At 46.1% G+C, this 144,179-nt stretch overlaps 4 protein-coding genes across 7 annotated transcripts; 2 read left to right on the forward strand and 2 right to left on the reverse strand.

Annotated features, from left to right (window-relative positions):
- Positions 1–22,096: 22,096 nt before the first annotated feature.
- On the reverse strand, positions 22,097–30,454 carry WDR45 (WD repeat domain 45). Its single transcript, XM_069748333.1, has 10 exons — positions 30,281–30,454; positions 26,597–26,671; positions 26,418–26,522; positions 26,249–26,345; positions 25,717–25,811; positions 25,039–25,118; positions 24,762–24,970; positions 24,476–24,577; positions 23,276–23,421; positions 22,097–23,204 (listed from the first exon to the last, which is right to left on the reverse strand). The coding sequence occupies exons 1-10, from the start codon at positions 30,327–30,329 to the stop codon at positions 23,095–23,097; spliced, it is 1,068 nt and encodes a 355-aa protein (XP_069604434.1). The 5' UTR covers positions 30,330–30,454; the 3' UTR covers positions 22,097–23,094.
- A 14,056-nt stretch (positions 30,455–44,510) lies between these two features.
- LOC138662553 (uncharacterized) lies at positions 44,511–50,708 on the forward strand. Of its 2 annotated transcripts, XM_069748332.1 has the most exons (3): positions 44,511–46,522; positions 48,173–48,339; positions 50,196–50,708. In XM_069748332.1, the coding sequence occupies exon 1, from the start codon at positions 44,860–44,862 to the stop codon at positions 46,315–46,317; it is 1,458 nt and encodes a 485-aa protein (XP_069604433.1). In that variant the 5' UTR covers positions 44,511–44,859; the 3' UTR covers positions 46,318–46,522; positions 48,173–48,339; positions 50,196–50,708. The 2 variants fall into 2 exon arrangements, with proteins under 2 accessions (XP_069604433.1, XP_069604432.1); XM_069748331.1 differs by having other exon boundaries at positions 44,511–48,339.
- Positions 50,709–58,968: 8,260 nt separating this feature from the next.
- GPKOW (G-patch domain and KOW motifs) lies at positions 58,969–89,745 on the reverse strand. 3 transcript variants are annotated; one of them, XM_069748337.1, is made up of 11 exons: positions 89,569–89,744; positions 86,249–86,400; positions 84,359–84,492; positions 68,177–68,283; positions 67,484–67,691; positions 67,269–67,401; positions 64,578–64,797; positions 63,222–63,294; positions 61,148–61,217; positions 60,979–61,064; positions 58,969–59,182 (listed from the first exon to the last, which is right to left on the reverse strand). In XM_069748337.1, exons 1-11 carry the CDS (start codon positions 89,718–89,720, stop codon positions 59,054–59,056), a joined length of 1,464 nt encoding a protein of 487 aa, XP_069604438.1. In that variant the 5' UTR covers positions 89,721–89,744; the 3' UTR covers positions 58,969–59,053. The 3 variants fall into 3 exon arrangements, with proteins under 3 accessions (XP_069604438.1, XP_069604437.1, XP_069604436.1); XM_069748336.1 differs by lacking the exon at positions 58,969–59,182 and having other exon boundaries at positions 60,642–61,064; positions 89,569–89,745; XM_069748335.1 differs by lacking the exons at positions 58,969–59,182; positions 60,979–61,064; positions 61,148–61,217; ... (3 more) ...; positions 67,484–67,691; positions 68,177–68,283 and adding an exon at positions 78,238–82,644 and having other exon boundaries at positions 89,569–89,743.
- Positions 89,746–118,957: 29,212 nt separating this feature from the next.
- On the forward strand, positions 118,958–138,397 carry PLP2 (proteolipid protein 2). The gene is made up of 5 exons (XM_069748338.1): positions 118,958–119,199; positions 130,161–130,316; positions 132,247–132,342; positions 132,966–133,056; positions 138,064–138,397. Exons 1-5 carry the CDS (start codon positions 119,104–119,106, stop codon positions 138,081–138,083), a joined length of 459 nt encoding a protein of 152 aa, XP_069604439.1. The 5' UTR covers positions 118,958–119,103; the 3' UTR covers positions 138,084–138,397.
- The last annotated feature ends 5,782 nt before the right edge of the window (positions 138,398–144,179 follow it).

Consider the following 144,179-nt stretch of genomic DNA (forward strand, 5'->3'; position numbering starts at 1 on the left):
AGATGGGGCAGGATGGATACGATGGAGACAGATGGGGCAGGATGGGGAGATCATATGGGGCAGAATGGATACTCATGAGGGCAGGATGGGAGAACATATGGCTGGAGCCTGGAATGAGACACACGGGGGCTAGGATGGCGAATATTACCATAGGGGCTAATTAAGGGATATTATTATTGCAGTGATGTATTTATTTTATTTTTTGAGTATACTATTTTAAATGGGGGGGGCGGTCCTGTTACTGTGTAGAGTGATACTATGTTGTCTTCTTCATGTGGTGTAATGTAGAAGTTGGGAAAATTAAGTAATGTGTTCTACAAGCGGAACTCGAGATAACTGTTTTATTTCCTGCAGAGACGAGTCCTGGCTGGATGAAGTGATGGCGGTCTGTGCTGGATGAAAGATGAAGGACTTCACCTAGAGACGTCACTGGTGAGTCAGTGTTACCTATACACTGACACTATACACTGTATACTATATACAGAGGTCCTGTGTACAATGTCACCAGTGATCACTGTATTACCTATACATTATATACAGAGCTCCTGTGTGTAATGTCACCGGTGATCACTGTATTACCTGTACACAGACACTGCTTACTAATTACAGATCTCCTGTGCATAATGGCACTGATGGTGATAGTATTGTGGGGTTTTTTTTTATTACTGATCAGTATTGTAGTATTCAGTCATTTGTGGTAATATGCGGTCTGGTCATGGTGTAGCGGTATTTGTTCCTTGTATTTTATATTATTCGATCACTGTGGTGGTAATATGTCATCTGGTCATAGTGCTGTGGTATTTGTTCCTTGTATGTGGTATTATAGGTCATTTTAAAAATTGAAAAATAAATTAAAATATGCCTAAATTGTATTGCATATTTTAACAAATATTTAATAGGTTACAGCAGAGTAGGGCCCGGCCAAAAGTGTCTACCGTGTTATGGTGGCGGCTTAAAAAATCTTTTGGCCAAAACAAAAGCTGCCGGCTATATGTGTGATCTGGTGATGGGAACTGTCAATGTGTGATAGGTGAGAAGTGGAGATTTTCCAAGAGAGAGCGGTGGGACTGTGGACAGTTTGTGGGGTGGAGCATGGAGGCGGGGCTGGGGTGGAGCCTGGGCGGAGTTTCAAGGGGGCCCCGAAAATTTTGCCAGTATGGGGCCCCAAAATTTCTAGTGGCAGCCCTGACTGACCCCGCTGCCTCCTCATCACTACCGAAGCTACCGCCTCACCAACACCGGAGCTCCTGCAACCCTCAACCTACTGTCTCCTTCCCCATAATCCTGTAGAATGTGAGACGGCAAGGGCAGGGTCCTCTCCCCTCTGTATCAGTCTGTAATTGTTAGTTTGTTTACTCTAAGTGATATCTGTAACTTGTATGTAACCCCTTCTCATGTACAGCACCATGGAATCAATGGTGCTATATAAATAATAATAATAATAAATGGACGTGGATTGGGGTGAGGCCAAAATTTGCAGCTTGCCGCATAATCTGTCCCTCTTTCCGTTCTTCAAAAGTTGGGCGGTATGCATACACACCTTTCCACAGGTAAGACTATAGGTCACCTGCCAGCCCACCTAGACTATTCGGGGCCCTCCACCAAGCAGATTCTAAAGGCCCCTTCACACTCAGCGATACCGACAACGATCCGGATCGCTGCAGCGTCGCTGTTTGGTCGCTGGAGAGCTGTCACACAGACCGCTCTCCAGCGACCAACGATGCCGGTAACCAGGGTAAACATCGGGTTACTAAGCGCAGGGCCGCGCTTAGTAACCCGATGTTTACCCTGGTTACCATCCTAAAAGTAAAAAAAACAAACGCTTCCCCGGCGCTGTGCTTCTCTGTACTGGCTGTGAGCACAGCGGCCGGAAAGCAGAGCGGTGACGTCACCGCTGTGCTTTCCGGCTGGCCGGCGCTCACAGTGAGTGCAGGAAAGCACAGCGCCGGGGACAGACAGCGGAAGGTAAGTATGAAGTGTTTGTTTTTTTTACTTTTAGGATGGTAACCAGGGTAAACATCGGGTTACTAAGCGCGGCCCTGCGCTTAGTAACCCGATGTTTACCCTGGTTACCAGCGAAGACATCGCTGAATCGGCGTCACACACGCCGATTCAGCGATGTCAGCGGGAGAGCCAGCGACCAAATAAAGTTCTGGCCTTCTAGCCCCGACCAACGACATCACAGCAGGATTCTGATCGCTGCTGCGTGTCACACTGAACGATATCGCTAGCCAGGACGCTGCAACGTCACGGATCGCTAGCGATATCGTTTAGTGTGAAGGTACCTTTAATCTATCCTATTTACTCTGTGAAGTCAGATGGACTCATTATTTATTATCACCTCCAAAATGAAGACAAAGCTCCTGAATTGGGCTTTTTTTCCTTTCCTCATTTTTATAACAGCCCTCTCTGACACAGGAGCCCTTCCATATTATCTTTTTAGATGCACTTTCATCAGCCACCAGCAGAGGGCAGCAGACTAATCCCTTGCAACATACCAGCGATAAGTCCTCCACGGACTGGACGGAGATGTCTCTCTATACTGATTGCTTCTTCTCTGTTGTACATCCTCTCGCCAGTACCTAAGATGGCGGCGGGCGTGCTGCAGTTGTATCCTTCTACATGGTGTAGAGATTGAGGGGTGATGTTACAGTGTTGGGGGCGCTGCTTGTGGGGTCTTACTTGCTGTAATAGACCCTTACATTGCAGAGTGAAGGGAGGGACATTGGTTTGGTTGCAAAAATGTATTAAAACGGGAGAATTTGAGTGGCTGTCTATCGCACCTATCAGGTGTCTGCTTTCATGTTCCTAATAATCCTTTAGAAATGAGGGAGTCTGGTTGCCATAGTAACTGCTAGTTTTTATAAATGCTCAGTTTTGGGGCAGTACATAGTGCAGCCCCCCCGCACAGACACATCCTGACACCGGACCCCGTGCCTTTTTGGGTTCGTACCACGGGGCTACACCTAGAGCCCCTGGGGTTCAGTGACCCTCATGCAGGATAATGTAAAGTGTGTCCTGGTCAGCCAGACCTGGGGGACAATGGCTTATAGGGCTACTCCCACTTGTTTGGATGCTTTGTGTGAACACTGTGTTCTCTCGGCTGTTTCGAGACTACGACTCCCAGCATGCAGGAGACTGCCAATGACTGGCTGGGCCTGCTGGGAGTTGTAGTTTAAGAACAGCTATAGAGCCTCAGGCTGAAGACCACTGTTCCCCCTAATCTGTAGATAATGGTAGTGAGGAGGGAAGTCGCCCTGGCTGACCGGTATGTCCGTAGCTGGGCTCGCTGACCTCGTTATTGGGCCACGGTCACACTATCAGTATTTGGTCAGTATTTTACCTCAGTATTTGTAGCCAAAACCAAGTGAGGAACAAATAGAGGAAAAGTATAATAGAAACATGTGCACCACTTCTGTATTTATCACCCACTCCTGGTTTTGGCTACAAATACTGATGTAAAATACTGACCAAATACTGATAGTGTGACGGCAGCCTTACAAATACTGATGTAAAATACTGACCGTGTTCCCAGCAATTAGTGGCCGCTGATTGGCTGCAGCCTTCACATTCTGTCCGAGCGGAAGATACCGGCTTCAGTGTGAAAACTTTAGCCGATCAGTGGCCACGAGACTGGCAGAGAGCCCCATGGCGAGTGCGGGGGGGGGGGCGCCAGTCCGGGAGGTGAGACCCAGTAATGAGTGTGAAGGACGAGCGCTGCTCCGGGAGATGAGAAGTAATGTGATTTTTTTGTTGTTGTTTTAAGTGGTTGTCTTACATTATGGGAATTTTTGGATGAGGGTGTTTTTCCCCAGGAGCAGGGCCTTTCTTATTCATAATGTGGCCTGGTTTAGGTCAGGGGCAGGGTCTCTTTTCCATAACCACAGTGCAGCCGGCTTCATGTGCCCTTCCCCTGCTCCAGAGAAGCCCAGATCGCCCACGACTCATTGAGCCCAGATGCAGAACCAAGAAAGGGAGGAGTGAGCAAGACCCTGAGCGTCGCAGACAACGTCCTCCACGTGTAAGTCGTAACCCGGACGTGGTCCTGCGGCCGTCAGCCGAGACTCCACACGTGTCACCATAACGCCATTCTTCCACCAGCTGCCAATTTTCATTATTCCATTTTTTTTTTCCTGTTCCTTTCAAAAGCTATAACTATTAGTGATGAGCGAGCGTGCTGGGATAAGGTGTTATCTGAGCATGCTCGGGTGCTAATCTAGCATTTTGGCGTGCTTGAAAAATATGGTCGAGTCCCTGCGGCTGCGTGTCTCGCAGCTGTTTGCCTTAACACATGCAGGGATTGCCTGTTTGTTAGGTATGTGTTGCAGCTATCAGCCGCGAATCATTCAGTTGCGGGGACTCGACCATATTATCCGAGCACGCCCGAGATATTCGGATAACACCAAAGCATGTTTGCTCATCACTATTTACTATTTCCATAGGTGACTCTTCCACGATACCATTACGTACTCATCAAATTGCTATATTCGTCTTCTTTTTCTTCTTCTAGTCTTTTTTCTTTTTTTTAAATCAGTGACTTTGGAAAAAAAATTGGTTTCTGTGGCCATTTTCCGAGACAATTGTATGAAGGCTTATTGTTTTTTTTAATTGGGCAGTGTGCCGATTTGGGTTCCTATTTATTGCCTGGCACATAGACTTCAATTTTTTTTTCACCATCCACTGTATGAGATAAATATTCTGATATTCCATTCATTTTTTTTTTAAATTATATTTAAATAATGGGCTAAATAATGTTATATGGCCATACAGTGGACTTTTACAGGGAGGGCAGTACTGAATATGCTTATTTCATTTTACTAATTTATTATTTAAAAATTTATTTTTTAACTGAAGAAAAGAGCAGTGTTTGAAATGTTTGATATTTGCCATTGATCCAACAATTGAGCTGCAGAACCAGATGCAGACACGCTGACATGGACAAATCTGTGTCTGGTGTTTATCACAACCACAAGTTAAGTGATCGCATCCAGCTATGGTTGGCACCAGAGGGGGCGCTGTGCTGCTTGTCATGTTCTGACTATATACACTGTTCAAAAGAATAAAGGGAACACTAAAATCCCACATCCTAGACATCACTGAATGAAATATTCCAGTTGTAAATCTTTATTCATTACATAGTGGAATGTGTTGAGAACAATGAAACATAAAAATGATCAATGTAAATCAGAACTACTATCCCATGAAGGTATAGATAAGTGGAAAATGAAGGTTCAGGCTGATCCAACTTCAGTGGAAATGCCTCAAGATAAGGAAATGATGCTCAGTAGTGTGTGTGGCCTCCACGTGCCTGTATGATCTCCCTACAACGCCTGGGCATGCTCCTGATGAGGCTTAAGATGGTCTCTTGAGGGATCTTCTCCCAGCCATGGACTAAAGCATCCGCCAACTCCTGGACAGTCTGTGGTGCAACGTGACGTTGGTGGATGGTGCGAGACATGATGTCCCAGATGTGCTCATTCAGATCTGGGGAACGGGTGGTCCAGTCAATAGCTTCAATGCCTTCATATTGCAGAAACTGCTGACACACTGCAGCCACATGAGGTCTGGCATTGTCCTGCATTAGGAGGAACCCAGGGCCAATCGCACCAGCATATGGTCTCATAAGGGGTCTGAGGATCTCATCTCGGTACCTAATGGCAGTCAGGCTACCTCTGGCGAGCACATGGAGGGCTAAGTGGCCCTCCAAAGAAATGCCACCCCACACCATTACTGACCCACTGCCAAACCGGTCATGCTGATGGATGTCGCAGGCAGCAGATCGCTCTCCATGGCGTCTCTAGACTGTCACGTGTGCTCAGTGTGAACCTGCTTTCATCTGTGAAGAGTACAGGGCGCCAGTGGCGAATTTGCCATTCCTGGTGTTCTGTGGCAAATGCCAAGCGTCCTGCACGGTGTTGGGCTGTGAGCACAACCCCCATCTGTGGACGTCGGGCACTCAGACCATCCTCATGGAATTTGTTTCTGACAGTTTCAGCAGATACATGGATGTTAGTGGCCTGCTGGAGGTCATTTTGCAGGGCTCTGGCAGTGCTCCCCTTGTTCTTCCTTGTATAAAGGAGGAGGTAGTGATCCTGCTGCTGGGTTGTTGCCCTCCTATTACCCCCTGCACATCTCCTGGTGTACTAGCCTGTCTCCTGGTGTCTGCTCCATGCTCTGGACATTGTGCTGACAGACACAGCTTGGTGTTGCTTTATAACTGGACAGGTTGATTTCACCTGAGATTGACTGGTGTTACATTGTGTTGTTTCGGTGTTCCCTTTATGTTTTTGAGCAGTGTATATACCCATTTGTCTATTACGGACTAACCACTCCTTTTTTATTCCTGCAGACATTGGACAGCAGATGAAGCCCGTATCCTCCGAGTGTCCGTCAGCTCTTTTCTGGAACATGTCTCCCTAGTGGTGCAGACAATGGACAGATTCGGACCTGCGCAGCCCGACTCCTAATCTGCTGCAGAGAAAAGATCGTACATTCTGCTGTTGGATAGGTAACCCCTGCAGACTGGACTGGGACCATGCATACTGCATTATATGTGTGAGCAATGATTTTATATGAAATAAAAGTCTTACAGACCCTAGCTAGGACCCGACATACTGAAATTAGACCTAGAAAGGGGCACTCTGGACAAAAGTGATGCACAGTACGAGGCAGGGCCTAAAGTAAGGGGCTGGAGCACGACACTGGGATTCAACAAGCGCTCCTTTGTCATGCTCCACCCTTTAGGACCTGCACTAGGTGATGCAAAAAAAAATTTTCTGTTTTTTTTTTTTTTTTTTTTCCTTTTCTAGTAGGTTTGCTCCACATATTAATGGAAAACCCTAAGGGCTCATGTCATGTCAAATCTCAAATCCGCAATGCACGGACTGTCTGCGGGTCTCCTGACTGCCGCATAGAAATACATGAAGCTGTCACTCTCCGGTCAGCAGACCCGCGGCCAGTCCCTGCATTAGCGATCTGTGCTATTGATTAATGTATACAAGTTTCCAGAGTTGCCAAAGAGTACCAACATGGCCGCTGGTCCTGGGTCTTATGAAGCCTTTTGCTCACTTTCTATAGTCCTGGGTTATCAGTGATAAAAGTTACAGGTACAAAACTTGCATCCTCATGACAATACTCTAGGATTTTAAGTCTGGTCATGAAATTGAATTAAAGGGGTTTTCTGGGCACAAAAAAAATGGCTGTCCTTGTAAACTCACAATGCCTTTATTTTCCTTTTAGCCCCCTGCAACTATCCTAATGGTTTATTGTTTACATCTTGAACTTCCTGCAAGCTCGCCGTCTGTGCCCCTACACCAGGGGTCTCAAACTCGGCTGGGTATATGGGCCGCACACGGAAAAACATTTATTTGCATGACAAAATGACATTTTTAGTGATACAATTTTTTCTTTATACAACTTTTGAACTGGTCCCTATCTTGTAGTAAAGGTACCTTCACACACAACGATTTCGTTAACGATATATTTGCTTTTTCTGACGTAGCAACGATATCGTTAACGAAATCGTTAAGCGTGACAGCGACCAACGATCAGGACCCTGCTGGGAGATCGTAGGTTGCTGGGTATGATCAGGACCTTTTTTTGGTCGCTGATCACCCGCTGTCATCGCTGAATCGGCGTGTGTGACGCCGATCCAGCGATGTGTTCACTGGTAACCAGGGTAAATATCGGGTTACTAAGCGCAGGGCCGCGCTTAGTAACCCGATATTTACCCTGGTTACCATTGTAAAAGTTAAAAAAAAACCACTACATACTCACATTCTGATGTCTGTCACGTCCCCTGGCGTCAGCTTCACGCACTGACTCTGTCAGCGCCGGCCGGTCGTAAAGCAGAGCACAGTGGTGTCGTCATGACACCAATACACTGCACTACAGAGCGGATGTCGGCGGCTCCTTGAGCGAGCGCGATCGTTACGGGACCTATCTGCCTGCCTATCGCAGCTGACATCCGGCACTATGTGCCAGGAGCGGTCACGGACCGCCCCCGGCACATTAACCCCCGGCACACCGCGATCAAACATGATCACGGTGTGTCGGGGGTATAGGGAAGCATCGCGCAGGGAGGGGGCTCCCTACGGGCTTCCCTGAGACCCCCGGAGCAACGCGATGTGATCGCGTTGCTGCGAGGGTCTCTTACTTCCTCCTCCCTGCAGCATTCAACTAAGCTTATAAAAGTGTAAACTCCTCCTGCACACAAATAAGTCTGTATCTGATCTTTTTAACCCCTTTCTGACATCGGACGTACTATCCCGTCCATGTGGGGTGGGCCCCTATGACCATGGACGGGATAGTACGTCCAGCGCGATCGGCGGCGCTCACGGGGGGAGCGCCGCCGTTCGCGGCCGGGTGTCAGCTGTTTATCGCAGCTGACATCCGGCACTATGTGCCAGGAGCGGTCACGGACCGCCCCCGACACATTAACCCCTGGCACACTGCGATCAAAGATGATCGCGATGTGCCGGCGGTACAGGGAAGCTTCCCGCAGGGAGGGGGGCTCCCTGCGGGCTTCCCTGAGCCCCCCGCAGCAACGCGATGTGATCGCGTTGCTGCGAGGGTCTCACCTCCCTCCCTGCTCCCTCCAGCCCCTGATCCAAGATGGCCGCGGATCCGGGTCCTGCAGGGAGGGAGGTGGCTTCACAGAGCCTGCTCAGAGCAGGCACTGTGAAGGCTGCAGCGCTGCATGTCAGATCAGTGATCTGACAGAGTCCTGTGCAAACTGTCAGATCACTGATCTGTGATGTCCCCCCCTGGGACAAAGTAAAAAAAAAAAATTTCAAATGTGTAAAAAAAAAATAAAAAAAATATTCCAAAATAATGAAAAAAAAAAAAAATATTATTCCCATAAATACATTTCTTTATCTAAATAAAAAAAAAAAAAAACAATAAAAGTACACATATTTAGTATCGCCGCGTCCGTAACGGCCCGACCTATAAAACTGGCCCACTAGTTAACCCCTTCAGTAAACACCGTAAGAAAAAAAAAAAAAAACGAGGCAAAAAACAACGCTTTATTATCATACCGCCGAACAAAAAGTGGAATAACACGCGATCAAAAAGACAGATATAAATAACCATGGTACCGCTGAAAACGTCATCTTGTCCCGCAAAAAACGAGCCGCCATACAGCATCATCAGCAAAAAAATAAAAAAGTTATAGTCCTGAGAATAAAGCGATGCCAAAATAATTATTTTTTCTATAAAATAGTTTTTATCGTATAAAAGCGCCAAACATAAAAAAATGATATAAATGAGGTGTCGCTGTAATCGTACTGACCCGAAGAATAAAACTGCATTATCAATTTTACCAAACGCGGAACGGTATAAACGCCTCCCCCAAAAGAAATTCATGAATAGCTGGTTTTTGGTCATTCTGCCTCACAAAAATCGGAATAAAAAGCGATCAAAAAATGTCACGTGCCCGAAAATGTTACCAATAAAAACGTCAACTCGTCCCGCAAAAAACAAGACCTCACATGACTCTGTGGACCAAAATATAGAAAAATTATAGCTCTCAAAATGTGGCAACGCAAAAAATATTTTTTGCGATAAAAAGCGTCTTTCAGTGTGTGACGGCTGCCAATCATAAAAATCCGCTAAAAAACCCGCTATAAAAGTAAATCAAACCCCCCTTCATCACCCCCTTAGTTAGGGAAAAATTAAAAAAATGTATTTAATTCCATTTTCCCATTAGGGCTAGGGTTAGGGCTAGGGTTAGGGCTAGGGTTAGGGCTAGGGTTAGGGTTAGGGCTAGGGTTAGGGCTAGGGTTAGGGCTAGGGTTAGGGCTAGGGTTAGGATTAGGGTTAGGGCTAGGGTTAGGGCTACAGTTTGGGTTGGGGCTAAAGTTACAGTTAGGGTTTAGATTACATTTACGGTTGGGAATAGGGTTGGGATTAGGGTTAGGGGTGTGTCAGGGTTAGAGGTGTGGTTAGGGTTACTGTTGGGATTAGGGTTAGAGGTGTGTTTAGGTTAGGGTTTCAGTTATAATTGGGGGGTTTCCACTGTTTAGGCACATCAGGGGCTCTCCAAACGCGACATGGCGTCCGATCTCAATTCCAGCCAATTCTGCGTTGAAAAAGTAAAACAGTGCTTCTTCCCTTCCGAGCTCTCCCGTGTGCCCAAACAGGGGTTTACCCCAACATATGGGGTATCAGCGTACTCAGGACAAATAGGACAACAACTTTTGGGGTCCAATTTCTCCTGTTACCCTTGGGAAAATACAAAACTCGGGGCTAAAACATATTTTTTGTGGGAAAAAAAAAGATTTTTTATTTTCACGGCTCTGCGTTATAAACTGTAGTGAAACACTTGGGGGTTCAAAGTTATCACAACACATCTAGATAAGTTCCATGGGGGTCTAGTTTCCAATATGGGGTCACTTGTGGGGGATTTCTACTGTTTAGGTACATTAGGGGTTCTGCAAACGCAATGTGACGTCTGCAGACCATTCCATCTAAGTCTGCATTCCAAATGGCGCTCCTTCCCTTCCGAGCTCTGACATGCGCTCAAACGGTGGTTTCCCCCAACATACTGGGTATCAGCGTACTCAGGACAAATTGGACAACAAATTGTGGGGTCGAATTTCTCCTCTTACCCTCGGGAAAATACAAAACTGGGGGCTAAAAAATAATTTTGGGGGGAAAGATTTTTTTTTTTAATTTTCACGGCTCTGCGTTACAAACTGTAGTGAAACACTTGGGGGTTCAAAGCTATCACAACACATCTAGATGAGTTCCTTAGGGGGTCTAGTTTCCAAAATGGTGTCATTTGTGGGAGGTTTCTACTGTTTAGGTACATTAGGGGCTCTGCAAATGCAATGTGACACCTGCAGACCATTCCATCAAAGTCTGCATTCAAATGGCACTCCTTCCCTTCCGAACCCTCCCATGCGCCCAAACAGTGGTTCCCCCCCACATATGGGGTATCAGCGCACTCAGGACAAATTGGACAACAAATTGTGGGGTCGAATTTCTCCTGTTACCCTCGGGAAAATACAAAACTGGGGGCTAAAAAATAATTTTTGTGGGAAAAAATTTTTGTTTTATTTTTACGGCTCTCCATTATAAACTTCTGTGAAGCCCTTGGTGGGTCAAAGCGCTCAGCACACATCTAGGTAAGTTCCTAAGGGGGTCTACTTTCCAAAATGGTGTCACTTGTGGGGGGTTTCTACTGTTTAGGTACATTAGGGGCTCTGCAAACGCAATGTGACACCTGCAGACCATTCCATCTAAGTCTGCATTCAAATGGCGCTCCTTCCCTTCTGAGCCCTCCCATGTGCCCAAACAGTGGTTCCCCCCACATATGGTGTATCATCGCACTCAGGACAAATTGGGCAACAAATTTTGGGGTCCAATTTCTCCTGTTACCCTCAGGAAAATACAAAACTGGGGGCTAAAAAAATAATTTTTGTGGGAAAAAAATTTTGTTTTATTTTTATGGCTCTGCATTATAAACTTCTGTGAAGCACTTGGTGGGTCAAAGTGCTCACCACACCTCTAGATAAGTTCCTTAGGGGGTCTACTTTCCAAAATGGTGTCATTTGTGGGGGGTTTCAATGTTTAGGCACATCAGTGGCTCTTCAAACGCAACATGGTATCCCATCTCAATTCCTGTCAATTTTGCTTTGAAAAGTCAAACGGCGCTGCTTCCCTTCCGAGCTCTCCCATCCGCCCAAACAGTGGTTTACCCCCACATATGGGGTATCAGCGTACTCAGGACAAATTGTACAACAACTTTTGGGGTCCAATTTCTTCTCTTACCCTTGGGAAAATAAAAAATTGGGGGCAAAAAGATAATTTTTGTGAAAAAATATGATTTTTTATTTTTACGGTTCTACATTATAAACTTCTGTGAAGCACTTGTTGGGTCAAAGTGCTCACCACACCTCTAGATAAGTTCCTTAGGGGGTCTACTTTCCAAAATGGTGTCACTTGTGGGGGGTTTCAATGTTTAGCCACATCAGGGGCTCTCCAAACGAAACATGGCGTCCCATCTCAATTCCAGTCAATTTTGCATTGAAAAGTCAAATGGCACTCCTTCGCTTCCGAGCTCTGCCATGCGCCCAAACAGTGGTTTACCCCCACATGTGGGGTATTTGCATACTCAGGACAAATTGTACAACAATGTTTGGGGTCCATTTTCTCCTGTTACCCTTGGTAAAATAAAACAAATTGGAGCTGAATTAAATTTTTTGTGAAAAAAAGTTAAATGTTCATTTTTATTTAAACATTCAAAAAATTCCTGTGAAGCACCAGAAGGGTTAATAAACTTCTTGAATATGGTTTTGAGCACCTTGAGGGGTGTAGTTTTTAGAATGGTGTCACACTTGGGTATTTTCTATCATATAGACCCCTCAAAATGACTTCAAATGAGATGTGGTCCCTAAAATAAAATGGTGTTGTAGAAATGAGAAATTGCTGGTCAACTTTTAACCCTTATAACTCCCTAACAAAAAAAATTTTGGTTCCAAAATTGTGCTGATGTAAAGTAGACATGTGGGAAATGTTACTTATTAAGTATTTTGTGTGACATATCTCTGTGATTTAATTGCATAAAAATTCAAAGTTGGAAAATTGCGAAATTTTCATAATTTTCGCCAAATTTCCGTTTTTTTCACAAATAAACGCAGGTACTATCAAAGAATTTTTACCATTGTCATGAAGTACAATATGTCACGAGAAAACAATGTCAGAATCACCAGGATCCATTGAAGCGTTCCAGAGTTATAACCTCATAAAGGGACAGTGGTCAGAATTGTAAAAATTGGCCCGGTCATTAACGTGCAAACCACCCTTGGGGGTAAAGGGGTTAATCATAGACCTGAAACAGGGACAAGGGGGCATCCTCTACGTTTGGAGGAAAAAAGGTTTAAGCAAGGGAGGGAGGTGGCTTACCAAGTGCCTGCTCAGAGCAGGCGCCGGAAAGCCAGGAGAAGTGCACGTCAGATCGCTGATCTGACACAGTGCACAGCAAAGTGTCAGATCAGCGATCTTACACTATAACATGATGCCTTCCCCTGGGGCAGTGTTATAGTGTTAAAAAAAATATTCACATGTGTAAAAAAAAATTAAAAAAATTCCCTACCCCTCCCCCCCCCCCAAAAAAAATACTCTTCCTATACATTTCTTTAAATAAAAAAACCAAAAACAATAAAAGTACACATATTTGGTATCGCCGCGTCCGTAACGACCCCACCTATAAAACTATATCACTAGTTATCGCCTTCAGTGAACACCGTAAAAAAAAAAAAGAAAAAGAGGCAAAAAAACGCTTTATTCTCATACCGCCAAACAAAAAGTGGAATAACACGCGATCAAAAAGACTGATATAAATAACCATGGTACCGCTGAAAACGTCATCTTGTCCCGCAAAAAATAAGCCGCCACACAGCATCATCAGCAAAAAAATAAAAAAGTTATAGTCCTCAGAATAAAGCGATGAAAAAATAATTATTTTTTCTATAAAAGTTTTTATCGTATAAAAGCACCAAAACATAAAAAAATGATATAAATGAGGTATCGCTGTAATCGTACTGACCCGAAGAATAAAACTGCTTTATCAATTTTACCAAACGCGGAACGGTATAAACGCCTCCCCCAAAAGAAATTCATGAATAGCTGGTTTTTGGTCATTCTGCCTCACAAAAATCGGAATAAAAAGCGATCAAAAAATGTCACGTGCCCGAAAATGTTATCAATAAAAACGTCAACTTGTCCCACAAAAAACAAGACCTCACATGACTCTGTGGACCCAAATATGGAAAAATTATAGCTCTCAAAATGTGGTAACGCAATTTTTTGCAATAAAAAGCGTCTTTCAGTGTGTGACGGCTGCCAATCATAAAAATCCGCTAAAAAAAACAAGTAAATCAAACCCCCCTTCATCACCCCCTTAGTTAGGAAAAAATTAAAAAAATTTATTTACCGTATTTCCATTTTCCCATTAGGGTTAGGGTTGGGGCTAAAGTTAGGGTTTGGATTACATTTACGGTTGGGAATAGGGTTGGGATTAGGGTTAAGGGTGTGTCAGGGTTAGGGGTGTGGTTAGGGTTACTGTTGGGATTAGGGTTAGGGGTGTGTTTGGATTAGGGTTTCAGTTATAATTGGGGGGTTTCCACTGTTTAGGCACATCAGGGGCTCTCCAAACGCAACATGGCGTCCCATCTCAATTCCAGTCAATTCTGCGTTGAAAAAGTAAAACAGTGCTCCTTCCCTTCCAAGTTCTCCAGTGTGCCCAAACGGGTTTACCCCAACATATGGGGTATCAGCGTACTCAGGACAAATTGGACAACAACTAAAAAATAATTTTTGTGGGAAATTTTTTTTTTATTTTCATGGCTCTGCATTATAAACTGTAGTGGAACACTTGGGGGTTCAAAGTTCTCACAACACATCTAGATATGTTCCTTGGGGGGTCTAGTTTCCAATATGGTGTCACTTGTGGGGGGTTTCTACTGTTTAGGTACATTAGGGGCTCTACATACGCAATGTGACGCCTGCAGACCAATCCATCTAAGTCTGCATTCCAAATGGCGCTCCTTCCCTTCCGAGCCCCTGTTACCCTCGGGAAAATACAAAACTGGGGGCTAAAAAATATTTATTTGTGGGAATTTTTTCTTTTTATACGGCTCTGCATTATAAACTTCTGTGAAACCCTAGGTGGGTCAAAGTGCTCACCACACATGTAGATAAGTTCCTTAGGGGGTCTACTTTCCAAAATGTTGTCACTTTGGGGGGTTTCTATGTTTAGGCACATTAGTGGCTCTCCAAACGCAACATGGCGTCCCATCTCAATTCCAGTCAATTTTGCATTGAAAAGTCAAATGGCGCTCCTTCACTTCCGAGTTCTCCCGTGCGCCCAAACAGTGGTTTACCCCCACATATGGGGTATCAGCGTACTCAGGACAAATTATACAACAACTTTTGGGGTCCAACTTCTTCTGTTACCCTTGGGAAAATAAAAAATTGGGGGCGAAAAGATCATTTTTGTGAAAAAATGATTTTTTATTTTTACGGCTCTGCATTATAAACTTCTGTGAAGCCCTAGGTGGGTTAAAGTGCGCATCTAGATAAGTTCCTTAGGAAGTGTACTTTCCAAAATGATGTCACTTGTGGGGGGTTTCAATGTTTAGGCACATCAGTGGCTCTCCAAATGGAACATGGCGTCCCATCTCATTTCCTGTCAAATTTGCATTGAAAAGTCAAATGGCGCTCCTTCGCTTCCGAGCTCTTCCATGCACCCAAACAGTGGTTTACCCCCACATATGGGGTATCTGCGTACTCAGGACAAATTGTACAACAACTTTTGGGGTCCATTTTCTCCTGTTATCCTTGGTAAAATAAAACAAATTGGAGCTGAAGTAAATTTTTTGTGAAAAAAGTTAAATGTTCATTTTTAGTTAAACATTCAAAAAATTCCTGTGAAACACCTGAAGGGTTAATAAACTTCTTGAATGTGGTTTTGAGCACCTTGAGGGGTGCAGTTTTTAGAATGGTGTCACACTTGGGTATTTTCTATCATATACAGGTCCTTCTCAAAAAATTAGCATATAGTGTTAAATTTCATTATTTACCATAATGTAATGATTACAATTAAACTTTCATATATTATAGATTCATTATCCACCAACTGAAATTTGTCAGGTCTTTTATAGTTTTAATACTGATGATTTTGGCATACAACTCCTGATAACCCAAAAAACCTGTCTCAATAAATTAGCATATCAAGAAAAGGTTCTCTAAACGACCTATTACCCTAATCTTCTGAATCAACTAATTAACTCTAAACACATGCAAAAGATACCTGAGGCTTTTATAAACTCCCTGCCTGGTTCATTACTCAAAACCCCCATCATGGGTAAGACTAGCGACCTGACAGATGTCAAGAAGGCCATCATTGACACCCTCAAGCAAGAGGGTAAGACCCAGAAAGAAATTTCTCAACAAATAGGCTGTTCCCAGAGTGCTGTATCAAGGCACCTCAATGGTAAGTCTGTTGGAAGGAAACAATGTGGCAGAAAACGCTGTACAACGAGAAGAGGAGACCGGACCCTGAGGAAGATTGTGGAGAAGGACCGATTCCAGACCTTGGGGAACCTGAGGAAGCAGTGGACTGAGTCTGGTGTGGAAACATCCAGAGCCACCGTGCACAGGCGTGTGCAGGAAATGGGCTACAGGTGCCGCATTCCCCAGGTAAAGCCACTTTTGAACCATAAACAGCGGCAGAGGCGCCTGACCTGGGCTACAGAGAAGCAGCACTGGACTGTTGCTAAGTGGTCCCAAGTACTTTTTTCTGATGAAAGCAAATTTTGCATGTCATTCGGAAATCAAGGTGCCAGAGTCTGGAGGAAGACTGGGGAGAAGGAAATGCCAAAATGCCTGAAGTCCAGTGTCAAGTACCCACAGTCAGTGATGGTGTGGGGTGCCATGTCAGCTGCTGGTGTTGGTCCACTGTGTTTCATCAAGGGCAGGGTCAATGCAGCTAGCTATCAGGAGATTTTGGAGCACTTCATGCTTCCATCGGCTGAAATGCTTTATGGAGATGAAGATTTCATTTTTCAGCACGACCTGGCACCTGCTCACAGTGCCAAAACCACTGGTAAATGGTTTACTGACCATGGTATTACTGTGCTCAATTGGCCTGCCAACTCTCCTGACCTGAACCCCATAGAGAATCTGTGGGATATTGTGAAGAGAAAGTTGAGACGCAAGACCCAACACTCTGGATGAGCTTAAGGCCGCTATTGAAGCATCCTGGGCCTCCATAACATCTCAGCAGTGTCACAGGCTGATTGCCTCCATGCCACGCCGCATTGAAGCAGTCATTTCTGCCAAAGGATTCCCGACCAAGTATTGAGTGCATAACTGAACATTATTATTTGATGGTTTTTTTGTTTGTTATTAAAAAACACTTTTATTTGATTGGATGGGTGAAATATGCTAATTTATTGAGACAGGTTTTTTGGGTTATCAGGAGTTGTATGCCAAAATCATCAGTATTAAAACAATAAAAGACCTGACAAATTTCAGTTGGTGGATAATGAATCTATAATATATGAAAGTTTAATTGTAATCATTACATTATGGTAAATAATGAAATTTAACACTATATGCTAATTTTTTGAGAAGGACCTGTAGACCCCTCAAAATGACTTCAAATGAGATGTGGTCCCTAAAAAAAAAAAAATGGTGGTGTAAAAATGAGAAATTGCTGGTCAACTTTTAACCCTTACAACTCCCTAACACAAAAAAATTTTGGTTCCAAAATTGTGCTGATGTAAAGTAGACATGTGGGAAATGTTACTTATTAAGTATTTTGTGTGACATATATCTGATTTAATTGCATAAAAATTCAAAGTTGGAAAATTGCGAAATTTTCAAAATTTTCGCCAAATTTCCATTTTTTTCACAAATATACGCAGGTAATAAATAAATTTTACCAATATCATGAAGTACAATATGTCACGAGAAAACAATGTCAGAATCACTGGGATCCGTTGAAGCGTTCCAGAGTTATAACCTCATAAAGGGACAGTGGTCAGAATTGTAAAAAATGGCCCGGTCATTAACGTGCAAACCACCCTTGAGGGTAAAGGGGTTAATACATAAATACACAAATAGTAAAAAAAACTGAGGCTGCTGAGCACACACACACAAACATAGGCATATGAAGGAGGTGAAAGGACATAAAAAATGTAGCATTGGTATAGTGTAGTCCCCAGAGTATACTGAAATTAGTTACAACTTTCCAAAACATATATGCAAGAGAAGGGGAGCTAGAGTAAAGACCTTTAGCATATGTCACTGTCACCAGCTGCCTGCAGCGTTCCCACTGCCCCAACGCACATTTTGTTAACTCTTATTCAGGAGGCCCCTCTTCTGTTGCTTATACACTTCTGTTCAAAATTTTGGGGTCACCCAGACAATTTTGTGTTTTCCATCAAATGAGTTGTCAGATGAATTGAAGATCTAGTTCAGACCTTGACAAGGTTCGAAAAATTTTTTTATTTGAAATAATTTTTGCTTTCGTCAAAGAATGCTCCCTTTGCAGCAGTTACAGCCTTGCAGACCTTTGGCATTCTAGCAGTTAATTTGCTGAGGTAATCAGGAGAAATTTCCCCCCATGCTTCCAGAAGCCCCTCCACAAGTTGGTTTGGCTTGATGAGCACTTCTTGCACCATACGGCCAAGCTGCTCCCACAACAGCTCAATGGCGTTGAGATCTGGTGACTGTGCTGGCCGCTCCATTACAGATAGAATACCAGCTGCCTGCTTCTTCCCTAAATAGTTCTTGCATAATTTGGAGGTGTGCTTTGGGCCATTGTCCTGTTGTAGGATGAAATTGGCTCCAATCAAGCGTTGTCCACAGGGCATGGCGCTGCAAAATGGAGTGATAGCCTTCCTTATTCAATATCCCTTTTACCTTGTGTAAATCTCCCACTTTACCAGCACCAAAGCAACTCCAGACCATCACATTACCTCCACCATGCTTGACAGATGGCGTCAGGCACTCTTCCAGCATCTATTCAGCTGTTCTGCGTCTCACAAATGTTCTTCTGTGTGATCCAAAGAGAATATACTATGGGGGCACCACTAAATATAAGACACTGGGATCCAACCCTGACCTTAGAATATACACATGTACAAAAAAAAGGGAGAAGCAGCAAAGGCCATAGAAAGGGGGATCACCAGGCAGCATGGATTTGTGCAAAAAACACAGCTTTTATTAAGGTGAAATACAGGACAAAACATTTAAAAACATCTAAAAACAGTTAATAACAATGCCTAAAATAAGGCAAGTGCCTGTATACAATACAAACAAGGGGAAAAAAATAGACATGCATACAAGTATATAACAGACTCCTATATGGACAGCATATGTAGAAGATACATCAATATGGTGGCAAAATTGGCCATATAATGAAACAATAAATGCCCTGGGAGTCACACAAGGTGAAATAGACGTGTTAAAGTACACAGAAATATAATGCATGTAATATGACAGTTCTAAGCAAACCAGAGCAACCTATGATTAAGCTAGCATAGCTGACAAAAAATGCTAATGGACCAATATCATAGATAGATCTATATAGAGCATGGGGCTACAGACCTAATAGCCCTAAAAGCCCAAATACCTAAGAGAGACCAAGTAGTGCATGAAACAATAATAATGCACTCTAAGTAAAACCGCTCCCTAAGTACAAGGCATGCTAGCTTGCCATTCCCCCACGAGCAGATTGGATATGATAAGCCAATCTAAATGAAAACAGGCACCAAAAGAAGCGTATACCCTACGCGTGTCGCCACAGCGGTGGCTTCATCAGGGGTCCTGATCCAATCTGCTTGTGGGGGAATGGCAAGCTAGCATGCCTTGTACTTAGGGAGCGGTTTTACTTAGAGTGCATTATTATTGTTTCATGCACTACTTGGTCTCTCTTAGGTATTTGGGCTTTTAGGGCTATTAGGTCTGTAGCCCCATGCTCTATATAGATCTATGATATTGGTCCATTAGCATTTTTTGTCAGCTATGCTAGCTTAATCATAGGTTGCTCTGGTTTGCTTAGAACTGTCATATTACATGCATTATATTTCTGTGTACTTTAACACGTCTATTTCACCTTGTGTGACTCCCAGGGCATTTATTGTTTCATTATATGGCCAATTTTGCCACCATATTGATGTATCTTCTACATATGCTGTCCATATAGGAGTCTGTTATATACTTGTATGCATCTTCTATTTTTTTCCCCTTGTTTGTATTGTATACAGGCACTTGCCTTATTTTAGGCATTGTTATTAACTGTTTTTAGATGTTTTTAAATGTTTTGTCCTGTATTTCACCTTAATAAAAGCTGTGTTTTTTGCACAAATCCATGCTGCCTGGTGATCCCCCTTTCTATGGCCTTTGCTGCTTCTCCCTTTTTTTTTTTGTACTTCTGTGTGATCCAAACACCTCAAACTTGGATTCTTCTGTCCATAACACTTTTCTTCCGCTCTTCCTCTGTCCAATGTCTGTGTTCTTTTGCCCATAGTAATCGTTTCCTTTTATTAGCCAGTCTCAGATATGGCTTTTTCTTTGCCACTCTGCCCTGAAGGCCAGCATCCCGGAGTCGCCTCTTCATTGTAGACGTTAACACTGGTGTTTTGCTTCCACTGAATGAAGCTGCCAGGTGAGGACCTGTAAGGCGTCGATTTCTCAAACTATGGACTCTAATGTACTAGTCTTGTTGCTCAGTTGTGCAGCTGGGCCTCCCACTTCTCTTTCTACTCTGGTTAGAGCCTGTTTGTGCTCTCCTCTGAAGGGAGTAGTACACACTGTTGTAGGAAATCTACAGTTTCTTGGCAATTCCTCGCATGGAATAGCCTTCATTTCTAAGAAGAACAAGAATAGACTGTCGAGTTTCACATGAAAGTTCTTTGTTTCTGGCCATTTTGAGAGTTTAATGGAACCAACAAATGTAATGCTCCAGATTCTCAACTAGCTCAAAGGAAGGTCAGGTTTATAGGTTCTCTAATCAGCCAAAATGTTTTCAGCTGTGCTGTGCTAACATACTTGCAGAAGGGTATTCTAACCATCCATTAGCCTTCTTACACAGTTAGGCCTCTTTCACACTTCCGTCTGCTGGCGGGCTCTCATTCTGTGGAACGACGTATGCCGCAGGAGGCGTTGGGGAACGTTTTTCCACTGCAGACAAAAAACGTTTCATGAAACGTTTTTTGGAAAAGACAGGCCGTCAAATTCCCCAGGATCCAGTGCACGACGGACGAAACGTGTGGCCATCCGTCGCTAATACAAGTCTATGAGAAAATGCAGGATCCTGTTTTCTCAAAAAATTACGTATCTCGACGGGACTACAAATACGGAAGTGTGAAAGAGGCCTTAGAAAACACAAAGTACCATAAGAACACTGGAGTGATGGTTGTTGGAAATGGGCCTCTATACACCTATGAAGATATTGCATTACAAACCAGACGTCTGCAGCTAAAATAGTCATTTACCACATTAACAATGTATAGTATATTACTGAATCATTTAATGTTAGCTTCATTGGAAGAAACTGTGCTTTTCTTTCAAAAATAAGGAAATTTCTAAGTGACCCTAAACTTTTACACGGTAGTATATGTGTTGGAAAGTTATAACCAATGAATTTCAGTATACCAGGGGACTACGCTATACCAATGCTACATTTTTTGTCGTTTCACCTCCTGCATATGTTTCATTGCATGTGTGCTCACGACCTCCGTTTTTCTACTATTTGTGTATTTATGTATTACTAGATGGTGGCCCGATTCTAACACATCGGGTATTCTAGAATATGTATGTAATTTATGAAGATTTTAGAATAATACATTGAAAACACAGGATTCGGCCGGCCACGACCAATTAGCGAAGCGTGGTTCAAATCCCGCGCCAATAGCAGCGTTAACGGAGTGCATAACACCGCGGCATAACGCGGTCCGTTAGCGCTGCCATTAACCCTGTGTGAGCGCTGACTGGAGGGGAGTATGGAGTGGGCACTGACTGCGGGGAGGAAGGAGCAGCCATGTTGCCGCCGGACTGTGCCAGTCGCTGATTGGTTGTGGCTGTTTTGCTGCGACCAATCAACGACTTGGATTTCCATGACAGACAGAGGCTGCGACCAATGAATATCCATGACAGACAGAAGGACAGAAAGACGGAAGTGACCCTTAGACAATTATATAGTAGAAGTATTTTTTATGGGTACATATACTCCGTAGGTCTTTTTCCTACTTCCTCTTGTGGTATTACATTACACAAGAGTCAGAGCTGTATCTGTCCCGACTGCTCACACACTCCCACCTTCCGTGTCCACCTACAAAGCGCCATCCTGAGACTCCTATATAAAGTCTCAAGGTGGACAATTCTCTGCTCACACTTTCTCTCATATGTGATGGCCTGAGTCTTTGGCAGTCAGTAACATTACAGGTGCTGAGACTACAGGGGAGCAATGAGCCCAAAACAAGATGGTGGCCTCCCTTCTGTCACTAGCCCTGCTGCGATTAGTGATAAGAACATGAACAATGGACGGATCAACAATGCAAAGAAGGAATCGCTATCCTGGTAAAAGGTAAAAGGGTAGATATTTATTTGAGGCAAACGTCAAACTGAACTAGGACCTTGACGTCCAACCTCTGACCATTGGTACTCAGGCTTCTAGTAGTAAAAGGTAATTATAGGTTCAGGTTGTGAAAAAAACAAGGAAATTAGCTATTGGCTGCAGCGGTCACGTGCGGTGTAGTGATGACATCAAAACAGACCAACAGCAGTGGAGGAGTACAGCTGTTATATTTACCCTCCCCTAGCAAGTCAAACTTAAAGGAATATCATATTGTTATACATATGTATTGAAAATACAAGCAATTATCAAATTTACCGCTTATTAAAATTTGCAGCTGTTTGATATACTAGCACTTTTCTTTGGTTTACCTTGGAGACCGACCACCGCTGCTGTCTAACTTGTAAGCACTGTCCTGTCCATGGCCTGGATTAGGAGGTAACAGCACGCTCTACTGCTCCTATTCAGCTTAAATAGCGCTTACAAGCTTTCTTTTTACCTATTGAGCTTGTAAGCGCTGTCCTGTCCATGGCCTGGATTAGGAAGTAACAGCACGCTCTAGTGCTCCTATTCAGCTTGAATAGCGCTTACAAGCTTTCTTTTTACCGATTAAGCTTGTAAGCGCTGCGTATGTTTTGGTTTCTAATAGCGGAGGTCGGTCTCCAAGGCACTGAACTGTATGAACATTTTAGTAAGCAGTAAATTGCTTGCATTTACAAGCACTGTCCAGTTATGAAGATGGGAATAACCCTTTAATAAATGAGTTGCGTTTCCTGGTGGTGATGTTAGAGGCAGATATTCCTTAGTGCCCCATACATTTATTACCATGGGCTTCTCTGTATCACTGGGGTTACATACAATAACTTACAACCTATGTACAATAATACTGCAGCATTCGCCTCTCGTAGCCCCTACACGCAGGGGCTGACCCCTCTGGGGATCTGGGCCGATCCTTCCGTGTGTCCAGGTGGAACCCTCCTTCTTCAGTTCGCTTCATGACCAGCTTAAAAAATATCATCATCGCAGATGTCCAAATAGACGTCGAAGGCCTCGCGGTTGCAGTTCCCTTCCGGAGTGAAGACGTATTTGTGAAACGTTCCATCCACACAGACGGCTGAGAGAGAAGAGGTCGGGTTAGCTGTCGGCTTACCAGGGCTGAGGCTGAGGTTGGCAGCACAGACTCACCTATCACAGAGTTCACATTCTTAGAAGTGTTCCTGCCGAAGGCACAGATGCAGGCGGACTCTGCGGGCACGGTGAAACTGGCCAGACTCCACTGGGAATCCACGTACTGACCGATCATGGGACCGACTTTACCAACTCGTGCCAACCTGAATCAGAAGGAGATTGCAACAATAAACAGTGTTTGTATTCAATGCAGAACTGCAACCTATACTGTAGAGAGGTACACCTGTCCCCAGAGGAGCAAAACGGTCTAGAAAACTAAAGGGACTCCTACAGCACTGAATGACTGCTCAAACCAAGCACAGGCGCTCAGTGCACCCTCCCATCTGCGTGTTTTCCCTTTATCTCCATCTTTGATTGACCGCTCCGGCTTCATAGGGTCAAAGAAGGGGGGAGATTGATGGAAACCAAGTAGGTGGGAAGGTGTATGTACACGTTGGTCCCACTGAGAAGCACTGAGCGCCTGTGCTTGGTTTGAGCAGTCATTGTGCTGTAAAATTCCCTTTAATTTTCATGCAATGCATGATGAATCCAAATCTGCATTGGCCCTCTTAACCCCTTAATGACCAGACCAATTTGTTTATTAATCTGACTCTGGAACGCTTCAACATATCCCGGTGATTTTTTTTTTTTTTTTTGTGACCCCCTTATATTTTATGATAATGGCAAATTTAGATCGATATTTTTATATTATTCTATATTATATTTTTAAGTTAACAAAACATATCAGAAATTTGACAAATCTAAAGATTAACAATAATCAAACATTCAATGATTGGATCTGGATTAAAGGGACAGACACACCATATAAAATAATTAATAAATAACATTTCCTTTCTGCCTTCGTGACATCAGCACCATCTGTACCAACTGCAGCGTACTGTGGATGCATATTATAGAAATGTGATGCCCCCTGCGCTGTTTTGTGTATTTTTCCTGCGGATTGTCTGAAATCTGCAATATGTCCATTTCCCTTGCGGTTTATTTGCCTATTTTTCCCCATAGGCTTAAAATAAGATGCTGGAAAACTCCCAGATAAATGCAGCACATGGGTATTTGTGTTTCTGCAGCGGAAAACCCATAAAAGCTGATGTAACCACACCGAACAGTAAAAAAAATCTGTAATGTCTAAAGATCCAACACTTCACTTGTCCCGAGGATTCCGGATTATTGGACTGCCAGTATAAGCCTGATACATACGCAGAACGACGGTTCAGCTTCGTGTCCTTCAGAGCAAAGATGTGCACCGTTCCTTTATCGCTGGAACTGCACAGAAAGGAGCTGTCGTGGCTGAAGTTAATACTGGAGATAAAGGAAAATCTGTGTTAATAGGACGACAATACGGGATTTCTATTGTGCGGCCCCCATACCCATCCCGTATAACAAGCATTGGATATTTTGCACCAACCAGGCCGAGTCTATGACCATCACAAGCGCACAGAATCGGGATATTTCTCACTGATCCGGCTTAGGACGGACCACGTACCAGTAGAGAGTGGCGGGGTCGGTACCACGCCGTAGTTCCACCAGTTGCTCCCTGGTCTGGGTGTCGAAGAGCCGTATTAAGGTGCCTTTCCGCGAGGCTGAAGCCACCAGCGTCCCCTGCTGGTTGACCGCTAGGCAGCCCAGTTCACTCTGGTGGGCGTTGATGGTGAACGGGGCGGACGAGCTGCTGGGTTTGGCGTTACACAGATCCTGAAAGCAGAGGAAGAGCATGGACACGGGACACCACGATACTGACAGATGCCCATACTCGGACTCACCACCAGCTGTAAGCTGCCACACTTGTGTCCTGGGAAGACTAACAACTGCTTCTCCATACTGGGGCAGAGGTCGCACAGGCCTGCAGGAGGAGAGACCACCTAATATTAATAGAAAGTCCCCGGAAAAGAGATTACAACACACAGGACAGAGGCGTGCAGTGTGCCGCCATATGGTGCTCTGTGCAGGAACGTACTACAGAGAAAAGCAGTGATTGTAGGTGGCAATTCCTTCACAATATGGCACCTGATGGATCCTGGGGGTCTGACTGAGCCTGCGAGACCACTGAAGGGTACCAAAATAGGTGCGCAATACAAACTGTAGCAGTTGATTTTTAAAGTGAATCAGTCATCCCCCCGTCTCAGAGCAGCATGATGTAGGGGCACAAACCCTGCTTCCAGTGACTTGTCACTAGGCTGCATGGTGCAGTTTGGATAAAATCCGTTTTTTTTTCTGCTAAAGATCTATCAGTGGTCTGAGTGCTGAGCTGTGTATAACCCCATTCACACCTCTAATTGTGGTACACTGTGCATAGGCAGAAAGCTGGCAATCTGTGGAGGAGGCAGGGTTATACAGAGCTCCTGAATATGGAGGACTACATGGAAGCGGGTGTGCTAGTCCTCCAGGGATAATCCCCTGCTGCTAGAACCTCAGACACTTTATCTACACAATGTCCTCACCTTTAGGGTTGTCTCTGGTATCAAATTCAAAGAGCTTAGTTGGGTTGTCTGGGAAGGAGTAGACGTAAATCCGGTTTTTCACTACGATGACAATCCTGTAAAGTGGAAGGTTGTTAGTTCTAAACTTCTGAAGAAATTCTGCACGTGTCGGCCGTAGTTTATTGTAACATTTCTTTAGTATTTGGATTGGAGGAAAAAAAATAAAAGCTTCCAAGCCCCCTATATCCACGATATACCATATACACAGCACCACTCGCTCAGGGGTCATACACTGTGGTCATCTCCCCTTAGGCCAAACCCAAATGTCCATGAAGCACTGTCTAAATACGGAGCGTGCGGTCTGGACCGGCCATGGGTGTGTCAACCCAAACTCAGACATATAGAGTTGGGTCAGGAGACCCCGCGGGCCACGACAGGGCGACCCCATGGGCAGTCTGAGCTCAGACAGTGATTGGGCCCAGAGGCGGCCATGTCAGTACCACAGTCCACATAGAGGAGAGTCGCCCCCATACAGTTAGGTGCCCGGACTCACTTGTCGGCGCGCAGTCGCACGCTGAGCACGGGTTTGGTGAACGTGAACTCCAGCACCAGTTTGTCTTTTCCGTCCCGCGAGTCGTCCCAGATCAGCACTGACGGGGAAAAAAAAAGGAAACCTAAGAATCCATCCCGAGCCGGGAACACGAGGAGTAAGAAGTAATTACCTGAGATATCGGAGAATTTGGGGTTACTCCCGCCGCCCACCAGTGCCAGCAGATTACATCGGTGCAGCATCTCCACCTGTCCGACGCTGCCCACCTGCTCCACGTCTGGGCGGGAGGAACACAACGCCGGTCACGTGACATTAGGATCCCATTAACCCTTCCCCTCCAGCCTTCCTTACCCAGGTGTCCTTTCTCCATCAGAGGCTCAATGTTGAAGATTCGTACTCCCGTCTCCATCGCACAACAGAAGCAGCCTGAGCCGTACAGGAGAGAGAACAAGAATTAACGCTGTCCAATGTCAGGATGACGTGACCGCTGCAGCCAATCACGGCATCACATGGCATGTCAGCGACGAGCAGTGAGAATGAGCTGTTGGTAAAGATTAGAGGGGCAACACAATCTGACTGTAGTCCAGGGAGAAGACTGAAGGATCTGATCACCTGCATTGTGGGGAATAGAGGCATGTGACTGATCATGTGATCACTGGTGCCCCCCTACTTACCTGTCACCACAGGGGGCTCATTCTGCTGTGACCTGAACTACTATGGGAGCACAGAGGCAGCAGGAGACCCCATAACCAGAGCAATGCCTGCATGTTCAGGGATCTGATCGTCTCTGACCCTGTGGGAAGGGGTCGGGCACTTTCACACCACAACTCGATAACATGTCGCTTGCAGTAAAGGGTGGGCACAGGATTTGTAACAACTTCCCATGAGTCCGCTGCTGCCTCCTCTATATAACGCGGATGTCTACCGGCCCTTTAATATGCCTTTACTCACACACAACTCCCTTTAAGAGTGAGAAACAACACAAGAAATTTGTCAGTGGCCGCCATCTTTAGATGCTTCTCACAGCGCCCTCTGGTGACCACTGCAGGCAATCCATGACGTCACAGCTATAGTACACCTAGTGATGGGCAGTCCGGCTCTTTTTGGTGATTCGGATCATTCGGCATTTTTTTAAACAGAAATATGTTTTCCACAGTCATCGTTCCAGGCCTTTGCCTGCACAGTGAGGGCCTCATTATACACCTGGATAAGTATCTGGTGAAGCAGTACAGACTGTTTCTAGCATTGCTGTTTCCTCAGATTGTTCGCTCTTGTGACCAGGGCCCCTCTGCTACTCGGTTGTAGTAACGTATTACTTTCTAATATGTGGTGTTTTTTTTGTACATTGCTGTAGTCATTCCCTCTTGGACACAATTTATCTGCATCCGTATTTTTTTTCTGCAATCGAACGGAACTGCATCCTGATCAGGATTTGGTTGGAAATGTGAAATTCTGACTTGAGGGGAGAGATTGGTGAAAGTGAAAGGAATAACAATGGTTCTCTGAGCCTGCGCAGTATGACATCCACATGCAGATTGGACGCAGGCATCCTGATTCGGGGGCGTCGACATTGGCAATCAGATGATTTTTGGACGCGCTGCCACGTACCAGGATGTCTGCAGATTTTCTTAACACCCAAAATTTGCAACAAGCTGCGTTTTGAGAGCACATGAAAAATCCTGACGCATAGTGATCCTGATATGTCCTGATGCAAACGCAGGTCCATGCGTCCCTATGTTAAGTGTAGGGCAATCTGGATGCATCAGGAATGCTACACATCACAACGCACCAAAGCGCTAGTGTGAAAGCGGGTCCACCCGTGCAGCCCCTAACCAGGAGCCCCCATGTTATATACACGCTCCCAATACATTTTATTAGCACACTATAACATGGGGCACAGCCCTGCTAGTGAGGCCGGTCACTGTATGACAGCACAGCACGCAGAGTCTCCATTATGTCCGCATCCTGCTCCCACAGTGTCATCACTTTCCCATACGGCATGTCCCCTGCTTCTGAGCATGCTCAGTCCCGCATAACAGATCCCTGCACATGGTAGCACACGGGTCCGTGTTGTCCAGGATCCGTGCTCCATGGCAATTCCAGACGTGTAGCCACGGGTCCCTGCGTGTTTTTCAGACGACACAAAACCGCAACAAGTTGCGTTTTTGTGCGTCTGGTAAAATATACAGATACACGGATCAGAGGGAAAATGGTGACAGCTGGATGGACATGCAGGACCCATCCGTCACCACTGAAAGTCAATGGAGACAAAAACGGATCCGCGTGCAGCCATTGTCACACAGATTGCAGAATATGCAGGTGTGAAACCAGCGTAACTCTATATAATCATTGGAGCTGTGCGAGATCTCACCACAGGTTCTGTCTAAAATCACTATATATTACTCTCACAACTGATCCATCCTCCTCCCTGTATGTTCCTGTCCTGAATCCTCCTCAGTCCTAATACTATGTTACCAAACAACCTGCTGAGTCCCTCCTCCTATATACAGTATATGCCATGAATGAGGCCACTATATATATATATATATATATAATCTTTATTTGGGACTAAAGGTACCGTCACATTTAGCGACGCTGCAGCAATCCAGACAACGATGCCGATCGCTGCAGCGTCGCTGTTTGGTCGCTGGAGAGCTGTCACACAGACAGCTCTCCAGCGACCCCGAAGTCCCCTGGTAACCAGGGTAAACATCGGGTTACTAAGCGCAGGGCCGCAATTAGTAACCCGATGTTTACCCTGGTTACCAGCGTAAACGTAAAAAAAAACCAAACACTACATACTTACATTCCGGTGTCTGTCCTCCGGCGCTCTGCTTCTCTGCACTGACTGTGAGCGCCGGCTGGCCGTGAAGCAGAGCGGTGACATCACCGCTGTAATCTGCTTTACGGCTGGCCAGCGCTCACAGTGCAGAGAAGCACAGCGCCGGAGGACAGACACCGGAATGTAAGTATGTAGTGTTTGTTTTTATTTACGTTTACGCTGGTAACCAGGGTAAACATCGGGTTACTAAGCGCGGCCCTGCGCTTAGTAACCCGATGTTTACCCTAGTTACCAGTGAAGACATCGCTGAATCGGCGTCACACACGCCGATTCAGCGATGTCTGCAGGAGTCCAGGGACGAAATAAAGTTCTGGACTTTCTGCGCCGACCAACGATGTCACAGCAGGATCCTGATCGCTGCTGCCTGTCAAACTGAACGATATCGCTAGCCAGGACGCTGCAACGTCACGGATTGCTATCGTTGTTAAGTTGTTCAGTGTGAAGGTACCTTAAAGGGACTCTGTCACCTGAATTTGGCGGGACTGGTTTTGGGTCATATGGGCGGAGTTTTCGGGTGTTTGATTCACCCTTTCCTTACCCGCTGGCTGCATGCTGGCTGCAATATTGGATTGAAGTTCATTCTCTGTCCTCCATAGTACACGCCTGTACAAGGCAAGATTGCTTTGCGCAGGCATGTACTATGGAGGACAGAGAATGAACTTTAATCCAATATTGCAGCCAGCATGCAGCCAGCGGGTAAGGAAAGGGTGAATCAAACACCCGAAAACTCCGCCCATATGACCCAAAACCAGTCCCGCCAAATTTAGGTGACAGAGTCCCTTTAAGGTAACTGAGATCCTGACTCCAGCACTGAGGGATGGTGTAGCACTAGTGCTTGCAGTCTGGGGGCACTGAAGGGTTAACACTAGGCAGCCCCTGTTCCTCTTTTCCCACAACCCCTAAACCCCTCCCCCTTCTCTGCTGTCTGCACCATCTCTCCAGCACTCAGGCATTCATCTGCCTCTCTCCTCACACAGGAGTCACAGTCAGGGGTCACTACACTGATAAGCTGCAGCCAAGAAAGGAGAAAACCCTGGGCTCCCTCACAGTGCAGAGCCGCTCCTTCCATTCCCAGCAGAGCCGCTCCTTCCATTCCCAGCAGAGCCGCTCCTTCCATTCCCAGCAGAGCCGCTCCTTCCATTCCCAGCAGAGCCGCTCCTTGTCCACGAACTACACATCACTGAGTCACTCACTCTGGTCCTGGTTGAACCGCAGCCCATTGACGCCGCGCTGCTGAGCCATGGCCGCCCGGGACACCGCTGTAAGGAGAGGACACGGTGACAGCGCCCCCCACAGAGCCGAGCCCGCCGCCTCCTGCCTGTGTCTGCCCCTCTGTGTTTACCAAGGATCTTCCTTGTTTACGTTAGAAAGTCCACTCAGGGCGGAAGTGACGTCACAAAGCAGCAGGTCCGCGCCATCATTAGTGAGGGCAATCCTCACAGAGGAGATGGAATGTCAGGATAATATACAGGGGGGAGGGGTAAGGTAGTGGCCAATACACCCCCCAGTACTAGGAACAGAGCTCAGAAAGACTACTGACAGGAAATGGGAGAGGGGAAAAATTACATATATAATGGTGGTCTGCCTCCTGATGTGGGGAGCTCTGGAGGCACATAGTGATCTGCCTGGTATTGGTGTGGGGGTCTCTGGAGATATATAGTGATCTGCCTGGAGGTGGTGTGGGGGGCTCTGGAGGCACACAGTGATCAGTGGTCTGCCTGGTAGTGGTGTGGGGGCTCTGGAGGCACAAAGTGATCAGTCATGTGCCTGGTAGTGGTGTGGGGGGCTCTGGAGGCACATATTGATCAATGGTCTTCCTGGTAGTGGTGTGGGGGGCTCTAGAGGCACATAGTGATCAGTGGTCTACCTGGCAGTGGTGTGGGGTGCTGGAGACACAGTGATCAGTGGTGTGGGGGGCTCTGGAGGCACATAGTGATCTGTGATCTGCCTGGTATTGGTGTGGGGGGGCTCTGGAGATATATTGTGATCAGTGGTCTGCCTGGAGGTGGTGTGGGGGGCTCTGGAGGCACATAGTGATCAGTGGTCTGCCTGGAGGTGGTGGTGGTGGGGGCTCTGAAGGCACATAATGATCAGTGGTCTGCCTCGTAGTGGTGTAGGGGGCATTGGGGGCACATAGTGATCAGTGTTTTACCTGATAGTGGTGTGGGGGGCTCTGGAGGCACATAGTGATCTGTGATCTGCCTGGTATTGGTGTCGGGGGCTCTGGAGATATATAGTGATCAGTGGTCTGCCTGGAGGTGGTGTGGGGGGCTCTGGTGGAACATAGTGATCAGTGGTCTTCGTGGTAGTGGTGTGGAGGGCACTGGAGGCACATAATGATCAGTGGTCTGCCTGGTAGTTTTGTTAGGTGCTCTGAAGGCACATAGTGATCAGTGGTCTGCCTGGTAGTGGTGTTGGGGGCTCTGGAGGCACATAGTGATCAATGGTCTTCCTGGTAGTGGTGTGGGGGGCTCTGGAGGCACATATTGATCAGTGGTCTGCCTGGTAGTGGTGTGGGGGCTCTGGAGGCACTTAGTAAACAATGCTGTGCCCGGTAGTGTTGTGGGGGGCTCTAGAGGCACATAGTGATCAGTGGTCTACCTAGTAGTGGTGTGGGGTTCTGGAGACACATAGTTATCAGTGGTCTGGCTGGTATTTCTGTGGAGGGATCTGGAGGCACATTGTGATCAGTGGTCTGCCTGTTAGTGGTGTGGGGGGCCCTGGAGGCACACAGTGATCAGTGGCCTGCTTCGTGGTGGTGTGGGGGGTTCTGAAGCTGTATATTGATGAATGGTCTACCTGGTAGTGTTGGGGGCTCTGGAGGCATATTGTGATCAGTGGTCTGCCTGGTAGTCGTGTGGGGGGCTCTGGAGGCACATAGTGATAAGTGGTCTGCCTGGTAGTGTTGGAGGCTCATAGTGATCAGTGGTCTGCCTCGTACTGGTGTCGGGGGCTCTGGAGGCACATAGTGATAAGTGGTCTGCCTGGTAGTGGTGTGGGGAGCTCTGGAGGCATATTGTGATCAGTGGTCTGTCTGGTAGTCGTGTGGGGGGCTCTGGAGGCCCATAGTGATCAGTGGTCTGCCTGGTGGTGGTGTGGGGGGCTCTAGAGGCACATAGTGATCAGTGGTCTGCCTGGTAGTGGTGTAGGGGGGCTCTGGAGGCACATAGTGATCAGTGGTCTGCCTGGTAGTGGTGTAGGGGGCTCTGGAGTATTATCTGCCTGGTAATGGTGTGGGGGGCTCTGGTGGCACATAGTGATCAGTGGTGTGCCTGGTATTGGTGTGGGGGGCTCTACAGGCACATAGTGATCTGCGGCCTGCTTCATAATCGTGTGGGGGTCTCTGGAGCTGTATATTTATCAATAGTCTGCCTGGTAGTGTTGTGGGGGGCACTGGAGGCACATAGTGGTCAGGGGTCTGCCTGGTACTGGTGTGGAAGGTTCTGGTGGCACAGTGATCAGTGGTCTGCCTGGTAATGGTGTTAGGGGCTTTGGAGGCACATAGTGATCAGTAATCTGCCTGGTAGTGGTGTGGGGGCTCTGGAGGCACATAGTGATCAGTGGTCTGCCTGGTAGTGGTGTGGGGGGCTCTGGAGGCGCATAGTGATCAGTCATGTGCCTGGTGGTGGCGTGGGGGCTCTGGAGGCACATAGTGATCAGTAATCTGCCTGGTAGTGGTGTCGGGGCTCTTGAGGCACATAGTGATCCGTAATCTGCCTGGTAGTGGTGTCGGGGCTCTTGAGGCACATAGTGATCAGTGGTTTGCCTGGTAGTGGTGTGGGGGCTCTGGAGGCACATAGTGATCAGTGGTCTGCCTCGTACTGGTGTCGGGGGCTCTGGAGGCACATAGTGATCAGTGGTCTGCCTGGTAGTGGTGTGGGGAGCTCTGGAGGCATATTGTGATCAGTGGTCTGCCTGGTAGTCGTGTGGGGGGCTTTGGAGGCCCATAGTGATCAGTGGTCTGCCTCGTACTGGTGTCGGGGGTTCTGGAGGCACATAGTGATCAGTGGTCTGCCTGGTAATGGTGTGGGGGGCTCTGGTGGCACATAGTGATCAGTGGTCTGCCTGGTAATGGTGTGGGGGCCTCTGGTGGCACATAGTGATCAGTGGTGTGCCCGGTAGTGGTGTGGGGGGCTCTACAAGCACATAGTGATCAGTGGTCTGCATGGTAATGGTGTGAGGGGCTTTGGAGGCACATAGTGATCAGTGGTCTGCCTGGTAGTGGTGTGGGGGGCTCTGGAGGCGCATAGTGATCAGTCATGTGCCTGGTAGTGGCGTGGGGGCTCTGGAGGCACATAGTGATCAGTAATCCGCCTGGTAGATGTGTGGCGGCTCTGGAGGCACATAGTGATCAGTGGTCTGCCTGGTAATGGTGTGAGGGGCTTTGGAGGCACATAGTGATCAGTAATCTGCCTGGTAGTGGTGTGGGGGCTCTGGAGGCACATAGTGATCAGTAATTTGCCTAGTAGTGGGGTGGGGGGCTCTGGAGGCACATAGTGATCCGTAATCTGCCTGGTAGTGGTGTCGGGGCTCTTGAGGCACATAGTGATCAGTGGTCTGCCTGGTAGTGGTGTGGGGGGCTCTGGAGGCACATAGTGATCAGTGGTCTCCCTGGTAGTGGTGTGGGGGGCTCTGAAGGCACATAGTGATCAGTGGTTTGCCTGGTAGTGGTGTGGAGGGCTCTGGAGGCACATAGTGATCAGTTGTCTGCCTGGTAGTGGTGTGGGGGGCGCTGGAGGCACATAGTGGTCAAGGGTCTGCCTGGTACTGGTGTGGAAGGTTCTGGTGGCACATAGTGATCAGTAGTCTGCCTGGTAGTGGTGTGGGGGCTCTGGAGGCACATAGTGATCAGTGGTCTGCCTGGTAATGGTGTGAGGGGCTTTGGAGGCACATAGTGATGAGTAATCTGCCTGGTAGTGGTGTGGGGAGCTCTGGAGGCACATAGTGATCAGTGGTCTGCCTGGTAGTGGTGTGGGGGGCTCTGGAGGCACATAGTGATCAGTGGTCTGCCTGGTAATGGTGTGAGGGGCTTTGGAGGCACATAGTGATCAGTAATCTGCCTGATAGTGGTGTGGAGGGCTCTGGAGGCGCATAGTGATCAGTCATGTGCCTGGTAGTGGTGTGGGGGCTCTGGAGGCACATAGTGATGAGTAATCTGCCTGGTAGTGGTGTGGGGGCTCTGGAGGCACATAGTGATCAGTGGTCTGCCTGGTAGTGGTGTGGGGGGGTTCTGGAGGCGCATAGTGATCAGTCATGTGCCTGGTAGTGGTGTGGGGGCTCTGGAGGCACATAGTGATCAGTAATCTGCCTGGTAGTGGTGTGGGGGATCTGGAGGCACATAGTGATCAGTAATCTGCCTGGTAGTGGTGTGGGGGTTCTGGAGGCACATAGTGATCAGTGGTCTGCCTGGTAGTGGTGTGGGGGCTCTGGAGGCACATAGTGATCAGTGGTCTGCCTGGTAATGGTGTGAGGGGCTTTGGAGGCACATAGTGATCAGTAATCTGCCTGGTAGTGGTGTGGGGGCTCTTGAGGCACATAGTGATCAGTGGTCTGCCTGGTAGTGGTGTGGGGGGCTCTGGAGGCACATAGTGATCAGTGGTCTGCCTGGTAATGGTGTGAGGGGCTCTGGAGGCACATAGTGATCAGTGGTCTGCCTGGTAATGGTGTGAGGGGCTCTGGAGGCACATAGTGATCAGTGGTCTGCCTGGTAGTGGTGTGGGGGGCTCTGGAGGCACATAGTGATCAGTAATCTGCCTGGTAGTGGTGTGAGGGCTCTGGAGGCACATAGTGGTCAGTAATCTGCCTGGTAGTGGTGTGGGGGGCTCTGGAGGCACATAGTGATCAGTGGCCTGCTTCGTGGTGGTGTGGGGGGTTCTGGAGCTGTATATTGATGAATGGTCTGCCTGGTAGTTTTGGGGGCTCTGGAGGCTCATAGTGATCAGTGGTCTGCCTCGTACTGGTGTCGGGGGCTCTGGAGGCACATAGTGATCAGTGGTCTGCCTGGTAGTGGTGTGGGGGGCTCTGGAGGCACATAGTAATCAGTGGTCTGCCTGGTATTGGTGTGGGGGGCTCTGGAGATATATAGTGATCAGTGGTCTGCCTGGAGGTGGTGTGGGGGCTCTGGAGGCACATAGTGATCAGTGGTCTGCCTGGTAGTGGTGTGGGGGGCTCTGGAGGCACATAGTGATCAGTGGTCTGCCTGGTAGTGGTGTGGGGGGCTCTGGAGGCACATAGTGATCAGTGGTCTGCCTGTTAATGGTGTGAGGGGCTTTGGAGGCACATAGTGATCAGTAATCTGCCTGATAGTGGTGTGGGGGGCTCTGGAGGCGCATAGTGATCAGTCATGTGCCTGGTAGTGGTGTGGGGGCTCTGGAGGCACATAGTGATCAGTAATCTGCCTGGTAGTGGTGTGGGGGCTCTGGAGGCACATAGTGATCAGTGGTCTGCCTGGTAGTGGTGTGGGGGGGTTCTGGAGGCGCATAGTGATCAGTCATGTGCCTGGTAGTGGTGTGGGGGCTCTGGAGGCACATAGTGATCAGTAATCTGCCTGGCAGTGGTGTGGGGGCTCTGGAGGCACATAGTGATCAGTAATCTGCCTGGTAGTGGTGTGGGGGTTCTGGAGGCACATAGTGATCAGTGGTCTGCCTGGTAGTGGTGTGGGGGCTCTGGAGGCACATAGTGATCAGTGGTCTGCCTGGTAATGGTGTGAGGGGCTTTGGAGGCACATAGTGATCAGTAATCTGCCTGGTAGTGGTGTGGGGGCTCTAGAGGCACATAGTGATCAGTGGTCTGCCTGGTAGTGGTGTGGGGGGCTCTGGAGGCACATAGTGATCAGTGGTCTGCCTGGTAATGGTGTGAGGGGCTCTGGAGGCACATAGTGATTAGTGGTCTGCCTGGTAATGGTGTGGGGGGCTCTGGAGGCACATAGTGATCAGTGGTCTGCCTGGTAGTGGTGTGGGGGGCTCTGGAGGCACATAGTGATCAGTAATCTGCCTGGTAGTGGTGTGAGGGCTCTGGAGGCACATAGTGGTCAGTAATCTGCCTGGTAGTGGTGTGGGGGGCTCTGGAGGCACATAGTGATCAGTGGCCTGCTTCGTGGTGGTGTGGGGGGTTCTGGAGCTGTATATTGATGAATGGTCTGCCTGGTAGTGGTGTGGGGGGCTCTGGAGGCACATAGTGATCAGTGGTCTGCCTGGTATTGGTGTGGGGGGCTCTGGAGATATATAGTGATCAGTGGTCTGCCTGGAGGTGGTGTGGGGGCTCTGGAGGCACATAGTGATCAGTGGTCTGCCTGGTAGTGGTGTGGGGGGCTCTGGAGGCACATAGTGATCAGTGGTCTGCCTGGTAATGGTGTGAGGGGCTTTGGAGGCATATAGTGATCAGTAATCTGCCTGGTAGTGGTGTGGGGGGCTCTACAGGCACATAGTGATCTGCGGCCTGCTTCATAATCATGTGGGGGTCTCTGGAGCTGTATATTTATCAATAGTCTGCCTGGTAGTGTTGTGGGGGGCACCGGAGGCACATAGTGGTCAGGGGTCTGCCTGGTACTGGTGTGGAAGGTTCTGGTGGCACATAGTGATCAGTGGTCTGCCTGGTAGTGGTGTGGGGGCTCTGGAGGCACATAGTGATCAGTGGTCTGCCTGGTAATGGTGTGAGGGGCTTTGGAGGCACATAGTGATCAGTAATCTGCCTGGCAGTGGTGTGGGGGCTCTGGAGGCACATAGTGATCAGTAATCTGCCTGGTAGTGGTGTGGGGGTTCTGGAGGCACATAGTGATCAGTGGTCTGCCTGGTAGTGGTGTGGGGGCTCTGGAGGCACATAGTGATCAGTGGTCTGCCTGGTAATGGTGTGAGGGGCTTTGGAGGCACATAGTGATCAGTAATCTGCCTGGTAGTGGTGCGGGGGCTCTGGAGGCACATAGTGATCAGTGGTCTGCCTGGTAATGGTGTGAGGGGCTTTGGAGGCACATAGTGATCAGTAATCTGCCTGGTAGTGGTGTGGGGGCTCTGGAGGCACATAGTGATCAGTGGTCTGCCTGGTAGTGGTGTGGGGGGCTCTGGAGGCACATAGTGATCAGTGGTCTGCCTGGTAATGGTGTGAGGAGCTTTGGAGGCACATAGTGATCAGTAATCTGCCTGGTAGTGGTGTGGTGGGCTCTGGAGGCACATATTGATCAGTGGTCTGCCTGGTAGTGGTGTTGGGGCTCTGGAGGCACATAGTGATCAGTCATGTGCCTGGTAGTGGTGTGGGGGCTCTGGAGGCACATAGTGATCAGTGGTCTACCTGGTAGTGGTGTGGGGGGCATTGGAGGCACATAGCGATCAGTGGTCTACCTGGTAGTGGTATGGGGGGCTCTGGAGGCACATAGTGATCAGTTGTATACCTGGTATTGGTGTGGGGGGCTCTGGAGATATATAGTGATCAGTGGTCTGCCTGGAGGTGGTGTGGGGGGCTCTGGAGGGACAGTGATCAGTGGTCTGCCTGGTAGTAGTGTCGGGGGCATTGGAGGCACATAGTGATCAGTGGTCTACCTGGTAGTGGTGTGGGGGGCTCTGGAGGCACATAGTGATCAGTTGTCTACCTGATAGTGGTGTGGGGGGCTCTTGAGGCACATAGTGATCAGTGTTTTACCTGATAGTGGTGTGGGGGGCTCTGGAGGCACATAGTGATCTGTGATCTGCCTGGTATTGGTGTGGGGGGCTCTGGAGATATATAGTGATCAGTGGTCTGCCTGGAGGTGGTGTGGGGGGCACTGGAGGCACATAATGATCAGTGGTCAGCCTGGTAGTTTTGTTAGGTGCTCTGGAGGCACATAGTGATCAGTTGTCTGCCTGGCAGTGGTGTGGGGGGCATTGGAGGCACATAGTGATCAGTGGTCTACCTGGTATTGGTGTTGGGGGCTCTGGAGGCACATAGTGATCAATGCTCTTCCTGGTAGTGGTGTGGGGGCTCTGGAGGCACATAGTGATCAGTTGTCCTCCTTGTAGTGGTGTGGGGGGCTCTGGAGGCACATATTGATCATTGGACTGCCTGGTAGTGGTGTGGGGGCTCTGGACGCACTTAGTAAACAATGCTGTGCCCGGTAGTGTTGTGGGGGGCTCTAGAGGCACATAGTGATCAGTGCTCAACCTGGCAGTGGTGTGGGGTTCTGGAGACACATAGTTATCAGTGGTCTGGCTGGTATTTCTGTGGAGGGATCTGGAGGCACATTGTGATCAGTGGTCTGCCTGTTAGTGGTGTGGGGGGCCCTGGAAGCAGATAGTGATCAGTGGTCTGCCTGGTAGTTCTCTAAAGGGCTCTGGAGGCACATAGTGATCAGTGGTCTGCCTGGTAGTGGTGTGGGGGGCTCTGGAGGCACATAGTGATCAGTGGCCTGCTTCGTGGTGGTGTGGGGGGTTCTGGAGCTGTATATTGATGAATGGTCTGCCTGGTAGTGTTGGGGGCTCTGGAGGCATATTGTGATCAGTGGTCTGCCTGGTAGTCGTGTGGGGGGCTCTGGAGGCCCATAGTGATCAGTGGTCTGCCTGGTGGTGGTGTGGGGGGCTCTGGAGGCACATAGTGATCAGTGGTCTGCCTGGTAGTGGTGTGGGGGGCTCTGGAGGCACATAGTGATCAGTGGTTTGCCTGGTAGTGGTGTGGAGGGCTCTACAGGCATATAGTGATCAGTGGTGTGCCCGGTATTGGTGTGAGGGGCTCTACATGCACATAGTGATCTGCGGCCTCCTTCATAATCATGTGGGGGTCTCTGGAGCTGTATATTTATCAATAGTCTGCCTGGTAGTGTTGTGTGAGGCACTGGAGGCACATAGTGGTCAGGGATATACACTGAAAGAGAACGCCTCATATGCAGATCAAAAACACCAGAAATAATAAAAGGAAAAAATCCTCCACTACTAAATCCGTACCAATAGAGAAACAAACGAAGGTGAAATTTCCAATATATGCAATATTTATTAGTTAAAATAACGATACAATATAGTTAAATGTAATAATTCATATATTCAAAAGAGTACATGCCCGATGGAGAAAAACCATCATGAACTAGGTGTCGACAGACAAAGAAACATAGCGGAAATAGGACACAAGGGCACAGCATGAGCCTAAAAAGTCACACACACGTTACTTTTTGATCTGTGTTTCAGATGCCTCTAATACAGAGTACATGGATTTTAGAAAACGAGATAAAAATTGGATCCCCCAATTAGGATCATTGTTTGGTAATAAGGTGGACGCAGACACTGAGAACTGTGATGTTAAGGACTTGAAGCTTGGTATTAAAGGCCTGCTTAAAAAACGTACAAAATTGTGGTGGAACAAGTTGGCATTAGAGAATTATCTCCAAAAGGACATTGTCCCAAGGGGTCTAAGGATTCAGATTTATCCAACATTGGACACTAGTGACCCCTCTTTCTCTGCTAAATGGGAGGAAACTCTTACTAAGTGCTCACGCACACTGTTGGAACTATTAATTGGTTCAGACCGTAAGGCATTAGAAAGTGTGGAAAGTGAGTTGGACACTCTAAAGAGTAAAATACAAGCCACACTGACAACTGAGGAGTGTGCTAAGTTTGATAAGGATTTGGAGGGAGACCTTATTAAATGGGAAAAAGAAATACAGGCCACTAAAGTCCGAAAATTCCAACGAGACCTACAGGACTATTCGTCTAATCGAGTCTATAGGTGGCAATATAAAAAGATAAATCAAAAACCTGTATCACGCTCCTCATCAATAACATCGTCTTTATCAGAAGAACAATGTGGAGAACATTTTTTAGGCCGAAGGGGTGGGGTTGGAGAGACCAACAGGGCGGATTCCGCTTCATACACACCCGCCACCCCACTCCTCCCCATGCGCACACGCACGTTCAACAAGAAGCAGAACAAGAGAGGGCGGTAAATATGCAGGTGATTAATCTGTCTGATGTGCCACTGTCCCCCACACACATTCGGGTGTTGGAGAAGGGCTTAAATTTTGCACCATCAGCTATATTTGATTACTTCACCATGGTGAAGGACTTGGAGTTATTTGCCAGGAAACTGGCTTTTAAAAAATTCTTCATCAACCAATCTAAAAATGCTTCTCCTCTTGATATAGAGCAACAGGCCATGGTGGATTTGGAGTCACTGCTTGCCGAACAAACTACAACTGAAGAGACGAAGGTTCCTACGCATCTGCATCCCAGATCGCAACATTTCCCCCCTCAAGGTATTTGCTCTAATGTAGACATTTTTCTCAAAGTGGTCAAAAGGGACCTTAAAAGGATCCCCGAAGACAGATCATCTTACAATCTTACCTCTCAGGAGAATAGGGCTATCCAAGAACTACGCAATTTCAAACATGTAGTGATTAAGCCTGCAGATAAGGGGGGAAATGTTGTGATCTGGCCTTGCAAGATGTACGAACGTGAGGCCTTTAGGCAACTTCACAATAAACAATGCTATAGGAGACTAGATAGCAATCCTCTTGCTTCATACAAGAGTGAACTTGATGAGATCTTACAGATAGCACATCAGGAGGGCATTATTACGGGTAGGATGTTGGAGGGGTTGGTCACACATGCACCGACCACTCCAACGTTCTACCTTCTGCCCAAAATCCACAAAGATAAGATATGCACACCGGGTCGCCCGATAGTCTCAGGGATTGGAGGCATCAATGAGGCCATTTGCCGCTTTGTGGATTTCTATCTTCAACAATGTGTAGAGACCCTGCCTTCTTTCATTAAGGACACCACAGATATTTTGACACGTCTCAATAACATCCAATTGGAACGAGACATGTTTCTAGTGGTGTGCGACGTGGAATCGCTATATACATCGATGTTCCATGACCATGGGATCACGGCATCAAGGTCCTTCTTGGACATGACAAATTTGAATAATTCCCTGATTGATTTTGTTTTGGATCTTTTGAAATTTATTTTGACTCATAATTTCTTTACATTTAAGGACCGCTTTTTCCTACAGCTCCAGGGTACAGCGATGGGGGCGACTTGTGCGCCCTCATACGCAAATCTGTTCCTGGGGCTGTGGGAGAAGGAGGTGGTCTATGAAATGGAGGACTTCTCTGCCGTGGTCTCATGGTCCAGGTATATCGATGATATACTGTTTATATGGCAGGGCTCAGAGACATCTCTAACTACATTCATGATGAGGTTAAACGATAACCCGTATAATATCAAACTCACGTACAAATACAGTAAACAAGAGGTGGAGTTTCTCGACGTCCTTGTTCAGACGGACGGAAACGGCTACTTAACTACTGATGTTCACTGTAAAAGCACGGCGGTAAATGCCCTCCCTCATGCCTCCTCTGCCCACCGTCCCCAGACGACTAGGGCGATACCGGTGGGCCAATTCCTTCGTATGAAACGCATCTGTTCTGACGATGGTAGATTCCAAAATCAGGCAACAGTACTTACCAGACAATTACAGCAACGGGGCTATAACCATAAAGATATACGCAAGGGGTACAGGAGAGCGGCTGGTACTCCGCGTGGCCAATTATTGGCCGCAAAGAAGGCGTTACATCCACAGGATGAGTCTATTAGATTCATCACAACCTTTAATACAAGATGGACTGATGTCATGGATATTTTGCGTAGACATTGGTCCATTTTGACAGCAGATGACGAGCTGAGCAGACATCTACCTGCTAACCCCTCAGTGACGTGGAGACGCTCTAAAAACCTAAAAGATTTGCTCATTCGTAGCCATTATGTGGCACCACAAGAATCTTTCTTTTCGACACGGGCTGGTCCGATTTGGGGATGCTTCCAATGTGGTGACTGCTCTGCATGTCAGTTCATGGATAGGGCATTCACATTTGACAACAGTGATATGACCAGGACCTATAAAATCACACATCATATCTCCTGTACCACGGATAGATTGATCTATTACGCCTCCTGCCCGTGTAAATTCATCTATGTGGGTATGACGACCAGGCAGTTGAGGGTTAGGATCCTGGAACACGCCAGGGACATTAAAAACGCGACGGGGGCTCATGATCTTTCGATCTTAAAGACTATACCTAAGCATTTCCATACCCACCATAACAGTAACTCGTCACCGTGATTCATCAACAAGGGATACCACAGCCCATGGGATGACAACTTGTAGAGATGCATTATATGATATTTTTTTGTTATCTTGCTCTATATTTTTCAATGGTATATTTTTGTTTGTTATAGACACTTGATTGGTGGCATGTTGAGTGATCAGCGCCCTACCCCCTCTATCGGTGTGTAGGTGTGATATACAATTATGTGTTTTGTTCATTCTTTATGTCTGTCCCGTAGTTCGGGTCTATGGGCATGTGCGGTATACGTTTATCCATACTGGGGACCTATTTAATAAGAGCCTTTAGCAGGACCTATATATATAGACATACCCCTTGTATGGTCTGGCGTGGGTGCCGTGTGATTTTGCCCAACGCTGCTGCTACATACTATCTAACTATTTGCAGTCCTTTTACGTGTAATAGTGAGGACTATGCTGTGTCCTTTTTGTCGCTCCTCCCCTTTACCCTTTCCCCTCCCTTGTTTTGTTTCGGGGGGTGGTTTGGCTCACCTTCTCTTGTCCTCTGTTTTCGGGCCAGCGCGCGCATGCGCTGCGTCGCGCGGTGGTGGGTGGCGCTAGGCTCCGGTGTAGCGTCTCCATGGTCACGGGTCCGGTCACTTGACCGGATCACGTGACGTGGTGACGCTCATCGGGTGCGCCGCTCTCCTCGGCGCGCCGCAACATGGCGGGGGCGCGCCACGCATGGCTGTTAATCTTCCCTCAGTTACATATGCCACTATAAAAGGGGATCATGATCATGCCTATTTACCTCCTGACGAAGCCACAGGTGTGGTGAAACGCGCGTCGAGGTGATCCAGTGCGGGTTGGACTATCGGGCTAACATGGCAACAGGTATTTTGTGCTTCTCTCCGCTCTAGGGCTCCTATGGCACCCTTACTGGGTATACTGGCTTAGGGGTTTGGTGTACTATTGGGAGTAAGATTAGCTTCTTATACTCAGCACTATCAGTTGTACCTCTATTTATGGATATGCATTTATTATGCTATCGGCCTATGGGCACTGTGCAATATTTCTGGATACATTGTTTATAGAGTTACGCTCTCAGTATCATCCCCTGCCATCTACCATCATAGATACCGAGACCAGAGCATTATGAGATAGATATATTCATCACATTCTGTGTGACTTTTTAGGCTCATGCTGTGCCCTTGTGTCCTATTTCCGCTATGTTTCTTTGTCTGTCGACACCTAGTTCATGATGGTTTTTCTCCATCGGGCATGTACTCTTTTGAATATATGAATTATTACATTTAACTATATTGTATCGTTATTTTAACTAATAAATATTGCATATATTGGAAATTTCACCTTCGTTTGTTTCTCTACATAGTGGTCAGGGGTCTGCCTGGTACTGGTGTGGAAGGTTCTGGCGGCACATAGTGATCAGTAATCTGCCTGGTAGTGGTGTGGGGTCTCTGGAGGCACATAGTGATCAGTTGTCTGCCTGGTAGTGGTGTGGGGGGCTCTGGAGGTGCATAGTGATCAGTCATGTGCCTGGTAGTGGCGTGGGGGCTCTGGAGGCACATAGTGATCAGTAATCTGCCTGGTAGTGGTGTGGGGGCTCTGGAGGCACATAGTGATCAGTGGTCTGCCTGGTAATGGTGTGAGGGGCTTTGGAGGCACATAGTGATCAGTAATCTGCCTGGTAGTGGTGTCGGGGATCTTGAGGCACATAGTGATCAGTGGTCTGCCTGGTAATGGTGTGGGGGGCTCTGAAGGCACATAGTGATCAGTGGTCTCCCTGGTAGTGGTGTGGGGGGCTCTGGAGGCACATAGTGATCAGTGGTTTGCCTGGTAGTGGTGTGGAGGGCTCTGGAGGCACATAGTGATCAGTTGTTTGCCTGGTAGTGGTGTGGGGGGCTCTGGAGGCACATAGTGATCAGTGGTCTCCCTGGTAGTGGTGTGGGGGGCTCTGGTGGCACATAGTGATCAGTGGTCTGCCTGGTAATGGTGTGGAGGGCTTTGGAGGTATATAATGATCAGTTGTCTGTCTGGTAGTGGTGTGGGGTCTCTGGAGGCACATAGTGATCAGTGGTCTGCCTAGTAGTGGTATGGGGGGGGGGGGCTCTGGTGGAACATAGACACCAATTTTCTGCCTGGTAGTGGTGTGGGGGCTCTGGAGGCACATAGTGATCAGTGGTCTGCGTGGTAGTGGTGTGGGGGGCTCTGGAGGCACTTAATGATCAGTGGTCTGCCTGGTAGTCGTGTGGGGGGCTCTGGAGGCACATAGTGATCAGTGGTCTGCCTGGTAGTGGTGTGGGGGGCTCTGGAGGCACTTAGTGATCAGTGGTCTGCCTGTTAGTGGTGTGGGGGGCTTTGGAGGCACTTAATGATCAGTGGTCTGCCTGGTAGTCGTGTGGGGGGCTGTGGAGGCACTTAGTGATCAGTGGTCTGCCTGGTAGTGGTGTGGGGGGCTCTGGAGGCACATAGTGATCAGTGGTCTGCCTTGGCACAGCATTGATTATAACGGAGCCTACGATTCCAACGTTTTACCTCCTCCCTAAGACTCACAAAAATACCTCTGTGCCGCCTGGTCGCCCTATCGTGTCGAGGTAATTATCTTGAGGCGATTAATAAATGGATAGACTCGGTATTACAGCCATTGGTAGACGAGCTCCCGTCCTATCTAAAAGATACGAATCAGCTCCTACGGCGGGTTGATGACCTGATTTTGGGTACCGATACAATTATGGGGACAATGGACGTAGAATCATTGTACACGAGTATTCGGCACAATGACGGTTTAGCAGCTACCGATTTCTTTTTATCTGCTTCCAATTGTTCCCCTGACTTTCGGGACTTTCTTCTGGACATCCTAAGATTTACACTCACTCACAATTTCTTTACGTTTAGGGGGTCCTTTTTCCTGCAGCTCCAGGGAACAGCCATGGGAGCGGCCTTTGCGCCCTCCTATGCTAATCTGTTCCTGGGGCTGTGGGAAAGGGACCTCCTACGGTCAGACAGTCTGTTATCTATGGAGCGCGTCCTTTTATGGACGCGCTACATAGATGACATTCTTGTGGTCTGGCAGGGTGACCAGAGGACCTTTTCCGAGTTCGTGGTTACCTTGAATGCAAATGATAGAAATATCAAACTGACAGCAACATCTAGTGACTCTAGTGTTGATTTCCTTGATGTTAGGCTTACCAAAGATAGGGCCGATACTGTTCAAACTACAGTGTATAGAAAACCAACTGCCACTAATATGCTCCTTCACGCTTCCTCCTTCCATCCAGCGCATATGGTCCTTTCTGTCCCAATTGGACAATTCTTGCGGATACGCCGCATCTGCTCCACTAACGCTGAGTTTGAAGCACAGGCGGATGCTCTTAAATCCCGTTTTAAGGAAAGAGGGTACAGCAATCGTGCGATAAAGAGGGCATACCTATGCGCTAAGCACAGCAATAGAGACACACTCCTGTATAATAATTCAGAAAGGGGTGATGGGTCTGGCACCATTAGGTTTGTTACGAATTTTAGCTCACGGGCGGGTGCTATACGTGCTGCCCTAGAGCGGGCCTGGCCTATTCTTAAGACCGACCCGACGCTAGCTAAATTGGTGCCCAATCGACCTACAATTGCGTACCGTAAGGCTAAGAACTTACGGGACCACTTGGTGCGCAGCCACTACACAAGCATGCCTCCTAGGACATTTCTAAACGATCCTAACAATAGACCGAGAGGTGGCTGTCGCACCTGTGGTAAGTGTATAGCCTGTAAAAATATCATGAAGGCAGATACGTTTGTGGACTCTACAGGACAGAAGACGTTTGATATAAAGAAATGTATAACATGCACGTCTAAGAATGTTGTATATTATGCATCCTGCCCGTGCCCTTTAATTTACGTGGGGCTCACCACGCGTCAATTAAAGATCAGAGTAAGAGAGCACGTTCGGGGGATCGAGGCAGCTGCTTCTGAAACAGATATCCAGTTACTGAAAACGATACCCCGACATTTTAAACAACATCACGATTGTGACAGTAGTGCTCTACAGGTTAAGGGTATCGATTTGATCGAAACAAATATTAGGGGCGGGAACATCTCACAACATTTGGCACAGCTCGAGACTCGGTGGATATGGACGCTTAATAGCGTCCATCCCCACGGTCTGAACGAGCCCATTAGCTTTGCGTCGTTTCTGTGATCGCGGCCGGTATATAGGAGATGGTTGGGTGCATGATCGGGTGCACCTCTATTTGTTTTTAATATTGTTTTTATTTCTTAGATTCGTTCTTATTGTTTTGTGGACATGTCAGACGACTTCTTGATTGGACCCAAGCCATTACCTGTCCATCGTGTGATGCCTCGGACCTATTGTGTCCTGAAGAAACATCATCTAATTCCCTCCTGTGGGTCTTCATCTTGTCGGTGGACAGATATATTTATATATTCTCCCATATATATTCTGTTTTTATGTTTTCCCTTTTTTGTTTTTTCTGGTTATATATTTGTATTTGTCATGTTGATTTTTTTGGTTTACGGTATCATGGCGTATGCCATGTATGGGTATCAATCGCATACTAGTGTCATCATGCCGGTTTCTATATAAGTACTTGTGGCGACACCATCGGACTTCTGAGGAGTATATTGAGAGGATTATATTACACACGAGTGGGCACCATAGGGACATCTGGGAGAGTGATATATACATATACAGGTCCTTTAAATCAGCCCAGTTGGGGTTTGTCACTAGTTACTTATCTGTATTGCTGTGGTTATCCCGAGTCCAGTTAGTGTCTCACATCTGCAGTTGCGCTGCCTGCACGCATGCGTGCTGGGCATCGCTGCTCCCCGCGGCTTGCGGCGTCTCGACGCTCGGGCGGTTGCCATGACTTTGGCGGAGCCCCTGCGTGACGTCGCCGCCGCTGTGAGTAGGGTTGTCCTGGCAACGCCTGCGTCATTTCCGGCGGACGCCGCTGCAGATATTGGCGGCCACATATTTAAACTTCGGCTTAGCGATCTTCTGACACGCACCCCTGACGAAGGAGCCTCGGCTCCGAAACGTGCGTCGGGTAGACGTGTCGGCCGTGCACTTGGCTCACACCCGCTAAACCGCCCAGGACCAGGTAATAAAGATTATACTATGTCATCTGCTTTCATGTATATGGGTGCATGTACACCTTCCTGGTTGTTCTCCTGGCGTCGGGGTTAGTGGTTTCGGGTATGGCTTCTGCTGTCTATCAACCTGGTTTACTCCATGTTTCACTTGCTTGGTTCCAGCGGTCATTCTGGACGTTATTAGCAGTCTAAGTTCTCTGGGCCCTATTTTTTACATGTGTGCTATAGTCAAATGGGCGTGATGGAGACTTATACATTATATATCCGTTGGTTCCAGGGCATAGTGTTTAGGGGTATGTAGTGTGTTTCACACTTACCTTAGCCATTCCATTATTTTTGGTGTTTCCTCCCAATATCTATACTCTGTTTTCACATGTTATGGGGAGCCAGTGCTATGTTTTCTATAGGGGAGTACCTATATTGTGTCCTATACCATTTCCCCATCTGTGTCCTATTTATGTCATAGTAATTTTTAATATGTATATGTATATTGAATAAAGAGTTTTGTATTTTGATTATAGTTACCCTTGTTGGTCGTTTTCTTTGTGGTTTCCACATCTTCTCTGCCTGGTAGTGGTGTGGGGGGCTCTGGAGGCACTTAGTGATCAGTGGTCTGCCTGGTAGTGGTGTGGCGGTCTCTGGAGGCACATAGTGATCAGTGGTCTGCCTGGTAATTGTGTGGGGGGCTCTGGAGGCACTTAGTGATCAGTGGTCTGCCTGGTAGTGGTGTGGGGGTCTCTGGAGGCACATAGTGATCAGTGGTCTGCCTGGTAGTGGTGTGGGGGTCTCTGGAGGCACATGTTGGTTATTGGTGGTCACACGTGTGGAGCAGCTTTAGCTGGAGACGGTTTCTGTCATTTACGTGATTGCTGGCTGGTACTTTGTGGCCGGGGCCCGTTAGAGCTGTGGCCTCGTGTTGATGCTTCGTTCTCTTCTTGCAGTGTGACAGCAGCGTCTCCATCATTATCAGACAGTATTGGACGCTCCTGCAGAATCCCGTACCCCTCATCTGCTACCAAGACGTTTCGGAGACTGGAGGATGCAGAATAGCCATGAAGATCTGAGACAATTAGAGGGTGCAGGGTGCTGAGGGTCGTCTTTCTGGAAGGTGAGGTGTCACTTTGGCTGTTCGTTATTTTGGGGACGTCCAGAGATGGATTGCGGTTTTCTCTTTGACTTGGAGACCGCTACTATAACAGCAGGATGGTCGTATCATTGAGCACAGCACCCCCGCTCCTCGCCAAACCCCACTGTCAGAAAGAGGGGTCAAAACCTCAAATTTCCACCAAAGACTGGCAACTCCCCAAATCCATGTGTTAGATATTCATCTGCTGTGAGCCCCTCGGGATCCTCAGGTCCCTAATAATAGACAAGACCCTGCAAATGCCAACATTGCCGGACAAGCCTGCCCAATACTTCACCCCCCTCCATTGAGCCATGGCTCCCGCACATTGGTCCCTCCGCATTACGGAGGCCGTGTGGACGTTCTGTTAGAAGGAGATGTAGTGAAAAACAACATATTATCCAATGATCTGCCTCCTGCGGGGCCCCCCAGAGGTCACCGTCCATAACTGCACTTGGAGAAGAGAACAGCACGAGGGACAGGCGGTGACCCCACAACTAGCGGACAATTACAGGGCGGCTATCATTTCCTATCCTGCCCTTCAGATATAAATGGTGACCCAAATTTTGCTCGATCTCATCATGGTGGTTCTTGCCATAGATTCCACCTCAGGTGTGCGCCTGCTCCATGAATTAATACAAAATATACCTGCTGCTATCATATAGTAAGTTTTAGATATTCAAACCATCCTCCTGTGAGAGGGTTATATGACACCAGTCAGCTGCAAGGACCTCATGAAGCATACTAGTAATGTAATGTGTAAACCGCTGACACATAAGCAACATAATACAGTTATCACAATTACCAGATAATAATTTACACCCATATGGGTATAATGGTCCATAAAAAGTGCAAAATGAGACCTAAAGATAGAGAGACTGCCACTTGAGATACTAATGAACCAGTAAGACCAAATACTTTACCCTATTCTAAGGTCATTCTAGGGATCTCTGTGGAGTGACATGCTCTGCAGGAATCTCTGTGGGTGCCATGCTCTGCAGGGATCTCTGTGGGGTGACATGCTCTGTAGGGATCTCTGTGGGGTGCCATGCTCTGCAGGGATCTCTGTGGGTGCCATGCTCTGCAGGGATCTCTGTGGGGTGACATGCTCTGTAGGGATCTCTGTGGGGTGCCATGCGCTGCAGGGATCTCTGTGGGTGCCATGCTCTGTAGGGATCTCTGTGGGGTGCCATGCTCTGCAGGGATCTCTGTGGGTGCCATGCTCTGCAGGGATCTCTGTGGGGTGACATGCTCTGTAGGGATCTCTGTGGGGTGCCATGCTCTGCAGGGATCTCTGTGGGGTGCCATGCTCTGCAGGGATCTCTGTGGCGTGCCATTCTCTGTAGGGATCTCTGTGGGGTGCCATGCTCTGCAGGGATCTCTGTGGGTGCCATGCTGTACAGGGATCTCTGTGGGGTGCCGTGCTCTGCAGGGATCTCTGTGGGGTGCCGTGCTCTGCAGGGATCTCTGTGGGGAGACATGCTCTGTAGGGATCTCTGTGGGGTGACATGCACTGTAGGGATCTCTGTGGGGTGACATGCTCTGTAGGGATCTCTGTGGGGTGACATGTTCTGCAGGGATCTCTGTGGGGTGACATGCTCTGTAGGGATCTCTGTGGGGTGCCATGCTGTGCAGGGATCTCTGTGGGGTGCCATGCTCTGCAGGGATCTCTGTGGGGAGCCATGCTGTGCAGGGATCTCTGTGGGGTGCCATGCTCTGCAGAGATCTCTGTGGGGTGACATGCTCTGTAGGGATCTCTGTGGGGTGCCATGCTCTGCACAGCTCTCTGGGGTGTGACGTTTTGCAGATTAATAGTTGACCTGTTTCTTCTCTCTTTGTAGTGGGTCTGGAGGTCCGCAGAGCTGTCTGGAGGTCAGCAGAGCCCTCTGGTGCAGATTTTTACCCGTCTTCTTGCTTCCCTGCCCTCGTTCTGTCGTTTTCCTTGGTAATATTAAGGCGCGGCTCGGGGATCAGTTAGTCCATAGGATTTTCGGTTGTGATTGTTGCTGCGTTGTGGGGCTTATCTCATCCAGTCTCTGGTTTCCACCAGTGTGGCGCTCACATGGCGAGGCTGGTACTGGCTGATGGGCATAAGCTGGCGCCCTGACATCTCCTCACTGACGTGACCACATCCTGGAGCAGCTCCTGACGTTCTCCCCGTCCCGCACTGAGCATTCTGGACATTGACTTTCTGTATAAGAAATACTATTTTTATCTAATATGTAAAGTATTATAAATCCGAGTTTCTTCTCTCCCGTCCACTTGTAATTGTGAATAAAGTTCTGTTAGTGACCCCTGATCCCCCCCGGACCTTTGCTTCATACTTATTCATTCTCCTGTAAAATAAATTCTTCTAAATCTTTCCATTTTGATTTTTTCAATATCTCTGCTGCCGTCAGTGATCGGGAACGTTGATTGCATTTAATAAAAATATCAGCTGAGTGTTTGTTACAATGTATCAGTCTGATGTACAATAACAAATGATATTGTGTTAGCCAGAAATACCGATGTGAATACTTTCCTGCCCAACGATGACAAAGTATTCTCGGAGTGATACCTTTATCGGAGAACCAGAACATAAGATATATTTGCAGCTTTTAGAGCACCGCGGCTCCTTCAGGCCGATTACAAATGAATTAATAAGACAAAGGCACAACATTTAGGAGACATTACAGGACATTTGTTCATGAGGTGGGAGGGGTGATGCCTCCTTAGGGTACCGTCACACAGTGGCATTTTGGTCGCTACGACGGCACGATTCGTGACGTTCCAGCGATATAGTTACGATCTCGCTGTGTCTGACACGCTCCTGCGATCAGGGACCCCGCTGAGAATCGTACGTCGTAGCAGATCGTTTGAAACTTTCTTTCGTCGTCTAGTGTCCCGCTGTGGCGGCATGATCGCATGGTGTAACAAAGGTGTGCACGATATTGTATACGATGTGCGCATAGTAACCAACGGCTTCTACATCGCACATACGTCATGAAATTATCGCCCCAGCGTCGTACATTGCAAAGTGTGACAGCAGTCTACGACGCTGGAGCGTCACGGATCGTGCCGTCGTAGCGATCAAAATGCCACTGTGTGACGGTACCCTCAAGAGAAGCCAAGGAAATCAGATTAGGCATTTTCTTACAAATGTAGAGACAGTGGGAATGATGTTCTTAGTTATCTGGAGTCCGTCTGGTGGAGGTGTGAGTTATCCATGTGGTGAGTCCTAAATCCAGCTGTTAAATTGAGTCCTAGTGTCAAAGATTTGAACATCTTTATCAGTGTGAAATCCCATTTTTTCTCTCTCTGTCGTCCTTAAAATGACCTTTAGGCTATGTGCACACGTTCAGGATTTCTTGCAGAAAAATCCTGAGAATTCCAGACATTTTCTGCAAGAAATCCGCAAGAAAACCGCATGCGTTTTTGCCGCGGTTTTTTTCCAGACACTTCCCAATGCATTTTGGAGTGGGAAATCCGCAAAAAAAAACGGAAAATTAATGAACATGCTGCGTTTTTTTGCCGCGATGCGTTTTTTTTGCGGAAAAAAACGCATCATGGCACAAAACATGCGGAATTCATTATAAATGATGGGATGCTTATTGTATGCGGTGTTTTTGCAGTTTTATAGCGTTTTTATCGGGAAAAACCGCAACGTGTGAACACAGCCTTAAGGGTATGTGCACACGTCAGGATTTCTTGCAGAAATTTTCCTGACAAAAACCGGAGATTTCTGCCAGAAATCCGCATGCGTTTTTACCGCGATTTTGACGTGTTTTTGACACGTTTTGGTGCATTTTTTTGCGTTTTTTCCCAAATGCATAGAATTGCGGGAAAAACACAGAAAATCCGCAAAAATAATGAATATGCTCATTTTTTTACCGCAATGGGGTTTTTTCGCTGAAAAAAACGCATCCATGTGCACAAAACATGCAGAATGCATTCTAAATGATAGAATGCATAATGTATGCGTTTTTAATGAGTTTTTATAGCGTTTTTAGCGCGAAAAAACGCAGAAAAAAACGCAAAAAAACCTGTACATGTGCACATAGCCTAAGAATTAAGACTGATAAATCCATCATACAGTGTCCAGTTCTAGAGAAATGTTGTGTCCAGTTCATTCCCGATTGTGTGTCGGTGCAGATTCATCCTTGTTTGTGGTTTTTCATGGTTTCGCCAATATAGATCCCTCTGGGGCACCTTGTACTTTGTATCGTGTACATGAGAAGAAATCCGTGACCTTATTGTCCTGATTTGTGTTTGATATGCAGACAGTATTTGTGGGTGATGAAACAATAAAAAAATGTAAAACTTGTATCCACAGATCACATCAGTGACGGACACATTCCAAAGAGAGGACACTTCTGACAAGGAGATTCCTTAAGTTAAGGGGCTGTTTGTAGGAGAGAAGTGTTTGTTCTGGGAATATATCTTTCAGTCGGCGGTCTCTGTGGAATATGATTCGGAGATCAGTCCATCTTTCCTTAGGATGCTCATGTGGGGGGTTGTATGTGACCACAAGAGGTTCCCTGTTGTTATCCTCTCTGTTTGTAATCCAGGAGGCTGCTTCTTGGGATCCTTATAGCTCAGTGGATCTGTTCATATATGACCATTGGATGGGATCCTTCTAGGACTGTATTCCTCAGCGATAGCAGCTGTAGTTCCCTGTCTTTACTGTCTGAGCAGATACAAATGTACCTCAGAGCCTGACTGTAGATGATGGATATTTTTGTCCCTTGGGCTTGATGTTTGTATGGCGTTGTCCTTGATGTATATGGTCGGGACCAGAAAATGTATTTGGATCTTAAAGAAATTGAGGATGAGCATGATGGTTGGATGGGACTTGTTGAAGTTATCATAGGTCAGCAGATCATGAGCCTATCCAGATTATTAGCAGATCATCGATGTAGCGGAAGTATTCTAGAGGTTTAATACAGCAAGATCGTAATTTTCTCCTCTAGATTGGCCATAAATAGGGTCACACATTGTGGGGACATTTTCCTGTCCATACACTGCTGATATAAATTGTTCCCAAAGGAAAATAGCTGTGAAGAGGCACAAACCTGATAAATGCATCAGTCCCGAACCCACAGAATACCTGAAGATTTATAACCGTGTTGTCCTCCTGTATACTGCAGATGAGTGGCGCCACTATACATCCACTGTTGGTGAGAAGTCTCAGTACCAACAGTAGCCCCTAGGGGGAACAGGTGAGGTTATAGTTCTCCAGCCTCTGTAATCGACCTATAGAAATGTTTAGTTGCTCCACCTGCTGGTTGCCATTGGTACTGCAGATTAGAAATACCTGATACCTAATGACAAATCGCAGTAACGCCTGCGTGAAAATTCCATTACCACGTATATTAATGTCCACGTATCTACACATTACTGTTGCAATTTAGGGACCTACACATTTCACTCTTCTCCAGGATGTAAGTTTCAGTATAGAAGAGATTGAATATTTAAAGAGACATGTGCCGTTGTACTTTGAGTCCGATGTGTGGGCAGCACAGTATAGAGGAGAAGCTGTGCAGAATGATTGAGGCTATGTGCACACGTAGGAAAAGAGGTGCAGGATTTTCTGCACAAAATCCGCATCTCCTGGCAGAATCCGCAGCCGCAGTTTTTGTGCGGAAATGGTGCGGATTTTGCCACTGCGGTTTTTTTTTTACATGAAGGGGTGCAGAAACGCTGCAGATCTGCACAAAAGAAGTGACATGCACTTCTGACATCCGCAGCACTTCCGCACTGATTTTTCCACACACAGCTATTTTTTTTCCCATTGAATAATATTGTACTGTGCATCACAGTGCCGATCCGCAGCAAATCCGCATCGTGTGCTCATAGCCATACAGCTTTGTAGGAGATATTCAGTATAACTTGTGTTCTATGCACATGAGTCCAGTGGGCGGAGCTAATCTGCGTCGTCTCAGGAAAAAGGAAGAAGTGAAGATTCTAACAACAAAAACTAGAGATCCTTCAGCTCAGTGTCTGGCCCAGCGGTCAAGAATCCAGCAACTAACCGAGACGTCGCAGGTTCAATCCCAGTGTGTGGTACCATTTTATAGCTGATGGTTCAGAACATAAAGGGTTAAATATTGCTGTTGGAGTCATAATCTGGATGATTTATTTTACATCAATTTCTGCTGATTTTTTTTTTTAATTTTCACTGATTTTTGTGCAATCTGGTGATTTTCACTGATTTTCACTGAATCCATCTGAATCCAATTAGTGTGAGCGAATTGTGCGGATTCCACTGGAAATTCAGAAAAGACCGCCCAGAAATTTCTGCTTTTCCTGTGAAATCAGCACAATTTGCTCACACTAATTGGATTCAGATGGATTCAGTGAAAATCAGTGAAAATCACCGATTGCACCAGAATCAGTGAAAATCACCAGATTGCATCAAAATCAGTGAAAATAAAGAAAAAATATCAGCAGAAATTGATGTAAAATCTCCAGATTATGAGAATTACTCCAGCAGCAATAATTAACCCTTTATGTTCTGCTCCATCAGCTATAAAAAGACGATCAGAACATAAAAGGTTAAATATTGCTGCTGGAGTAATCATAATCTGGACGATTGATTTTACATCAATTTCTGCTGATTTTTTCCTTTATTTTCACTGATTTTGGTGCAATCTGGTGATTTTCACTGATTTTTACTGATTTTCACTGAATTCGCCTGATTTGAGTCAACGTGACTAAATTGTGCTGTTTCCACAGGAAATTCAGAAAAGACCGACCAGAAATTTCTGCTTTTCCTGTGAAATCAGCACAATTTGCTCACACTAATTGGATTCAGATGGATTCAGTGAAAATCTGTGAAAATCTCCAGATTGCATCAAAATCAGTTAAAATCCGTGAAAATCACCAGATTGCACAAAAATCTGTGAAAATTAAGTAAAAAAAATCAGAAATTGATGTAAAATATCCAGAATATGAGGATTACTCCAGCAGCAATAATTAACCCTTTATGTTCTGATCCATCAGCTATATAATCAGTCAGTGGTATCACACACTGGAATTGAACCTGCGAACGTCTCAGTCACTTGCTGGATTCTTTACCGCTGGGCCAGACACTGAGCTGACAGATCTCTAGTTTTTGTTGTTATGATCTTCACTTCTCCCTATCAGACTTTTTCATGACCAAAGGAATGAAGGGCAGGGAGCCATAATCTGGCTGGAGTAGGCAGAGCATGTTCATCACCAACAGCTGCCGGAGACCAGGGCTCGATCATCAGAGTGATGCCGGAGACCAGGGCTTGATCACCAGAGGGCTGCCGGAGACCAGAGCTTGATCACCAGATGGCTTCCGGAGACCAGGGCTCGATCAGCAGAGGGCTGCCGGAGACCAGAGCTCGATCACCAGAGGGCTGCCGGAGACCAGGGCTCAATCACCAGAGGGCTGCTGGAGACCAGGGCTCAATCGCCAAAGGGATGCCAGAGACCAGGGCTCGATCACCAGAGGGCTGCCAGGGACCAGGGCTCGATCACCAGATGGCTTCCGGAGACCAGGGCTCCATCAGCAGAGGGCTGCCGGAGACCAGAGCTCGATCGCCAGAGGGCTGCCGGAGACCAGGGCTCAATCGCCAGAGGGCTGCCGGAGACCAGGGCTCGATCGCCAGAGGGCTGCCGGAGACCAGGGCTCGATCACCAGAGGGCTGCCGGAGATCAGGGCTCAATCGCCAGAGATCAGGGCTCAATCACCAGAGGGCTTCCGGAGACCAGGGCTCGATCACCAGAGGGGTTCCGGAGACCAGGGCTCGATCACCAGAGGGCTGCCGGAGACCAGGGCTCGATCAACAGAGGGCTGCCGGAGACCAGAGCTCGATCATCAGATGGCTGCCGGAGACTAGGGCTCGATCACCAGAGGGCTGCCGGAGACCAGGGCTCAATCACCAGAGGGCTGCCGGAGACCTGGGCGCGATCGCCAGAGGGCTGCCAGAGACCAGGGCTCGATCACCAGAGGGCTGCCGGAGACCAGGGCTCGATCACCAGAGGGCTGCTGGAGACCAGAGCTTGATCACCAGATGGCTTCCGGAGACCCGGGCTCGATCACAAGAGGGCTGCCGGAGACCAGAGCTCGATCACCAGAGGGCTTCCGGAGACCAGGGCTCAATCACCAGAGGGCTGCCGGAGACCAGGGCTCGATCACCAGAGGGCTGCCGGAGACCAGGGCTCGATCACCAGAGGGCTGCTGGAGACCAGAGCTTGATCACCAGATGGCTTCCGGAGACCCGGGCTCGATCACAAGAGGGCTGCCGGAGACCAGAGCTCGATCACCAGAGGGCTGCCGGAGACCAGGGCTCAATCACCAGAGGGCTGCCGGAGACCAGGGCTCGATCACCAGAGGGCTGCCGGAGACCAGGGCTCGATCACCAGAGGGCTGCTGGAGACCAGAGCTCGATCACCAGAGGGCTGCCGGAGACCAGAGCTCGATCACCAGAGGGCTGCCGGAGACCAGGGCTCGATCACCAGAGGGCTGCCGGAGACCAGGGCTCGATCACCAGAGGGCTGCCGGAGACCAGGGCTCGATCACCAGAGGGCTGCTGGAGACAGGGCTCAATCACCAGAGGGCTGCTGGAGACAGGGCTCGATCACCAGAGGGCTGCTGGAGACCAGGGCTCGAGCCTCAGATCGGCTCACCAGAAGGCCGATGGCACCTGGACTTTCATCAGAACAGAGGCCTCTTCAACAGCAAATGGAGAACCTCTGCTTTATTGTAATGTCCTACTCCAGTCACATCCAGAGCTGCAATTACATTTCTTCTTCATCTCCTATTTTGCAGTAACACATGAGCGAATCTACCAGAAATAGAAATACTTGGCTTCAGCTGATGTTTTAGGCTATATTCACACTTTGCGGATTTTGCTGCGGATCCGCAGCGGATTTGACCGCTGCGGATCCACAGCAGTTTCCCATGAGTTTACATTTCAATGTAAACCTATGGGAAACAAAAAACGCTGTGCACATGCTGCAGAAAAATCCGCGCGGAAACGCTGCGGATTACATTCCGCAGCATGTCACTTCTTTTCTGCGGATTTTCAGCTGCTCCAATAGAAAACTGCAGTTGAAAATCCGCAGAAGAAAACGCAGTAAAAACCGCGATAAATCCGCAGTAAAAACCGCGATGGGTTTTCACTGCGGATTTTGCAATTCCGCTGCGGAAAAATCCGCAGTGGAATCTGCAAAGTGTGCACATAGCCTAAGAGGAAGTCACTGCCGGACCCATTTGACCCCTAAAGTCCCCCTTCAAATTTATGTTACCCCAATCCTTTCTGTTCTCCTACAGACTTCTCTGTCCCCTTACAGACCCTTTATTCTCTACAGACTCCTTTGTCCCCTCTAGTCACGGCCATCTTGTACCCCCAGGCAGATATTCGTGGCCACTTTTTGGTCACGGTAAAATCATGGATTTCTGTGACTTTCTTGCAATCTGGTGTTTTATAGGTGGAAAAACAAAATGAATGAGCAATACTTGACAAACTCAAAATGTCACATACTTCATGTTTGTTACAGAAAAATGGAGAAAATGCTAAAAAAAAAAAGAAAGTCAATCCCCAGCGGTGGGATTGGACCAGGAGGCAGGAGACACCTAGTCCTGTTGTGAGAATCTCCTGCTGAGAACACTGATTTTATTGAAACAACAAGAGACACATTCTAACAAGGAACATATTGCTGGAATCGGGGTCTCTGCCCCTACATCATGCTGCTCTCAGATTATTTAACAAAAATCTGCCCATAGATTCCCTTTAAGGACCAGGTATATATGGAATATAGGAGATGGTAAACCACTGAGAAGGAAATTACATCTATCCAGGCTGTGACCACTAGGGGGCGAAACGTCTCCTAGAGATGGGAATTGGTGGCTGCTGCAGAACTGATATTTCCTATCACTGAACACATTGCTGTTAGGTTTGGATAATCGTCCGCTGTCACCATGTGTAGACACAGACATAGGTTCTCCAACTACTAATGATCCTGACTTAGTAAATAAGTTACTGATCTTGCATCGATCTTAATGTATAATTTTCTCCAGAGCTGCATTCACAATTCTGCCGGCTGCAGAGCTGAAATCTACCAATGATGATCTGCTCTATTTTTATTTTCTGCAGTTTTGTCCTCCATCTTCCTGTAGTAATACTTTCTTCCTTGCTCGGCCTTGTGTCCGGTCTGTAGGCGATTGCTGGAGAAGCTTGTGATCAAACACATCGTTCAGTGACGAGAGCGGCGCAGAGGGGCGGCTGCTGCGTGCAGGAGAGTGATTGCAACTGATTGGCTGCAGTGGTCACAAATGGTGACAGTGTCAAAATAAACCCAAGCTGGAGCACCGGAGGTCTATGCTGGTCTGATGGGGGAGGTGAGGTTTTATTTTTAGGACATTGTCCTGTTTTGTTTTTTTATGTTTATTCAAGTGTGTTTTTGTTTTTACCCCAATCTCGTAAGGGTTAATTGTACCCAGAAAAATGGGAGAATACGTGTGAGAATCGCGCCTGATGAAGATGACAATATAAATGTATGGAGATCTCTATACACATGAGCCTATGCCGTACCCAGGTTAAAGGGATAGTCTGTGACACGTGCCTTTAAGGGGGACTATAATCTCATATTAGGCTGCAGAAATTCTACAAAAACAGTTTATTTACAGGTATTAAATAAAAAAAGACAAATGTACAAAATGTTGTGTCTTCATTGGTTCCGGCTGAGGTCAGTCCTCTCGCATGGCGGTGTAGTGACATATGACGTCGTAGCTGAAGGTGACGGCGGCATCGATGTCCCCCTCCAGCTGCACCAGCGCCCGGCTCTTCTGCCGCTCTCTATGGAGGATCTTCCCCACCTAGGAAAGAAAGGGAAAAGTATGGCGAGTCAGAGGATACACGACCCTTCTGTCTCCAGCCGGCTGGACATGCTGGGAGTTGTAGTGTTGCAGAGCCTCTGGGCAGAGCACAATCTGAGCTGTACATCTCCACAGCCGCTGCGGGCGGAGTCCGACACCAGATTTGTGTGCGGCGTCATTTGCATCTAAGAGTCAGATGTCAAACACGGCTGCAGCCACAGAAACAAAGCACAACGAGAACCCTGGATGTTGGGTGTAGTAGTCTGGAAGCAGTCTGTATCCAGTTTTGGGCTCCGGTGCTCAGGAAGGATATAATGGAACTAGAGAGAGTACAAAGGAGGGCAACAAAATTAATAAAGGGGATGGGAGAACTACAATACCCAGATAGATTAGCGAAATTAGGATTATTTAGTCTAGAAAAAAGACGACTGAGGGGCGATCTAATAACCATGTATAAGTATATAAGGGGACAATACAAATATCTCGCTGAGGATCTGTTTATACCAAGGAAGGTGACGGGCACAAGGGGGCATTCTTTGCGTCTGGAGGAGAGAAGGTTTTTCCACCAACATAGAAGAGGATTCTTTACTGTTAGGGCAGTGAGAATCTGGAATTGCTTGCCTGAGGAGGTGGTGATGGCGAACTCAGTCGAGGGGTTCAAGAGAGGCCTGGATGTCTTCCTGGAGCAGAACAATATTGTATCATACAATTATTAGGTTCTGTAGAAGGACGTAGATCTGGGGATTTATTATGATGGAATAGAGGCTGAACTGGATGGACAAATGTCTTTTTTCGGCCTTACTATGTTACTATGATGGAGGCCATCACTGACAATGGAAGGGTCCTCATGGGTGGTCCTGGAAGGAAGCCCGAAGCTCCGGGGGACCAGCCTCACATTAACCAGCCGTGTCCCGGACAGTTTTTGAGAGTTTGTTCTTCATGAATCTCTACATTAGTTCATGTTAAAACACACCAGCTGCACGCACACAGCGCCTGTCATGGTTCTGGCTGCACGTACACAGCGCCTGTCATGGTTCGGGCAGCACGTACACAGCGCCTGTCATGGTTCGGGCAGCACGCACACAGCGCCTGTCATGGTTCGGGCAGCACGCACACAGCGCCTGTCATGGTTCAGGCTGCACGCACACAGCGCCTGTCATTGTTCGGGTTGCACGCACACAGCATCTGTCATGGATTGGGCTGCACGCACAGAGCACCTGTCATGGTTCAGGGGGCGCACACACACAGCATCTGTCATTCTTCAGGGGGCACACACAGCATATGTCATGGTTCGGGCGTCACGCACACAGCGTCTGTCATGGTTCGGGCGTCACGCACACAGCGTCTGTCATGGTTCGGGCGTCACGCACACAGCGTCTGTCATGGTTCGGGCGGTGCACACACAGCGTGTGTCATGGTTCGGGCAGCACACACACAGAATCGGTCATGGTTCGGGCAGAATGAAGGGTCCCTTTAAAAATTGTATAGGGGGGGGGGGTTTACTTGTCAAAATGGGAAGGTCTATCCTGCTGTGTAGGTGCTGGCCCCCGCCCCCCTTCCTTATGTACCCATCATTAGGAGGTGTAGAGTGGCTCCCCCTATTGGCAAATGGACAAATACGTTGTAAAGTTTATATACTGATGTCGGTTTAAGTTTAAAGGGTTAAATGCATGCATTATTATGTGCTCAGTGAACTCGCTATAGCTGACACCAGAGAGATCCCCCCGAAGCTGCGGCTGTAGCTCCAGTTGGCGTCTCCCTGAATGTAGGATGTAGTCGGAGACTTGTCTACTTGCCTGGCCGCGATGTTTTCCCAGCACCACCAGCACATGTTCCCCCTCCTCTTTGGGGATCACAGTCTCCAGCATGTCCTGTTTTATATCTGTGGGACGGAGAGAGAATATGACTGTGGATTCGGCACCAAAGGGGTAATCCCTGGACGCTATTTTGGGGGCTTGTATTTACCTTCCAGGATATGTCCAGTTTCTGTCCGACACACGCAGGTCGTGGGGCTCAAAACATCTTCTACCACCATCTGCATGGAGAAAAAGAACAAAGGATGGACGAGGACCGTCAGCCCCAATCATCTTACTCCGTGCCGCTCATGTCTGAAGGGACAGAGGCCGAGTGTGAGAGCAATAAAAGCGGCACAAGCAATAAGCAGTAAGACGATCAGCCTTACATCTGCCCTCTGATCAGTATCTACACAACACATCGTTTGTTTTTCTGATTTTTTGTAATTGGGTTTCGTGATAATGTCTACACCTTTTGGCTTTTGGAGCCTCTTTTGTATCATTGCACACTGCTGGCTGCAGAAAGAGTTAAACAAGAATCGTTGAGTGAGCTTGGGGAATTTGCAATGCTTTTGTCTATAAAGAGATGTGGAATATACAGTACATAATAAAACCGTGACTCTGTGCCATCTGTGCTGCCACAAGACTATGGCAGGAACTACCGTACAGAAATATCAGTCAGTGCCAGCGTATGTGACCACCCCTCCCCCACACACGCCGGACCGGCCTGTGTGCCAGCGAATGCCAGGCTCCTTTATCTGCCACACTGAGCAATGAGGTCGGCCCTGCTGGCTGGTGAAGGGGGCGCAGACTGCAGCGTCACAAGCAGGCGCCCTGGATCCATGTCGGGGGCTCAGGGACAGAAGCTACAGAGGCCGGATCTCACCACCGCTAAGGGTACCGTCACACTATAACATTTCGATCGCTACGACGGTACGATTCGTGACGTTCCAGCGATATCGTTACGATATCGCTGTGTCTGACACGCAGCAGCGATCAGGGATCCTGCTGAGAATCGTACGTCGTAGCAGATCGTATGGAACTTTCTTTCATCGCTGGATCTCCCGCTGTCATCGCTAGATCGGTGTGTGTGACACCGATCTAGCGATGCGATCCAGCGATGCGTTCGCTTGTAACCAGGGTAAACATCGGGTAACTAAGCGCAGGACCGCGCTTAGTTACCCGATGTTTACCCTGGTTACAAGCGTTAAACTAAAAAAAAACAAACAGCACATACTTACATTCTGGTGTCCGTCAGGTCCCTTGCCGTCTCTGCTTCCCGCACTGTGACTGCCGGCCGTAAAGTGAAAGCAGAGCACAGCGGCTGTGCTTTCACTTTCACTTTACGGCCAGCAGTCACTGAGTGCGGGAAGCAGACGGCAAGGGACGTGACGGACACCAGATGTAAGTATGTGCTGTTTGTTTTTTTTTAGTTTAACGCTTGTAACCAGGGTAAACATCGGGTAACTAAGCGCGGTCCTGCGCTTAGTTACCCGATGTTTACCCTGGTTACCCAGGGACCTCGGCATCCTTGGTCGCTGGAGAGCTGTCTGTGTGACAGCTCCCCAGCGACCACACTACGATTTACCTACGATCACGGCCAGGTCATATCGCTGGTCGTGATCGTAGGTAAATCGTATAGTGTGACGGTACCCTAAGACTCAAGTTTCACATAAAACCAATTCAAGGCCGTAAAACCAATGCCTTTCTCCTCTTCGCGGTTTTTTTCTTGCACGTAATTTCTTTTCCTCCCAGTCCAAGATTTATATATTAATATCATTTAGGAATAAATATAACATTTTTATTGCCTTACAGCATTTTTATTTTTGCAGAAACCCCCCACTCCTCCCCAAAGAAAAAAAAAAGTGCCATTTATGGTGTTTACTAATCGAGTCAATTAATTTAATATTTTGATAGATTGGACTGTTATGGATGCGGTGATACCACATTTGTGTATTTTTTTTAGAATTCTTATTTTTAATGGGAGAGAATTTAAGGGGCGAGTCAGAATTTTATGTCTTTATTATTATTATTTTTTTAGGATACTAGACCCTGTGATGGTGGCGGGGCTGCTGAGCCCATGGCGGCGCGCTGTCAATGTCGGTGTCTGAGACTGACAGCAGCATGTACCAGGTTAACAGTCCCTGTCTCAGCCATTATCTACGGGCTACATGGGAGTGTGGAATAATGGGGGCGCCCCAATGTTCCCCTGTGGACCCCGCAGCATCTCCAGCAGTAGCCATTACCTTGGAGTTGTAGTATTTTCCTCCTTTGTAACGTTTGTCAATAAATCGAACTTTCAGGTCACGATGTAACCAACTGCGAAAGAAAGAAAAGAAGATCATCAAAAGGCGAAAGAATAGAAACTATACAAAAGAAAGATGTCCGCTTTCCTCCAGAAACAGCAGCACATGTGTCTAGCGCTCCACTGCGGAGGAGGCGGCTGAACTGCAGTACCACATGCGGCCTGTGATCCCAGGGGGGCATGATTTGTGGAAGAAAGCTGCTCAGCTTCAGAAAAATATGGCCATTTATTAACAGTGGCAAGAAAGCGGAGGACATAAGAGACCTGGGCACCATATTCAGAAAGGGGGGGGGGGGGAGGTTAAAAAGTTACCATAAATGACCAAAGAGTCTGTTGTAAGTAAATAAAATAACAACTTTATGTAGACATATCCAGGTAATGGGATGGGGAACCAGTGGGCAATTACACATGGATCTGCATGCATGAACGGGACGGATGGACACAGGCGCCACAGAGATCCCACAGTACAGAGTTCTACCATCATCAGTGTACTGATAGCTGCAGACCAGTATCAGCACATGTGGGGAAGCCTGCTGTGTCTTATAGGGATGTGTAGTATGCACTGATCACACAGCGCCTAGCGGCAAGCGGCCAAACTATGCAGCGGACATCAGAAAAAGCAGCAGGCAGAGGCGCAGCGGGTCCGTGCGTCCATTTTGGATATCGCTAGTGCTAGGTGTGGATGTGTCCCCTGTGCGGCAAGTTGTAACAGATCGGTCTGACTCTTGTCAACTCAAGTGGCTCTCACAATTATAAAATGAAGAAATCTATCACATGTCCAAATAAAAGTGTGGTTTACGATGCCCCATACATATCTCGCGTGAGAGCCCATGTGCTTGGAATCCAGGCTGCAGTGACCACGAGGACACACTGAAGACAGCACCCCGCCACTCCATGCTGCGTCACCAATGTAATAGCATGCTCTTGCTACCTAGATATTTCTAAATAAAGTTGTTATTCTTTTATTTACTTACAATGGACTCTTTGGCGTTGATGGTAATTTTTTACCCCCCTTTTCTTTTTCTGTATATGGCGACTTGTCCACATTTTGGTTCAGAATTTATGTAAGCAGAATTCTAAGTTATAATCTAGGAATACAGATACACATTAATACCCTCAATATGCTGCAACTTTTCATGAGTTCCTTTTATTCTCAGATCAGGACGGCCCTGCGTGTGTAATATCGGCCTCTGGCCTCAGTGATATCATCACAGAGGAAACAGAATGTGGAAATATCACATCCTGCAAACTAGCAGATATCCGGACACTGCTCCTCGCCCCTTGTCCGGATACTTACCTGGGTTCCTCCCGCTTTTGCTTCTTCTTCTCCTCTTTGTCTCTGTCCGGGCTCTTCGCTCGATGTCTCTTGTCTCTGCTGCTGGTGTGTGCATTTCTTTTCTGATCCCCGGTCTCCTCATCATCTCGCCTTCTTTGTCCTCTGTCTGGTGAGCGTTCCCGTCGCTGCTCTCCTTTACCATTGCGTTGTTCCTTCTCCTGCTCTGCTTTACTAAACCGACCTGAAAAACAATTAGAATTGATGACGTTGATGAATACAGTAAAAGATAGACCCCCGAGTCAGCGCCAATATCCAGGGATCACCCTCACCCACATACACGGGCGTTCCTACAGAAAACATTAATAACATTGGGGTATTACACTTGCTCATCTGTAGCAGATATTTCTGAGACTGCCCCACACATCGGAAAGGGCTGGCAGGATTTAATGTGCTTGGACTTTCAATGTTAATGTTCCAGGCATCGTTCATACACAAGGTGTAAGGTAGTGATGGCGATGCTTCCAGAGACCGAGTGCCCAAACTGCAGCCCAAAACTGACTTATCTAAGCACATACTGCCAACACAGCAATTTAACCTGAATACTGAGGTATTTGTCCGCATGCTGGAAGAACGTTCCCCCATCCTGGTATAACGCCACGCCCCCACTCCATGCATCCTGGTAAAACACCCCCCCTTCCTCCTGGTTTAACGCCCCTCCCATCCTGGTAACATCCTGGCACAGGAGCCGGCAACTGACTTTGGTGTGCTGCACGGGTAGTGCATGATGTCACTGCCATGCGCCACATGCCGCTGGTAAGCTGAGATCTGCTGTCGGCCTTTGATTGGCCAGCAGCGTGTATGTCAGCGTAGGGACCTGGAGGGTTTCTGCATCGCAATACATTGCCCCGGACTGTGCGTACTTGGACGCACATCCATGTGAAATTGGCGTTGGTGGGCCCCTCTTGAGCATAGGCCCGGTCGCACCCTTTGTGACTGCAATTGCTACGCCCCTGGATGATGGAGTGCTGAGATGGTGGCACGCATACCCACAGAGAGGGCTACAAGTGCCCCCTCTGCGTGCGAAAGGTTCACCACCACTGGTCTAATGTATTGAAGCACACCTCTGTATGTATATACACACTCCAGCCCCGAGTGCATTGTGAATGACTTATGAGCCACATGTCCGCCTGCGTGCCACACTTATCTTTCGCTGATTACAGCTCACATGACAGTCACATTTGACTAATGTCAGACAGTTGAGACCCAGTGGAAAAAATAAATAAATGTAGTGTGCTGGATCCAATGTTTGATCTGTGCGTCCATTTCAACTATCAGTCTCATTCCTGTGCTTTTTTTTTTTGCTTCTTTCACAGGCCGATTCATTAGTATGGAATAGTTCGATCTGCCATTGCCAAAACCAGCCTCCTCCACTACGCAACAGCTCAAGGAACTACATCCCATGTCGAACAAAGGACTTGATCTGGAGCCACCACCCGACAATCAGGGGCACTTGGTGTAATTAAACTAAACTACATTATTTTAGAAACAAGCTGCTCCCTCCTTACCCCTAATGAATATACAAGAAGGATGTACGACCCGTCTTCTCCCACCAGAGCTCAGGTCACACACTTTCCTAGGATAAAGGTACCTTCACACTAAACGACGCTGCAGCGATCCAGACAACGATCCGCATCGCTGCAGCGTCGCTGTTTGGTCGCTGGAGAGCTGTCACACAGACAGCTCTCCAGAGACCAACGATGCCGGTAACCAGGGTAAACATCGGGTTACTAAGCGCAGGGCCGCGCTAAGTAACCCGATGTTTACCCTGGTTACCATCCTAAAAGTAAAAAAAACAAACGCTTCATACTTACCTTCTGCTGTCTGTCCCCGGCGCTCTGCTTCTCTGTACTGGCTGTGAGCACAGCGGCCGGAAAGCAGAGCGGTGACGTCACCGCTCTGCTTTCCGGCCGCTGTGCTCACAGTGAGTGCAGGAAAGCACAGCGCCGGGGACAGACAGCGGAAGGTAAGTATGAAGCGTTTGTTTTTTTTACTTTTAGGATGGTAACCAGGGTAAACATCGGGTTACTAAGCGCGGCCCTGCGCTTAGTAACCCGATGTTTACCCTGGTTACCAGCTAAGACATCGCTGAATCGGTGTCACACACGCCGATTCAGCGATGTCAGCGGGAGAGCCAGCGACCAAATAAAGTTCTGGCCTTCTAGCCCCGACCAACGACATCACAGCAGGATTCTGATCGCTGCTGCGTGTCAAACTGAACGATATCGCTAGCCAGGACGCTGCAACGTCACGGATCGCTAGCGATATCGTTTAGTGTGAAGGTACCTTAAGTGTAAAGTGACGGCAGGACTATAAACCTGGCCAAACCAGTCAATCAGTAATCCTTGTGCAAACACATATCCTGGTAACCAAATAATTAGTCCTTTCTCCTCTTTCTGCAGGATAAAGAACTGTAAAGAGTCGGATAAGCTGAAATTTACTTTAAAAGATCTGATCCCGGACATTGGGTGGAGATAAGAGCCATGTGAGGCTGCGGACTGGGACCTTACAGCGATGGTACGCCCGTCACGTGAGCTTATATTGTGTGGGTGCGGCGTGGTGCAATTAATCAGAAAGGGTGTCACAGGGCGCGTCTGGCTTATGTCGCTTCCGATCATCGCGAATGGCTGGAGAATAGTCAAGTCTCGTACTTACTGAGATCCTTTGCGTATTTGTTGTATTCTGCTCTGCTGACCAATCGTAACGTAAACTGAGAGACGGTGACAACTTTTCCACCGATCGCCAGCTTCACCATTGCTCGGCAGTTGTCGGCATCCAGGCCCTCCACCTACACAGAGACCAGATAATGATGATCGGGGGTAATGAGGACACGACATGTCTCCATATACAGAGACAATCACTAACCGCACCTTCCCATACAGCTCCTTGTGGGCACCGCTCTGTATTAACACTGCGCTGCCCGGGCCAAGGCTTTTTGCTTCTTCTTCATCTTCTGGTTTGTCTCCTGGTTTCAAGGGTCTGTGTGTCTTCTGGGGCTCCAGATCATTGATAGCAGACCGGTCGGCTCCGAGTCCTAGCCCCTTGGGACGGAGCTTTTGCTCTAAAGGCTTCATATCCCTATGTGGAAAGGAAACAATGATGGAGATTGAGTCAATTATATTTTTTGGGAGATTTACTTTTTCTTATGCAGTGGTTGGTTGAAACATCAACTTAGCCTTTACAATACTGCTTTCTATAAAGCCATATTAATCCAAAAAGATGGCAAATAGTCCCCCAAAGTGACCATGGCCAACGAGACATAATTCCCTTCCAGCAATTGCTAAAGGAACTGTCCTTGACTTTTATACTGATGACTTATGCTAAGGATAGGTCTTCAGTATCAGATACGTGTGGGTCCGACACCTGGCACCAGATCCAAAGGTGGCTGGTGTATACACCGTGTACAGCAACCAGAACAGGACCAAAGCAAATAAGAAGTCAGTCCGCAATCAAATGCTGCTTTTCGAGATGTTTTATGCTTTAATGATCTTTTATGGGACAAAAATCCATGTTCTATGATTAGGATAGTCCAATAATATTTGCTGGCCATATATCATACGCACTGTTTAAATGTCTTTCCCATGCCTTCTCCCTCTTTCCAGCCCATTCCTCTCAGCATTGCCATGCCATATTGCTCCACATGGACCACTTCATAGTCTGCAGCCTCCGCCTGCGGAATAAAAATAGGGATTTTTGTGTACTCACCGTAAAATCCTTTTCTCCGAGCCAATCATTGGGGGACACAGACCGTGGGTGTATGCTGCTGCACTAGAAGGCTGCCACTAAGTGATACAAAGAAAGTTAGCTCCTCCCCTGCAGTATACACCCTCCTGCTGGCTCTCAGCTAACCAGTTCGGTGCAAAAGCAGTAGGAGATCAATAACAACATATGAGCGTATAGCATGTCATATTATGAGAGTATAGCATGTCAGATTATAAAAAACAAACATAAGCTAATAACAGGGTGGGAGCTGTGTCCCCCAATGATTGGTTCGGAGAAAAGGATTTTACGGTGAGTACACAAAAATCCCTATTTCTCCTTCGCCTCATTGGGGGACACAGACCGTGGGACGTCCAAAAGCAGTCCCTGGGTGGGGACAACAATAGATCAGGCCCTGTGTAACCGTTACTTACAAGTGTTCCACCGCGGCCTGCAGAGTCCACCTGCCCAGACTCACATCTGTGGATGTGTGGGAATTATAGTGCTTCAAGAATGCATGCGGACTGGACGAATCCACAAGCTTGCAGGCATGCCTTGCCGATGTCTGGTGCCTAGAACCTCAATAGACAGAGATAGGCTGACATCTAGCACGGAAGGACTCCTGGATGGTGAAACGAATTCACCATGTTATCATGGCCGATGAAATGGCTAAACCCTTCCTGAAAACGTCAGGAAGCCTTCCTCTACCATCAGGAAGCCCAAATAAAGCGTCCAACCTTCGGAAGGATGCCGTCCTCGAGAAGTACCTACTCAGAGCACTCACTTCATCCAGAATATGGGGAATTCATTCCATTTTGTGGACTGGTGCCAAAAAGAGATGAGAGAAGAACTATGCCCTCATAACAAGGGATGGGGATGGCCTGAGGACAACCTTGCCTCGAAGGTAATAAGGGAAAAAAGTCTGAAAGAGCAGAGCAGTTCGCTCCGACGACTCGTCAGAGTGAGGATATCGCAGAGGAAAAAGGGGGCGACTTTCCCTGATAGTAAAGTCTGCCCGGATGAAAAGAAGCCTACTGTAAGGCTCCTAGGACAAATAAGGTCCCAATGATCCAACGGTATGCGATAGTTCTTCCCTATGTGTGAAAACTCCCCGTGAGAAAGTCCCTTCTTGCAGTTTTGCTGCGATAAGGCGGGAAGATACTAGCTCCGTAAACAAAAAAAACGGACGTGGTCAGTGTGGATCTCTGAGGATCACTGGGGCCCCTTTCTGCTTCCGAAAGGCTTTCGGAAGTAGTGGAGGGGGAGTTATGGAAACTGGTACCACGGCAGAACCAGAGCATGGAGTGCGATGGCTCTTGGATCTCGAGGCCGAACCACGAACTCGAGTACATTGGCCTTCAGTCTGGACGTCATCCGACCTACAACTGGAGAGCTCCAGTGAAGGCAGATCTGGTGGAAGACTTCGGGGTGAAGTTCCCACTGACTTGAGGCGGAACCCTGATGGCTGAATTTGTTTGCCGTCCAGAGTTCTACTTCTGGGATATATACTGCTGAGATCACCGAATGATAGATCTCGGCCCACCAGAGAATATGAGCTACCTCGGTCATGGCGCCTGACCGTGGGTACCTGCTAGATAATTGACGTATGGCACCGCCGTGGCATTATCCAATTGAATTCGGATAGGGTGACCCGCCAGAAGGCAGTGGACCTGATGTAGGACTACCGTTCGGATCTCCAGAACAATGATAGGGAGAAGAAGACTGGCATTGGTAGTTACTAATAACCATTGAACTGGGAAAAAGGCCCTGGATGAAGAAGGAGCTCAGAGACTATCGTCTAAAAGTCTGTTTGCCTTGCTGAAAACGAGCGGAGCGAAGGAAACCGCTTCCATTGTTGTCACCATTTTTCCTCAGTACTCTCCTAGCAAATCGAATGAAATGAGGGGGTGAGTAATCAAGTCCTCAGAACTCTCCTTGCGCGAGATCCCTGTTGAAGGGCCATGACCTTGTCTTCGAGGGAGAATTACCATCCTTCTGGAAGTGTGCAGGATCATCCTCAAAAAGGATATCCGCTGGGCTGGAAATGAGGAGAACTTGTCTAAGTGTAGCTGCCAGCCCAGGTGAGAGGCAACTGATATAGACGACTCAGCATAGTCCTGGAAGGGCGGCTAGATAGTCGACCAAACAGGGCAGGACGAGCACACCTCTAGGGTGCAAGAGAAACATGACATCCGCCATGACCCGTGCGAACACTCTGGGTGCGGAAGCAAGGCCGAAAGACAAGGTTGGGACTTGAAAATGCTGTTCACGAATGGAAAAGCGAAGGAATTTTTGAAGAGGGTAAGTATCCCGAATGTCGATGGATGTCGGAAACTGCACCTTTTTCTGTTGAAGTAATGGCTGAGCAGAGGAACTCCATCCGAAGAAGGAGGACCATGTCAAAGGTTGTTAGAAGTTTGAGGTCCATGGTCGGTCTTACTTTTCGTTCCCCTTTTTTGGAACCAAGATCCCTTAGATCTAGACTGTGCTGGATAATCCTTATACAATCCTTTGTCAGTCTCTCGCTTAAACTCTCGCTCAAAAGATTTGATTGGCCAGTTGTTACTGGTGTGAATCAAAGTAGTTAAGGTCTCCAGCCAGGAGACCATTGCTCTAGCAATCCATGCGGCAGCTAGGGAGGATAGAGCGCTGAACCCGAAGCCGCAACGAACCAGATTTGTTATCTGACAGTCCGTGGTATTTTTAATTGATGACCCCTCGGGTAGGGATACTGGTAGGCATACCACAGGAGATTCTACCCGGTTAATCTGCCCCATGGCAGAATATGACCTGCTGGATGGAGCCGCACAGTCTCTTGCCATCGCCGCTCTCTTTTGACGGTGCAGAGATAAAAATTAGGAACCCTCGATCCATCAACCTCTTAACAGGGAAGTGGAGAGGAATTGTCCGCCTTCTTGGATCATCCGCTAAATAGTGGTGATGCAGAGGGGGGTGCTCGTACGCCAAAACGGGTGCCTCTGTACATCCACAGAGTTCAGGTCCCCGGGTGGACAGGACAGGTTGTCTGGCGTTAGGCCTGGATGCAGGAGAGGAAACATGGAGGCGACACTCCGTGTGCTCGTCTGTTGATGGTGTGGGGAGATCGGTGTCCTTTAAAGGACCCTTCGCCCTTAAAAATCAGGCCTCCCACGTAGAGGCTTCTGTCCAGTGAATCGCTTATCTGAACTGAATGGCAAATGCTCTACGAGGGAGTTTAGTCTCCTTATGAGGGACACTGCGTAGTCTAGAGCAGAACCAGAGTCTTCGTCAATGTACAGAGATTGGTTACTCTTCTCTGAAGCTCTGGCAAGTTCAGGCAATATCCAATCCATATTCAGAGCCTTGTTGTCATCAGATCATTGGTGAGGGAGCAGGAAACAAAAACTTCTGTTTTCTAGATACCTGTATGCTTGTAGACGTCTGTACGTTTCTGTTTTAAATCAGATATTTTTTATTAAACCATAAAGATTGTACATAGACAATAAAAAGGAATACTTTGCTATCAGCAATATACAAATGTATAATACTTTTTTAGAAAACTTATTTAATCCCAAACCAAACTCCCCCCTCCTTCCCCCCACCCTCTAGAGACCTGTCAAGAGTCGCCCCTCCCTACTACATCATATATAAAAGTACAAGAAAAGGAAGATGACTTGTCAATAACACTCCCAATGGGGCAAAAGGTCCAGAAAAAAATAAAAGAGAAAAAACAGAAACAAAGTAATTTAGATCACATTGATTCAAGCCACGGATTCCACAACCTGTCAAAGAGGTCCATCTTGTTCCACCTAGCGTAGATACTCCTCTCCAAAGCAATAATATGGTCCACTTGCTTCATAAAGTCTCTCCTTGTTGGTGGCTCTTCCCTAATCCAGAACTTGGCGATCAACTTTCGTGCAATAAATAACAGTCTAGCATTAACCATTTTGTACAACTTATCAGTTATAATCTCCTCCACGTAGCCCAAAACACATACCAAAGGATACGGCGGCACAGTGCAACTGTATGCCAGTCCCACTTTATTCAGCACCACCACCCAGAAGGAGGACAACCTGGGGCACTGCCACAACATATGAAGGATACCCGCCTCGGACTGCGAGCATCTAGGGCATTCTGAATTAGGTCTCAATCCAGCTTTGAATAACATGTCCGGGGTTCTATAAGCCCTATGAATAACAAATAATTGTGACAGCCTCCCAGGCTCGCTCATTGATATCCTGGGCACATAGTCCAGTACTGATTCCCAGTGGTCATTCTCAATCGCCCCCAGGTCAGCCTCCCATTTCGCCCTGGCTCTAATAGGGTGCTCCTCCAAAAAAAGAGAATAGAAGGAATTCATATATTCCCGAGATCACCCCCTTCGTGCCTCCCCTACAAGGATAAAATCCAGCATAAGATCCACCTGGATCTCCACGGGTCCTCTCCTACACTGTGCCCGGTACGCGTGAGAAAGGCGGCAATACTGATACATCTCAGAGTCTGGGAGTAAAAACTCCTCCTGCAATGCCTCAAAGTTCCTAATTCTGCCCTGATGTAAAATCTGGCCCATCCGAGAGATGCCTGCCTCCTTCCAAATATGAAATCCCTCCATCTGTCTAAACTCTTGTAGGAAACAGTTATTCCAAATAGGTGAGAATCTGGTAAGTACCCCCACTCCCCTAATTCCTTTAACTTTGTCCCAAACCTTGTGGATAAGCCTAATAGTACAAAATTTAGAACCTTTCTCACGGAAATGCCCCCCCCCTCCAGGCCCTCACTTAACCCCTTTCTGCCATTAGACGTACTATTGCGTCCATGTGGGGTGGGCTTTACTTCTCAAGGACGCAATAGTACGTCATATGCGATCGGCAGCGCTCACGAGGGGAGCGCCGCCGATCGCGGCCGGGTGTCAGCTGTTTATCGCAGCTGACATCCGGCACTATGTGCCAGGAGCGGTCACGGACCGCCCCCGGCACATTAACCCCCGGCACACCGCGATCAAAGATGATCGCGATGTGCCGGCGGTACAGGGAAGCACCGCGCAGGGAGGGGGCTCCCTGCGGGCTTCCCTGAGCCCCCCGCAGCAACGCGATGTGATCGCGTTGCTGCGAGGGTCTCACCTCCCTCCCTGCTCCCTCCAGCCCCGGATCCAAGATGGCCGCGGATCCGGGTCCTGCAGGGAGGGAGGTGGCTTCACAGAGCCTGCTCAGAGCAGGCACTGTGAAGCCTGCACTGCTATCAGATCAGTGATCTGACAGAGTGCTGTGCAAACTGTCAGATCACTGATCTGTGATGTCCCCCCCTGGGACAAAGTAAAAAAGTAAAAAAAAAAATTTCAAATGTGTAAAAAAAAATAAAAAAAAATATTCCAAAATAATGAAAAAAAAAATAAAAATATTATTCCCATAAATACATTTCTTTATCTAAATAAAAAAAACAAAACAATAAAAGTACACATATTTAGTATCGCCGCGTCCGTAACGGCCCGACCTATAAAACTGGCCCACTAGTTAACCCCTTCAGTAAACACCGTAAGAAAAAAAAAAAAAAAACGAGGCAAAAAACAACGCTTGATAATCATACCGCCGAACAAAAAGTGGAATAACACGCGATCAAAAAGACAGATATAACTAACCATGGTACCGCTGAAAACGTCATCTTGTCCCGCAAAAAACGAGCCGCCATACAGCATCATCAGCAAAAAAATAAAAAAGTTATAGTCCTGAGAATAAAGCGATGCAAAAATAATTATTTTTTCTATAAAATAGTTTTTATCGTATAAAAGCGCCAAAACATAAAAAAATTATATAAATGAGGTGTCGCTGTAATCGTACTGACCCGAAGAATAAAACTGCTTCATCAATTTTACCAAACGCGGAACGGTATAAACGCCTCCCCCAAAAGAAATTCATGAATAGCTGGTTTTTGGTCATTCTGCCTCACAAAAATCGGAATAAAAAGCGATCAAAAAATGTCACGTGCCCGAAAATGTTACCAATAAAAACATCAACTCGTCCCGCAAAAACCAAGACCTCACATGACTCTGTGGACCAGAATATAGAAAAATTATAGCTCTCAAAATGTGGTAACGCAAAAAATATTTTTTGCAATAAAAAGCGTCTTTCAGTGTGTGACGGCTGCCAATCATAAAAATCCGCTAAAAAACCCGCTATAAAAGTAAATCAAACCCCCCTTCATCACCCCCTTAGTTAGGGAAAAATTAAAAAAATGTATTTATTTCCATTTTCCCATTAGGGCTAGGGTTAGAGTTAGGGCTAGGGTTAGGGCTAGGGTTAGGGCTAGGGTTAGGGCTAGGGCTAGGGTTAGGGCTAGGGTTAGGGCTAGGGTTAGGGCTAGGGTTAGGGCTAGGGTTAGGGCTAGGGTTAGGGCTAGGGTTAGGGTTAGGGTTAGGGCTAGGGTTAGGGCTAGGGCTACAGTTTGGGTTGGGGCTAAAGTTACAGTTAGGGTTTAGATTACATTTACGGTTGGGAATAGGGTTGGGATTAGGGTTAGGGGTGTGTCAGGGTTAGAGGAGTGGTTAGGGTTACTGTTGGGATTAGGGTTAGGGATGTGTTTGGATTAGGGTTTCAGTTATAATTGGGGGGTTTCCACTGTTTAGGCACATCAGGGGCTCTCCAAACGCGACATGGCGTCCGATCTCAATTCCAGCCAATTCTGCGTTGAAAAAGTAAAACAGTGCTTCTTCCCTTCCGAGCTCTCCCGTGTGCCCAAGCAGGGGTTTACCCCAACATATGGGGTATCAGCGTACTCAGGACAAATAGGATAACAACTTTTGGGGTCCAATTTCTCCTGCTACCCTTGGGAAAATACAAAACTCGGGGCTAAAACATATTTTTTGTGGGAAAAAAAAAGATTTTTTATTTTCACGGCTCTGCGTTATAAACTGTAGTGAAACACTTGGGGGTTCAAAGTTCTCACAACACATCTAGATTAGTTCCGTGGGGGGTCTAGTTTCCAAAATGGTGTCACTTGTGGGAGGTTTCTACTGTTTAGGTACATTAGGGGCTCTGCAAATGCAATGTGACACCTGCAGACCATTCCATCTAAGTCCTCATTCCAAATGGAGCTCCTTCCCTTCCGAGCCCTCCCATGCGCCCAAACAGTGGTTCCCCCCCCACATATGGGGTATCAGCGCACTCAGGACAAATTGGACAACAAATTGTGGGGTCAAATTTCTCCTTTTACCCTCGGAAAAATACAAAACTGGGGGCTAAAAAATAATTTTTGTGGGAAAAAATTTTTGTTTTATTTTTACGGCTCTCCATTATAAACTTCTGTGAAGCCCTTGGTGGGTCAAAGCGCTCAGCACACATCTAGATAAGTTCCTAAGGGGGTCTACTTTCCAAAATGGTGTCACTTGTGGGGGGTTTCTACTGTTTAGGTACATTAGGGGCTCTGCAAACGCAATGTGACACCTGCAGACCATTCCATCTAAGTCTGCATTCAAATGGCACTCCTTCCCTTCTGAGCCCTCCCATGTGCCCAAACAGTGGTTCCCCCCACATATGGTGTATCATCGCACTCAGGACAAATTGGGCAACAAATTTTGGGGTCCAATTTCTCCTGTTACCCTCAGGAAAATACAAAACTGGGGGCTAAAAAAATAATTTTTGTGGGAAAAAAATTTTGTTTTATTTTTACGGCTCTGCATTATAAACTTCTGTGAAGCACTTGGTGGGTCAAAGTGCTCACCACACCTCTAGATAAGTTCCTTAGGGGGTCTACTTTCCAAAATGGTGTCATTTGTGGGGGGTTTCAATGTTTAGGCACATCAGTGGCTCTTCAAACGCAACATGATGTCCCATCTCAATTCCTGTCAATTTTGCATTGAAAAGTCAAACGGCGCTCCTTCCCTTCCGAGCTCTCCCATCCGCCCAAACAGTGGTTTACCCCCACATATGGGCTATCAGCGTACTCAGGACAAATTGTACAACAACTTTTGGGGTCCAATTTCTTCTCTTACCCTTGGGAAAATAAAAAATTGGGGGCGAAAAGATAATTTTTGTGAAAAAATATGTTTTTTTATTTTTACGGTTCTACATTATAAACTTCTGTGAAGCACTTGTTGGGTCAAAGTGCTCACCACACCTCTAGATAAGTTCCTTAGGGGGTCTACTTTCCAAAATGGTGTCACTTGTGGGGGGTTTCAATGTTTAGCCACATCAGGGGCTCTCCAAACGAAACATGGCGTCCCATCTCAATTCCAGTCAATTTTGCATTGAAAAGTCAAATGGCACTCCTTCGCTTCCGAGCTCTGCCATGCGCCCAAACAGTGGTTTACCCCCACATGTGGGGTATTGGCATACTCAGGACAAATTGTACAACAATGTTTGGGGTCCATTTTCTCCTGTTACCCTTGGTAAAATAAAACAAATTGGAGCTGAACTACATTTTTTGTGAAAAAAAGTTAAATGTTCATTTTTATTTAAACATTCAAAAAATTCCTGTGAAGCACCAGAAGGGTTAATAAACTTCTTGAATATGGTTTTGAGCACCTTGAGGGGTGTAGTTTTTAGAATGGTGTCACACTTGGGTATTTTCTATCATATAGACCCCTCAAAATGACTTCAAATGAGATGTGGTCCCTAAAATAAAATGGTGTTGTAGAAATGAGAAATTGCTGGTCAACTTTTAACCCTTATAACTCCCTAACAAAAAAAAATTTTGGTTCCAAAATTGTGCTGATGTAAAGTAGACATGTGGGAAATGTTACTTATTAAGTATTTTGTGTGACATATCTCTGTGATTTAATTGCATAAAAATTCAAAGTTGGAAAATTGCGAAATTTTCATAATTTTCGCCAAATTTCCGTTTTTTTCACAAATAAACGCAGGTACTATCAAATAATTTTTACCATTGTCATGAAGTACAATATGTCACGAGAAAACAATGTCAGAATCACCAGGATCCATTGAAGCGTTCCAGAGTTATAACCTCATAAAGGGACAGTGGTCAGAATTGTAAAAATTGGCCCGGTCATTAACGTGCAAACCACCCTTGGGGGTAAAGGGGTTAATACCTTCGTCCCAATCAGTGATCTCAGGCGGCAAGGTGCCCGCGCCCCACCTGACACATCTCCCCATCCCTTGAAATGCTGACACTGTGAAGCCAAAAAATACAACCACGGATTAGGCAATGCCACCCCTCCCTCCATCTTTGGCCTTTGTAGAGTTTCCTGTTTAAATCTGGGTCTCTTTCCACCCCAGATCAGCTCGCCAAACAAGGATCTAATCCTCCGAAATCTATTCTGCGATATCCATATAGGGGAGTTGTGCAGCACATAAAGTAGCTGCGGCATCACAATCATCTTTATAAGGTTTATCCTGCCGATTACCGATAAATGTAACTTTTTCCACGCCTGAACCTTAGTACGTATTTTACGCAGAAGAGGTGCCAAATTCAGTTCCTCAAAACTAGTCAAAGGGAGAGCGATCTGGATCCCCAAGTATTTAAATTTATCAACTAGCCTCAACCTTGTGAAAGAGTCCCCCCCTCCACAATCCCCATCTATCAACATCATATTCGATTTGTCCCAATTGATCCTTAGGCCCGAGTAACTCCCGAATTCTTCAATAATGGCTTCCGTCCTAACCAGGGTCCCCTCAGAATCTTCCAAGAAAAGCAGAATATCATCAGCGTATAACGCTACTTTTTCTTCTGCATCCCCGTACATAAAACCCCTCACCTCTCGGGACCCTCTGATCTTCGCAGCAAGGGGTTCCACCAACAAGGCAAAGAGCAGCGGGGACAGAGGGCAGCCCTGTCTAGTACCCCTAGACCAGGGGTCCCCAACTCCAGGCCTCGAGGGCCGCCAACAGTGCAGGTTTTCAGGATTTCTTTAGTATTGCATCGGTGGTAATGTGATCATCTGCACAGGTGATGATTCCAACCCCTGTGCAATACTAAGGAAATCCTGAAAACCTGCACTGTTGGCGGCCCTCGAGGCCTGGAGTTGGGGACCACTGCCCTAGACAAAGAAAAGGTCTCAGAGAGAGCGTCATTCACTCTAATTTTGGCCACTGGAGAAGAGTACAACAGCCGCACCCAGGAAATAAATTTAGGTCCAAACCCCATTCATTCCAGCACTGACCACAGATAGCTCCACTCCACGCAATTAAAAGCCTTATGGGCGTCCAAGGATACCACAACCCGTTTACCGACATTATCAGAAGGGATTTGCAAATTTAAAAACAACCTTCTCAGATTGAGTGCCGTTGATTTGTTGGGCATAAAGCCTGACTGATCCGGGTGAATCAGTCTGTCAATCACCCTGGACAACCTATTTGCCAAAATCTTAATGTCGGCCGTCAGAAGTGAGATTGGTCTATAGGATTCTGGTAGTTGTGGGTCCTTGTCAGCTTTAGGGATAACAACCACAATAGCCTCTCTCATTGACAAAGGTAGCTCCCCTCTTTCCAATGAGCTATTATACACCTCCGACAGTTTGGCCAACAAAGTTTCTTTCAGTACCTTATAAACCTCAGCTGGAATACCATCCGCCCCCGGAGCCTTACCCCCAGCAACACCCACCAAAGCGGCCCCCAATTCTTCCTCCCCAATCGGCTCCTCCAACACCTCACATTCCTCTCTACTCAACCTAGGCAGGTCAATCCCCTCCAAGTAACCCGTCATGTCCTCAGCCCCCCTCTCCACACTAGAAGTATATAATTTATCATAGAATTTTCTAAACACTTCCAGAATTTGCTCCCCCTGAGTAACCAATGTTCCATCCTCCGTCTTAATAGAGTAGACATGCGAGGAATGCCTCTGTGCGGACGCCACTACCGAAAGTAAATACCCCACCTTTTCCCCCTCTGAATAGAAAGATGCTCTTTGAAAATCCCGCAATCTCTCCGCCTTTCTCAAATATAGTTGGTTGACCTCCTGTTGAGCCTTCCTCATCCGACTCTGAGACTCCCTAGTGCAATGGGCCCCCAATGCCGCCTCAGCTGCCTTCAGTTCCTCCAGGACAGCTTGATCCTGTACTCTAGTCCTTGTCTTGTGTCGTGAAATGTCCCAAAACAAAATGCCCCTTAAATACGCCTTCATAGTGTCCCATACTACATGACATTCTGCACTACCATCGTTAATCTTAAAAAACTCCTCTATCTCCGCCCCTACCCTCTCCATATCCAGGAGCTGTAACCAGGAGGGGTGAACCTTCCATCCCATCTTCCGTGACCCAACCTCCTCTGATAACTTTAAAGAGACCTGAACTGGACTATGATCTGATAGAATCCTGGGACTATATTCCACCCCACTTAACAATTCGTTCATCCCATCATTACCCAAGGCGACATCAATTCGAGACATAGAACCATACGTGGTCGAGTAACAGGAGTAAGAATATGTATTAACATTGCGAACCCGCCATAAGTCAATCCAGCCTATTTCTCTAAGATAGTTCCCAAAAGGAGTGCCGTTACCGTCCCTGCGTAGCGGAGCGTGATTACTCTTATCCCAATGGTCGTCAGCAATGTTGTTCACATCTCCCACCACCAGAAGGGGAACCCTGACCCATCCTCTCATATGCTCCAAAATCTCTTGAATTTTCTTACCAGAATACGGCGGGGGTATATATAGTGAAACGATGCAAATCAAACGATTAAAAATTTTACACACTAAAAGGACATATTGACCATCTTTATCAGTTTTTACCTCAATTTCCTCAAATGGAGTACTTGTATGGATCAAAACAGACACCCCCCTTGCATAATTAGAGAACGTCGAGTGATACGCCCTGCACACCCATTTCTTCTGTAACATATCAACTTTTTCCTCCACTAAATGAGTTTCTTGCAGGCATATCACCGAGGGCCTCTGTTTCAATAGGTACTGAAATATTGCCGCACGCTTAGTAGCATCCGCTAACCCCTAAACATTCCAACTTATAATATTAACATTCCCTCCCATTTCCTTAAAAGAAGATAAAAGATGAGAATCGTCTCCCCCAGGTCTCCACCAATGCCCTCCTCCCCCCACCCCAACAACTAAACCAACCTTCCCCATCTGAAACTCAAAATAACTCAGATACGCCGAACTTTCTTTCTCTATATGAGAACTGAGAGCACTTGATATGCCCTAGAACTAAGTCCTTTACCGTCCATCTCTCCCCCTCCCACCGCGACCAATATGAACTATTCATTGCGCCGCCGAACACAATACTGTAACCATTGGGTGCATTTAGTCTAACTACACCAATCACATTCAAAAAGAACCCCTCCCCCAAAGTGAGGCAGAACCAGTAGAGTTATAGATCTTCAGAATCAGTCTCAACGGTTCCGATCAGTGCCAATTTTCTTGGCGTTAGTGTCCAGCCAGTGTCCAGCCATTGCATCGCCTCCTCCGGACTTTGAAAAAATTGAACACGGTCCAGCGCCACCACCCTGAGCTTAGCTGGGTAGAGCATTGAGTATTTTAGGTCCAGTTCACGGAGCCGTCGCTTGACTTCACCAAACTTCATTCTGAGTTTCTGCACCGATGCCGAGTAGTCCGGATAAATGGAGATCCGATTTGACGTCTGTACGTTTCTAGAATACTTGTGGCCCCTGCTAGCCGACGGCTCCCATGTAGGATAGGAACCATGTATATCGGTCCTGCGAGCACCCTGAGCCACAGAGGGTACACGGAGGGATTCAATCTCTTGGTCAGAGAACCATGGATTGCGGTCAGTGACGAAGTCCACTGAGGGGAACTAGAGGATAAGCTGGGGTCGGCGGCGGAGGGCTCCTCGGATTGATCATGCACCCTTAAGACCAGGGAATACTGGTCATACGCCTTTAAGACCAGGGAATACTGGTCATGTGCCTTTAAGACCAGGCGCCTTTAAGAACAGAGAAAACTGGTCATGCGCCTTTAAGACCAGGGACTACTGGTCGTGTGCCTTTAAGACCAGGTACTTCCTTACCCGGGTACTGTGTAGAGTTGATGTGCCCCTTTAATGCAAAAATACTGTCACCCCAGTGTGAGCTGGCCGGGTGGACCAAGATGGCCACCGGGAGTTGCAGAGTTGATAAAATCCCGCAGAGAGTGAGAAGCGCCAATTCAGGGCGCGGAGCCACGGACACGATGTTGAATAGGCCCAAGCCGGGGCCTAAATTTCTGTACCGGCGGGCGACACCAGCGGGGCGTTCCAGGCAAGACTTCCAGGATGCGGCCTACACATCGGCCGATACCGGGGGCTAAATTTTTGCAGCCATCCAGAGCGTTACCTCAGAGAGGTGGGCCACAGGGAAGTGGCTGAGGCTGTCTGTCAGCATGTGGATATCCCTCTGAAGATGGATCCACTCACCATTGGTGCACGTCCTGGCATGGAGCCGCCGCAGATGTGGGTTTCAGCGCTGTTCTGTGCAGCGTGGACGGTGCAGGGATAAGCCTCAACCCATCATCCGTTTGTTAGGGAGGTGGAGAGGAACCGTCCGCCTCCTTGTGCCATCCGCTTTCACAGTGGTGGGACAGTGGGGGCTGCTCGGACGCCATAGAGAGGGGCCTCTGTACGTCCACGGAGTTCAGTCCGGGTGAACAGGGCCAGTTGTCCGGCATTAGGCCTGGCTCCAGGAGAGGATACATGGAGGCGACACTCCATGTGGTCGCCTGCTGCTGGTGTGGGGAGATCGGGACCATGAAGGAACCGTCGCCCCTGAGGTGAGCTCAGGCATGGCTTCCCACGTCGCAGGAGAGGGTACGGGGAGGTATACTCGCCGTGCTCGCCTGTTGATGGTTCGGAGGGGATCGGAATCTTGAAAGGAACCGTCGCCCCCTTCACTCCGTTAATTAAAAAATAAAAATTTACAGAAAAGTAAAAAATAAAATAAAAACGTTGGGGTCTGAACCAGACCCAAATGCCTCCTACAGACACTAAGCAAGAACTGGTTAGCTGAGAGCCAGCAGGAGGGTGTATACTGCAGGGGAGGAGCCGAGAGCCAGCAGGAGGGTGTATACTGCAGGGGAGGAGCCGAGAGCCAGCAGGAGGTGTATACTGCAGGGGAGGAGCCGAGAGCCAGCAGGAGGTGTATACTGCAGGGGAGGAGCCGAGAGCCAGCAGGAGGTGTATACTGCAGGAGAGGAGCTGAGAGCCAGCAGGAGGGTGTATACTGCAGGGGAGGAGCTGAGAGCCAGCAGGAGGGTGTATACTGCAGGGAAGGAGCTGAGAGCCGGCAGGAGGGTGTATACTGTAGGGGAGGAGAGAACTTTCCTTGTATCACTTAGTGTCAGCCTCCTAGTGACAGCAGCATACACCCACGGTCTGTGTCCCCCAATGAGGCGAAGGAGAAAACATGATTTCAGGGTGGCCTAACATATTGCTGCACCGGAGCCACATCATCGTCCAGCACTGCAGAGGGAAGGAGTCACAGGATCTGGTTAGTACAGGTAAGCGTTTAGAAACAGAGATACACCAATAACAATAGAGGATTTATATATATATATATATATATATATATATATATATATATATATATATATATATATATATATATATATATATATTATTTTCCAAGTTATAATAGTGATGGTGTTCTGTGAAAAATAGTGACTAAACACTAGGATAGGAGACCAACCACATCAACTGAAAACATGAACAGCCAAGAGAGTGTAACCCACACAGAAAATCAGTATAAATTGCCTTTATTAAGGTAGAAGTGGCATAATAAAAGTATATAAAATAATTAAGTACGCAAATTTATGACAGGAAAATAAGAAAAAAATCTTATATAATTAAAATATCAAAAAATAGATATAAATATAAATTGGTGACCCCAATATAGCCACTGCAGATTATATGCCAAAATGGTGTAAAAAAATATAAAAAAAAATCATAAAAAAATCCAAGTGAGTGGATCAAACAATATATTAAGAATAAAGTGCAATAATATCACTCACTTACATAATTGAACACCAGTGATTGAAGACACTGGCTATAAAAAAACTGTGCAATATAGGGTAACAGTGTATGCTTGAAACCGAAGGTTAAAACCAGACCAGCGGACGCAGAAAAAATACTTATAAAGTGCAAAGTGCAATAATAGTAAACATCAGCTAAGGGACATAAGTATCTGCAAAATACCTTTTAGGGTCACCACATCCCGTCACCACGCACACCCTGACGCGCGTTTCGGAATATCTTCCTTCGTCACGCAAAAAAAGTTTTCCAGGTGCGGTGAAAGATGCGCACAGATACAGGCTTCCAAGCGCTAATCATGGTGGACACTACCTCTGGAGAACCAAGCTTAGGTCGGAATCCAGGATCAGGGACTCTAGCGTATTTTTCGAGCACGCCGGAATCACTTGGTTAGCACACGAGCATGCTCGGATACAGCCTTATTCAAGAACGTTCGCTTATCACTAATCCTTATGCGTAAGAGAAGCCAGGCCATTATATTTAAAGGGATAGTCTCACAAACAAAAGTGCTGTCTAATCGATAGATGATAGAAAATTAAACATTTTCACAATTGGATGCTTTTTAAAAAAAAAAAAAAAGTTACTGTGCAGAGATAAATTCATGATGGCGCGCCCGCCGTATCCAGTGTAATGGTCTGTGCCTGACCATGTGGAGAAGATTTCGCTGATTGTTTGCATTAATGGCATAGAAGGGAAGATAAGGTGATATTCTCTGCTGGTGGTGCTGGCAGGGGTGTCCCATGCATGTGATGTTACTCCCCTCTGACGCTTTATCTAAGTAGCGATGACAGGCGCTATAGCAGAGGACCTTTGAGCTCAGTGGCCGGACATATAAACTGTGAAAAAAACATAATATACATGTCCGGCCACTGAGCTCCTTGTACTTCGCTGTTGCGATTTATTGAGGCGAGATGAAGCTCCGCTGCTATAGCACATACCATGCTACTTAGATGAAAGGAAGCGGCACGGAGGAGAGCAACAGCCCCTGCCAGGGCCTCAGACAATACTCACTTATCCTCCTTCTGACGGATTACTACAACCAGCAGCTACAGCTCGTCTATATGGCCGTGACACACAGGCTCCATCTCTGCAAAGCAACAGAGACAGATTCCCTATAAACAGACAAGAAGGGGGAGAGACGACTTACAGACTCCGGCCGCAGGCTCACATTTACTTTGTCTCCGTCTTCGTAGCCATCGGGTACTTTGTTTTGCATTAGTAGGGGGATGCTGATCGTTTGGTTGCTCCCATCTGAATCATCCTGATCTTTTTTCCGAGACTCTTTACAAGATAACAAAAAAAAAAAAAATAAGACACAAAAATAAGGACATAAGATGTACTATGTCCACCGTAAGTCGTCTCCTTGCAGCTGATCCCAAATCTTTCCCGTTAGATGATGGCTGTGATATTCCACCATCATGTGCCTCTAATAGTCATTGCTGAAGCGGACCTCTGGCCGTGGCTGTTAATCTGTTAAATGCCACTGTCAATCTGAAGACCCCCATGCCAGTCATCACGGTACTCCTGTAGCCAGCCTGTAGCCATCATTCATAGGAGAATGCGATTTACACTGTACACAACAGTACTATAGCGCTGACGTGTATAGTGCAAATGATCAGATGATAGCAGGTTCAAGTCCCCTAAAGCGTCTAACAAATACAGTGGAAAGTTATAAAAGAAAAAAAAAAAAAGCTTTACACAATATGGAAAAAAAAAAAATTCAAATCACCCCCCTTTTCCCTACATTAAAAAAAAAAAAATACACGCGGTTTCCCTGCGTTCATAAAAGTCTGATCTATCAAAATATAAAATACAGATCGTTAAACCATGTAGCGAAAAAAAAACCTCAAAATGCCAGAATTGCGTTTTTTTCGGCAATCGCAATAACACCAAAATAAAATGCAATAAAAGGTGATCAAAAAATTGTATTCACCCAAAAATTTTATCAATAAAAACAATCGGCTCAGGGCTAAAAAAAACAAAAAACAAACAAACAAAAAAAAAAAAACACAAAAAAAAAAAAAAACACAAGTCCTCACAGCTTATTATCCCAAAAATTTAAAACGTTAAGGCTCTTGGAAAATGGCGACAAGCGGAAAAAAGGGGTTTTTTTTAACCAAGTTGCATGTTTTTTTTTTTCAACACAATAAAAAATAACAATTTGATATTTTGAGTTAGATATCGGTCTAATCACGTTTTGTATGAAAATCTGCAGAAATTCCATTGCTGTCATTTATAGTATTGCATTTGTGAGGAGCAGGCGTGGAGAGGCCAATAATGGATCTGGAGACACCTCATGTTCCTCCCCATGGATGTTACAGGGAAAACGATGCCCCACTCAGAAACGCCCTCTATGAGCCATGGTGCCACCGGTAAGATAAGCTCTCGCTGGCAGACTATGCCCGGCAGGTCGATGGAATGGTCGATATGAGGGACTGTATGGTCAGGGGAAGCTCCTCGCTAGGATTTTCTAAGGCCACACCATGCTGGACAAGCTTCAGTATAAAATGGCTGGTCAGTATGAAACCTCCCTTTAAGTACGTCCCATGTTCACATTTACAAACTACACAGCTCATACAGACGGGCTTACAGCCAAGCTTCAGGAAACTGTCACTGTGTGACTGCGGACTTGTGAATCTTCACAGCACGCTCTGTGCACGCTGTCATGATTCTCCGGATGTTGGTGAGTGCGTGATTGCAAACATGTGATATGCATTCATGTGGTCACAAGCAGACTAGACGGGTGCAGCCTTGCTCAATGCAAGAGAATTGAACAAGGCCCGCCAAGTCTACCCATAATGTGGCCGGAAGTATGTAAATCACATACCTGCAGTCATATGATCACCCGCTCCCAGTGCCAGAGAATCATGGCAGTGCGCACACTGCATGCTGTCAGGATTCACAAAGTGACTGCAGACTTTCACGCCAAGCCTGGACAGCCCCTTTAAAACCCCTGCCATGCCCTATTCTATTTTGCACGGGGGTGCATTCTCTCTGATCCAAACTTGAATGGATGCAATCAGTAATGAGACAGTACCGTCAATAAGCTCCTGTACGGCCTGCGAGAGCATCGGGTCCAGCTCCGTCTGTGTGCCGCCATTTTCAGTTCTCTCCTTACTCAGCTGGGACCACCGGTTCTTCTGTATCAGTGGGATCACGAGAGGTTTGGCCTCCTGGACGGGTTTAGTGCTACAAAGAGTAAAAATATTAATGCTTAAAAATATTTTCTTCCACGATTTAAAAAGACAAAAAAAAACAAAAAACGAGTCCTTCCTAGAGCTCTTCTACTGCTCTGCTGCTCCAGCACTGTATTTCATGCATCCCACCCATGACCAATGAGATCAGGATTAACAAAAGCTTCTTCTCTAGTGCCCATCTAATCAGTACACACAGAAGAATAAAGCAAGGTAGCAGGAACGGTTTAGAGACTGGCGGGCTCCATGATTGAGGCGCGAGGGGCTACTGGCCACAAGTAGAGGATCATTAGTCACACTCAGGTGTGATTGTTTAGACACACTGATAGGACATTTAGATTGTGAGCCCCAATGGGCACAGTGGCGAAAATGTGTGTGAAGCGCCGTGTAATTAATGGCACTATATAAGTGATTAAAAAATAAACATTGCCAAAAAAAAACATTATCCCCTATGCACAGGACAGGGAAAACCTTGCTGATCACAGGGGGTCTGACCTTTGAGACCCCCATCAGGGCACTGTAACCCAGAGACTAGGACCCTACTGCCGCATCTTGTATAGATCATATGCACACACTCAACCTTTGCTCCATTCATTGACTATTTGTCTGTTGGTGTTCAGCTATTTCTGCCATCCCATTAACAGTGAATAAAGCGGAGACCGCACACCTCCACATCGGTACAGCATTGTGTTCAAGAGTCACAGATACTCAATCTTGAGGATCGCTACGGATAAATATAGGGCCTAACTTGAAGGTTGGGGAATAATCCTTTAAAAGGAAATCCATCAGCAATCATTTCTATCCCATCTGAGAGCAGCGTGATGTAGGGGCAGAGACACTGATTCCAGCTATGTGTCACTTACTGGGCTGTGTGCTGCTGGTTTGATAAATTCATAGTTTTATCTGCAGTAGATCTAGCAGAGCTCCGAATGCTGAGCCCTGTATAACTCTGCCCACGCCTCTGATTGGCAGCTTCCCATGTGTACACTGTTGCCAATCAGTGGTGGGGTTATACAGAGCTCGTGAATATGGAGGACTACACTGCCGCAAGTTTACTAGTCCTCTAGAGATTATTACAGAACACAGCTTTGTAAGTGACACCACTAGAATCAAGGTCTGTGTCCCTACATTATGCTACTTAGGTGGCAAAAACCTGGTGACAGATTCCCTTTAAAAGTTATTGTCTATCCCAAAGATAGGCAACCACTTGCGGACCAGTAGGGGCCTAAAAGCTGGGACCCCCACTGATCCTGAGAATGGGGCTATGAATGGGACTAACTCCATTAACTATGCATGTCAGTGTATTCTGCCATCGCTGGCAGTCCCATAGGGAATAAGTAAAGGATGTCAGGGTCCTGTTCTTGGCATCAGCAGTCAGGACCGCCACTGATCCACGAGATGTCGACCCTCCTTAGGATAGGTAATAGCTGGAGCCTGAGTGATAGTTTCCTGCTGTGACGCATCTGTAATACACCTCTGGTCTCATTACCATCAATCCCAGGAGGTGCGCACAAGTCGGCTCACGCGCTAATAGCCTGCGGCTTATACTGATGAGTTACAGGAACATTTTCCAAAACGAATGGAAAAAGAGAGAACATGAATTTTCCATCACTAAACTCTGCTGACAGCGGCGTCTCCTCCAGAGTGACATCACCGGGGGTCGGACGATGTCATGTCCCCAGTGATCTGCCATGGGAGCGCGCCGGACAGTGTTTAGTGAATGCGGATGTCATGTGATCAGGTCCGAAGAGACAAATGGCGCAGCGAGAGCGCAGAAGACAAGCGGTGACCAAACATAAGCGGCAGCGCTGCATTACAGCTGCATTTCCAGGAGACTTTTTTTTTCTGTTGACATTTTAGGGAGTTTTTTGTGGGATGATTTATAGTTAGGAATGACATTCATATTATCCTATAATGTACTGAAAAATAGTGAAAAAATAAATTAATTGTGGTGAAATAGTGGAAAAAAAAAAAGAGGCGTCTGTTGTGTGGTAAAGATTACTTGACAACACGATTCTCCGTGTCAGTGCGATTACGGTGATATCAGACTTGAGTAGTCAGTTTAATTCTATTATCTTATTGGTAAAAAAAAAAAAAAAAAAATCTAAATTTTATAAAGAAAGCATTAAAAAAAAAAAAAGCCTCTTTTCATTTGTGTTGCCATTTTCAATGACCAATATATTTATTATTCATTTATTATTTATTATTATTTTAATTTATCATTGGGACACAACAGGACACGTTTTTGGGCGAGATGTGGATTTTATTGATACAACACATGAATTGTTTTTTATTACAATTGCTGCTGTAATTCAGGGGTTTAGATTTTTTCTTTATCAGTTTTATATTTTCAGTGATTGTGGACGGTGAGACATCAAATATGTCTTTTTATTCCAGTCTTTTTTTGTTTTTCATTATGAGAGTTGACCCTGCGATTGCCATAGCAGCTGAGGATGTACTGAAGGCCCCGTCACTGCCATCTTGGCACGTCTGTGGACCCCGGCCTGTGGTGGGAACCTTCTGAAGACCCTCAGCTTCTATGACAACTCATCAGCCCTCCGCAAAAAGCGAAGGACGCCCCGTTTAGACGCTGCGGTCACCGATTCACCGCGCCAATTAACAGCAGTGACAGGAGCCTGCTCTGATCGCTGCCACACAGAGGGGCCCAGCCCGATCCCCCCCATCTATGGTGACCCTACACCCGTCCTGCAGCGATGACATCCCCGTCCGTCACTGGGGCCAGTGATTGTCTGCAGCGGTCACAAGATCCATCCCCTTATCTATGGTGACCCTACACCCGTCCTGCAGCGATGACATCCCCGTCCGTCACTGGGGCCAGTGATTGTCTGCAGCGGTCACAAGATCCATCCCCCCATCTATGGTGACCCTACACCCGTCCTGCAGCGATGACATCCCCGTCCATCACTGGGGCCAGTGATTGTCTGCAGCGGTCACATGATGACAGGACGCTGCAGGGCAGGAACGGGGAAGATATTTCCGATGGGATTCTACCAGAACAAAAATAATCTGACGGATCCCATAGAAATATCCGCTGTGTGCACACAGACTTACAGGACGGGCAGGGATAGAAGGCGACAATACTGAGAACTACTACTCCCAGCCTCCTGACTGGTAAGGCTGGCTGACTGCCCACTGCCCTCACCTCAGCAGCTCCTTCCCCTCCGCCGCCAGCACATACTCCTTCTCCTCCCCATCTTCCGCCTCCTTATGGCCGCTAGTGACAAGCTTCGGTCTGGAGACACGACTGAACCCGAAAGATACCGGAGCCTGAGAAGAACCGGAGGCCGCCATCATTATTTCCCCATTCACCTCGCACTGCATGTTGGGAAGCGGCGCCCGTGTATCGCGCGGCATGCCGGGTAATGTAGTTCTTTGATGAGGCGCAGCTCAGTCAGCCGAGCTGTGAGAAAACTACGACTCCCAGCAAGTCACGCTATAGACGTCTTTTCTCACTTTAGCTGAGAGTTGTAGTGTGACCAGCAGCGGCTGGTAGCGGGGACGGACTAAACTGCATATTGGGATGATGGGATGATGGGATGATGGGCTGCAATACTAGACTCCACCACTAGATGGCAGCACATTTTACAAATGCAGCCCAGGAAATGACTTCTTGTAATGTAGCAAGAAGGGAATATGGGTATATCTATTGTTCTGTATGGGGATTATGGGTGAAATATCACAAATACACATGTCCAGGAACATACTTCATCTACTTCTGATAGGAATATGGGTATATCTATTGTTCTGTATGGGGATTATGGGTGAAATATCACAAATACACATGCCCAGGAACATATTTCATATACTTCTGCTAGGAATATGGGTATATCTATTGTTCTGTATGGGGATTATGGGTGAAATATCACAAATACACATGCCCAGGAACATATTTCATATACTTCTGCTAGGAATATGGGTATATCTATTGTTCTGTATGGGGATTATGGGTGAAATATCACAAATACACATGCCCAGGAACATATTTCATATACTTCTGCTAGGAATATGGGTATATCTATTGTTCTGTATGGGGATTATGGGTGAAATATCACAAATACACATGCCCAGGAACATACTTCATCTACTTCTGATAGGAATATGGGTATATCTATTGTTCTGTATGGGGATTATGGGTGAAATATCACAAATACACATGCCCAGGAACATACTTCATCTACTTCTGATAGGAATATGGGTATATCTATTGTTCTGTATGGGGATTATGGGTGAAATATCACAAATACACATGCCCAGGAACATATTTCATATACTTCTGCTAGGAATATGGGTATATCTATTGTTCTGTATGGGGATTATGGGTGAAATATCACAAATACACATGCCCAGGAACATATTTCATATACTTCTGCTAGGAATATGGGTATATCTATTGTTCTGTATGGGGATTATGGGTGAAATATCACAAATACACATGCCCAGGAACATACTTCATATACTTCTGCTAGGAATATGGGTATATCTATTGTTCTGTATGGGGATTATGGGTGAAATATCACAAATACACATGCTCAGGAACATACTTCATATACTTCTGCTAGGAATATGGGTATATCTATTGTTCTGTATGGGGATTATGGGTGAAATATCACAAATACACATGCCCAGGAACATACTTCATATACTTCTGATAGGAATATGGGTATATCTATTGTTCTGTATGGGGATTATGGGTGAAATATCACAAATACACATGCCCAGGAACATACTTCATATACTTCTGCTAGGAATATGGGTATATCTATTGTTCTGTATGGGGATTATGGGTGAAATATCACAAATACACATGCCCAGGAACATACTTCATCTACTTCTGATAGGAATATGGGTATATCTATTGTTCTGTATGGGGATTATGGGTGAAATATCACAAATACACATGCCCAGGAACATACTTCATATACTTCTGCTAGGAATATGGGTATATCTATTGTTCTGTATGGGGATTATGGGTGAAATATCACAAATACACATGCCCAGGAACATACTTCATATACTTCTGCTAGGAATATGGGTATATCTATTGTTCTGTATGGGGATTATGGGTGAAATATCACAAATACACATGCCCAGGAACATACTTCATCTACTTCTGCTAGGAATATGGGTATATCTATTGTTCTGTATGGGGATTATGGGTGAAATATCACAAATACACATGCCCAGGAACATACTTCATCTACTTCTGATAGGAATATGGGTATATCTATTGTTCTGTATGGGGATTATGGGTGAAATATCACAAATACACATGCCCAGGAACATACTTCATATACTTCTGATAGGAATATGGGTATATCTATTGTTCTGTATGGGGATTATGGGTGAAATATCACAAATACACATGCCCAGGAACATAATTCATCTACTTCTGCTAGGAATATGGGTATAATTATTGTTCTGTATGGGGATTATGGGTGAAATATCACAAATACACATGCTCAGGAACATACTTCATATACTTCTGCTAGGAATATGGGTATAATTATTGTTCTGTATGGGGATTATGGGTGAAATATCACAAATACACATGCTCAGGAACATACTTCATATACTTCTGCTAGGAATATGGGTATAATTATTGTTCTGTATAGGGATTATGGGTGAAATATCACAAATACACATGCTCAGGAACATACTTCATCTACTTCTGATAGGAATATGGGTATAATTATTGTTCTGTATGGGGATTATGGGTGAAATATCACAAATACACATGCCCAGGAACATACTTCATCTACTTCTGATAGGAATATGGGTATAATTATTGTTCTGTATGGGGATTATGGGTGAAATATCACAAATACACATGCCCAGGAACATACTTCATCTACTTCTGATAGGAATATGGGTATAATTATTGTTCTGTATGGGGATTATGGGTGAAATATCACAAATACACATGCTCAGGAACATATTTCATCTACTTCTGATAGGAATATGGGTATAATTATTGTTCTGTATGGGGATTATAGGTGAAATATCACAAATACACATGCTCAGGAACATATTTCATCTACTTCTGATAGGAATATGGGTATAATTATTGTTCTGTATGGGGATTATGGGTGAAATATCACAAATACACATGCCCAGGAACATATTTCATCTACTTCTGATAGGAATATGGGTATAATTATTGTTCTGTATGGGGATTATGGGTGAAATATCACAAATACACATGCCCAGGAACATACTTCATCTACTTCTGATAGGAATATGGGTATATCTATTGTTCTGTATGGGGATTATGGGTGAAATATCACAAATACACATGCCCAGGAACATACTTCATCTACTTCTGATAGGAATATGGGTATATCTATTGTTCTGTATGGGGATTATGGGTGAAATATCACAAATACACATGCCCAGGAACATATTTCATCTACTTCTGATAGGAATATGGGTATAATTATTGTTCTGTATGGGGATTATGGGTGAAATATCACAAATACACATGCCCAGGAACATATTTCATCTACTTCTGATAGGAATATGGGTATAATTATTGTTTTGTATGGGGATTATGGGTGAAATATCACAAATACACATGCCCAGGAACATACTTCATCTACTTCTGATAGGAATATGGGTATATCTATTGATCTGTATGGGGATTATGGGTGAAATATCACAAATACACATGCCCAGGAACATACTTCATCTACTTCTGATAGGAATATGGGTATATCTATTGATCTGTATGGGGATTATGGGTGAAATATCACAAATACACATGCCCAGGAACATACTTCATCTACTTCTGATAGGAATATGGGTATATCTATTGATCTGTATGGGGATTATGGGTGAAATGTCACAAATACACATGCCCAGGAACATACTTCATCTACTTCTGATAGGAATATGGGTATATCTATTGTTCTGTATGGGGATTATGGGTGAAATATAACAAATACACATGCCCAGGAACATATTTTATCATTATTTTAAGAACATATATATTTATCCCAAATAGTCATGCCCAGTACCACATTTTATGAATTTCCCATAATAATATGAATAGAATTATTCACCTCCATGGTAATTCAATGTGAAATATTATATTTACAGAGGCTAAATAATTTTGCAGCTTTGTTTGAAAAAATATCTTTAAAAACTTGTGGGCACCTAAGCTCCATAACAAATGAATACCTATATGTACATTTATATTACAGCGTCAAATAGGCTAAGTAATTTCCTTTTACAGCTTGGTAATTCTGCATTCAATAGCGCTGTAATAAGTCAGTATAGGCTGTTTATTGTCTCTATATGACGGCTTTTCATTAATATAGCGATAACAGTTTGAACTATTAATTTGAAAATATCTGCATTGATTTCCTGGACATATGCAGTGTTTATACGCTCAAAGATGCTGAAACAGGCCTGGAAAGACGGGTTTAACAAAGTTTTTGCTTTTTTTTTTTTTTTTCTTCAAGATTGTGAAAACTGTCTGAAGCATTGACTTGAAAATAGCTTTTGTGACTTTATTGATATATTTTGTGGTTGGACGTCAAGGTTGCTGAAATAAGCAAATAAAGGCTGATTTAAGAGACTTTTAACTGCTTATCTTCAGTACTGAAAAAAGGCTTAAAGCTGACCTGTCATCACATTCAATGCCACCAAGCCGCAGCTATGGTGGCATAGCTGACAGGTCCAGCAGTGTGGACAGCCCTCTATCCGCCTACCTGGTGCCTCCGCACTAAAATATTACACTTTATTCCTCTCGACGGGCACCACTGGAAGCATGAAGTGTCTGTATCGGTCCGATGGAGTGTGAACAAATCTGCGCTATCTACAGTGCACTGCGTCATCAGTTGCTGGGCAGGAATTTTTTTACTGCCCAGCGACTGATGACGCGGCACAGCGCAGGGCTCAAGCACTGATTGGTTCACACTCCAAAACACCAACAGGACCACTTCTTGATTCCCGTTACGCGCGCCAAGGGGGCAATAAAGTTTAGTATTTCAATGAGGAGGCACCCAGGGAGGTGGACAAAGGTCTCTCCACACAGCTGGACCTGTCAACTATGCCACCATAGCTGCGGCTTGGTGGCATTGAATGTGATGACAGGTCCTCTTTAAAGCGTCGAGTTGAAAATAGCCTGTGTTTTCTTCGTGAAATTTAATACTTAGCTGCTCAATCGTGCATGGCGTGTACTGTCAACCAACAAACACCTTACCCCACTAATTTCACATAAAATGTAATGTGATATGATCATCAGATGTGGATGATTATATTATTGATTATTATCAATATTCATTTATATGGGGATTATGATTTGGATAACATGGCTACAAATCCCAACTCCCATATTTATCCTTTACCTGATAAAAATATCCAGTAGAGTCTCTTTTATCCAAGCTAAACGGGAGCAGAGGGTGCTTGGATTTGTGAAAAACTGGGATAACTCAAACAACTGAATAAAATGCCCCCCTTTGTATCCTGCTGTCCCGCTTTGGGTCTTCCTGTCCCTCTTGTATCCTTCTGTCCCTCTGAGTATCCTCCTTTTGTGTCATCCTACCTCTCTTTTATGTTCTACTGTCCGCTTTTGTCCATTTTTTGTGTCTAAAAGGGGAGCCCTGGGCAGCCGCCTGGATGCTTGGATAAAGCAGTAAATTGGCTGGCAAAGTGCTGTACAGTCATGGCCAAAAGTATTGAGAATGAGACAAATAGTAATTTTTCCAAAGTTTACTGCTTCATTTTTGTAATGGCAATTTGCATATACTCCTGAATGTCAAAGAGTGATCAGCTTAACAGCAATTACTGTACTTGCAAAGTCAATATTTGCCCAGAAAATGAACTTTAACCCCCAAAACACATTTCAACATCATTCCAGTCCTGCCTTAAAAGGAGCAGCTAACATTGATTTAGTGCTTGATCCATTAACACAGGTGTGGGTGTTGATGAGGACAGGGCTGGCGATCAATCAGTCATGATTAAGTAAGAATGACATCACTGGACACTTTAAAAGGAGGCTGGTGCTTGGTATCATTGTTTCTCTTCAGTTAACCATGGTTATCTCTAAAGAAACACGTGCAGCCATCATTGCACTGCACAAAAATGGCCTAACAGGGAAGAGTATCGCAGCTACAAAGATTGCACCTCAGTCAACAATCTATCGCCTCATCAAGAACTTCAAGGAGAGAGCTTCCATTGTTGTCAAAAAGGCTCCATGGCGCCCAAGAAAGACCAGCAAGCGCCAGGACCGTATCTTAAAACTGATTCAGCTGCGGGATCGGACTACCAGCAGTGCCGAGCTTGCTCAGGAATGGCAGCAGGCTGGTATGAGTGCTTCTGCACGCACTGTGAGACTGCGGAGACTCTTTGAGCAAGGCCTGGTTTCAAGTAGGGCAGCAAAGAAGCCACTTCTCTCCAGAAAAAACATCAGGGACCAACTGATATTCTGCAAAAGGTTCAGGGAGTGGACTGCTGAGGACTGGGGCAAAGTCATTTTCTCTGATGAATCCCCTTTTCGATTGTTTGGGACATCTGGAAAACAGCTTATTCGGAGGTGAGCGATACCACCAGTCTTGTCTCATGCCAACTGTAAAGCATCCTGAAACCATTCATGTGTGGGGTTGCTTCTCAGCCAAGGGAATCGGCCTAAAAACACAGCCATGAATAAAGGATGGTACCAGAATGTCCTCCAAGAGCAACTTCTCCCAACCGTCCAAGAGCAGTTTGGCGCCCAACAATGCCTTTTCCAGCATGATGGAGCACCTTGCCATAAAGCAAAGGTGATAACTAAATGGCTCATGGAACAAAACAGAGATTTTGGGTCCATGGCCTGGAAACTCCCCAGATCTTAATCCCATTGAGAACTTGTGGTCAATCATCAAGAGACGGGTGGACAAACAATAACCAACAAATTCTGGCAAAATGCAAGCACTGATTATGCAAGAATGGACTGCTATCAGTCAGGATTTGGTCCAGAAGTTGATTGAGAGCATGCCAGGGAGAATTGCAGAGGTCTTGAAGAAGAAGGGTCAACACTGCAAATATTGACTTGCTGCATTAACTCATTCTAACTGTCAATATAACCTATTGGTACTAATAATATGATTGCAATTATATTTCTGTATGTGATATAAACATCAGACAAACACTAATAAAAACCAGAGGGCAGCAGATCATGTGAAAATATAATTTTGGTGTCATTCTCAAAACTTTTGGCCATGACTGTATACGTTACCCTCATCTTTTTCCCACAGCCACACACAAAAAAAACAAAAAACAATATGAACAATATGAAGGTTTCCATTCCCATTCAAGTGAACCTGGATGGAAAACAGGCACATAAGATTCAATAATGCCTTGCCTACTGACGAAGAAGCAATACCGAGTCCTATATCAGACATGTGAACGTAAGCAGCATCATTTATTGTTCCATGAAAGCTATTTTGTTGGATTTGTTATGATGGCCTTCGTATTAACCTAGAGACCAGTATACACTAAAATACATGTTCCATTTCCAAATATTTTTGTTAAGATAAAACCTATTATTTTATTAAAAGTTATTTAAAAAAAATTCTATATATGTCCATTAAAAGTTATTGATGTCAACAAACCTAAGTAACCAATAAAATCCTGCAAAAGATCCAACATCCTATAAAGAACAATGTATTGAGAATAATATAGGTATATAAGCAAGAAGTATGGTGCAAGACTGCTCATCTCTATGACATGGCCGGCCTAATAAGGAGGTGGGAACACTGGGTCAAAGACCTATGATGCCAGGGCTCACATCTCCCAGGGGTGGGAGAAGTCAATGGACATGTAATCCTGTCAGATGCAAATAGGTTACAGGATCTGTATCTCCATAGCATTCTGACCACAACCCCATATAGAATAATAAATATACCCATATTCTTACCGGAAGTTAATGAAATGTTTCATCATATTTTACCAATAATCAACATATAAAACAATAATTGTACACATACGTGTTCTTACCAGGAATTGATTGAATATGACACTGGGCATGTGTATTCATGATATATCACCTATAATCCCCATACAGAACAATAATTATACCCATATTCCTAGCAGAAGTAGATGAAGTATGTTCCTGGGCATGTGTATTTGTGATATTTCACCCATAATCCCCATACAGATCAATAATTATACCCATATTCCTATCAGAAGTAGATGAAATATGTTCCTGGGCATGTGTATTTGTGATATTTCACCCATAATCCCCATACAGAACAATAGTTATACCCATATTCCTATCAGAAGTAGATGAAGTATGTTCCTGGGCATGTGTATTTGTGATATTTCACCCATAATTCCCATACAGAACAATAGATATACTCATATTCCTATCAGAAGTAGATGAAGTATGTTCCTGAGCATGTGTATTTGTGATATTTCACCCATAATCCCCATACAGAACAATAGATATACCCATATTCCTATCAGAAGTAGATGAAGTATGTTCCTGAGCATGTGTATTTGTGATATTTCACCCATAATCCCCATACAGAACAATAGTTATACTCATATTCCTATCAGAAGTAGATGAAGTATGTTCCTGGGCATGTGTATTTGTGATATTTCACCCATAATCCCCATACAGAACAATAGTTATACCCATATTCCTATCAGAAGTAGATGAAATATGTTCCTGGGCATGTGTATTTGTGATATTTCACCCATAATCCCCATACAGAACAATAATTATACCCATATTCCTATCAGAAGTAGATGAAGTATGTTCCTGGGCATGTGTATTTGTGATATTTCACCCATAATCCCCATACATTACAATAGATATACCCATATTCCTATCAGAAGTAGATGAAGTATGTTCCTGGGCATGTGTATTTGTGATATTTCACCCATAATCCCCATACATTACAATAGATATACCCATATTCCTATCAGAAGTAGATGAAGTATGTTCCTGGGCATGTGTATTTGTGATATTTCACCCATAATCCCCATACAGAACAATAATTATACCCATATTCCTATCAGAAGTAGATGAAGTATGTTCCTGAGCATGTGTATTTGTGATATTTCACCCATAATCCCCATACAGAACAATAGTTATACCCATATTCCTATCAGAAGTAGATGAAGTATGTTCCTGAGCATGTGTATTTGTGATATTTCACCCATAATCCCCATACAGAACAATAGTTATACTCATATTCCTATCAGAAGTAGATGAAGTATGTTCCTGGGCATGTGTATTTGTGATATTTCACCCATAATCCCCATACAGAACAATAGATATACCCATATTCCTATCAGAAGTAGATGAAGTATGTTCCTGGGCATGTGTATTTGTGATATTTCACCCATAATTCCCATACAGAACAATAGATATACTCATATTCCTATCAGAAGTAGATGAAGTATGTTCCTGAGCATGTGTATTTGTGATATTTCACCCATAATCCCCATACAGAACAATAATTATACCCATATTCCTATCAGAAGTAGATGAAATATGTTCCTGAGCATGTGTATTTGTGATATTTCACCCATAATCCCCATACAGAACAATAGATATACCCATATTCCTATCAGAAGTAGATGAAGTATGTTCCTGAGCATGTGTATTTGTGATATTTCACCCATAATCCCCATACAGAACAATAGTTATACTCATATTCCTATCAGAAGTAGATGAAGTATGTTCCTGGGCATGTGTATTTGTGATATTTCACCCATAATCCCCATACAGAACAATAATTATACCCATATTCCTATCAGAAGTAGATGAAGTATGTTCCTGAGCATGTGTATTTGTGATATTTCACCCATAATCCCCATACAGAACAATAGTTATACTCATATTCCTATCAGAAGTAGATGAAGTATGTTCCTGGGCATGTGTATTTGTGATATTTCACCCATAATCCCCATACAGATCAATAATTATACCCATATTCCTATCAGAAGTAGATGAAGTATGTTCCTGGGCATGTGTATTCATGATATATCACCTATAATCCCCATACAGAACAATAATTATACCCATATTCCTATCAGAAGTAGATGAAGTATGTTCCTGGGCATGTGTATTTGTGATATTTCACCCATAATTCCCATACAGAACAATAGATATACTCATATTCCTATCAGAAGTAGATGAAGTATGTTCCTGAGCATGTGTATTTGTGATATTTCACCCATAATCCCCATACAGAACAATAGATATACCCATATTCCTATCAGAAGTAGATGAAGTATGTTCCTGAGCATGTGTATTTGTGATATTTCACCCATAATCCCCATACAGAACAATAGTTATACTCATATTCCTATCAGAAGTAGATGAAGTATGTTCCTGGGCATGTGTATTTGTGATATTTCACCCATAATCCCCATACAGAACAATAATTATACCCATATTCCTATCAGAAGTATATGAAGTATGTTCCTGAGCATGTGTATTTGTGATATTTCACCCATAATCCCCATACAGAACAATAGATATACCCATATTCCTATGAGATGTTGATGAGATATATCACCAGGCGTGTGTAACCCGATATTCTACACATAATCCCATATAGTTACAATCTTTTTTTCCCTGGTTCTATTATTAAACTTTAATCCAGCCCTGTGGATGTTCTGATTCATTTAAGTATTTCCATTGAATTCCCTTCTTGCTATATTACAAGAAGTCATTTCCTGGGCTGCATTTGTAAAATGTGCTGCCATCTAGTGGTGGAGTCTAGTATTGCAGCCCATCATCCCATCATCCCATAATCCCAATATGCAGTTTAGTCCGTCCCCTGGTAGCGCCGTACATTATACTAGAATGGCAGCCTCCTTACTGGCAGTCTTATTCATGCAAACAAGCATTGTAGGAGGACAAGCCAATCAGGACTCGCCTTTCATTTTTCCAAAGCAGTTTACAGAATGAAAGCTGAGCTCTGATTGGTTGCTTTCAGTCATGTTTTTTATTTTTGCAATAAACTATACAAAAATCCACAGTCAGACGGAATCTCTGTGTTATTATAAGTCATATTATTAATGTGCAGAGAAGTCAGAGGTTACACTGTCCCCAAGAGCTAAAGAAGGGTGAATGTGGTAGTGCCGTCAGCCAGGCGGCCATACAGGGAGACATTGGCATTCCCCATAAGGCTGTGGCAGTGTGAAGTCAGCACCCAGGACACCAAGAATGGCTGAGGCCTAAGGCACCTGGGAGTCACACTGCCTCGGTTAATATTGGCGCGATTTGTTACATATCCGTATGGCGCGGTCCCTGGAGCTGCGTCGTACAGCCAGCGCCAAGTCACAGTGGTTTAAGCACTTACAGTGGGGCAAAAAAGTATTTAGTCAGTCAGCAATAGTGCAAGTTCCACCACTTAAAAAGATGAGAGGCGTCTGTAATTTACATCACAGGTAGACCTCAACTATGGGAGACAAACTGAGACAAAAAAATCCAGAAAATCACATTGTCTGTTTTTTTATTATTTTATTTGCATATTATGGTGGAAAATAAGTATTTGGTCAGAAACAAAATTTCATCTCAATACTTTGTAATATATCCTTTGTTGGCAATGACAGAGGTCAAACGTTTTCTGTAAGTCTTCACAAGGTTGCCACACACTGTTGTTGGTATGTTGGCCCATTCCTCCATGCAGATCTCCTCTAGAGCAGTGATGTTTTTGGCTTTTCGCTTGGCAACACGGACTTTCAACTCCCTCCAAAGGTTTTCTATAGGGTTGAAATCTGGAGACTGGCTAGGCCACTCCAGGACCTTGAAATGCTTCTTACGAAGCCACTCCTTCGTTGCCCTGGCGGTGTGCTTTGGATCATTGTCATGTTGAAAGACCCAGCCACGTTTCATCTTCAATGCCCTTGCTGATGGAAGGAGGTTTGCACTCAAAGTCTCACGATACATGGCCCATTCATTCTTTCATGTACCCGGATCAGTCGTCCTGGCCCCTTTGCAGAGAAACAGCCCCAAAGTATGATGTTTCCACCACCATGCTTTACAGTAGGTATGGTGTTTGATGGATGCAACTCAGTATTCTTTTTCCTCCAAACACGACAAGTTGTGTTTCTAACAAACAGTTCCAGTTTGGTTTCATCAGACCATAGGACATTCTCCCAAAACTCCTCTGGATCATCCAAATGCTCTCTAGCAAACTTCAGACGGGCCCGGACATGTACTGGCTTAAGCAGTGGGACACGTCTGGCACTGCAGGATCTGAGTCCATGGTGGCGTAGTGTGTTACTTATGGTAGGCCTTGTTACATTGGTCCCAGCTCTCTGCAGTTCATTCACTAGGTCCCCCCGCGTGGTTCTGGGATTTTTGCTCACCGTTCTTGTGATCATTCTGACCCCACGGGGTGGGATTTTGCGTGGAGCCCCAGATCGAGGGAGATTATCAGTGGTCTTGTATGTCTTCCATTTTCTAATTATTGCTCCCACTGTTGATTTCTTCACTCCAAGCTGGTTGGCTATTGCAGATTCAGGCTTCCCAGCCTGGTGCAGGGCTACAATTTTGTTTCTGGTGTCCTTTGACAGCTTTTTGGTCTTCACCATAGTGGAGTTTGGAGTCAGACTGTTTAAGGGTGTGCACAGGTGTCTTTTTATACTGATAACAAGTTTAAACAGGTGCCATTACTATAGGTAATGAGTGGAGGAAAGAGGAGACTCTTAAAGAAGAAGTTACAGGTCTGTGAGCCAGAAATCTTGATTGTTTGTTTCTGACCAAATACTTATTTTCCACCATAATATGCAAAAAAAATGATAAAAAAACAGACAATGTGATTTTCTGGATTTTTTTTTCTCAGTTTGTCTCCCATAGTTGAGGTCTACCTATGATGTAAATTACAGACGCCTCTCATCTTTTTAAGTGGTGGAACTTGCACTATTGCTGACTGACTAAATACTTTTTTGCCCCACTGTATATGCCACGTTCTTGATTGACAGCGGCTTTTAAGAGGTTGGAAATGGAGGAAGGTTTCACTTTTTTAATTGCATGGTGCAGATGGGACTGTCATGGCAGCTGGAGGGACTACCGAAGCCCCCGGTGTCTGCCGTGTGTGCACACCTATAAGTCCTGTGGTTGGGCTTCTTAGGTCAGCGGTAACTTCACAACACACTGCAATACTACATGTATTTATTAAGTCATATATTTCTATATACCTTGTAAAGATCCCACTCTTTGGTTGAGGTGAGCACAGGCAGCAAAGCTTAGTCATATAGGAAGAGGAATTTAACTTCATCAATCTTCAAATCAACACAAACGGCCTTTCACCTGCAAAATGGTCTAACATCGAATAAAACAGTCTCTGAGATGTGATCAGCCGTTCACAACAGTCTCCATGCTTAGTCAGTCTTAACTGCAACTGACCAACACAACAGAGGTGTTTCCACCTCTATTCCCAGACAGTAAATGAGGCAGCTGAACTGTCTAACCCCTCCAATCCTAGAGGTGAAGATATGGGAACGGCCAGTCCCATCCAGCTCTTGTGGCCGTTCCTAAAACCTGAACCCAAAATCCGGGCCTATTAAAAAAAACTATCAGCAATAACGGTGCTGGTGCCTGCTCTTCCTGTCTCACATCCCAGGGTTAACCACCTCGGTGACACATATCTCATGTCTAGCTGGCACCTTACATACCCCTCTTCCAAAAGCCGGGAAAGTTGGGCACCTTCTACTGTCATACAATGCACTCTTAACGGCAGCACAGTGGCTCAGTGGTTAGCATTGCAGCGCTGGAGTCCTGGTTTCTAATCCCACCTTGGACAACATCTGCAAAGAGTTTGTATGTTCTCCCCGTGTTTGCGTGGGTTTCCTCAGGGTTCTCATGTCATGATTAAGGGAGCTTAGTCTCCAGAAACGCGTTGAGATTCTTACCCATATGGTTTGTGCTGAAGTCTGTATCCTCTATGCTTAAAGTTTGTGAATAAAGAAAACTCTTTTTTACGGATTCAGTGAAGCTGGACATTCTCTTCTTGTTTTAATCTAGATTGAGCCCCATCAGGGACAATAATGTGTGCAAGCTGTAAAGCGTTGCGGAATATGTTAGTGCTATATAAAGATTATTATTATTAACAGGGCATCTGCATTCCTGCGCTGTCTCCCAGGTCTATGTTCTACCTGAAAGCTATAGTCGTGAAGGGATAGGAACCACTGTGTCACCAGGGCAGTGTTCTCCTTCTCTCGCATCCATCATTCAGGGCATGGTCAGACACTAATCTAAATTTCCTTCCCAGCAAGTAGTATCTAAGAGCGGCCACTGGCCACTTGATGGCTAAACATTCTTTCTCCACTACGGAGTAATTCTTGTTGCAGGTGGACAGGTTCTGACTTCGGTACATCACAGGGTGCTCCTGCCCGTTATCATTCTCTGGCAAGTCTGCACGCAGCCCGAAATCCATCGCATCCATTTGAATAATTAACTTCTTTGAAAAGTTTGCACTATTAGCACTGCCTACATACAGCGGGCTAACGTTAGTTCCTGAAATGCTCCCTCAGCCATCGGTGACCACTTAGCTATTGCCAACTTTGTACCCTTCAGACAGGCTGCTATCAAGGCGACGTTTGGGACAAACCTCCAGTAATAGCCAAAGAAGCCTGGAAAGGCCCTGACCTGCTTCTTCGAGATGGGTTGTGGCCAACTCTGGATCGCCTCTACAGTAGACTGGCCATCTGGCACTTCTGGCATTTGCCAGAGGGGCTGCTCCTTCTGCTGAAGCCCCCTTGATGTGGTGAGAGGTCGGGAGCAGCTCAGGAAAAGGAGGCGCTGCAGCAGCAGAGCTGCATAATCTGTGCATAGCAGAGCTAATGTGGAGTCAGCAGTAAGGCATGTCTGCCTGTGTAAAGAAGCAGAAAGTGGGATTGTGTATAGTGGCAGCAGATCTGTGAGGCTATTATACAGGTATATATATATATATATATTCTACTGGCTACTCCATATGCACACATCCTTATTATATACTATAGTCCTGTGTCTTCACCCAATCTCAGAGGCCGCTGCTCCTTTCATAGTGAACTTGGCAGCGGATACTTGGTGCTGATCAGTGGGCCACATGTATCAGGCACGGGCTGTATGATCTCAGGCAGATATGATGACTCTGAAGTGCTGCGGAGTACATTATAACAGGGGTCCCCAACTCCAGTCCTCAAGGCCCACCAACATGTCATGTTTTCAGGATTTCCTTAGTCTTGCCCAGGTAATAATTGCATCACCTGTGCAATGCAAAGGAAATCCTGAAAACATGACCTGTTGGTGGGCCTTGAGGACTGGAGTTGGGGACCCCTGCATTATAAGACTTCTCAGGCAGGCGGGGCCCTGGCTGCTTCTCCTCCCCTGCGGCCAGTGACTGACAGGTCTCTCCCTATACATGCAGAGACCTGTCACTCCAGGGACGTGGACAGAGAGAACCCAGCGAGGACCCGCCTGTCTGACTAGTCTCCCGTGCAGCACAGTCCCCAGAGGCTTTTATTATAGTATGTCTTTCTCTGGAACACCAGAGCACCACAGAGTCAAAAGTACAAGGCTGAAATCTTACAGCCGGTCCCGATACATTCTGTCTGGGGAAATGTGCTGGACAATAAGATATTGTCACACAACCAATCTGAGGCTGTCACAGACCTGACAGAATAATGCTCCATTCTTCACTATGTTATCCACAAAGTCGAATGACGAAAACCCAACATCTCCTGCTACTGTGCGCAGGGTACAACATGCTCCACTAGTGCCTGACATGTTCGGGGGCCAGCACCACTCTTGGGTGAGGGAACAGAATCATTGAATTATAATACGCAGTGTGAACACATCCATACCATCATTGGTGGTGAATCAGGTGTCGTGTGAAACCACAAAAAAACTCACCCTTTGGCTGATTTTTGGTAATTTTGATTGGGAAGGGTGGCAGCACTAAACAGCGGGCCTATGATAAGAGGTGCTCTTTGAAGTATCGGGTGGAGAGATGCTGGACTGGGACCTGTCCGGAGCTTAGGACCTTGGCCTCTTTAGATGGGTTGATCCAGGCCATTAAAGGGGTTGTCCAGGTTTTTCACCCAAGCCTGCAATCGCTCTATGTGACTGCAGACTCATGAAGTCTCACGCAGCACACTGTAAGGATTCTCCGGTGGCGGCAATGAGACCAAGCAGTCATGTGACTGCAAATATGCGCTATGCACACTCCGGGCCACATTCTGACTAGACGTCTGCAGTCTCGCTTAATACACATGTGACCGCAGGATGGTAGTCACACAGTGCCCCTGTTGTCTTCAGGGGCAGGAACAGGGTAAGACCGTCCACATCCCGACATAATCAAAAATGGCCTTAGTTTAATCAGTGTTTCAATTTTAACCATTAGTAATTCATTAGTGATTTTCACGTATGAAAAAAATAAATTACAAAGCTTCTCCTCTATATCACAACGCAAATCACGGACCATACTGACTGTGCACTGGTGCGGTCCATGATTATCGCAGCAGGTCCATAGATTTGTATAGGCGATTTTGTCTGTGATGCTGATAAAAATCAAAAACGTCTCTGTGCTTTATTTTTTTGGGAGTCACGGCCTGCAAAACAATCACAGACACATGAACAGCACCATAGACTATAATGGAAATGAAAATCACAGATATGGACATAAGAAACGGATGTCTGAATGACACCTATCATTACGTGTGCAAGGAGTAGAGTACCACGACGCGCGCTGCAGCTGTAGGCTCCCTGTGTAGTTATAACATGTACATGACCACCTGTCAGCTATATATGTCAGTGTCCTATACCAGGGGTCCCCAACTCCAGTCCTCAAGGCCCACCAACAGGTCATGTTTTCAGGATTTCCTTTGCATTGCACAGGTGATGCAATTATTACCTGGGCAACACTAAGGAAATCCTGAAAACATGACATGTTGGTGGGCCTTGAGGACTGGAGTTGGGGACCCCTGTCCTATACGGCCTATTCACACAGTCGAACCGTACGTCTCTGTGCACACAGCGATTGTTAATATGTTCTGTGCACATAGGATGTCCTGTTCTCAGGAACACATGCCCTGTGTACCAAGAGCAATGTGCTACCAAGAACCACGATTTTTAAGCCAGCTAAAGATCATCGCTCGTGATGAATAATCATTTTCCGCTTACATCAGGTGATTATTGACCTATTTAATGAGCCAACAGTCAGGAAGGCGCGCTCCTACAATCACACAATCTCACGATTATTGGCCATAATTCAGTGGCTGTTGGCTATACAGGTCCGCAGCACAAACCACACATCATTGTCTGCAGTTTGATCTGTCCTCTCCCTACAACATAGGTCAAGGACTTGGTTTCCTCCATCCCCATGGCACATTTCTTCGGGTTAATGGTAAACCCACCTTCTGTAGTGCGTCAAGTATCACCTCGACTTTGCTCCGATGGCTTGCTCAATCCTGGCTGAATAATAATAATCTTTATTTATAAAGCGCCATCATATTCCGCAGCGCTTTACAGTTTAAGTTTCAAACACAACAATCATAAGTAACAACGTTAACAATACAATAAAGCGAAATAAGACGACCCTGCTTGTGAGAGCTTACAATCTACAATGAGGTGGGGCAGATACAAAGTACAGGTGTGTATTTACAATGAGGTATTTACAATGATGGTCCAGACATCTTCAGGGAGTGGGGGATAGATGGAGATAGTGAATGGACTACACAGACACACAAAATGACTGATTAGTGAACGTGGTAGACAACCCTGAACAAATGTGTTTTGAGCGAGCGCCTAAAACTATGCAAATTGTGGATGGTCTAATATCTTGGGGTAGAGCATTCCAAAGGATTGGCACAGCACGGGAGAAGTCTTGTAGTCGGGAATGGGAGGTACGGATTAGTGCAGAGGTTAGTCGGAAGTCATTTGCAGAGCGCAGCGGTCGGTTAGGCCGATAGACAGACAGAAATGAGGAAGATGTAAGGGGGTGCCGCACTGTGGAGAGCTTTGTGAGTGAGAACAAGTACTTTGAGTTGGATTCTATAATGAATGGGCAGCCAGTGTAACGACTGGCGAAGAACGGATGCATCCGAGTAATAATTAGCCAGATGGACGACTCTGGCTGCTGCATTAAGGATAGACTGGAGAGGGGAAAGTCAAGTAAGGGGGAGGCCAATTAATAGAGCGTTACAGTAGTCCAGGCGGGAGTGGATCAGGGCGACAGTGAGGGTTTTTGTTGCTTCCATGGTGAGAAAAAGGCAGATTCTAGAGATGTTCTTTAGGTGTAAGCAGCACGAGTGGGCAAGAGATTGTATGTGGGAGGTGAAGGAGAGATCGGAGTCAAACATAACACCCAGACAGCGTGCCTGCTGCCGGGGAGTTATTATTGTGCCACCCACGGAGAGGGAAATGTCAGATTTAGGGAGGTTAGTAGATGGCGGGAGCAGAAGAAGTTCAGTTTTGGAGAGGTTGAGTTTCAGATAGAGAGCGGACATGTTGGAGACTGCAGACAGCCAGTCAGTGGTGTTCTGTAGTACAGCGAGGGTAAGGTCAGGGGATGACGTGTATAGTTGTGTGTCATCAGCATAAAGATGGTACTGAAAGCCAAATCTGCTGATGGTCTGTCCAATTGGGGCCGTGTAGAGGGAGAAGAGAAGGGGGCCAAGGACTGAGCCCTGATGTACCCCAACAGTGAGAGAAAGAGGAGATGAAGTGGAGCCAGAGAACAAAACACTGAAAGAGCGGTCAGAAAGGTAGGAGAACCAGGAGAGAGCAGTGTCCTTAATGCCTAGTGACTGGAGCCTGGAGAGTAGGAGAGGGTGGTCAACAGTGTCGAAAGCTGCAGAAAGGTCGAGAAGAATGAGCAGAGAGTGGTCACCGTTACACTTTGCTGCCAGAAGGTCATTGGTCACCTTGATGAATGCAGTTTCAGTCGAATGTAGGGGGCGGAAACCAGACTGTGAAGGGTCTAGGAGGGAGTGAGTGGAGAAGTAACGGGTAAGGCAGGAGTAGATCAGGCGCTCCAAGAGTTTAGAGATGAAGGGGAGATTGGAGACCGGTCTGTAGTTATTTGTGCAGGATGGGTCGAGGGCGGGTTTCTTTAGTAATGGAGTAATGATAGTGTTTGGAGGAGGGGAAAATGCCAGAGGAGAGGGAGAGATTAAAGATTGTAGTTAGGTGAGTTGTGACGACTGGAGAGACTGGAGGAGGTGTGAGGGAATGGGGTCGGTGGTGCATGTAGTCGGACAAGAAGAGGAGAGGAGCCTGGAGACTACTTCTGTGATGGGATCGATTGTGCAGAGTGAGCCAGGGCTGTTTCACTCTGTGTTTGGAGGTTCTGAGAGTGAGGGGAGCTACTTGGTCTAGGGTGCTTCTAAGAGTGTCATTGTAGTGATGTACAGCCAGATCAGGACAGGAAAAAGAATTGGGGACAATGATGAGGGTTAATGGCATGTAGATTTCTGAATGTGTGGTAGGTAGGAGTGTGCTGGGGTGGGCGAGGATTTGTGAGTGTGAAGGAGAGAATGTTGTGGTCAGAGAGGGGAAGCGGTGAGTTACCTAGGTAGGAGATTGAGCAGAGGCGGGCGAAGACCAGGTCCAGGGTGTTACCATCCTTGTGTGGCTCAGAGGTTGAGAGCTGTGAGAGGCCTAGAGAAGTGGTTAGTGATAGAAGCTGGGATGCAGATGTGGAAGTGAGGCTGTTAGTGGGGATGTTCAAGTCTCCCAGGATAAGGGTTGGTAGTTCTGAGGACATGAAGTGCAACAGCCAGGCAGAGAAATGGTCCAGGAAGTGGGTGGATGAGCCTGGGGGCCGGTATATGACAGCTACTCTGAGGGAGATGGGACGAAAGAGCCTGATGGTGTGGACCTCGAAGGGAATGAGTGATGGAGCTGGGGGGATAACCTGGAAAGTGCATTGTGGGGACAGGAGTATACCGATTCCACCACCATGTCTGTTTGTTGGTCTCAGGTAATGGGAGAATTGTAAGCCACCATGGGAAATGGCAGCAGGAGAGACAGTGTGAGAATCCTGAATCCAGGTTTCAGAGAGGGCCAGCAGATTCAGAGAGTTTTTCGGAAAGTAATTGTGTAGGAAAGGAAGCTTGTTGCATACAGACCGTGGATTCCAAAGGGCACAGTTAAAAGGAGATGAAGGAGTGCAAGTAATATTAAAGTTTCTATGTGAGGTAGGGTAGGGGTTGAGGTTGGTGAATGGTGGACCAGGGTTGGGGGAGATGTCCCCTGAAATCAGTAGGAGTGGGAAGATAAAAAGCAAGTAGTTTTTGGAATTGTATGAAGTTTTTTGTGCAGTGTGTTTGGGCAAGATGGACTGAAGTTTCTCAGGAAGGTGAGAAGTGCATGGGAGCTGTACATGGGAGAGGGAAGGAGGAGCTGATGTATATGAGTCGTGGTGGAGGGGGGATTGGTCGGTGAAAGTGGATTGCAAGGGAACACAGGAGGATAGGAATAAAGCACATGGATAGACGGGAGTGCAGAGTGTGGGTTACCTGACGCCTGCCCTGACTAACTGCCATGGAATAACTGCTTTATCATGATGCTTAGCTTCGTGACGCTTTGCTTCTGGGATGCTTGCATGCACCCCCACATGCGTGCACCCCTAAGGATGTTTCTAAATTTATAGTCCAGACTGCTGGGTCAGAAGAGATGGATTGTGGGAACTGGTTGAGGATAATTTGGCAGCTGGGGCCAGCACACCAGGGTTTTTTTTAGTTGTTGTTTTAGATGATCAAAGACATTCAGCCTGGTAACATCTATTTTAAAGGTACCTTCACACTAAGCGACGCTGCAGCGATACCGACAACTATGTCGATCGCTGCAGCGTCGCTGTTTGGTCGCTGGAGAGCTGTCACACAGACAGCTCTCCAGCGACCAACGATGCCGGTAACCAGGGTAAACATCGGGTTACTAAGCGCAGGGCCGTGCTTAGTAACCCGATGTTTACCCTGGTTACCAGCGTAAAAGTTAAAAAAAAAAAAACACTACATACTTACCTTCGCTGTCTGTCCCCGGCGCTTTGCTTTCCTGCCCTGACTGTGATCCCTGATACGGATGCCTCTTCCCTGGTTGGTGAACTTTATAGCTAACCTCAGCAACCCTTTCCATGACTTCATATTGTCCCTGCCACTTGGCCAGGAACTTGTTATCCACCATGGGCACCAGCACAAGTACCTGATCTCCAGGGTTTAAGTGTCTCACTCAATCTGACGTATTATACACCTTGGACTGTGCCTATTGCTCTTTGAGGAGATGCTCTTTCAAAATGAGCATCACGTTAGCGATTTTGTCTTGCATCCAGGCCACATGCTTTACCACGCTTCTGTAGGGTGTGGTCTCAGCTTCATTTGCTATATCCAGGTGTTCACGAGGGTGTCAACTGTACAACATTTCAAACAGGAGAAACCTGTAGAGGCTCCTGGAACTTCCCTGATGAACAACAACAGATAAGGTAGAAGACAGTCCCAGTCTCGGCCGTCCTCCTCCAATGCCTTCTTCAACACGGCCTTATTATTATTATTATTATTATTTATATAGCACCATTAATTCTATGGTGCTGTACATGAGAAAAGGGTTACATACAGAGTTATAGATATCATTTACAGTAAACAAATTTACAATGACAGACTGGTACAGAGGGAAGAGGACCCTGTCCTTGCGGACTTACATTCTACGGTATAATGGGGAAGAGACAGAAGGTCGGGGGTGCGGTAGCTCTGGTGGTGGTGAGGCGGCAGCTCTGGTGGTGGTGAGGCGGCAGCTCTGGTGGTGGCGAGGCGGCAGCTCTGGTGGTGGCGAGGCGGCAGCTCGGGTGAGGCGGCAGCTCGGGTGGGGGTGAGGCGGCAGCTCTGGTGGGGGTGAGGCGGCAGCTCGGGTGGTGGTGAGACGGCAGCTCTGGTGGTGGCGAGGCAGCAGCTCTGGTGGTGGCGAGGCAGCAGCTCTGGTGGTGGTGAGGCGGCAGCTCGGGTGGGGGTGAGGCGGGAGCTCTGGTGGGGGTGAGGCGGCAGCTCTGGTGGGGGTGAGGCGGCAGCTCTGGTGGGGGTGAGGCGGCAGCTCTGGTGGTGGCGAGGCAGCAGCTCGGGTGGTGGTGAGGCAGCAGCTCGGGTGGGGGTGAGGCGGCAGCTCTGGTGGGGTGAGGCGGCAGCTCGGGTGGGGGTGAGGCGGCAGCTCTGGTGGTGGTGAGGCAGGAGAATGGTTATTGCAGGCTGTAGGCTTTCCTGAAGAGATGGGTTTTCAGGTTCCGTCTGAAGGATCCGAGGGTGGCGGATAGTCGGACGTGTTGAGGCGTGAAATTCCAGAAGATGGGGGATATTCCGGAGAAATCTTGGAGGCGGTTGTGTGAGGAACAAATAAGTGTGCAGGAGAGTAGGAGGTCTTGGGAGGATCGAAGATTACGTGAGGGAAGATATTGGGAGATTAGTTCAGAGATATAGGGAGGGGACAGGTTGTGGATGGCTTTGTAGATCAGTGTTAGTAGTTTGAACTGGATTCATTGGGAAATTGGGAGCCAGTGGAGGTATTTGCAGAGGGGAGAGGCAGGGGAGTAGCGAGGAGAGAGGTGGATTAGCCGGGCAGCAGAGTTGAGGACAGACTGGAGTGGTGCAAGAGAGTTAGCGGGGAGGCCACAGAGGAGGGTGTTGCAGTAGTCGAGGCGGGAGATGATGAGGGTATGCACAAGAGTTTTGGTAGATTGTGGGCTGAGGAAGGGACAGAGTCTGGCAATATTTTTGAGTTGGAGGCGACAGGAGGTGGCAAGAGTTTGGACGTGCGGTTTGAAGGACAGGGCAGAGTCGAGAGTTACTCCGAGGCAGCGGATTTCAGGTGCGGGAGAGAGCGTGATGCCGTTTACCATAATAGATAGATCAGGTAGGGGAGATACGCGAGATGGGGGAAAGATAATGAGTTCGATTTTGTCTACATTGAGTTTTAGGAAGCAAGAGGAGAAGAAGGATATGGCTGATAGACACTCCAGGATTCTGGACAGCAGAGAGGTGACATCTGGGCCAGAGAGGTAGATCTGAGTGTCGTCCGCATACAGGTGGTACTGGAAGCCATGGGACTTTATGAGTTGTTCTAGGCCAAAATATAGATGGAAAAAAGTAGGGGCCCCAGGACAGAGCCTTAAGGGACTCCAACAGAGAGAGGGCGGGATGAGGAGGTAGTGTGGGAGTGGGAAACACTAAATGTGTGGTCGGAAAGGTATGAGGCAATGCAAGACAGGGCCTTTGATGCCAAGGGAAGAAGGAATCTGTAGCAGTAGGCAGTGATCAACTGTGTCAAAGGCAGTGGAAAGGCCTTTAAGTTTACTCCCAAACAGTAACTGAGGCAGCTCAATTGACTTAAATAGCCTCTCTAATTCTGGAGGTGGAGATATGGGCACAGCCAGTCCTACCCAGTTCTTGTACCAGTTCCTATAACGCAAACCCAAAATCCAGGACTACTGTATTGAAAAAAACAAAACAAAAACAACTCTCAACAATAACAGTGTTGGAGCCTGCTCTTCCGGTCTCACATCACCGAGGTTAACCATCTTGGTGACACATATCTCCTATCCAGCTGCCACCTTATATATTTATTTTACTCACTTATATAGTGCCATTAATTCCACGGGGCTTTACAGACATATATAAGGCAATATCAGCCACTTTCCCAAAACAGAAATAAAATCTTTAAAAAAAAACAACATATTTATTCTGCGTGCGTAAATGTCCGAATTAATAAAATATCATATTATTTCTAATCTACAATAAATGCCAAAAAGAACCTAAAAAAAAAAAGTGAAATTGCAAAATCGATTTTTTTTTTTTGCCTAATAGACCTTAAAAAAATGGAATAAAAACAAACAAGGAAGTCAAATAGGCCCCCAAATGGTTAAATAAAAACTACAGCTCTTATCACAAAAAAAATACGCTCTGATCAACTCTATCAACCAAAATATGAAAAAAAGTTGCAGATTTTGAAAGAGGAAAAATGAACACAGAGGAAGGGCCCACTGGGACCGTGCAGACAAAGGGCCTCATAAATCTGGGTTTTGGAGAATCATGATTTAAAAGGATGGACAAGATGGAACAAGAAGTTGGGGTGTATCGTGGCGTTACGGCATATGATGGCGCTATATAAATAAGCATAATAAATAATGGTCAGCAAAGTAACATTTATTGCAATGTACAATGTATCTGCCAAGAATATGATTTTTACTGTTCATTTAGGTTGGACAGACATGTTAGGCTCAGATCACATCACCTTTGAACTTTTCGTTGGGGGGAAGCAAACATTCATATATATGTATACACAAGAAATGCTGAGGGATTGGGGTGGAAGGTTAACAATTAGGTGTGAACAAGTCCAGAAAAAAATGCCAATAGCAAAATATTCCACAGTTTTGCATTTATAGTAAATATTTACCAGAAAAGTAAACTAAAAAGTATCTAAAAAGTTGCAAAGTTTTTATAGATTTAACAATAAAGAAACTACTCTGGACATTATACAAAAGCCAACAAGTCGGGCTATGCTCTTAGGCTATGTGCACACGTTGCGGATTTTGCTGCGGGTCCGCAGCAGCTTTCCATGCGTTTACAGTACAATGTAAACCTATGGAGAACGCAATCCACAGTGCCCATGCTGCGGAAAAAACGCGCGGAAACACAGCGGGTTACATTCCGCAGCATGTCACTTCTTTGTGCAGATTCCGCTGCGGTTTACACCTGCTCCATAATAGGAATCCGCAGGTGTAAAACCGCAGGTGGAATCCGCATAAAAACCGCGGTAAATCCGCAGGTAAAACGCAGTGCCTTTTACATGCGGATTTCTAAATTTCGCTGCGGAAAAATCCGCAGAGCTCCATTCTACGTGTGCACATAGCCTAAATGAGTGCCGTTCACACCAGCTTATGTTTCTACCATTTCCTCTTGTGATCAATGGGAGGAAACTGTAAACATGTGAGTGAGCGTCTGATACAAAGCAGCAGTGGTAATTGCTTTAGCAGCTATTTATTAAAATGTCACCTCTGAATTTTGGGCGATTCAGACCCTGACATTGTTCTGCCTTTATACTAATGGCGATATCCTTTATTTTTAGGAAGAATTCTACCACTCCGATAATCCGCCTTCTGCTCCCTGTGCTGTGGATCAACAGACTTTATAAAAAATATATATATATATAAAAAAAAAAAAAAAACACGCTCATCGCTGAGGGTTTCCTTCTCCTGTTTGTCCTCAGTTTGCCTTTCCGTTTTGATAAGCAGCGGCTTAGGGAACAAGTTTACTAGCGACGTCTAAACTAAAATATTCTGAGTGTCTCAGGCCCTACACATCTCTCCTATGGTCTCCATAAGGGACAGTAATATCTGTCTGTCTGCCGGGAATGGCCCAGCTAAAATTCCAGGATTATTTTTACTTTTCCTGCTCTCAGAATTCCAGGATCATATTACAGCAGAGGGGGGAAAAAAATACTCAATTTAAATACAACTATCTTTTCTACTGCAATGTACGGTTTGTATCATTCGGGAAAATGACCTATTACTCAAAGCATGGCTGAACTAAAAAGAAAAAAAAGTTTTCACATGTCGTAGTTTTTATAGATGGGGGTCTGGGTTTTGAGACCCCCAGCCATTGATAAAAGGAAGGAGTAGAAGTGCTGCTGCTGTCCTCCAAGACTGGAGAGGCGCTCCATAGAAAGCTTTAGAATGTGTCCTCTAAGATGAAGAACTACTGCTGGTGTCCTCCAAGACTGGAGAGGAGCTCCATAGAAAGCTTTAGAATGTGTCCTCTAAGATGAAGAACTACTGCTGGTGTCCTCCAAGACTGGAGAGGAGCTCCATAGTAAGCTTTAGAATGTGTCCTCTAAGATGAAGAACTACGGCTGTTCTCCTCCAAGCCTGGAGAGGAGCTCCATAGAAAGCTTTAGAATGTGTCCTCTAAGATGAAAAACTACTGCTGTTCTCCTCCAAGACTGGAGAGGAGCTCCATAGTAAGCTTTAGAATGTGTCCTCTAAGATGAAGAACTACGGCTGTTCTCCTCCAAGCCTGGAGAGGAGCTCCATAGAAAGCTTTAGAATGTGTCCTCTAAGATGAAAAACTACGGCTGTTCTCCTCCAAGACTGGAGAGGAGCTCCATAGTAAGCTTTAGAATGTGTCCTCTAAGATGAAGAACTACTGCTGGTGTCCTCCAAGACTGGAGAGGAGCTCCATAGAAAGCTTTAGAATGTGTCCTCTAAGATGAAGAACTATGGCTGTTCTCCTCCAAGACTGGAGTGGTGCTCCATAGAAAGCTTTAGAATGTGTCCTCTAAGATGAAGAACTACTGCTGGTGTCCTCCAAGACTGGAGAGGAGCTCCATAGTAAGCTTTAGAATGTGTCCTCTAAGATGAAGAACTATGGCTGTTCTCCTCCAAGACTGGAGTGGTGCTCCATAGAAAGCTTTAGAATGTGTCCTCTAAGATGAAGAACTACTGCTGGTGTCCTCCAAGACTGGAGAGGCGCTCCAGAGAAAGTCTTTGAGTGTCTTATGTCATGAGCAGCCGCCAGCGTCCGCTCCTGAGCCACTTAGATTGTGGGGCTTATTAGTAATAGAGGACTAATCAGCTGCAGAAGTTTTCTACGTTTCCTGTTTTTTTAGCAGCTTTGCTGTATAGACTAGGACTGAGGTAGCAGAGTAATCTCGGAATCATTAGAGGACAGAAAATGTAACAAATGCCTTTTTGTACTAAATAAAACTGGGATAACAATACTATACACATAGATAAGACAGATCCTTTTATGGCCCTCAAAAGGATTTTCCCATCTCCTAATGCTAGAATAGGCCACCAATTTTTGATCGGTTGGACATTTGACCTCTCGGACACCCGCTGATCCTGAGAAAGAAGGTAACGTCACATATTCCCCTAGAATATTTTCTCTGCACAGCAGTACTCCTGACAAACCAGATGCTGCAGGGAACTTTCTATAGTGGGATGGTGGGGTGCGTATCCCCCACAACAACCCTCATCTGGCCAGCTATGATGTGACTGCTCTCTCCGCGTCCCCATCTATAAATGGCCGTGTTTATGTGCAGATTGAAGGACTAGGATCATGCCCAAGGGAAGGCGGAGGGAGGAGAAAAGAACCTGGTAATGTTTTCCCATGGAAGCGTTCAACAAGCTACTTCTTGTCAGACTTTGTCTTCAGTTGCCAATGTAACAGGGAGCGGTTAAGTACAAGGATCCTCTGGTAGAGAGGTCTAAATATGGCTGCCCTCCAACAGCGCCCACCACATTCCTACAGATGACGGCCGCTGACCTTTCCCCAATTACCTGCGGATTTTTACAGTAAAGTGTCACCGAGCCATGGGCGGAGAACTACCGAGGGGGAGTGTTACTAGAATCAAACTTTACTAGGTGAAGAATATGGATGTAAAAATTCCTTTAATCTGGTATCCGATATGTGCCGGATTATCAAATGTTCTGCACTAGCAGAAAAGTGTATAGAAAAGAAGAAAGCACCTATCATCATACTGTTACTTTGTATCTAACAGTTTCCGTCAGTTGTATCCACAGATGATGGAGTTTTATCTGCAAGAAATCCGCCGCTCGTTTACCAACAGATTTTTCATGAATGTAATTTTCAGATTCTGGAATTAAAAAAAAGCGCTAAAAACATTGCAGAACAAAAAAACAAAAACAAAACATTGCAGAGCAAAAATAAACAAAACACAAAACATTGCAGAACGTTGTAGGTTTGTATTTCTCGTTAACAGAATCTCTTTCCATTGTGCAGGACACAAAGCAAAATGTCTGCAACAGAAAATAACACCGCGCGTGGAGGAGATTCGCCGGCTGTTGTAATCCGCTTCATATTTTTACCTGCACAAAACCAGTTTACCCTTCCCGCGTGGACTTCATTCCCTCTCTGCTCAGTCTTGTTGGAGTGTCGGCCTTTCTAGATTATCCGATTCTGGATTAAAGGAATTTAAAAAGGTATCATTCATTCCAAGCAATGAAAACTGACTGCACTGATCAGAGAGTGTAATAGCCGGGGGGTCAGTGATACGGACCTTCATCTATCCCAGGGGTGTCAAACTGCATTCCTCAAGGGCTGCAAACAGGTCATGTTTTCAGGATTTCCTTGTACTGCACAGGTGATAATGTAATCACCTACACACGTAATGATTGCAGCACCTTGTGCAAAGCTAAGGAAATCTTGAAAACACGCATGGTTTGCGGCCCTCGAGGAATGCAGTTTGACACCCCTGATCTATCCGTTCTGTAGCCTCCGGCAATCAGGTCACAGACTAATGGAAATCTGTTCCAATATCCCAGATCATTCAGCTGTATCAGGCTGGCATGTAAGGGGTTAACAAGCCACACCTAGAAAGAATAGGCAGCAGCCCAAAAAAAAGGTGCTGTGTGGCCAGGTGCATGCAGGAGGCAGGCACGGACGGGGTTAATCAGCCATGCCTATATAGCGCAGGATGCTGGCACAGAAGGGGTTAAGCTAAAATAATAAAATAGAAACACTTGTCAGAAAACGTAAAGATTTGCATTTCTGTAATTTCTTTTCTGGATGTTGTAACCCCTTCTGTGCCAGTGTAACCCCTTCTGTGCCGCTGTAACAGTGTAACCTTCTATGCAGTGTACCCCCTTCTGTGCCAGTGTAAAAGTGTGCCGGTATACCACCTTCTGTGCCAGTGTACCCCTTTCTGTGCCAATGTTCCCCCTTCTGTGCCGGTATACCCTTCTGTGCCGGTGTAACCCCTTCTGTGCCGATGTAGCCCCTTCTGTGCCGATGTAACCTCTTCTGTGCCAATGTTCCCACTTCTGTGCCGGTATACCTCCTTCTGTGCCGGTGTAACCTCTTCTGTGCCTGTGTAGCCCCTTCTGTGCCGGTGTAACCCCTTCTGTGCCAATGTTCCCACTTCTGTACCGGTATACCCCCTTCTGTGCCTGTGTAACCCCTTCTGTGCCGATGTAGCCCCTTCTGTGCCTGTGTAACCCCTTCTGTGCCGGTGTAACCCCTTCTGTGCCGATGTAGCCCCTTCTGTGCCGATGTAACCTCTTCTGTGCCAATGTTCCCACTTCTGTGCCGGTATACCTCCTTCTGTGCCGGTGTAACCTCTTCTGTGCCGGTGTAACCCCTTCTGTGCCTGTGTAGCCCCTTCTGTGCCGGTGTAACCCCTTCTGTGCCAATGTTCCCACTTCTGTACCGGTATACCCCCTTCTGTGCCTGTGTAACCCCTTCTGTGCCGATGTAGCCCCTTCTGTGCCTGTGTAACCCCTTCTGTGCCGGTGTAACCCCTTCTGTGCCGGTGTAACCCCTTCTGTGCCGGTGTAACCCCTTCTGTGCCGGTAGGTATACCCCCTTCTGTGCCGATGTAGCCCCTTCTGTGTTGGTGTAACCCTTTATATGCCGGTGTACCCTCTTCCCTGCCCTCCGCCCACATGCTGATGGCCACAGAGCCCCCATTCTTCCCGGGCACGGCCCGTTAACCCCCGACAGCCCGGCCCGGCCGTACCCTCCCTCTGTTAACCCCTCCCGTGCCCCCCGCTGCAGGGTAACGATGGCTTCACACTTGTTGCACAGAGCATTCTACAATAATCTCCCGCCCATACACACACAGGGATTCCTGTGAGAACTAGCCGCAGCCTCCGTCCCCTCACCCGGAGCCTCGGCCTCAGCACACACCCCCGGGAGCGCCCGGTACCGCCCAGTGACAGCTCCCAGTGCTCCATCCGTGCCCGGTGCCAGCAGCATGTCGGAGTCCGGAGCCGAGCAGAGCGCCAGCTGTACGAGCCTGCTCACAGCCTATGTCCGCACGAGGAAGGGGGCGACCCTGGCAGCTGAGGCGGTGAGTGCGGGCACATGGCAGCCCCTGGCCCCTCCACCACGGGGCGCTCTCCTGCACCCTCCTCTGGTGCCCGGCTTCCCTCCTTATTCTGCCCCCTCAATCCTCTATGGCGGAGAGCTGTGGCATCAGGGTGGGGGGCAGAGTGCTGTGGACCGGGGCAGGGGGGTGCCACCTACTTAGGAGCGGCCAGTCCTACGCGGTGCCCAGATGGCGGCATTTCTAGGGATCGCTGGGAGGAGGCTGAGATGACAACACGTCCCATTGTCTTTGCCCTTTTCCCCACTGTTGTATTCTAGAAATATAGCACTCTTTTTGACGTTTTTGCAGAAGTGTCTGTTCGCGAATAAGTTGTGCAGGTTGGCATCTGGCAGGGTACTCAGCAGGACAGGGTATGCCAGCACATGGGTGCCTGGTCCATGGGTGCCATACTCCTGGTCCATGGGTGCCATACTCCTGATCCATGGGTGCCATAGTCTTGGTCCATGAGTTCCATAGTCCTGGTCCATGGATGCCATAGTCCTGATCCATGGGTGCCATACTCCTGGTCCATGGGTTCCATAGTCCTGGTCCATGAGTTCCATAGTCCTGGTCCATGGGTGCCATACTCCTGGTCCATGGGTGCCATACTCCTGGTCCATGGGTGCCATACTCCTGGTCCATGGGTGCCATACTCCTGGTCCATGAGTTCCATAGTCCTGGTCCATGGGTGCCATAGTCCTGGTCCATGGGTGCCATAGTCCTGGTCCATGGGTGCCATAGTCCTGGTCCATGGGTGCCATACTCCTGATCCATGGGTGCCATAGTCCTGGTCCATGGGTGCCATACTCCTGGTCCATGGGTGCCATACTCCTGGTCCATGGGTGCCATACTCCTGGTCCATGGGTGCCATAGTCCTGGTCCATGGGTGCCATAGTCCTGGTCCATGGGTGCCATAGTCCTGGTCCATGGGTGCCATAGTCCTGGTCCATGGGTGCCATAGTCCTGGTCCATGGGTGCCATAGTCCTGGTCCATGGGTGCCATAGTCCTGGTCCATGGGTGCCATAGTCCTGATCCATGAGTTCCATAGTCCTGGTCCATGGGTGCCATACTCCTGGTCCATGGGTGCCATACTCCTGGTCCATGGGTGCCATACTCCTGGTCCATGGGTGCCATAGTCCTGGTCCATGGGTGCCATAGTCTTGGTCCATGAGTTCCATAGTCCTGGTCCATGGGTGCCATACTCCTAGTCCATGGGTGCCATAGTCCTGGTCCATGGGTGCCATAGTCCTGGTCCATGGGTGCCATAGTCCTGGTCCATGGGTGCCATAGTCCTGGTCCATGGGTGCCATAGTCCTGGTCCATGGGTGCCATACTCCTGGTCCATGGGTGCCATAGTCCTGGTCCATGAGTTCCATAGTCCTGGTCCATGGGTGCCATACTCCTGGTCCATGGGTGACCTAGTCTTGGTCCATGAGTGACCTAGTCTTGGTCCATGAGTTCCATAGTCCTGGTCCATGGGTGCCATAGTCCTGGTCCATGGGTGCCATAGTCCTGGTCCATGGGTGCCATAGTCCTGGTCCATGAGTTCCATAGTCCTGGTCCATGGGTGCCATACTCCTAGTCCATGGGTGCCATAGTCCTGATCCATGGGTTCCATAGTCCTGGTCCATGAGTTCCATAGTCCTGGTCCAAGGGTGCCATAGTCCTGGTTCATTGGTGCCATAGTCCTGGTCTTCCATTTCGATGTGTCCTTGTCACTTTCCAAGATCTATAACCTTTTCTATTTTTCAGTCAATGTATCAGTGCTTGGTTTTTTTTTTCTTTTTGTTATGACCCGTCCTTTTTATTGGGGTCCATACGACTTTGTGATCTTATTTTATTCCTTTTTTTTCTCAGAATCAAAAAATTTCTATTTTTTACAATTTTGGTGATCTGAAATATGTTATTTATCTCTATTTTTTCAGTTTCTGAATTTTGATGTTTTTTTTTTTTTTCATTTTATTTTAATAGAATATATATAGATTTTTTTACACTTTTGTTGGTCATCCTAAGGGACTGGAACTATGGATCTTGTAAAATACGACGCCATACTGTCATATTGCAGTGTATGGTAACATTACCGACCTCCTATAAAGCCTATGTGGCTGGGCTTCACGGGTGCACAAACATGGCCGACATGGGGACCTTCATCGGGCGTTGATTAAGGTCAGAAGAACTTTTTCTCCCCATTTTCAACCTTTGGTAAGAAGTCATTGTGCTCCAATCACAGCACTATAAGGCTATGTGCACACGTACAGGTTTTTTTCGCGTATTTTTTCGCGCTAAAAACGCTATAAAAACTCATTAAAAACGCATACATTATGCATTCTATCATTTAGAATGCATTCTGCATGTTTTGTGCACATGGATGCGTTTTTTCCGCGAAAAAAACGCATTGCGGTAAAAAAAATGAGCATGTTCATTATTTTTGCGGATTTTCTGCGTTTTTCCCGCAATTCTATGCATTTGGGAAAAAACGCACCAAAATCGCGGTAAAAACGCATGCGGATTTCTGGCAGAAATGTCCGGTTTTTGTCAGGAAAATTTCTGCAAGAAATCCTGACGTGTGCACATACCCTAAGGCTATGTGCACACGTTCAGGAATTCATGCAGAAAATTCCTGGGGAAATCCGGACATTTCTGGCAGATTTCCGCATAAAATCCGCATGCGCGTTTTTTGCGCGTTTTTTTCCGGACATTTCCCAATGCATTAGACAGTGGGAAAACCGCGAAAAAAACGCAAAATTAATGAGCAGGTTCATTATTTTTCCGCAATGCGTTTTTCATGCGGAAAAACGCACATCATGTGCACAGAAATTGCGGATTTCATTAAAAATGATAGGATGCTTAATGTATGCAGATTATTTGCGGTTTTATAGCGTTTTTATAGCGCAAAAACGCTAGAAAACCGCAAATAATCTGCAACGTGTGCACATAGCCTAAGACTCTACATGTACAGCAGATGTTGTGAAATGTAACCCCAAGCAGAGTGGTTTCCCCATGGGCACCAGTATTTTCCCGGTCTGATGCTGGCCTTGGACCTGAGCCTAAATCTTTGCCCCAAGTGAAGGAAAGCCTATCTGCACGTCTGCTCTTCGTTATCAGACATAAGCGGGGGCCTATGGTAGGTGCAGTGGTTGCAGTCGCACCCAAACCCTAGAGCCCCTTTGGCCCAGATGAGAAGACGTTTGATAGTTGAGGTCCCTGGTCGGAGATTTTGCATTGGGGTCCGCAAGCTTCAAGTTACGCCGCTGTACAGAAGGTTTTCCGGGATGGAGGGAATGATACGTAATTCTGTCAGTGGCTATCAGGAAAGTACAGGATTGTCCGCTCTGCTCTGGTGAGATGGGGAATGGAAAGTATTTCAGAAACTGGGACATTTGTTATCGATTTCCAGCCTCACAGCCAAAGTCCACATCGGGGTCTCTCCTGGATGTGCCCCTACATGAATACTGTGATGTGCAGATCAGGATTAAAGTGGGCTGTACCTTTATTAAAAAAAAAATACAATGTAAACAATTGCATAAAATAAAAGGAATAATAAAAGAACATTTCTAAACCTGGCTCAGAGGTTAGCGGAGGGATTTACTCCTTAGGAAAATGTACAGAACCCACAGCAAGCTGTACCTTCCAGGACTGAGCAGGTCTATGCCTTCCAGGAGATGAAACGTGGCATGGATAGCATCATCTATCAGAGCGATATTATTTTTCAAGGGGTTATGAGTGAATTTGAGTGAATGCGTTATGTTTGTCCCTTCACTACAACGGCAAAAGTATATCTCCCATAAATATCGGATCGATGCAAACCCCAATATTCATCACTGATTACTGGCTCCAAAAGGTCCGGGGACCAGTGCTTCGAACAGAGAAAGCTGTAGAATTGCAAGTGTACTCACCTCCCTCTGAAATTGGTGTCCCCTACTCAGATCAGATCTCTACTGTATTTACCTGATGACTGCAGGGGGTCCCTACTTCAATGGAGCTTGAAGTGTCAGCTCTTTCTCTATTCCCCAATTATAATTAATCCCATATGTTCAGTGTGAGGGTGACGTGTCCCCTCTCCGGAGATGTCTGTATGGATTTTAATTTTTTTAATGGATTTGGCTAAAAAAAAAAAAATCTGAGAACAACCAATTTCTTAAATTTGAATTAGAATTCTGAACATTGGCGAGCAACTTGGTAATTTCCTGGGCTCTCATATATCTTGTGGAGAAATGGACATGTGCGGTCACCTTTACACCGACAGTGGTGCCCAGCAGGAACCCATTCTTGAGATAGATGCGGGTCCCAGTAGTGGTGAAGGATTCGGAGTAGTTACCCTACCAATAATCCTGCTCTAGAAAGAGAGTGACTTAATTACCTTCTCATTAAAGGGATCTCCCATCGATGGGATATGCCATTGCTTCAGGTCCAGGTTCTGGAACCCTACTGATCCTGGGAATTAACAGGCCACTACGCTGCATCGCCTTCATCCTCAGAATGTATGGGGGCCCAGAACACAGACCCCAGCTCTTTTTTTTCATTAGTCAGCCTGGTGTTACATCACATTGTGGTGTCACGCACATGTGACATCACGGCTGATCAATAGAAGAGTTTGGGATCCTGGGAAGTAGGGGGCGGTTTTCCGACGGCCATATACGTCTGAATTTGGGTCAAGGAAGGTCATACTTGTATATGCAGGCAAGGATATATAATGGCGCCACATAGCAGGGCAATACTATTATGTTTGGTGTGCTTGTTCCAAAATTTACACCGCGGCCCAGGAGACATGCTTTTGTTTGCATCTGTTGAAAAAAGTTTAGGAAATGTTGGAAAAGTCTTAGGCTGGGGCTACATGGCCACTTTAGCAGAGACACAGTTTGCACCACGACCAAAGATCACAGAATATTGCAGATGAATGGTTTCGCCTTGCAACCTCAGGGGTACAGATCACAGAATATTGTAGATGAATGGTTTCGCCTTGCAACCTCTGGGGTACGGATCACAGAATATTGCAGATGAATGGTTTCACCCTGCAACCTCAGGGGTATGGATCACAGAATAATGCAGATGAATGGTTTCGCCTTGCAACCTCAGGGGTACGTATTATGATCCGGTGACCTTGGAGCCGCATGGAACTTTCTCTGGAGTTGGTGTAAACTGTACTGACCGCAAATCCTGAACTTAACACCGCAACTAGAAGTAGCCGTGGGGTGTGCCTAACAAATCCTAGACACCTCGACACAGCCGGAGGACTAAATACCCCTATAGATGGAAATAGGAATTCTACCTTGCCTCAGAGCAGAACCCCAAAGGATAGGCAGCCCCCCACAAATATTGACTGTGAGTAGTAGAGGAAAAGACACACGCAGGCAGGAAACAGGATTTAGCAAAAGGGGCCACTCTAGCTAAAATAGGAAAGGATAGGACAGAATACTAAGCGGTCAGTATTAAAATCCTTCCAAAAATATCCACAGCAGAAAATACAAAAAATTCCACCATCTAACTAAAGATGTGGAGCGTATATCTGCATCTCCAGAGAATCCAACAAGACTGAGAAAACACTGACACAATCTAAGCTGGACAAGAGAAAACAAATGAATAGCACAGAATTATTAAGCACACAGCATGTGTGCCACAGAAACAAAAACCAGACACTTATCTTTGCTGAATTGGCAGCAAGGCAGGAGGAACCAGACCAAGATCCAAAACCTCCCAGAACCATGGACAACTGGCAAGGACTAATGAATCCTGCACACCTAAATACCCCAGTCAGAACTGCAGTCAGCAGAAACACCTGACCAGGACTGCAACTCAGGGACAACTGCATTACCATCTACAACCACTGGAGGGAACCCAAAAGCAGAATTCACAACAGGTACGGATCACAGACTAATGCAGATGAATGGTTTCGCCTTGCAACCTCTGGGGTACGGATCACAGAATATTGCAGATGAATGGCTTCGCCTTGCAACCTCAGGGGTACGGATCACAGAATAATGCAGATGAATGGTTTCGCCTTGCAACCTCAGAGGTACCGCAACTGCGTTAAGCATGTTGCAAAAGTCAATCCCAGTTGGATTTTTTGCAACTTGCTTGTCGCAGTCACAGGACCTTATGGGTCACAGTATGACTCCAGTCACCTGCACTACATTGCAGTGATCTTTGGCCATAGTAGCCGTGTAGCCCAGGATTATCATAGATAGGGGGCATGGAATTCGCAGTGTTTGTCATTTGTACCTGTTGAGGCAATTTAGTCTCCACACAAATAAAACAGCATGAAAAGCTATACAGTTATTAGTAAAACAAACACCTTTAAGTTCTATCTAATTTAACCGCAAGTTTTGATTGGAGAGTTGGTTGGGGTATGTGCACACAGCGTCTTTTTCAGGCGGGTACGCTTCATAACTCGCCTGTAAATGTTAAGCCTTTGGAGCTTCTTTTAAAGGGGTTGCCCATGTTTGTGATGAAGTCAGTGTGACTGCAGACTTGTGACTCCTCGCAGCACGGGCAGTGCACGCTGTCATGATTCTCCAGTGTCGGCGTTGAGAGCAGGTCATGTATGTAATCTGCATATATGTGGTCACCTGCCGACTAAATGTGCGCAGCTAAGCACGTCTAGTCGTAATGTGTCCAGAACTATGCAAATCATATACTTATGGTCACACAGACCCGATCACAAACCTGGACATCCCTTTTAAGCACTCAGCAAAATATCTACTGCAGACTACAGTCTACTTGGGCGGAAACTCTCCAAAAACCAACCTTCTTAAAAAGAATGCAAAACTTTTCAAAATCTTCAAGTTTCTACTCCAAACTCTCGGCACAAGTGTCTGCGTCCATTCGGACAGATGACAAGCTTCCTGAGTCTCTGGATGACTAACAATCTGCAGTGACCACAGCCGCTTCTGTGTGGTGATGGCTGTAAATTGCACTCGCTGCGCCTTCTGGGGAAGGAATGAGTAACACATGGAGGGTAATGTTTCCTGAGTCGCCCAGCATATGTTCTACCTATAAGCGGAGACCGCCAGAACTTTCCAGTGACTGCGCCCCGCGTCCTTATGGCAGCACCTATATGGTTTTTATTTAAGAATTAAAACATTATTTCAATTTGCACAAAATTTTGCTCCTGTTCATTTTCTCTATTTGGGCAAAATCATCTGATCTGTACGAAGAATCTATTCCAAGTTCTGCGTTTTTGCAGCAATTTTCATCCATTCAAATGAATGGGGAAAAGCACAAGTTTTAGATCAGAGTCACGGATCAGAATCCTTCATGCAGATCTATGGGTCCGTAAAAATGGCGGACAGGACGCCGATGGCATCTCTGCGCTGTCCATCATTGACATTGCAATTAATTGGAGAAGCGTTTAATTTATTCGTTTTTTCATACGTGCAAAAACACCGATGAAACGCTGATAAGAAAAAAAAAAACACTGATGACCCTCGGACCGGTTTATTGCAAATGTGAAAAATGACGGATGTCTGAAGGAGACCTGAGAGTTGGATCACACGGTCCAGCGGCAGCGCTGTACCCATGACATACTGCTAATGGCGCCTTTAGATGAGCCGATCCAGGCCATACAAGCCAATCAGCCGCCATTTACTGCCCTGTTTACAGTCTGCGCATAAAACGGTTGTATGTGATGGAACATCATGCGTAGCTCCAGCACGTTCCCTGATTACACGGGCAATGTCTTGCAGGTAACCATGATTTTCATGCCGGCATAAGACTCATTACTTCCGACCAACGTACGTCAGGTGATGGGCAGCCTGTTTACACGTCAGTAATAGATAGCTGGGAACGAGCGTTCCTATAAACGATTATTAGCTCATCTGAATGGCCGCATCACGTTGTGCCCCTGTGATTTTCTGTATGACCCTCTCCGCTCCTGCACTTTGAAGTTGACCGATTATCGTTCCTACAAATGCTCGTTTCACGCAGTGTAAACAGGTTGCAGATCCCCTGACGAACAAGCAAAACGCTCATTGGTCGGGTGAGATGATCTCTCGGTTTGCACAAAAGATCGTCGTTCTCGGCAGCTCATTATCCCATGTAACAATGTGCTGTCGAGAACAATGACAGCATATCCGCACTGAAAAATCTATTACAGATTGGTGAGTACTCATCTGTAGCGGGAAGCATGTTTCATTGTTTTCTTACATATAATTTCTCTGTCTACATTCAGTTGTTAGTATAAACGTCTACATCTTTCTGAATTCTTTCTGAAGACCCTTCCTATTCATTTCCATTTTTCTGGTCATATATTCAGTCTTTTGAAAGTTGTATTTTCTGCTTCAGGATTTTTCAGAACTGCTTCAGGAAACTATAAACTTTTCCAAAAACTCCAAAAATAAAGTTTCCTGAATTGTCGTTTCTGACTGCTTGAAAAAAATTTGTTATTAATGTATTTGCTGCTGCTTCTTTGTGCATATATGCTGATTTGCATATATCTTTCACTAGATTTCCGATGCCTGGAACATCAGATCTCTACATAATAAGTCTGAATTTTATAGTGACTCTACATTAACCCCTTCAAGACATATGACGTACATTTACGTCATATGTCGTGACTTTGTCTCAGACCCTTCTGTGCACCCGTGGCATGATCCTGGGGTGTTAATGGGTTGCCATGACCGCCGGGGATTTGCTGATGGCCCGTTTGCTTGTCATTGTGATACTCCTGTGAATGGCAGCCTGTGGCTGGCGTTCATAGGAGAATGTGATTTTCTCTATAAATATCAGTGGTGATGCCCTGCTGCGTATAGTAAAAGCGATCAGACGATTGCAACTTCAAGTTCCCTAAGGGGACTAACAAATATAGTATAAAGTGGGGAAAAATGTTTTTAAAAATGTAAAAAAAATTAAAAAAAAACTCACAAAAGTTAAAATCACCCCCCTTTTGCCCAATTAAAATAAAACAATAAAAAAATACTCGTTGCTTTCGTAAAACTCCAATCTATGAAAATATTAAATAAATTAATCCGATCGATAAAGAGAAAAAAAATCGAAATGCCAGATTTTTTTTTTTTACCACTGCAAAATTGCAATAACAGGTGATTAAAACACCATATCTACCCCAAAATGGTATCAATAAAATGTCAGCTCAGGGCGCAAAAAATAAGCCCTCACCCAGCCCCAGATCCTGAAAAATTACTTACGTTACTGGTCTTGGAAAATGGCAACACAGCAAAAAAATAGTTTTTTTCTCAATTTTTTAAAATTTTGTTTTACCACTTAAATAAAATAAAAAAAATATACATGTTTGATATCTGCGCACTTGTACTGACTCGGAGAATGATAACGGAAGGTCAGTTTTACCATATAGTGAACAATGTTAATAAGAAACCCAAAAAACAATTGCGGAATTGCACTTTATTTTGCAATTTCACTTCACTTGGGATTTTTTTCTCATTTTCTGGTAAATTATATGGTAAAATCAATGGCGTGGTTCAAAAGTACAACTCGTCCCGCAAAAACCAAGACCTTATACTGGTATGTGGACGCTAAACTAAAAAAATTATGGCTCTTGGAAGAAGAGGAGGAAAAAGCGAAAATAATAATAAAAAAAAACACAGAAAATTGCGTAGTCATGACGGGGTTAAGCATATTATATTATGTAGACCATGCAGAATTTTATGGGGTCTCACATTGAGAGAATTTGTAGGATTTTCCTGGCAGAAAACTAAAGTGTGAAAACTAATTAACTGCACAGAAGGCGCCCAAGACTTTATGTAGGCAGCTAAAATTTCCCCAAGAATGAGAATAATTCCTCATCCTACGTGGAGGTCACCAATATCACCAGAAGAATCAATCTTGGTCTTATAGACCAGAGGACAGAGCGGTCAGCCGAGGAAGGTGATCATGTCGCCTGCCCATTGCCTCCCCGACCTCAAGACTATCAAACTTAGAGATAACCATGAATTCGTCACATCGTTCTTTAGTGCTGGCCTCCGACTGTAGAGACTGGCTACATTTAAAGGGATTCTCCACATTCCCTGGATTTTTTTTATTTTAAACTGAGCACCTCCTCCAACAGCTCCACTGATTCTGGAACAGTTTTTCTTTTTCTTCTGTGCCCCTTCGTTCCAAAGTTATGCCTCTCCGAAAGTGAAGATGTAAATTTCTTTTATGTAGGCGTATCCTACAGGACCTTGTATACGCCCTGTTGTTGAAGGGAAAAATTTGCATGACTTTGTAACGGAGGGGCACAGAAGAAAAAGAAAAACTGTTCTAAAATCAGTAGAGAAGTGGCAACTGGAGGAGATACTCAGAATAAATTGAAAAAAATCCAGTGAAAGGTCCCCTTTAAGGAAGTGTCTCCATGCTGGAACCCTAGTGATCGTCTGCAATCAGCAAGTGTTATATTGCTCTGCAGCACAACTAGAGGAGAAACTAAGCATTACATTGTGTACATTCCCATCAATCTATGTGATTCAGGTCAGGACGGGTCCTACAGAGCCAGAGACACTGAAGCTGCTCTCCACGTTGGTCACGAGATGAAAATCGTGACTGAGGACTCCCCTCTATTAATTCATATTTTGGGTTTCCTAAAGTACTATCCCTTTAAGTGACAGCGGATTAGTTTCTGCCATTGGTGAGTTTAGACGACCCACCTGTACTATGTATAGATGTGTACGGCAACTTCGCTCCTATTCCAGCCATACCAATTATATATAATACCAAATAACTGCGCCTACATAATACTGCCATACAGTGCTCACAAACCAGTGATTGATGGGGTTGTCCTAGAACGGATACTTTCTGGGTGTTTTTTTTGCGGTATTTTTATTTTATACTCTTACTATATTGCGGTAGTTATGGCGCATTGTGTAATCTCTGCTATGCATGGCGGCACTATATATCATATGGTATTATGGCCGTATAGCGTGCTGCGCTTTTGCTCTGGGTTTCGCCCTGGCACTGCTGACTTGCGCTAATTCTGCGTCTTTTCTCTCCGCAGGCCATCTGTCTCGTGGTCCTGATTTGTTACGCGGCCTCAAACACTCCCGGATACCTCGGCGTGGCAATCACTGAGCTCATATTCTCCGTCCTCTTCTTCTTCCTCTTCGCAGCCCGCTACGACCAACAGATTGCATTCATCCATTGGGGCTGGACCGTAAGTACCGATCAGTTCTGCAGAAATGTCATGTCACGGACGAAAAAGAGAGTCGTCAGCCGCAAATACTCCGGCGACAGGAAGGCTGCCATATGTACCTATAACAGGGGTGGAGGGGGCTGGCCGCAGCGTGGGCCATGAAAATAAGTAGGAATCACATGCTCAGACTTCTCTCTCTGAGGTCCTGAGCTGGCGATAAGGATAATCAGGTAAACTGATCTGCAGCATCGATGGCGGGTCTGATAACTTGTAAGAAGTTCAGGGCCGTGACTCTTAAAGGGAATGTGTCATCAGAATATGACTTTTAAAGAGTGTATTGAGCTTTAAGCCAGTTATCGCCTGTGCACTGGATAGCTGGGTCAGTGGGGGTCTGTTCACATCTGCACTCTGGCTCCCGTTCCCAGTAGACACCATAGCGTTGTGGCTGACCCGTCAGGCGGCCATTATCTTACAGTGGGGTCTGTCCGGATCCTGTTGGGTTTCCCGCAGATTTTGCATCATTCTGGTGATGTGATTTCATCCTTACATCTGCATACTCCATATATAGGATTGTTGCGCCCCCTAGTGTCACATTGATTATACTGCAAATCATCCAGTGTTTCCCAATATTTTGGGGTCTTAGGGGGTAGTAATATTAAAAAAAATATTACTTTGGGGCACCCCTACTACCTTACTAAATCTTTTTTTTTTTTTTTACAAATTTTAAATTGTATCCACATTTTAAAGATATCGTCAGAAAATGACTTTAAAAAAAAAATAAGGTTACATATATTGAAACCCTTCATGATTGGCGATTTTTAATTTTTTTGTTTTTATTCCCCCCCTTTCCTTATTTGAAGAGCCATAACTTTAAGTAAGAGAAACAAAAGCACAATTCCACAATCGTTTTTTTTTTTTAATTTACCATGCTTGCTATATGGTAAAACTACCTGCCATTTATGATTCTCTGGGTCATTCCGATTACGCAGATACCAAACATGAGTAGTTTCTTATTTTATTTAAGTGGTGAAAAAAAACCTGAATTTTGTAAAAAAAAAAAAACAAAACAAAAAAAACAAAACATTTTTCTTGTGTCTCCCTTTTCCGAGAGCCGTAACGGTTCAGTTTTCGGGATACAGACCTGTGTGCGGGCTTGTTCTTTGCGCCCTGAGTCAGTGGTTTTATTGATATCACTTTAGGATAGGTACGATATTTTGATCGCCTGTAATTACATTTTCTTGTGTTGTTGCAAAGAAGCACAATTTTGTTATTTTGATTTTTTTCTCGATACGCCGTTTACTGATCGGTTTATTTTATGTTTTGATAGAGCGGAATTTTATGAACGCAGCAATACCAAATATGTTTATTTTTCTTACTTCTTCATTAATTTTTAATACAGGAAAAGTGGGGTGATTTAAACTTTTATATATTTCAAATTTTTCTTTTTTTAAATATTTTTTTTAAACTTTTCACTGTATTTGTTAGTCCCCTTAGGGGACTTGGAGCTTGCGATCATCCGGTCACTTGTACAATGGATAAAAATGCATCAGCTCTATGTATAGAGAAAATCACCATCTCCTATGAACCCCCCACGCCACAGGCTAGTTTTCACAGGAGTGCCGTGATCACAGGCACAGGGGTGGTCAGCAGACTCCTGGCTGTCATGGCAACCCATCGGCACTCCGCAAACACATCATGGGCGCACTGATGGGAGCGTGGAATGACGCTCCTCCAGCCGGCGCCTGTAAGAGTTTGACAGCGGCATTTGCCATGCCAACAGCTATGGCCGGCGCTCTGCTTCATCCGCGGCTGTTCAGGGCACATGATGGCTGAATAACACAGCCATCATCTGCTGGGAAAGATGCGGACACACAGTTTCTCAGGCCTTGTCTATGGGGATCAGACAATATATTCTGGACATGTTTTACTGATATATATTCCTTGTTTCTAGGACTTCCTTCGTGCTGCTATTGGTGGCGGTCTTTTCTTAATTCTCTCCTTAGTGTGTCTGATCCGCGGGGGTGATGGCCCTGGCATTGCCGGATCGGTGAGTAACAAACTGTGAGATTACAAGCATTATTACTTCTTGTGATTTTCCATAAATACGGAAACCCTATTCACATGCACGAGATTGACCGGACCGTAGGGATTTTTGGGCCACGTTCACATGACTCTCAAATGGGGAATCCTGACCCTTCATCTCATATTAAGGCCGCGTTCACACATCCTGGTGTCACCGTCACAGTACGGCCTGTGATTCATGGACCGGTCGCGGGTCTCCATGACCAGAACTCGACAGCCTCATAGGCAGAAATGGGGTTATCGCGTCCAGGTCAGGAGACTCTCGGCCGGTCCTTGGATCTATGGGGAATCAGGCCGGCCTTGGAGAAAAATCCAGCTTTATGGGTAACACGGATACTTTTCTCTAATGGCTCAATGGAGATCTTAAGGGTCTAAAAGGAAAAATAAAATCTCTTTTGTTGCTCATAGCAACCAATGACAGAGCAGCTTTGGTTTTGTATTATGCTGAGGAAAAATGTAAGCTGCACTGTGATTGGTTGATGTGGGCAACAAGAACTGTTTTTTTTTTTTTTTTTAAAGACTTTTTTAAGAATCTGCCCCAATGCTTCATGACTCGTCCCAAAAATGTCTCTTCATTTTTATTTGCAGGTCTTTGGGATTCTAGCAGGGATCCTGTTTGCTTATGATGCTTTTATCACATTTCCTAAACTGAGAAAAACACACACACAAGCCGCGACCGGTAAGTGAGAAAGTCTCTGTGCCGGTTACCATCACTAGTGGGTCAGTCCTCCGGTGGCAGCCATGCAGCGCTGTGTATTCACACTGCCTCCCCCCAGTCATGGAAACGGGTCACTAGTGGGGGTTTTTATTATTTTTTTTCTATAACAATGCATGTGAGCTACATTGTGAAAAGTGCAGAGCAGAAAAGGGCTTCATGTCATTTATGCCAAATACAGGTCCTTCTCAAAAAATTAGCATATAGTGTTAAATTTCATTATTTACCATAATGTAATGATTACAATTAAACTTTCATATATTATAGATTCATTATCCACCAACTGAAATTTGTCAGGTCTTTTATTGTTTTAATACTGATGATTTTGGCATACAACTCCTGATAACCCAAAAAACCTGTCTCAATAAATTAGCATATTTCACCCATCCAATCAAATAAAAGTGTTTTTTAATAACAAACAAAAAAACCATCAAATAATAATGTTCAGTTATGCACTCAATACTTGGTCGGGAATCCTTTGGCAGAAATGACTGCTTCAATGCGGCGTGGCATGGAGGCAATCAGCCTGTGACACTGCTGAGATGTTATGGAGGCCCAGGATGCTTCAATAGCGGCCTTAAGCTCATCCAGAGTGTTGGGTCTTGCGTCTCTCAACTTTCTCTTCACAATATCCCACAGATTCTCTATGGGGTTCAGGTCAGGAGAGTTGGCAGGCCAATTGAGCACAGTAATACCATGGTCAGTAAACCATTTACCAGTGGTTTTGGCACTGTGAGCAGGTGCCAGGTCGTGCTGAAAAATGAAATCTTCATCTCCATAAAGCATTTCAGCCGATGGAAGCATGAAGTGCTCCAAAATCTCCTGATAGCTAGCTGCATTGACCCTGCCCTTGATGAAATACAGTGGACCAACACCAGCAGCTGACATGGCACCCCACACCATCACTGACTGTGGGTACTTGACACTGGACTTCAGGCATTTTGGCATTTCCTTCTCCCCAGTCTTCCTCCAGACTCTGGCACCTTGATTTCCGAATGACATGCAAAATTTGCTTTCATCAGAAAAAAGTACTTGGGACCACTTAGCAACAGTCCAGTGCTGCTTCTCTGTAGCTCAAAAGTGGCTTTACCTGGGGAATGCGGCACCTGTAGCCCATTTCCTGCACATGCCTGTGCACGGTGGCTCTGGATGTTTCCACACCAGACTCAGTCCACTGCTTCCTCAGGTTCCCCAAGGTCTGGAATCGGTCCTTCTCCACAATCTTCCTCAGGGTCCGGTCTCCTCTTCTCGTTGTACAGCGTTTTCTGCCACATTGTTTCCTTCCAACAGACTTACCATTGAGGTGCCTTGATACAGCACTCTGGGAACAGCCTATTTGTTGAGAAATTTCTTTCTGGGTCTTACCCTCTTGCTTGAGGGTGTCAATGATGGCCTTCTTGACATCTGTCAGGTCGCTAGTCTTACCCATGATGGGGGTTTTGAGTAATGAACCAGGCAGGGAGTTTATAAAAGCCTCAGGTATCTTTTGCATGTGATTCAAGATTCAAAGAAGCTTTATTGGCAGGACCAAATACACATCAGTTTTGCCAAAGCAAGTGTATAGAGGCAATAGGGATAGGGACTGAGGGGATGTTGGGTAGGAGCTGTGGGGGGAGGTGGATGGGGCAGATCCAGGGTGGGGGCTATAGTCCATGGCATAGGGGAGATGGATGGGGCAGATCCAGGGTGGGGGCTATAGTCCATGGCATAGGGGAGGTGGATGGGGCAGGTCCAGGTTGGGGGCTATAGTCCATGGCATCATAGTTCTCTTTCTCGTAGTCTATGACATTCGCTCACATACCGCGCTGCTATCTCCACCGCTCTCTCTTCTTCTCCCAGCAAGATATAGGTTTTCTCTTCCTCCTTCATGGTAATGAAGTCTGGGAAGAGATGAGAGTCTCCTGAAGTGAGTGTCCCTCACTGCTGAGTATTTGGAGTAGTGTAGCAGGAAGTGGGTTTCGTCCTCTATGGCCTCCTGATCACAGTGTTGGCACAGTCTTTCCTCCCTGGGCTTGTAGCTCTGCCTGTGTCGGCCACATTCGATGGCCAGACTGTGGGCACTGAGTCTATATCGGCTCAGGATCTGGCGGTCTCTGGGGTCCGGGAGTTTCTCCAGATATGGGGCCAGTCTGTAGTCTCTCTGTAGGCTCCGGTACATGGTCAGTTTCTGTGAGCTGATGATATCATTCTTCCAGTCACTGACATACCTCTCCTGGCCTTCATCTGCCATCTTCCTAATTCCGGCTTTTGTCAGGTTGTTGTGATTGGTGTTCTGCTCCGGTTGGGTTTGGCTGGGCTGTTCCGGGGGTTCTGGTTTTTCTGTTTCACCTTCATGTGTTTAAAGTTAATTAGTTGATTCAGAAGATTAGGGTAATAGGTCGTTTAGAGAACCTTTTCTTGATATGCTAATTTATTGAGACAGGTTTTTTGGGTTATCAGGAGTTGTATGCCAAAATCATCAGTATTAAAACAATAAAAGACCTGACAAATTTCAGTTGGTGGATAATGAATCTATAATATATGAAAGTTTAATTGTAATCATTACATTATGGTAAATAATGAAATTTAACACTATATGCTAATTTTTTGAGAAGGACCTGTATATATATTTTTTTATTTGTGTCATCTGTGGATTTTACCTGCTTATTTGTGCAGATAAAATCCACAGCAGATTATAGTAGCGGGAAAATCGTACAAATGGTTGCGAAGTATCACTTTATGAAGTGGGCAACCACTTTACTTGCAGACGGCCTAAAGTCTTAAAACGTCTGGATGGTTTGCATATAAATTTGTAAGTCTTGGAAAGTAAGCAGCAGATGTCAGAGACAGCTGCACAAGATCGTGCAGGAGCGAGGAGCCAGGATGTCACACACAGCTGCACAAGATCGTGCAGGAGCGAGGAGCCAGGATGTCAGAGACAGCTGCACAAGATCGTGCAGGAGCGAGGAGCCAGGATGTCAGAGACAGCTGCACAAGATCGTGCAGGAGCGAGGAGCCAGGATGTCAGAGACAGCTGCACAAGATCGTGCAGGAGCGAGGAGCCAGGATGTCACACACAGCTGCACAAGATCATGCAGGAGTGAGGAGCCGGGATGTCAGAGACAGCTGCACAAGATCGAGCAGGAGCGAGGAGCCGGGATGTCACAGACAGCTGCACAAGATCGTGCAGGAGCGAGGAGCCGGGATGTCACAGACAGCTGCACAAGATCGTGCAGGAGTGAGGAGCCGGGATGTCAGAGACAGCTGCACAAGATCATGCAGGAGTGAGGAGCCAGGATGTCAGAGACAGCTTCACAAGATCATGCAGGAGTGAGGAGCCGGGATGTCACAGACAGCTGCACAAGATCATGCAGGAGTGAGGAGCCGGGATGTCACAGACCGCTGCACAAGATCGTGCAGGAGTGAGGAGCCGGGATGTCACAGACAGCTGCACAAGATCGTGCAGGAGTGAGGAGCCGGGATGTCAGAGACAGCTGCACAAGATCGTGCAGGAGCGAGGAGCCAGGATGTCACAGACAGCTGCACAAGATCGTGCAGGAGCGAGTAGCCGGGATGTCAGACAGCTTCACAAGATCGCGCAGGAGTGAGGAGGCGGGATGTCACAGCTGCACAAGATCGTGTATGAGCGAGGAGCCGGGATGTCACAGATAGCTGCACAAGATCGTGCAGGAGCGAGGAGCCGGGATGTCACAGACAGCTGCACAAGATCGTGCATGAGCGAGGAGCCGGGATGTCACAGATAGCTGCACAAGATCGTGCAGGAGCGAGGAGCCAGGATGTCACAGACAGCTGCATTTCCCAGAGAGCAGGCCGTACTGAGCGCTGCGTTATACAGGTTAGGAAGCAATAACATTACTCCCACCCCAGTGATCATATGATCGCCAGCAGCCAGGCGTATGGGCAGCCCCAGATCAGCTCTGCAGCGCAGGATGCTGGATAATGTGTAAATGCTCTCAAAAAGTCTATTATGATTCCCTGGGGAGCACAATGAGAAGAAAAGAAAGGAAAAGAGAGACAAAAAGAAAAAGAATGAAAGAAAAACTTGAGTGACAGAGAGATGAAGAGAGGGAAAAAGAGCTGAAGAGAGAAAGATGGAGTAAGGGCTCATACTCACTTGTGAGAAACTCAGATGAGTCTCGCATGTTAATACCCGGCACTGCACCCGGCACTCAGATCGGAGCGTGCAGCCGCATAGGAATACATGTAGCCGCACACTCCGCTCCTGAGTGCCGGGTGCAGCGCCGAAAGAGCAAGAGAGGGAGAAGTAGGGATAAAGAAAGGAAGAGTGAGGAAGAGAAATAAAGAAAGTAACTGCTGGTCTGAACCCGTTTCAATCCCGGATGAAAAAAAAAGAAAAGAAAAACACATTTCTCTGATATATTTCTAGTCTTAAAGAATAATAGAAAACTGTTTCTTTTTCGGAACACTGAAATAAAATTACAAATACAAATATGAACATTGCAGAATAATTAAGCCCCATGTATCAGGGGTTAAAGAGGACAAAATAATTTGAAGAATAAGCAAGAACATTTCTTAAGGTACCGTCACACTCAGCAACTTTCCAACGATCACGACCAGCGATACGACCTGGCCGTGATCGTTGGTAAGTCGTTGTGTGGTCGCTGGAGAGCTGCCACACAGACAGCTTTCCAGCGACCAACGATGCCGAAGTCCCCGGGTAACCAGGGTAAACATCGGGTAACTAAGCGCAGGGCCGCACTTAGTAACCCGATGTTTACCCTGGTTACCATTGTAAATGTAAAAAAACCCAAAACACTACATACTTACATTCCGGTGCCTGTCACGTCCCCGGCGTCCGCTTCCCTGCATTCCTCCTGCATCCTGTGTAAGCGCCGGCCTCTGATAAAGCCTCGTGTCCCCCCAGTGTGACTGCAGGGTCAGTGAGCACCCATAGTATGTGTCATTGTCTGGCATCTCCGTATCTGATGACCCGCTCTTTTCTTTTCCCAGAGTCTCCGGATAACATCTAACGTCCGTTCTGTACCAGCGGGAGACATGACATTGTCTGACACAGGCCACGAGTCACCCCCATGGCATGGACTACCCAGTGAAGAGGTCGTTGGTGACGAGGACTCTGGCGACATAGGGAATATTGCCCCACAGTGGGTGCCACCTCTGGGCACACGCTGTGTACATATTCGTATATACACACACGTCTGCATTACGCCAGTGGGTGAAGGCAGAACACGTTTCTTAGTTACGATGTGTCCGCTATATGGGGGTTGTTGTTTTACATGTAAGAATAAGCTTTTTTAATACATTAATAAATATAACTAGAATTGTGTCTGTGGATTTGGAATAAATGGGGATGATCAATAGATAAAAGAGGATGGTGTGAAAGAGTTAACACATCAGATCTTTCTTCAAAAGAATGAAGCGGAGCTGCAATACCTGACACAATCTATAGAGCGGCGCTGTTTCTGTGCTGTAGACTCAGGGTGTCTTAAGTTAGCAGACCTCTGTGGTTTTTGTTACAGAAGTCCATATCCCCTGCATAGTAGAGCTGAGAGAAAAGATATTCACTGGTATTTCAGATATCTAGCATTAATGAGAAAGGTCTAAATAGCCCTTTCAAGAGATCGTTATTATGGAAAGAAGCCCAGGCACTCAAAGCGGACATACTATGTGTCCAAGAAACTCATTTAAATCGTGAAGATACACATAGATTATGACATAAAAATGACCCCCATATCTATGCGTCATATGCGGCGAAAAAGAAGAGAGGGGTAGCGATTGCAATAAAAGACTAGCGTTCCAGCTTGTTGATAGCGTTCTGGATGATGAAGGCAGATATGTAATATCAATAATAAGATGTATATAATAGTATCTATATACGCACCCAATTCTGGTCAAATCACTTTTATTAAAGATCTTATAACCAAATTATCCAAAATAAAACAAGGATCCCTGCTAATCTGTGGAGATTTTAACATCGTCCCCATTCCTAATATATACAAATCTTGGTGCTCAAAGACAAAGTCCCAATCCCATGCGTTGTCCCAGTGTCTTATATCGGAAGAATTGTATGACACGTAGAGGGTCCTTCATGCTTCTGAACGGGATTATAACCTGGTCGGACCTCCTCCTGTAACATGCCAAATTAAAGAGACATATAATAATTTAACCACTTCATGACCCAGCCTATTTTGACCTTAAAGGGCCACTGTCACCCCCTCCAGCCGTTATACACTAAAAGAACCACCTTGTGCAGCAGTAATGCTGCATTCTAATAAGGTGGCTCTTTTAGTTTTTGGTGCATTTATTCCCAAAATAAAGCGTTTTATAACTTCTCCAAAATACCTGTCTTTAGACAGGGAGGTAGGTCCTCACCCCCCTGCTTGTACCGCCACTCTGCCGTCACTCAGATCTTCAGGGGCGCCGCCCCCTCTGCGCTGTTTTCGCATGAAATCCGGCGTCTGCTCTGTTTAGTACTGTCTGGTGCCGTCTGACGTCACAGCCAGGCTTGCAGACTGCGCCTGTGCGGCCACCCACCTTAGGAATCCCAGCCCCGCACTGTGCATAATGCATAACACACTGCAGGGCTGGGATTCCCAAGGTGGGTGGCCTCCTTGGCTAAAGACAGGTATTTTGGAGAAGTTATAAAACACTTTATTTTGGGAATAAATGCATCAAAAACTAAAAGAGCCACCTTGTTAGAATGCAGCATTACTGCTGCACAAGGTGGCTCTTTTAGTTTATAACGGCTGGAAGGGGTGACAGTGGCCCTTTAACCCCTTTCTGCCATATGAAGTACTATCCCGTCGAGGTGGGGTGGGCCCGTATGACCACCGACGGGATAGTACGTCATACGCGATCGGCCGTGCTCACGGTGGGAGCACGGCCGATCGCGGGCGGGTGTCAGCTGCTTATCGCAGCTGACATCCGGCACTATGTGCCAGGAGCTGTCACGGACCGCTCCCGGCACACCGCGATCAAACATGATCGCGGTGTGCCGGCGGTGCAGGGAAGCATCACGCAGGGAGGGGGCTCCCTGCGTGCTTCCCTGAGACCCCCGCAGCAACGCGATGTGATCGCATTGCTGCGAGGGTCTCCTTACCTCCCTCCCTGTAGCAGGCCCGGATCCAATATGGCCGCGGCATCCGGGTCCTGCAGGGAGGGAGGTGGCTTACCAAGTGCCTGCTCAGAGCAGCCGCTTGGTAAGGCTGCAGTGATCTGACAGAGTGCTGTGCAAACTGTCAGATCACCGATCTGTAATGTCCCCCCCTGGGACAAAGTAAAAAAGTAACAAAAAAAAAAATATATATATATATTATTCCCATAAATACATTTCTTTATCTAAATAAAAAAAATCAAAACAATAAAAGTACACATATTTAGTATCGCCGCGTCCGTAACGACCCGACCCATAAAACTGGCCCACTAGTTAACCCCTTCAGTAAACACCGTAAGAAAAAATAACCGAGGCAAAAAGCAACGCTTTATTATCATACCGCCGAACAAAAAGTGGAATAACACGCGATCAAAAAAACAAATATAAATAACAATGGTACCGCTGAAAACGTCATCTTGTCCCGCAAAAAACGAGCCGCCATACAGCATCATCAGCAAAAAAATAAAAAAGTTATAGTCCTCAGAATAAAGCGATGCAAAAATAATTATTTTTTCTATAAAATAGTTTTTATCGTATAAAAGCGCCAAAACATAAAAAAGATATAAATCAGGTATCGCTGTAAACGTACTGACCCGAAGAATAAAACTGCTTCATCAATTTTACCAAACGCGGGAAGGTATAAACGCCTCCCCCAAAAGAAATTCATGAATAGCTGGTTTTTGGTCATTCTGCCTCACAAAAATCGGAATAAAAAGCGATCAAAAAATGTCACGTGCCAGAAAATGTTACCAATAAAAACGTCAACTCGTCCCGCAAAAAACAAGACCTCACAAGACTCTGTGGACCAAAATATGGAAAAATTATAGCTCTCAAAATGTGGTAACGCAAAAAATATTTTTTGCAATAAAAAGCGTCTTTCAGTGTGTGACGGCTGCCAATCATAAAAATCCGCTAAAAAACCCACTATAAAAGTAAATCAAACCCCCCCTTCATCACCCCCTTAGTTAGGGAAACATTTAAAAAATGTATTTATTTCCATTTTCCCATTAGGGGTAGGGTTAGGGCTAGGGTTGGGGCTAGGATTAAGGCTACAGTTAGGGTTGGGGCTAAAGTTAGGGTTTAGATCAGGGGTCCCTAACTCCAGTCCTCAAGGCCCACCAACATGTCATGTTTTCAGGATTTCCTTAGGGTACCGTCACACAGTGCAATTTTCATCGCTACGACGGTACGATCCGTGACGCTCCTGCGTCGTAACAATATCGCTCCAGCGTCGTAGACTGCTGTCACACTTTGCAATCTACGACGCTGGAGCGATAATTTCATGACGTATGTGCGATGTAGAAGCCGTTGGTTACTATGCACACATCGTATACGATATATGTTACACCATGCAATCATGCCGCCACAGCGGGACACTAGACGACGAAAGAAAGTTTCAAACGATCTGCTACGACGTACGATTCTCAGCGGGGTCCCTGATCGCAGGAGCGTGTCAGACACTGCGATCTCGTAACTATATCGCTCGAACGTCACGAATCGTGCCGTCGTAGCGATCAAAATGGCACTGTGTGACGGTACCCTTAGTCTTGCCCAGGTAATAATTGCATCACCTGTGCAATGCAAAGGAAATCCTGAAAACATGACCTGTTGGTGGGCCTTGAGGACTGGAGTTGGGGACCCCTGGTTTAGATTACATTTACGGTTGGGAATAGGGTTGGGATTAGGGTTAGGGGTGTGTCTGGGTTACTGTTGGGATTAGGGTTAGGGGTGTGTCTGGGTTAGAGTTGGTTAAATTTACAGTTGGGATTAGGGTTAGAGGTGTGTTTGGATTACGGTTTCAGTTATAATTGGGGGGGTTCCACTGTTTAGGCACATCAGGGGCTCTCCAAACGTGACATGGCGTCCGATCTCAATTCCAGCCAATTCTGCATTGAAAAAGTAAAACAGTGCTCCTTCCCTTCCGAGCTCTCCCGTATGCCCAAACAGGGGTTTACCCCAACATATGGGGTATCAGCGTACTCAGGACAAATTGGACAACAACTTTTGGGGTCGAATTTCTCCTGTTACCCTTGGGAAAATACAAAACTGGGGGCTAAAAAATAATTTTTGTGGGAAAACATTTTTGTTTTATTTTTACGGCTCTGCATTATAAACGTCTGTGAAGCCCTTGGTGGGTCAAAGCGCTCACCACACATCTAGATAAGTTCCTTAGGGGGTCTACTTTCCGAAATGGTGTCACTTGTGCGGGGTTTCAATGTTGAGGCACATCAGTGGCTCTCCAAACGCAACATGGCGTCCCATCGCAATTCCTGTCAATTTTGCATTGAAAAGTCAAACGGCGCTCCTTCGCTTCCGAGCTCTCCCATGCGCCCAAACAGTGGTTTACCCCCACATATGGGGTATCGGTGTAATCATGACAAATTGTACAACAACTTTTGGGGTCCATTTTCTCCTGTTACCCTTGGTAAAATAAAACAAATTAGAGCTGAAGTAAATTTTTTGTGAAAAAAAGTTAAATGTTCATTTTTATTTAAACATTCCAAAAATTCCTGTGAAGCACCAGAAGGGTTAATAAACTTCTTGAATGTGGTTTTGAGCACCTTGAGGGGTGCAGTTTTTGGAATGTTGTCACACTTGGGTATTTTCTATCATATAGATCCCTCAAAATGACTTCAAATGAGATGTGGTCCCTAAAAAAAAATGGTGTTGTAAAAATGAGAAATTGCTGGTCAACTTTTAACCCTTATAACTCCCTAACAAAAAAAAATGTTGGTTCCAAAATTGTGCTGATGTAAAGTAGACATGTGGGAAATGTTACTTATTAAGTATTTTGTGTGACATATCTCTGTGATTTAATTGCATAAAAATTCAAAGTTGGAAAATTGCGAAATTTTCAAAATTTTTGCCAAATTTCCGTTTTTTTCACAAATAAACGCAGGTAATATCAAAGAAATTTTACCACTATCATGAAGTACAATATGTCACGAGAAAACAATGTCAGAATCACTGGGATCCGTTGAAGCGTTCCTGAGCTATAACCTCATAAAGGGACAGTGGTCAGAATTGTAAAAATTGGCCCGGTCATTAACGTGCAAACCACCCTTGGGGGTAAAGGGGTTAATGACCTGGCCATTTTTTGCAATTCTGACCAGTGTCCCTTTTATGAGGTAATAACTCAGGAACGCTTCAACGGATCCCAGTGATTCTGACATTGTTTTTTCGTGACATATTTTTCTTCATGTTAATGGTAAATTTAGGTTGATGATTTTTGCGTTTATTTGTGAAAAAAACGGTAATTTGGTGAAAATTTTGCAATTTTCAAATTTTGAATTTTTTTTCTGTTACACTAGACACAAAATCTAATATATAAACGTGTGTGTGTCTGGGATTGGCATCTGCACCGTCGCAGCTACAGCCACAAAATTTTGCACAGTCACACGTCTGGACCCCGAGAGTGTCATAGGCTATGTTGTGAGGTGAAATTTTAACCCCGCACATTCCAATTCACCAAACGATTTTGCCCCTATCTACATAATGGGGAAAAAAGTGAAAGGAAAAGTGTTGGAGGGAAATTGACAGCTGCCAGATGTGAACATGGGGGATTTAAAGAGTGAGAGCGATGGCGCCAAAGAGTATATACCGTACAGTTGCTAAGGTGGGGCCCCGACATGGGATACTCACCACACACGGGGATATGAACACACACAAAATGCGCCACACACGTGCTTGAACACATATACCACCCTCAGCACACATTTCACCACACATACACCAACCTCGCCGCATAAAAGTCGAAACACAAATGTCGCCACTCAAAACTCGCCATGCGCAAAACTTGCTGCACACAACTTGCTACACTAACCTGTCACATGCAACTTGACACACAAAACGTTGCTACACGCATGTCGCCACACAAAACTCATCTCACAAAAGTCGCTACATGCATGCCGCCACACGCAACTCAACACACACAACTTGACACATGAAACTCGCC

This window comes from Ranitomeya imitator, chromosome 2 (assembly GCF_032444005.1).
Source record: "Ranitomeya imitator isolate aRanImi1 chromosome 2, aRanImi1.pri, whole genome shotgun sequence".
Taxonomy (NCBI): Eukaryota; Metazoa; Chordata; class Amphibia; order Anura; family Dendrobatidae; genus Ranitomeya; species Ranitomeya imitator.

Bases quoted from the DNA above. Each gene is read 5' to 3' on its own strand.
- GPKOW (XM_069748335.1), bottom strand. From the start codon at position 80,078: ATGTTACAGAAGAAATGGGTGTGCAGGGCGTATCACTCGACGTTCTCT.
- PLP2 (XM_069748338.1), top strand. From the start codon at position 119,104: ATGTCGGAGTCCGGAGCCGAGCAGAGCGCCAGCTGTACGAGCCTGCTC. The intron at 119,200-130,160 runs GTGAGTGCGGGC...TTCTCTCCGCAG, and splicing joins CGACCCTGGCAGCTGAGGCG to GCCATCTGTCTCGTGGTCCT. The intron at 130,317-132,246 runs GTAAGTACCGAT...CCTTGTTTCTAG, and splicing joins TCATCCATTGGGGCTGGACC to GACTTCCTTCGTGCTGCTAT.
- LOC138662553 (XM_069748331.1), top strand. From the start codon at position 44,860: ATGGGGACAATGGACGTAGAATCATTGTACACGAGTATTCGGCACAAT.
- WDR45 (XM_069748333.1), bottom strand. From the start codon at position 30,329: ATGGCTCAGCAGCGCGGCGTCAATGGGCTGCGGTTCAACCAGGACCAG. The intron at 26,672-30,280 runs GTGAGTGACTCA...TGTACGGCTCAG, and splicing joins GCGGTTCAACCAGGACCAGA to GCTGCTTCTGTTGTGCGATG. The intron at 24,971-25,038 runs GTGAGTCCGAGT...CTCTGCTTTCAG, and splicing joins GTGGCAGCTTACAGCTGGTG to GATCTGTGTAACGCCAAACC.